This window comes from Uloborus diversus, chromosome 3, assembly GCF_026930045.1.
Source record: "Uloborus diversus isolate 005 chromosome 3, Udiv.v.3.1, whole genome shotgun sequence".
In the NCBI taxonomy this organism is placed as follows: Eukaryota; Metazoa; Arthropoda; class Arachnida; order Araneae; family Uloboridae; genus Uloborus; species Uloborus diversus.
In genome coordinates, this window is record NC_072733.1 from 23104026 (window position 1) to 23248204 (window position 144179).

At 32.5% G+C, this 144179-nt stretch overlaps 1 protein-coding gene across 1 annotated transcript; it reads left to right on the forward strand.

Moving 5' to 3' along the window:
• The first annotated feature begins 30073 nt into the window (after window positions 1–30073).
• LOC129218043 (neuroligin-2-like) lies at window positions 30074–91095 on the forward strand. Its single transcript, XM_054852222.1, has 7 exons — window positions 30074–30244; window positions 43490–43675; window positions 47997–48786; window positions 74408–74529; window positions 78456–78979; window positions 87379–87504; window positions 89022–91095. Exons 1-7 carry the CDS (start codon window positions 30109–30111, stop codon window positions 89337–89339), a joined length of 2202 nt encoding a protein of 733 aa, XP_054708197.1. The 5' UTR covers window positions 30074–30108; the 3' UTR covers window positions 89340–91095.
• Window positions 91096–144179: the final 53084 nt, after the last annotated feature.

The window sequence follows — 144179 nt, forward strand, 5'->3', positions numbered from 1 at the left end:
AATAACGGCTTCAAATATTTCCAGTAGATATTTCTGGTCAGTACTTAGGTCCCCTCGGTCGATAGTTGGCATGTTTTGAATATTGTACTCAACGGCTTTATATTTCACTATCGGTAGTGATTCGCAGCCTATCAACATTTTGCCAATAGGACCGCTGAATCCTCGGGGATTAGTACTTGGTCCATCCAAGTATTCTACTAAATGGCGAAGCAGCAATTCGTTGCCATGAAGCTGGCATATTAACCACTGCAATGGTCTGTGAAAGAATGTTTCAAGGCGTAAAATCACGCCACTTTTTCTTCCGGTATTTACTGCACTATCGTCACATCCGACGGCACAACTGAGTAATATCAATTTTGTTTTCGACAATGAAATCCAGTATGCCGTTTGCAATTCCTTGTGCGTTTGATCGATTTGGCGAAATATGTCCTAAGTATTTATTATCTGGCAGCATAACCAGTGTTACATGTTCTTCAATAATTATTTTTCGATGATAACTGCCGGACACAGATTGTTCCAAGAACAATGTACTATCCTTTCGACCATCTAAGTACAGACCTTGTACATCAGCACATTTTGGCCCTTGGTGATGAGCTTGCAGATTTTTTCTCACTTTTTTACGCTCTCGTTTCACTTGGCTTGGATTTCTGTTTCTTCAGAACCTTCATCACGGGTATTAACTATGCTTTCCCCCTTCGCTCTTGATTCTTCTTTCTTTTTTCGTTCAAAACTCAGTTTTAATTTTCTTGTGGTTTGAATATCAATGTTTCCAATAAACATTTTTCAATCACCACGCTGATCAAAAAGAAAAAGTTGTTCTTTGGAAGGAACTTTGCGAGTCTTGTCGCAGTTACACGCACTGAAACGGCATTTACAACAAGCGATGTCGAAAAGTTTTTCTCGAGCTTCGGATGAAAATAACTGCATCTTTGCGTTAAACGCATTTGTTTTAACAGATTTTTTGTTCATAGTTTTCTTCAGGTTTTTATATTTGCCGTGAAAATGTCGAATCATTTGAACGATTCGTTTATATGAAACTATAGGAATAGAGGAACGATGCCATATCTCTTCTAACTTCGTGGCTACGTCTTCTGCTATCTCTGTCACTGTGGGCTCTTTGGAAGAACTAAACTGTTTCTTTTCGTGTGCAAGAAATAGATAATACTTAAATACATCTTCATACGTAGGTAACACAGAATCAGACAAATTTTTTGGTGTTCCGAAAATGGAATCTTTTAACATTTTCCTTGTTTTTGCTTTCGATCCAGCACAATAATCCTTCGAATGTTTTCCGCTCATTATGGTGTTAGAGATGGCGTTTCAATGCACTGAAAATATAAACATACACTGTGCTGTGCACTCGATGCTGTAGAAATGCGTCTGGAACTTTTCTCGGTTAGAGTTCAAGGTTGTATGACGTATTTAAATGGCATTTCACATGATTCTAAGAGCTCGACGGCAGTGTCTCTTCAAATTACGGAGTTTTTACAACAAAACCATGCATTGCTTTCTTTTAATGCTAACGTTTAGTGACCAAATTTCTTTTGTAAGCTATTCTATATGTTCTTAATACATACATGTCCTTTAGAATTAAAAAAGGTGAAATTAAAGTTAGAAAAAAGCATGATTTTTTGAAACCATGATATTATAGGAAAAAAAACAATGTTAAAACTTTGCGATCGCAGCGCCCCCTGAAGATATTAACCAATTTTCGTCAAATTTTGCACATTAGCTAACTATCACATAAGACAACTTTTGGCAACTATTACTAGTTGATCGGAAAAACTTTTCATTTTTCGCCCCACCCTACTCCGCAGCAGTTGAAACTTGATAGCAGTTTCGCTGAGGAAATGAGCTTTGATTTATTCTTTTAAAATTCCAAAGGTTAATAAGCATCACGAAAGCCTGTAACGGAGCAAAATAACTCAAAATACGCTGCATCAAAATATACCTAAGGTGATATGTACAATTTAACTCAATAATTATTCAGCAGAAGCTGCGTCAGCAGAAAATGCATAATAATTAAAGAATTTTATTATATGGTTAGAAAACGAGTAGCATTGAGTTCTACCATTTAAATTTTACACATGTAGTTGCTTCTATCTACCATGAGTTAACATTAATATAGACGTACACAATTGCATTTTTAAAATTTGTCTTTCAATTTTTTTTTTCTTTTTCTTAGTTGTATGTCGTTGGCATAAGAATAAAGCCGTTACAAAATAAAAGATTATAATACACAAATAAAACACTATACAGTTAAGATTCGATGAAATACACTCATGTTTGTGAAAATTGCAACATGAAGAAGGAATTATGCAAAATTCAGATTAAGTGTATAGCAGGATAAGATATGCAAATAATTAGAATTACAGAGTAGTCGCGCATGCGTGGACCGAGTTACGACCTCTAAGCTGCTGCGTAGACTATATATATAAAGAACTGTAAAGATTTTTTGGAATCATTGCATGATTATCTGCTGATGGTAGATGTTTCTCTAATACTCAATATGCCCCGTCCAAAACGCAGAGCGTCATACGAACGAGTAACGGAGTTCAAATAGGGCCGCACAATCTGCATGCGTGAGGGTGAACTTACGTATAGAGAAATCAGTGCCCTCACGTGGCGTAATGCCTCAACTGTGATGCGTATTTGTAAAAGATGGACAGAGAATGATGAAATTAGCCGAAGGACTCGCGCAAGTTTACGCAACCGAACGACGCCACGAGATTATCGACACCTCACCCGTCCAGATGTGATGAGTCGTATAACGTCCTCTCGTACGCTAGAACAACGTTGGAGTATACTGCCGTGTGCAGGTAAAGGGCAGTAACTGCAGATTTTTCATTTTTAATTTTTTTGCATTTTTGTCATCTATTGTACGTTATCTTTACTGTACAAGCTCGCTTGTTTGATTTCCGCTGAAAAAAAAGGCGCGAAAAACACGTCTAATTCCAACATTGAATTCAAAACGCGTTTCATTAAATATCTCGAAAACTCATTTCTGCAGATACTGCCGTTTACCTGCACATGGCAGTATAACTACAGGTATCACACTCGCTGCATCCACAGTTCGTCGACGTCTGCTGCGCCAGGACCTGCAGGCAAGGATTCCCGTATGCAGGATTAGGAACAAGATGGAAGAATTGAAAAGCATAATAATAGACGAGTGGTTGGATATTATTGGAGTTACCGAGACATGGGCTACCGAAAATGATCCTGATTTATTATCTTTTGCTGGGTATAATTTGTTTAGACAAGATAGAGTAGGTAAAAGAGGTGGTTGGGTTTTATTTTATGTCAGAGACTTTTTAACTTGCAATGAATTGGTAATTAATGGCAAACCTAATGAGATTGATATGATTTGGCTGGAGTTGATGAGCAATAAGGGCAAAAAATTACGTTTAGGGAACATTTTTAGGCACCCAACTTCAACCAGGGTCAAGATGAACAGATGATTAGTATTTTAGTGACATTTCAAGCAAGTTGTCAGTCATAATAATGTGAGATTTTAATTTTCCAAGAATTGATTGGAATAATTTTTACCACATTAATAGCAGAGAAGAGGAATTTTTGAAAGTAATTGGTGATTTTTTCTTATATCAAATTGTAACTCAGAGTACTCGACAGGACGCGATTTTGGATCTAGTTTTCTGTGACATGGAAGGTTCTGTTCAAGGATTATGTGTAGGGGAACACATTGGAGATAGTGACCGCAACAGTATTAGGTTTGGGATTAAATTTGATATGCACAAAGTTGAGAATTTTAAATTTGTGCCCAATTTCAGAACCGATAGTATCATCATTTTTGTTGCCGCTTCACTAAAAACCATAAATTACGCTTTAGTGCCTTGTAGCAGTTATACGTTTCCCTTCCGAGCCAATAAATTACAATCAAAATATGTTTGCTTTGATTTGCATTATCTACTTCATGAAATATGTGTAATCTTTACTGCAACGAGCCGTGAATGGTAATTGTCTTTAAACAATTAACTATCAATAATTTTGTGTCTAAAAAGGTGTGATATAATAATGCTTGCGAATATTTAATACTTTTGCTAGGGAGATTGTATAAGATAAAGGCTAACTATTAATGCATTTTGTCACGTAACATTTTAGAACATAAACCTCCATGTTGTGTACTGTAAACATTTTTATGTTGGATGAACAATTTATTTTTTTTGTTTTTTGTCCTTGTAAAAACGTAAAACTTGAAGGTTTAATATGCTATTATTTGCTGATATTGTGACAAGTAAATGCTGCAAATAATATTGTGTACAATATGTACGATCTAGCGCACCAGAATCCCGCTAATGAATTAAAAACATTTTGTCAGATATGTATTCTGATTTTTTTTTATTTTATCGTAATAAATGCAAAATAATTAAGTAAAAAAAGTGTAAACCTGAGGATTATGATGAAAATTATACTCGCATACATGTATTTCTGCATCAAACATTTCTCAAGTTTTATTTGCTTGTTTGTGAAAACCATATATTACGAAAACAGCATACTGCTTGAACCTGTCCCAGAACAATCAATATGATTGAATGTTTTGAAGCTTCAAATACGTGGCTGTAGTAGGTGAATCAAGATTTCCATATAGATGGTTTTCCATAATCCGTCACTTTTATCAAACCAGAATGTTTCACTAATGCATTTTTTCTTAATGGAAGAATGCCCGTTCAGATTTTTTTGTATTTTTTTTTGCTGTGTTCTTTAATCATTTAAAAATGTATGAAGTCTAATTATATGTTCCTTCGTTACCTTTTTGCTACTGTATGAGATGTTTCTGTTTTTTCTGCGAAAGTAATCTTTCTTTCTCTTCAGAAGTGCTAACGCAAGGACGATACGTAAATGTGTACGGTAAACACATCTGATTGTGCTATAAAGCATTTAAATGGTCACTTGAAATTGTAAGATGGACAGAGGGGCACATAGCCACAGTAATTTTTAAATTGATCATAAAATTATTGGAGTAAAAGTAAACTTTTTTTTTGACAAAGATTAAAATTCCAAAAGTGTGCTAAATACCAAGTAACGTTCAGATTTTTGAGACATCTGTCACTTTAGTGCTTTTGTATGGTTTACTTTCGTTGTTATCAATGATTAAACGATAAATTGTAATTTTAAAGTTTTTAAGCAAAAAACCCGATTTTTTTTTAAATTGTAAAATTGTCATTTTAAGGTAAATAAATAAAAAAAAAACTAATTGAGTAACTTTCATTTCAGAATATTTTCATTCCATCAAAATTGAACTAAGGCTTTTTATATTACAAAGTTTGGTTAAAACTGATGGTGTGAAATGTGATTACTTTACAGAAGATAAAGAATGTGAGATCACGTTTACCAAGCACAACTGTATATTACTTTCTGGCATTTAGCTCATATACATGAAGTTAAATTGCAACCCTTATTTCAAACGACCGTAAGCGTATCTTTGTACTATGATCACGGTGGTCACTTATAAATTTCAAGAAACGTGACACCTATTTGATAGATTCAAATGAGGCATCCTGTTTATTAAACAAATCGTAGTTAAACGGAACAATAGCGAAAACTTCGTTAAAAATAATAGCTAGTGAACAAAAAGTAAAATCATTCAACATTCGTTCAAAATGGTCTTCACCCGTAACTGGTGAGGCATGTAGTTCTTTATTTTTGTAATTTAAATGGTGAAATGAGATGTATAGAACCTTAACACTACATTTCTTGAGCACAAAATTTCAAAAAAATTTCTATGCGAGCAACATTTTCAATGATTTCTGTATTTCTTGCACGAGGTTTGAAGGGAAACCCAATGTAAATACATCACAATCAGTACTGTGAGTGAGTGGTAAACAGCAAATGAATTTCAATTCATATTTGCGGCAGTGAGAAGCAACGGGATGCAAGTAGACATTTTCAAGTTTTAAGTAAAAAGCGTACAAAGATTACGTCCAAGGTAGGCTTTGATTGATTTGTTTTTTCTAAATCATGCTGTACAGCAGCACCAACCAGGGCTACTAGTACTATCTCTTGTCCCAAGACAGAGGAGGGGTTCACTTACCATTTGTACTGGTTATCTCTAAATTTTTAATATTTCCACTTGCATCCCTTTGCTTCTCACTACCTCATTTGTAAAAATTACGACGTGACTTCCTTCGTCTTCCATTGATTGTGGTTCAACGATGTCAGAGCGCATGCGCCAACGTGTCACCCTTGCAAATACGAGGTCCGTCATTTACCCATAAAGAAACTAAAAGATACCTTGATCACATTTCCGAGCCTCCATTGCAATCTGAGGCACCGTGTTTCACCTTAGGGAACCATTTTTTTTTTTTTTTTAAATTCAACAACAAAAACGAAAACAAGCATCTAGTATTGATTATTTTCAAAATAAATAAAAAATATTTAAGTATGTGGCAACTTTTATATTATTTTTATTGCAGTAACCGCCAGAATGTTTTACATTAATTACTAACCTTTATTAATATCAATCTATTTTCTACAAAAACATTCTTATTCATGTAGATCCTCTGTCGTGTCAGACTTTTGAATAGACTTGTTTACTTATACGCCTTTTTCTACTGGTCCCTTTGGTAGACGCATAAGTGAGAGTTCACTGTAGTCAGGGGAGTTTGAGTTAGTAGATAAGCTTCTTTTCTGCGTGAAATTTCGAAACAATAAAGAAAAGTACGTAAAGAGGTAGTTGCATTTCAGTTCAGTTTTTTTTTAAAAAAGCAATATCTAAAAAAATGAAAAAAAAAAATCTAAGAACCAATCATACAAATATACTTGAGCTATAAAATGTGCGAAAAACAAAACAAATAATACTAGTGACAAGAACATGACGCGTAAGTATTAGAAAGTAATTATACTGGAAATAAACACATCATCCTAACACATAATTGAAACAAAAAGTGTCAGGGGCCACTTAAGTTAGTAGATAAGTTTGTTTTCTCCGTAGAATTTTAAAACAATAAAGAATCTTGTACTTAAAAGAGAGAGAATTCATTTCAGCTCAATTTCTAAAAATGGCAGTGATTGAAAAAAAAAAAAGAGAAATATGTATCAAAATAAACTTGATCCGTACGTGGTGCTGAATACAAAGTAAATAACACTAGAGACCAGACCATGACACGTAGGTATTAGACAAACAGTTACTGCAGCTATCCAGATCCGAGTTTATAATTGAAACAAAAAAAGTCACTGATTTAATAAATTAGTAGATGACGTTTTTTTCTCCGTAGAGTTTCAAAACAAAAAGAATGGTGTACTTTAAAGAGAGATTTCATTTCAGCTCAATGTCTAAAAACGGCAGTAACTGAAAACAAAATCCGAGAAATATACATAAAAATAAACTTGATCCATACAGTCTGCTGAAAACAAAGAAAATATTACTAGTGGCCAGACCATGACGCGTATGTATTAGATAAACAATTACTGTAGATATACAGATCCAAGCTCATAATTGAAACAAAAAAGTCACGGGCCACTTAAGTTAGTAGATGAGTTTTGTTTCTCTGTGGAATTGCATGACCTCGGAACACGCACGCTATCCGAGTTCTTCCCAAGAAAAGAATTAGCCATTGTTTCATTTCTGCTGATAGGGCAGCCTTAAGAAGGAAAATCCTTTTTTCGGCTGTCATTCAATAAATTACTTCATTTTCGGAAGCTTACCATGAGAAGAACATGTACAATTTCATTCAAACTAGATCGTTCATTAAATGTATTTCTGTGATAAGCATTAGTATTTTTTGTAACTTGATAGTCCCCGCGTGTATGGAAAATGCGTGTAGCTAGATTAACAACTTAACGCGATCCGCATTAGAGCAGATATAAAGTGTATTTCGATTAACTAGTAATTGCGAAATGTATTGCATTGAGAAGAGAAAATGAAACGATAATGATACTATTAAACTATAGCATTTACTCATGAATTTAAAAAAAAAGTACATAAACAATGAAAATAAGAATATGTATAGGTACATTGAAGAGTTATTCTAGAAGTTCAGTTTTGTTATTTTTAAAATGAAATTTTTTTCCCGAGAGCTTTGAAATTCTGATCCACTAGCTTTTTGTGTGACAGAATTGATTTTGTGTGACAAAAGGTCGCACATGCCCTCTTTCAACTTTTAGCTATATAATCACACCATTTCGAAAATAATATTGGGCGTATGGGGGGTGAAGTTTTGATTCACGTATGAAGTTAAGTATAAATTGCACTAGAAAGTAAAAATATTGACTATTAAAACTTCAAAACTGCTTATATTGTTGCTTAAATGCGTATTGTTAAGTAATGCAGCTGTAACAGCATTTTTTTTTTCAATTTTTATGTTTAACATATTTGCAGCGAGATCACATTTTACGTATGTTAATCGAATTATTTATATATTCGGAGTATTTTCCTTTCGGGATTATTTAATTTTTACCGATTTTGACCTTTCCGCACGAGAAACACCGTGGAAAAACTTTTATTCTTAAGCTAAATAAATAACTTTGTGCTTAAACGTAAAATAAGAAATAACAACGTCACAAAGCACAAATTGCAGATTTGAAAAAGTCGTTCCTTGTAACACCGAAACACGTGTCTGCAGTAATATGCAATTTGTGCTTTATGAAGTTGTTATTTATTATTTTACATGCCTTATTTCAATAAAATAACTAAATGACATGCTTTCCAATGGAAGGCATTTTTTTTTTCAATTTTTTCATCAAGGACAATACAGTACCGAAAATAATTTATGTTCGTATAAAGTAAGCTTGCGTTGGCAAATGGTTCTTAATCAGGCTAAAATGTAAAAGTAAAATAATAGTTAAAATTTTCTTCTCTAGTGACTTGGCGATTTTTTTTTTTTTTTTTTTTTTGCACATTATATAAAAAGAAGTAAAAGGCTTTACATTTGTTTAAGCAAAATCATAGCCGAGTAGGTGTTCTTAAAAGTATCAAAACTTGCAATTTGTACCTCCACCGAAACAGCACCGTTCTATTATTTCAGGCAAATGCTTCGGTAAAGGATTGTGTTTGTTTTGTCGCGGTTACATTTGTTTAAAATTTCAATCCAATTTTTTAGGAGGGGGAGGGGGGCATAATACACATTTTTGAAGCATTTTTTGCTCTTGATTAATTAGTAATAACATGTACTCTATTATTTGCTCCAGGCATTTTTTGTTGCGTTTAAAAATTTATCTTATTATATTAACTAATTTAAATTTATAGCTTGGTTTAATTAATATAACATAAAACTATATTTTCGTCAGAAATTCATTCAGATCATTTCTTTGCAGCTTCTTACACAAATTCTTTCTTTTTGCTTTCCAAAACTGTCACGTCTTAAAACCTAAACTGCTTTTTTCAAACTTAACACTGGACTAGTTAAAACTAAAAAGGATCTGAACAAGAAGTTTTGAGTATTTATACCAATTAAGCATTGAAAAAGGGCTTTTTTGAGTTATTTATAGAATAATGGCATTCATTTTGCTGCGAAATCTCTTGGTTGCTATAAAATAAAACCCAAAAAATAATTCGTCATACTAGTTAATAACTTATACGGGATAGTTGCTTTAGTCACTATAAATATTTTTATTTATATATTTTTACAAAACATTCTTTCCATACTTCAACACATGCCTAGTGTTATAGCCTATTGTCTTCAATGGGTTAAAACTAGCTAAAACTAGGGAAGATTTAAACGCAAAATTTGAATAATATTCCAACTATGCTTTAAAAAGCAGGTTTATTGAGTTGCTTATAAAACGATGCCCTTCACTTTACAGCGAAATTCTTTTGTGAAGTAAAACAAAAGCTTTCCAAAAATAAATCATATTTAGCTTAAATTAATTAGGATGTGGTAATTACTTTAAGCACTATTGATTATTTATATATAGTTATTTACAAAAATTATTCCTTGTTAGCTATCAAAATGCTTAATCATATATGCTACATTTTCATTCATCATACTTAAACAATCTTTATAACTTACAAAAACTAGAAAAGGCTTGAACAAGAAATTTTAAATGTTTACATTAGTTCACATTTAAACAACGTTTATTTTGCCTTACTTAAAAAATGATGGTATTATCCCGGAAACGAAATCCTTTTGTTGTAGTAAAATAAAAAATTCACCCAAAAAAAACATCATATTATATATATATATATATATATATATATATTCAAATGAATTTAGTTGTTACTGTTACTTTAAGCACTAGTAATTACCGATTTGCAATTTTTTTTTTCATCTTCCTTTTTAGACGGCAAAAATGCCTAGCCTTACAGGCTTAAATTTTAAAGCTCAAACTGAAACAATGTTTTAAAACTGAGTAAAACTAGACAAGTTTTGAGAAGTACTTTTAAATATGTATACCAACTATGCTTTAAAAAGCGGCTGTTTTGAGTTACTTATAAAATGATGGCATTTACTTTGCAGCGAAATCCTTTTGTAGTAGTAAAATAAAAACTTCTCAAACATAAATCATCATACTAACCCTATTACGCACACAGCTCTCCTCATTTTCCGCCAAAAATTGCTCAGCTTCTCCGAACATTTCTTAAGGGAATGAAAGAACGCAGGACATCAAAAGCAGTCTTGATTACGTGAAGAAATATTTTTGCTCAAAGACGACCCTATAAGGGGAAAAATAAATGCTTCCAAGATTTTGTCGCCAGATAAAAAATGACACTAGTTCCGCCATTTATTCCACTCCCGACCCATTCAGCGATTATCTTTTGAATAATAATACAGGAAAAAACTCACAAATACTTTCGTATTCTATAGGTTTCTGAGAAAAGAAAAAAAAATTAAAAATAGTGACAAACCAAAATTAAGTTAAGCCTGAAGCATGTCTGAAAAACATTTTGTCGAAATGAAATGCCAAAAGTGTTCATCCTCCTCTTTCATCTCCTTTAAGTCATTCATCACGATATTCTTCTCGGACGCATTAACTTGGGTGCATTTCGTACGGACTTGATGTTTAGAATTGACACTTGGCGCCACTATTCCCGTATCTTTGGGATGCGACCTAAATCCTTGCCGACAAATGGAATTCAGTACACGGACCAATGTTAGGTACTTAAGCACATTCGAGCCAACTCGCAAATCAAAATAAAATATTGCCAAAACTACTAAATAAAATTAAGACTAAGTGATGTTTTTCACATATGCGTAAAGCGCACATTAGAATTTTTATGACTAGGACTCTCCAAAAATATTTGTTTGTAAACGGAAATACTGTAAGGGATTGTTCGCTTACTCATTTTTTAAAAATGAAAAAGATATCCTACTTGGGAATATATATATATATATATATATATATATATATATATATATATATATATATATATATATATATATATATATATATATATATATATATATATATATATATATATATATATATATATATATATATATATATATATATATATATATATATATATATATATATATATATATGCATCGCAATTTTCGAAAATGTTCGCAACAACTTAACTCCTAAATTTCAGTGCTTTCCCCCTAAAAATTGCTTGATTTTTCAACTGTTAAAAAATTTGTAGCTCCTTTTACAAAAAATTGTGTGAGTTTGAACTTCGTAAAAATGCGTGTCGGAAACATTTTGTTGTAAAGTAGACCTCACCTAAAAACATGGAGAGATATCTCCTAAATTTTAAGGGAAGCAAATCATTTTGAAATTTTACTCTATCTAGCCTTTTTTTTAAACAATGCTATACCACTTAAAATTACAAATAGAACTTAAAAGACAAAAAACAAAAGCAAATGCGCAACTTTTCTTTTGCAGTAGTTTTCAATTTTATGTAAAAGGCAGTGTTATAGTTGTATCTATACAAAATTTATCTGCAGATATAGCACTTGCGTCTTTTTACGAATGTTTTCATTCCTTAGGTTGCACAATTAGGCACCAAATTGCTATAGTCACATTTTTTTTCACTTTATTAATTAGCAAAGCGTTTCTGCCGCCACTATGTTAGTGAACCACCACCACGCTAGCGTGGCACCTTGTTAGTGGACTAAATTTAAATTTAGCTGCCAGGAAAAATATAATGGCAATATTTAATCATCAAATTGAAAGCGGATGCTTAAACTATACACACATCTCAAATTAATTTAGAATCAGTTATGAATATTACTTGCATTATGTTTCAATCATATTTTGGACTTGCTTTTGACAGTTCGATTCTCGTTAGTTTTTATTACCGATATGTATATTCTGAAAAAATGATAAAATCAATAAAATGAATTATTATAAATGCTAGGATAATTCGCTCCCTGCTCGGTTCGCTCGCCCAAACCCCCTTGCCACCTGCAGCTGATGACAATTCATGATTTGAATGCTTTACCCCTGTATATCCTGATAACATCTAGAGGTAAAGATGTCCCCAGGGTATCCTCAGGACTGAATGTCTGGTGCCTAAAGGTTTAGAAAGGTGAGACAGGGCGAAATGCCTTCCCCTGAATGATCTGTATCCAACGGTACCAGTATTGACTTAGTAGACATTGACTGTTTAGAGAACATAGAGTTAAAGGGGCACGTACAGACGCGCACGTTTTAGTTGTTTAGATTTACTTTCATAAAAATTGACACTCATAGCTATTACATTTTCTAACTAATCAATTAAATCTATTATGCAAGCCAATTTCAGAGGTGAGATGGATGCTGTGTAATAAACGGTCTTCAATTTCTAAAAAAAAAAGGTACAAAAGGTGGAGAGCACTTTTTCCACAAAACCAAATTGTTTAAAAATTCAACTATTGATAAAAATGTCTGGAGAAATTAATAAACAGAGTTATTATGAATATTTAGACTGATCAATATTAATACTTAAATCTCTGTTGAATCCACGTTTTCTAACCACTCCATCGCATCTATTATTTCGGGTAATTTAGGGGCGAAATCGATACTGTGTGCTTTGTAGCCTTCGAATTCAGAAACGGCTGCTCACTTACCTCTCACTGCAGACGTTGATAGCTTGCGCATCCTCCCTTTCATTAAAGCATTCGGACTAGCAGGAAAGAGAAACGTTATGAAGCTAGATATACACCCCTTAAGTAAGTAGCTAACGCTGTAGATGAGATAAGGAAATGGCCGCTTTGCTTTAGCACTTAGGCAATTTATGCAATGGTTAAAATGGCTGAGACTTCTTTGAAGTGAGTTGGCTTTTGGAGGAAGGGGTCGGATGTCGTTCGGTTAAGAATATATTGAGTAGTATTTCTGATATGGGTTCGGTTACTTTAATTACTTTAAAAAAAGCTGGGGGGGGGGGGCAATGTAAGATGTTTTACTTGAGACAGGTTTGAGAAAAAATGCTATTAGAAGAAAAGGAATATATATGTAAAGTGGTTTTATATTCAAACAAGTTTTCAAGTTCGTACAAGTCTTCAACAATGTTTACAAGTTCTTATTTGAAACCAAAAATGTAAATACCGTGGATAATAGCAACATTTTTCCGTCTAATATGCAAGCTTTTATATCCAAATCGATAACAATCGGTTGGTTTTTGACCAATAGCTTGAAAATATAGTTTTGAGCTGCTGCCATTTTTCTATTGCAAAAAAAAAAAAAAATGTTTATTTTATTTATTTCTTTATTTGTCGCATAGCGACTGTATGGCTCTATGGTAGATGCTATTAACCACCACAATTTACATTTTTTTCCAGCTTTTGTTTACATAATTAGGATCTATTGAACTCAAGTTTCAGAATCACACTTTTTATGTCAACATTCGCTGCAGTAAGTTTTAATTATGTTGATTAGCATTACAATTCTCGCATTATGTTACGTAGTAATAGAGTAAGACCATTCATACAGTACTTTCTTATGAATTTTTATCATTTATTGTTTATTGTTAAACATGTAGACAGCAAAAATGTAGTCAACGGTGAAATATACAAAATAATGTATGCACTAATTATGCATTAATATTTACAAAATCTTATTTTTATGCCAAATTACGAACCCTCGACTGTACTTCGCATTAATAATGGAAAAAAAAAATACAAATGGAGAAATATTTTGGTCAAAGGAAATAAGACGTGAATTTTGGGAAAGATCACAAAATGAAATTTCAGAAGCGGATGTTAAAGGATATATACAGAAAAATGAGAAACGAAAGAAGAAAATGTTGGAATAAACTTGATGTAAGTAAAAGAAATCAATAAAATAATGTCACCCTCTGAGAAAGCTTTGAGAAAAAGAAGAATAAAGCCCGAAAATGGCTAAAAAATACGATTACCCCGAATCATTCTTTACTTTTGAGCAAAGAATCCTGCGTAAAGAGATGGCATTCCTTTTGTCCCTTAAGTGATTTCAGCAGATAACTGTAGAACATTTCTTCTGCAAGATCTCGAAAATTTCTAATGCGTTTACCCTTTATGTACGTATATATATATATATATATATATATATATATATATATATATATATATACATATATATATATATATGGGTAGCATTAGCAGTAAAGCGCTTTTTTTTTCTAAAAATGCTACTGATGATACTGTTGCCTGACATAAAAGCATAGTTTACTAACATTCGTTATGCGACAATATTAGTACAAAACCGTGAGCGAGTTAAGCCTTTTTTCTGTCATCGAGCTCCCTGATATTTGGATGAGTCATCTTTTTGAAATTAAACTATCCAGTATCCCGGCTGAGTTACTGATATTTTTGTGGTTCTTTTTTATATGTGGTCTATCCGATATAGGTGGAGGTTGTCGTCAATGAACCGGCTCCACATGTGACTGGACTTCGAAGATATTTTCCCCCACTACAGTTTTCTCTGGCACGAAATCAGTTTTAGTGTCCTCTTATGTCTTAAAACTGCTCAATGCAGAATCATCCAGGAGCTTGAATCAATATATCATATTATTCTAAGTCCGAATAAGATTTCTACTGTTCACTTACTAATGATCGACATTTACATTTTGTTTTCACATGCTTTGAATATAACTGAACAACTAAATGGGAGCATTGACTTCAAAGGGTGCAATTTTTAAATACAATTCCCCACATTTAAAGTTTAACGATGAATCGTCATAGCAGTGACAACTATGAGAATCTTCAAAATGATGCAGTTTCTATAATTGAACCGCTAGGTGTTTCTATGAATGAACCAGCTAACAAAGTGCTTCATTCATGGAATCTTACAAATGTTATTGAAGTTTCAGCTCAATTATCTTTCATAATTGATCAATCTTTTTAAAAAAGTGTGATAATAGTGAAAAATATTTTAAAATAAGTTTTGGAAACTCCCCTCAGCTATTATGTTTTCAATTTAAACACTTGTGTAGTCGATTCAGTATTTGTTAAAGTAAAGTTTAATAAAGTTTCAAGTACGTTTGCTGTCTCAGAAAAATACCCAAATAAGCAAAATAAGCCAGTGGTTAACTGAGAGCATGCAACGTGCTATAGCAAAATCCTTGTCGTCAAATTAAATCTTCAAGTTAATTCGTCAAGTGGATCAAAATTTTAGATCTTGGATGAAACAGGATTCCCATTTGTTTAAAAGAAGCCCCATGAAATTTTACCTGAGAAAAGTAAGTTAAATGTTAGAAAACATCAAGTGAAGGGCGATGTGTGGTGAAAACCGCCGTGTTGTGTGAGTCCTGAGGGAGGGGGGGGGAGTTATGTTTCTACTGTGATAAAAAAATAATTTTTAAAAACCAATTTTCTCTTTTCGAGTAACTTACTATTATTTGTAGTGTTCGTTTATCTATTTATATTTTACGATTTGATTTTCTTATTTGAGAATGTGATTCATCGATAAAAACTCAATGGTCCATCCGTAGAAACTGGTTCCCATGAATGGATCACATGCTAAAATATTTCTTTTTAATTTTTATTCTTTATTGAATACAGTTAGCATAAAAGCGAATATTTTTATTAAAGGTGAAATATACTGAGTAAGTTTTCTATCGTCAATATAAAGTTTGAGTCTGAACTACTTCCTGAAAAGGTTAAAAGTGTTATGTGGTTCATTGACGGCAACCTCCCCTACATGTATACATCTAAACCTAAATAAAATATTTTGTGATTTATTTTTATAGGCATCTTTTCTTACTTTTAGGTATTTTTCATTGTTTTTCATTAAAAGAGTATTACTGATCAAATGAAACATTTTGAATGTGCGTGAGTTTATCTTGCATAAAGATCACCTGCAACATTTTTAAATTAGCAAAGTCGTTCAAATGAACGAGTTTACTGAACAGTTCATCGGTGATCATTAGTGAACGGAAGTATGAACGATCGTCTGATTAACGGACCATTAAAAAGAAATGCTTAAGTTATATTCCGAGTTTCCGCGAAAGTCTGATGTCATCCTACTAATTTTGGAAACGCCAGCGCTGTAGTAGATACTACAGCGCTTTCCATACGCTACACAATGAACCTGTTTACGGCGACACCTGGCGGAAACATTTGAAACTAGCGTTCTGATCTTAAAAATAGTACGAGATGCGGGAAAAAGTCATTTACAATATTTGTTTAGCATCATCAATTTGTTGCAGAACAAAAAAATATATAGCGTAAAAAAATATGCAAATTAAAAGCACAAAACGCACATTAGTTTGATTGTGTTGACCAAAACTGCAAAGCCGGAAAGGATTTAACTATCTGTAATGCTTAAAAGGGTGTAACTTGGCACAAATATACATTTAGACACGGGACTATATTTCTCGTTGTCACTGTACACGATTGAATCGATAATATGATCACAAAGTTCCCGCACAGGTGAATGTGGAGTACTTAATGTGTGTACTTAATCACAATACCCGAATACTTGCTACTGGAATGCATTTTATGCCTGCTATATTTGGAAGATGTTTTTCCTTTTCGTACTGCGATAATGTTAAGCAACTTTGTTTTATTTTCTCTCCAAATCTCGTACCATTTTGGAGATTAATACGCAAACTCCAAATTTCAACACCAGGTACCCCTGTGTGCAGCTGCATTAGGTAGCTCATGACAAGGTATATCCTATAATTTTCCTATAATTCTTACCTTTCAGAAACTATTGATGTTACAACGAACTTTAGGCGACAAGCTATAAGATCTATCAGTGCATATTTATATATAAGTTATATGTGTAAAATGACACTGATGTAAGTCAAAAAGTTACATTTCCAGTTAAGCATTAAGTTTTCCTTCATATGTTATGTGTAATCTGCGGAAAATGTACTAAAATTTTTTGGCTACTAGAAGAGTACAAAATTTGTTCACCAATCTAAACGACTGTTAAGGTGAGAATAATTGTTGTGCAAGTTTGTTTTCATGTAACGAAAGCAGCCAGAAACCACCCTCGATTGTATTTAAATTTATTTCAGTAAACCCATATTAAATGTAGAACGATTTATGTAAGTAACTTAAAGTTACTTTCAAGCAATTAATAACTAACGTTTGAGAAAATTTAATATGTAATAAAACATAATCCTGTTTGAAACAAATCATCTTATTAAGCTTAAATTTATGCAGTCTTGATTTTTTTCAGATAGTTTTGCAAAACCTGAAAATACACCAAGCTAAGTTAAGATGATGTACACCACTATTGCTCTAACCACCCCAAATTTTCTCTCGTTTGGGTTCAGTTGTAAATAATTTTTTAAAAAATTAGTGCCTTAAGTGCGTTATTATATTAAAATATGGATTTTTAAAATAGTTGAATTTATATATATATATATATATATATATATATATATATATATATATATATATATATATATATATATATATATATATATATATATATATATATATTATAGAAATGCGTGTTCTGGTGTTCTAATGATTTCAATTACTTTAACAGAAATTGTATATCGATTCTAACGATATCATAGCATTTATACTTATTAAGCAATACATAGCAAGGAATAATGTGATTCACGGCTTTAATAACGCTGTAACGTGATAATCTGTACTTTCTTAAAATAAGTCTAGTTTTACCTCCAAAATGAAAATTTTATCCCAATTAAAGGAGAACTTTCTTTTTAGCAAATCGTTTAATTTCTGTGAATGCTACGTTAGCGTGAAAAAGTTAAACGAAATGAGCAGAAAGGACGAAGAACATGTCATTAAGACAAGTTGAATTACTTTTTTTTTAAAGAAAACTTTCTGAAAGATATCGAAAAAAAGTGATAAAAAGAGGAGGGAAGATTGCCTAAAATGTGCATTTCTCTTTTAAGAGATTTATCGTCTTTGCTTAAATTGATTACGCAAAAAGGGATGGCGATAAAGATCAGGGCATACATTTGCATTTCAACTTCTAGTTATTGAAATGAGCTCATTTCATACAAGACTCTGCCTTACGCAAATAGTTTGTTCTGGCCTAATGTAGAAATAGAGATTTTCTTGAGTAAGTTAAGAAGGAAGAAAAAAGCAGGAATCATTTCGAGGGCGAAATGTGTTCCCTTCAATGAGTCTGCAATTTTCTTGAAGCATTAAGGTTCTTTTGGAAGTGAAAAAGCAGATTATTTCTTCTCAGCCTTAGTTTGTTTAACACCGGAATAATAAAAGATTTTTTCGTGATATTTATCGACATCAAAATGGATTCAAGTTAGATGATACTAATTCTTTCAAACTTAATATGTTGAATAATTTTTACTTTCTAAACTAAAGTGGTGCACTTTTTTAGAAAGAGTTAGGTAATAAATTTCATACAATTAATTCGTATTTTTAAATATGTTCCACAAATATATTAGGTGATGTTTCTGTCTGATAACTAAAGCTCTTCCTTAGTGAATTACAATTCAGTTTGATGTATTGAACCAGACACGCAATGCAGAGGATTCTAATTTGTACAAAAAGGATGGATGCATTAAACATTATCTTCTGTAAAGAAAACGACGAATCCATACTTCATTTACCAAATACAATTAAAAGCAATTTTTCTTTCTTTTTAAAGTTTCGTTAGATTAGTGCGTCAGTATTTTTGTCTTGCAACTGTGAATGAGTAATCTTCTTTAGTGAACAATACTTTTTTCCTTTTTTTAAAAACTATTATTAAAAGATATTTCATAACATTGAAGCACTATTAGGATAAACATTTGTTAAAACTGATATGCCTATTTTTCGCATATTAAATTCAGACAGGCATTGTTTTTTCATATTTGAGTTAATTAAGAAATTATTTTAGTTAAAAAATATTAATTTTTGACAAAAAGAAATATTTGAATACAATAATTTTGTGTAAGCACTTTTTGCTTTATTTTTTTAACTAAAAGAAAATCATACTAACATCGAGTTTTTAAAAATATATATTGTACTTTAAAAAAAGTGGTGTTTTCGCCAATCAAAAAACTTTCGTTCTCGTCTCTTAAGAATTCTATGAATTCTCTTAATTGTTGTGAAATTGATAAAATTAATTGCCTGCTGCGTTGTTTGAAGTTTCGCTGAAATGAGCGTACAATTTATGTAAAAAAAAAACAGTTCTAGCATTGCTTAACATTGCTGGGAATCAAATCACTTTTTTGATTTTAATCCTTATGAAATTATCCAGAAATGCCCGAATTCTTCAGATCTTTTTTCTTTGTAGTCTTTCCGTATTTCGAAGAATCGTTATAATCTAGTAGACGATTTTCAAATTATTCCGTATTTTTCTCCACGTTCTTATAATTAGTCCCCCCCCCCCCATTTTTTTGAACTCCCATGGTTTTTGTCAAACTTATGTTATCGTTCTATCCTTTTAAATTATTTTTATTCGTCTTTACTTATCAACTTCTTGTTTTTTTTTTTTTTTAATTATTTTTTAATACAAATATTTAAAAATGTAAATGTGTCTTTATGTTTTATTCTTGTTTTATTTTACAAATATTAAAAAAACATATAATACTTTTTTTAGGTTTTTCCTCCATTGTGTTTTTTCTGCATTTCACTAAATTTTACAATTAGTTCTGTAAAATGTTTTTGAACATAAATTCATTGCTAATTTATTCATTAGCGGTTTCATATTGTCACAGCAATTTATTATTATGGGATTTTGGTGAAATTTATTGCTTAACAGTTTTGTTTCAAAGGAAATCATGTAGTAAATTTCGTCTCTGAGTTCCATTTTCACTTGTTTGCTTTAAAATTTGCTGTTTTTACTATTTAAACTGTCTACTGTTCATTCTAATTGCTTTTACAGGATGTCTTTTAATCCAAATGCGCCAGTATTTGCATTGAAAAAGAGGTTCCCTGAAACCTCAAACACGTGTATGCAGTAATCTGCTTATTTTGTGTGTCAAAACATTGTTGGTTACCATTTACATATACATGTGTTGTAAAACAAGGACTCGGTTTTATGAAACTAAAGTAAAGAAGATTAAATATTTCAATCCAAATAAAAGTAACATAAAATTATTCTCAAATACACTTTGCCTCAATAATAACACAAAATCTATACAGGTATTTTACAACTAACAATAGGTTCTACAAAATCAACGTACATAGGGTTAAATAATTCGATCCAAATAAAAGTAGGCAACACCCAAGAGATATTCCATGAGGCAAGTTTAGATAATCATAAACGCGATCTTCTCGGCGTATAAGTGACAATTGAACCCACAGTTTACTGCACATACGCAGCTTCCTGGTACTTCACCTTTATAATCTAATCAATAAAGGTATAAAACTGTTAACAGCAAAAGCTGTCTCCAATCTCCTAGCTATAAACGGAAGTAATAATGGGCCAGTTAAAGAAATTTATCACCCCTATTGTTTTCCCATATTATGGCTTCGAACTCCTGTTCTCAATACTATAATTTCAATTTGCTGTTCAAGTTGCTCGTAAAAGAGCAATTCAGTAGTTGCTCGTAACCCAACGACAATTTTTTGTTTATCTTTTGTGAACAGAGCGCGGATGTAAAAATAACGCTTCAGGTGTTACTATTAATAAATCGTTTTCTGGATGATTCAACAATTGATTATTTCAATCACGTGTGAAAAATATCTCTACGTTGTTCAATAGTGAATAGAAAGAATACCCATTTGCAGTTTAAGTATACACAGGCTGCCAAAGATTCTTTTACTTTATTGTTTATATGTTGCAAAGAGATAGTTATAATGATTTGGCAAACGGTTTTTTAAAAGTAAAGCAATATTCAAAATACTATCAATTATGTTTACGGTTTTTGTTTACATTTGTGAACAAAAAAAAAAAAAAAACACTACTTGTGTTTCCATTAATTTGTCGTTTCTGGATAATTCATCAAAGGGTATATCAATGACGTGTGTTTCTAATTAGTTTTTTATTAGATCTTTATAATCGACAGATTACACGATCGCAATTTCAGTTAATACATTACTGAATGCTCACATTTTTTTTTTATTCTTCACTGTATTCATTTTTCGAAAAAAAGATAGTTAAGATGTGCTGGTGAAAGTTTATGCGCATTGGTTAAAATAAGATCAGTTATGTTTCATAAGCCTGAGTGATGTTACTAAACGTACAAATGGTTTCTGAGCTCAACATTTAGAGAAATTTTAAGAACTTTAACATATTTCAGTGTAATTTTTAATGTAGTACAAATATATTTCCTGATAATAATCATATTTAACAATGTTTTATTATTATTTTTAAATGTTCAATGCATTACGTATCTAATTCAAGGTAAAACACACCAATCATTGAATCAATAGTATATAGTATGTCATGAAAATACAGTCGATTCCGCTTAATGGAATAGCCAATTTTCCACGAAAGATTATTTTAAAAGGCGGGATATTCCATTGAACAGGATTAAAATAATATACATCAACGGTTTGGTACATTGAAAATGTATTGTATTAAGCGGGATATACTTTTAACCGATATTCTAATAAGTGGGTTCGACTGTAATTGTAAAAAAAGAAAATGAGCAAAGGTCATTTTTTTTTTGCTCGAAAACAAAACATATACTTGTAGAAGCAATCCTTTTTTGTCAGACTTAAAAATTAAACTAAAGTTATGACAATACAATTTTTTTCAACTAATTGTTTCTAAAATATAAATAATGTAACTCATTTGAATATCAGTAAAGCTAAGTTTATATATAGGAGAGAGTCAGGAAGAGTAGGACAACTGCATTTTGGCCAAAATAAAATGTGAAAAAAAAATTTCTACCCTTTCCAGTGCATCCAGCAGATTAGATTCAAGCAAAAAACTTAAGCTACTACTTCTACTGGACGAGTTTTTTTTTTTTTTTTTTTTTTTAAATCTCGCATTTTATGTCGGCATAAATGCAGCTGTCCCTCTCCTTCCACAGTCCCATTTATCCTAATTTCACTTTCTATTGAGCGTTTATGTGTTTTTCATATGATTCCTAAAAGCTTCATTGCGTTGGGTTTTGTGAAAAAAATTAAAAAATACCTTTCGAAAGACATGTTACTAGAAATACTAGAAATACATGGGGAGAAAACGGACTACACTTTTGTGAAGATACTCTAAAAGCCTTATGGCTCAGGTCAGAACAATAGGTCTGGGTGTAATTATGCTAACATTACTTAAGTGCTCCGTAGCACAGCTTTTCATTTGCAAAAAGAAAAAAAAATGCATTGTTTTGTTACTTACATTTCTGGGTTAAATTATCGAATTTTTAGAAGTAATGTTTCCGTTTTTGCAGATTTAGCAGCATTTGATGCACAAAAAATCGACATCGAAATGTATGGCTTTCTTTCGTGTATTGTGCTGATAAAGAATCTTGAACGCGCGATCTTTTGATTCATTGCTCTCTGCGATCATAAGCATATCAACGTAGACTCGCATAAAGTCACCATTTAAAATTATGACTAAAATGCTCAGCATTATTTCTCCTGGTACTTAATCCTTAAAAAAGTACAGTGTAATGCTGACAAAAGCTGATAAGGTCGATATATATATATATATATATATATATATATATATATATATATATATATATATATATATAGAAGGCAAATGTTAATTTGGAAGTTGAAACATGATTTTTATTTATAAGCAAGAATAAATAAACACAAAGGAAATATCTTCCGTTACCTTCATAAAAACTCAAACCACCACCCGAGACAAAAACTGGCTGTCATCAATACCCTTATGCACCGAGCAGAAAGAATCTGCGAAACGACACATTTGAAGGAGGAACTGAAACACCTTGAGCTAGCATTTCAAGCCAATGGATTCACTAGAGGAGAAATTAGAAGAGCCCTTCATCCCAGGAGGTCCCAAAATAACGAACAGAAGTCTACCCCATCTGAACCATTAGGGAAAGTATTCTTACTCTACCTACACAGAGTTACTGACCGAATTGGAAAACTCCTTGAAAAACACAACATAAAGACCATTTTCAAGCCAACCACTCAACTTAGGAATTGTTATCGCCCGGTGAAGGACCCCCCGTGACCCTTTCTCCACATCTGGAGTTTACAAAATTCCGTGCTCCTGTGGATCAGTTTATGTCGGAACTACGAAGCGCAGCATCAAGACACGCCTTTCTAAGCATGTTCGTCATTGCCGTTTAGGAAACTATGATAATTCAGCCGTAGCCGAACACAGCCAACAAGAAGGAGTCCACTACATCAAATTTAAAGGCACAGAAATCTTGACTACAAAATCTCATTACTTTGCCCGTCTTTATCGCAAAAATTTTTCAAACACCCCTTTAATTTCAACAGAAAAGAGGAGAATTTCAATTTACTAAAAACATGGCACCCTGCCCTTAAATCAGTCTAAAAGATACTGTGGTCCCATCCAAACAGAAACCGGTAGCCACCACGGCTTGTGAATCCCATCCAATCAGATGTCAGGATCACCCAGCGGCTTGAATCTCATCCAATCAAGAACCTTATTCCACCAGCGGCTTGAGAACGCCTCCCAATCAGGACCAGCAGCCCAGCAGCAGTTTGCTTAAATACCGGAGCCATCGAGGCCAGGAATCAGTCTCCCCAAACTCAAACCACTGATGATGGCTGCAGCAAAGCAAGCCGAAACATCTGGAATTTCTACTCCAATTAGACCACGGCCAATAAGCCCGGAAATGTTATCTCCCCATATTGACGCCGGTCGTGAAAACCTTAAACAGTATGAAATACCTTCTATTTATAAAACAAAATCCATTGTTATTCACATTTGGAGTTAGAAAGCATCTAATTTAAAAACAAAATGGGTTTACTATAAAAACCGAAGATATATTCTTTACGCATTTTTTTTCAAAGATTAGATCGAGTATTAATAAATTTATGAAAACTGATTTAAGCAAGCAATTACAGTTTGTAAAAAGTATTTTTAAAAGAGTAAATTGTAATTCTGCAAATTTAAAATTTTGGTTTTTGCATTATTGTTCAAAGAAATACAAGTACGACATTTTTAATATCATGGTAATAAATATAAAAATACTTAGGCTTTCTTTTTCCAAGGCATATAAAAGTATTTTCGGTGTTTTCCTACAGCATTATAGATTTTTTTTTCTGCCATAACTAAAGAAATGCATTGGTACCTTCAAGTGAAATAAGTATTTTTTTTTCTACTGCAAAAATAGCAGTAAAACGCTAAACTTATACTTTTGCTAAAATAAAACAAAACTTGATAGATAAACCCTTAAAAAAGCAATTATTTGCATTGTTTAAATATAAAAGAAATGTATACAAGTAAAGGAATAAATTGCAACTCCCTGTCACAAAATAACTAAGTTTAGCTAAATATAGTCTCTTTTCTTTTCAGAAATCCACTGTGGAACCTGATTTAAAGTTACGTTTTAATTTTTCTGCTTTAAAACACAGAGGAAGAAATTTAGTTATTGGATTTTCCGTTACTTTTCTCTTTCAGTTTTCTTCTGTTTGCTAATATTTTTATACGTTTGGTTTATTTTGCTTTTCATTTCAATTTGTTTGTATGGTCTGAAAGAATGTGAGTTTGATTTTATTATCAATTCGTTTACCGGTAATTTTCTTTGTTATTTCAGTTGCATTTAAATTATTTTATGTAGTTATTTTTGAACAAAATAGTGCCTGAAGGCACATTTGAGCGTCGATTTTTTATCAGCGTTTTATACTTATGTTGTTTGAAATTTCCAAGTCTTATGTTTGCGAAACCTTTGTAGTAGTTCTTCTTTTTCGGGCAATGCTTAAGGTAAACGTAGTTTCAATAGTGTTAAAAATCACCAAATTCTCAAAAGGTCGCGGCACAAGTTTTGCAGTTACTATAACTAGAGATCCTTTTTCATCTGCAAAAAGATGTGAGATCAAAAAAAATAAATAAATAAAACATATGACGTAAGCCAAACAAACAAAAAGAAAAGTTTCGAGTGTCTACATTCATAAAATGAAATTTCTTTATATATATATATATATATATATATATATATATATATATATATATATATATATATATATATATATATATATATATATATATATATATATATATATATATATATATATATATATATATATATATATATATATATATATATATATATATATATATATATATATATATGAGATGTTCTTGTTCATCCAAAAATATATTATTTTTTAAATCAGAAAATGTTTCCCTAAAAATCACAATGTTAACACTTTTGAGTATTTATTTTGTATCACCGATGTTTTTAAGATGTTTTCTAGACAACTCTGAACGTATTGAACACAATTTGGCTTCCCATTATACTTTTCTTTGTTCATCACTAAGCGTGCAGAATATTAAAATACATTGGTTATTTGTTTTTGATATTAATTAATCTCCTTAATTGTGGAACTATTAAAACTAAGGACAAAACAGTGATATTTGAACTCCATTCACAACTGGCAATTGGTAAATTAAGTACACTCAAACCTGTTCTTATGCGGTGGATAGGGACCGCAAAAAAAAAAAAAAATGCATAAGAAATTTGTTCAAAACTTCACGAGTAGCTATAAAAAGTTATTTTCGCAACACACTTATTTTTTTATGCGTAGGATATTGACAGCATAAAAAAAGGCTCACGTAGAAAATAACCCAAAAAGTAATCTTTAAATGAAACCAAAATAAACGGAGTGATGATAATTTTGCTGACGCCCGAAAAATTTGCCGAATAAGGAAATGTTTGGAATGTCACAGTGACTTCCCATCGGGATGCCCCTGTTGACACTTAAAGATACTACCTAGCACTCAATTTATAAATAATTTCCGCACGTTTTATAATTGATTTCCATATACCGCACAAAATAATAATAATAATAATAATAATCGCCCAAAAAAACGACCGCACAAAAACAGGTTTGGATGTATAATACAATAAGTTATTTTGGGAGGCTTAGTTTGAAGCAGTGTATTTAAAATACTAAATATAGCACGTTGCTTTTATCAAAGCGATTCCCTGTTGAACTTGATATTCAAACGGCCTTTTCAATTGGTCATTAAAGCTGAACTGCAGAATCGTGTAAAAGCAATTTTTCGACTCCTGCTTTCGTCAGAACGATCATTTGAAAAAAAAGAAGTTACACATGTCCTGGCAAAGGTTTAAGCTGCACAGACAAATGAACAGCCAATTCAATAAACCATTTCGCAATCAGAAGTACATTATTTCTAATGATATCGTCCTTTTGACGATTACGCTATTCAGTCTGAATTTTATACGTCCGAGATTCATTATTCTTTTTAACGGTCATCCAATAACAGGCCTTTTGCACACTTATTCTTATTCACAGCAAAAAAAAAAATATATATAGCATAAAATCCCCCTACCGATGCCTACAACTCAAATTTCGCTTTCATGACGCGTGGAATCATCAAACGCGTTCTAATCTATCGTAGCAATTCCTGATGAAGGTCATATATGCTAAAGCTCGCACTTCAACGATGGAACTATATTTTACTGCTAGTGATTTACACACCCATTATATACACTGACCTCAAAAAGTTAAAGAACAACCGGTTTTTGCGTCTAATTTGCAAATGAATGAATGTAAAAACAAAAAATTCGGAGGATATGTGCATTAAGTGGGTTTTTATTGAATGCGTTATAGAAATTTGTATAAGTGTATTGCAAAAATGATTTATAACAAAAAAAAAGCAATCTTTGCGGACAAATCCATTCTTGAAGAAAACATCACAGTAATATGGAGTAAAATGTCATAGAAGCAATACAAAAATGAGTTCTAATAAGGAATGTGTCCCCCTAACTTGAATTCATTGGCAACATCGATTTTCCATGCTATTTATTAAGTTGTCAGACACCGGAATAAGAAGCGAATACCAGGCTCAGAGTAAGCCTAGTTCCAGCCTCATGTAACGACCTTGGAGAAGGATATAAAGCATCAACCTGTCTGACAAGACAGTCCCAAAGTGTCATATAGGATTCAGGTCTGAAGATTGAGCTGGCCATTCCATACGTCCCAAACCGTGATCCTCAAGATACCCCTCAACAGTACGAGCTCGGTGATGTCGTGCGTTAAAATTCATCAGAATGAAGTCATTACCAATGGGGTATACCGTATGGGCGGACATATGAATCAGGGGTTTCATCCCGATATCTCACACCAGTCAGAGTTCCTCCATGGAACACATGCAGGTCAGTCTGACCACCGAGCGAGATCCCAGTCCAAACCAGGATTCCAACACCTCAATAACTGTGGTTTTTCAACAGTGTTGGATTGATGGTATCTATTGCGCTGTTTCCTCCAGATTAGACGCCCTAAAGCATTCTCCAATGTAAATCTGGACTGGTCTGTTAACAGCACAGAAGCTCATTGCTGCTGGGTCCAGGAAACATGTTCTCTTGCCCAGCATAAGTGGATCCCTCGCTGTGGTTCATTGAGGGGAAGAAACACAACTGATCGTCTTGCATAAAGAACTGCAAAATGTGAAGATAACTTCGCACCGTAATAGCAGAGATTCTTCTTCCTGATGCTACAAAGGGGTCAGCAACGAGCTGTAGCACAGTGGTGGTTCTTCTCCTTCTGGCCGAAAGAACTAGAAAACGGTCTTCTGCAGGTGTTGTAGCTCGTGGTCGGCCTGTAACAGGTCTTGTCTCAGGTCTTGTCTAACAGGTCTTGTCATGGACACAGAATCTTCGGATTGGTATCCATCTCAAAGTCGCTGAACAACACTATGAGACACATTGAGACGGCTTGCCGCATCAGCCTGCGACAATCCCATTTCCATCCATCAAACAGCCCTCCACCTTAACGAATCAGGTTAACGACGTCTCTGAGACATTTTCTAAACTCTATTAACTATTGTGACCGAAACTGCCAACAACAGTTGAAGATCAACACAACTTACACACAAAAGTACGAAAACTTGATATTTGCATATTTTTTCTCACTCGTAAAAATATGCTCTTTTCTATAAAATAAAAGTATTAGTAACCTTTTTTTTTATAAATGGTTTTAAAGTTTGTTATGATCATTCATGCAAACGATGCATTTTATTGTTACTGCCCTTTTTTATGGTAAGCTTCGAAAAACATAATGTACTTTAATTTTTTGAGGCCAGTGTATTTATTACTGACATCACTAGGACAGCCCATGGAGTGTTTTACATTGTTATCAGTAGTAAACATGTAGAAAGATCCACCGGCGGCATTTTCCAGGGGAATTTCAAATTAGCCACTTACTGTGACAAAGATTTCTGTCATGGTGTCGCTTCTGTGGTTATAATATCAAGGCTGTCACAACAAATATCTATTGAACTTCATATGATGTGCTAACGGCAACCAGTGTTTTCCTTAATGTTGTTGTCAACTATGACAATTTCACAGGAGTAACTGTTGTATATTTTTAGTGCAGATAAAATCATCTACATACGTTCAATATTTCCGTTACGGTGACTCCAATGATTAAAACTTGTAAAGATATTAGATGCAGAAAACTTTCACCATGATTATACTCGTGGTCTTACGTAAACCAGTTGGCCTGTCTTGGTATGCATAATAACTATTCTAGCTCATTTTAACACAAACGGAACCAACCAATGGAAAGCCAACAATAAAATAAGAGCTAATATACTCATCCTGCCAAGAAACTAAGCATAATTAAATAATATAGTATTTAACAAGAGCATTCGACCTAAATTTATTTGTTTTTGCTACATTTTACTGCATTCCTTGCAGCATTTTCTTATTTTTCAATTCAAAATATGTTTATGTCTCCGGACACTTTGCAACAAAACGATTCTCGTATAGGTCAATCTTCTTTCCGATATGTTTCCCGCAAGTCATGGGAACGAAAAATCACACTCTTTCACTAATATTTTATGAAATTAGTCACTCGACAAACCCAAAACTATGGCAAAGGGAAATCGAGACGTACGAGAATTGGAAAGTTTATTTGCAAGAAACATTGGAGATGTACTTGTACTTCGACACAGCTGTTTTTTCTTATACGTTACACACAAAAAAAAAAAAAAAAAAAAAACTCTTCTGTTCCCACGTTTAAATAATTTTGAAACTGAACTAAATTTTCAGAGAAAGTTATGAAATGATAATTTTTGAACTTTAACACTCAATATAGCCTCTAAGCAGGGTATGGAATGTTCAACAAAACACAACATCTCGACAAACCCATAGTTTTGGGTTTGTCGAGTGACAAACTTCGTAACATATTAGTGAAAGAGTGTGATTTTGTTCCCATGACTTGCGATCGGAAAGAAGATTTACCTGTACGAGAGTACGATACACGTTTTGTAGCAAAGTGTCCGTAGACATAAACATATTTTGAATTGAAAACAGTAAGAAAAAGCTGCAAGGAATGCCGTAAAATGTAGCAATACCAAATAAATTTAGGTCGAATGATCTTGTGAAATACTGTACTATTTAATTATGCTTAGTTTCTTGGCAGGATGAGTATATTTGAGATAGTTGAAATTTTCTCAAGAGAACGTGTGAATGTTTCATAAACGTTTTTAAAATTATTTCTACAACATTCACGACCATTTTAAAACGTTTAAGAAACGACTAGAGTATGTTATTTAATACTATTTATTAAATACGGTAACTATCATACGTTTCAACAACATCTGCAATATTCAGACTGAGAGAACTTGTTATGCATGATGTAACGCACATTATTATGAAATCCGCTGGTTCTACGAATTCTAAATAATTTTGACACATATAAATTTGAAGAATTTTCGCTTGCTTTGAAACAACTCAAAGTTTTTATGTAAGTTTGTTAATATTTTCTTTTATTTTCAGCTGGACGAGACCCCATGAAACTACCAGTAATTGTGTTCATTCATGGCGAATCTTATGATTGGAATGCTGGAAACCCATATGACGGCAGCATACTTGCGAGCTTAGGAAACGTTGTCGTCGTTACGATAAACTACAGATTAGGAATACTCGGTAAGTACCTACTCCACTTAGTACTTTATAATACTTGTAAAGGAAGGTAGGTTAAAGGGGCGCACATATGAGCATGTTTTTTTTTTCTTTTTTTTCCTTTCATTTATTAAATTCTTAAAACATAATAGTAAAACCTGTGAAGTTGACCACCCTTGTAAGTTGATCACCTGTCTAAGTTGATCGCTTTTTTCAGGCACGGAATTAGCCCTTATCATATAAATCAACCTTTGTAAGTTGACCAACTGTTTAAGTTGACCACTAAAGTAGTGCACCGCAAGTGGTCAACATACACAGGTTTCACTGTATCAGTTTCTCAGCGAAAAAGTGTCAGAGGGATTGAATAGTCTTTTCTTTGTACCCCGGAATTTTTTTCAGATTGAAAAACAAATATTTCTTTACTTTATGTATTTTTTAAAAAAATGTCTTCAATTGCGCAAACTTGCCCTTGTAGGGGGCACATATGAACACGATTTAAAAATTCAGGACAAGCATCTTATTTCAACGAAATGCTCTTTAATATAACACATGTATGTATATGCCTATAAGGGTTAGTAACCTAAACTGTGTCAGTTTAATTTGTACACTAACCATCAATAAGAAACTATTTTTGTCCGAAATAACTCTGCTTACTGTCATATTTTAAAGTTTCGTAGCATGTTCCAACCACTGATCGAAAAGAAAAAAACTTTTCAGACAAAACAATGCAAAGAATGTTTTAACACGAAAAGTTTATTCTTGTTATATAGTGCTTTAAGCTTCATACAGAATATGATGATTTGTTTTAAAGTTAGTTTAAGCTTCAGTTTTTAGTTAACAGAAAATATTTTTTTTTTTTCTTGTAAATATTATATTTTACTAAATTGTTGGTCACCCATTTAGTAGCAAAATAATTCAAAAATTTAAAAATAATAAAATAAATAATTAAGTAAATAACAATAATAATGTAATAATAAGTAACAATACATTTACAAACTGATTGTAGCAAAATATTAAGTATAAATCATTACACCTTTTTAACTCTTAGAATAACCGTAAACTATTATTTATATTTCAGAGAGGATCTGGGAACTGTTCACATGTGTCCCTACATGTTATGTTCACAGTGCCCCGTCATCTAACTTAGAACTAGTTCTTAAAAATAAAGAATTCTTAATTTAATTAAAAAAAAATAAACAGGGCATAAATTTACTTGAATGATTATATAAGGGTATGCAATATTTAAGCTTAGCTTATTAGCTAGTTTCAAATATGTTTTCACGCGAAGAAGACAGCGATGAAATTACATAAAACACATGCTAAAACAAAGAAATTGTCACCACATAATCATAAACTGGCTCATTACTCTAAGCCGTTCTGCCAAGAAGTACGACTGGTACTGCCATTACTCAAAAAATTTTCAAGATTTTATGCTTAATGTTATCCTGGTAAAACATACCATATTCACGTGTGCCCCGTGCTCACAAGTTCTCCCCCCTTTCCCCTACGGCGGGTAATAAGGCCTACCTAAGGGAGATTTGAAATGGAAGAAAAACTATGCATCCGAATCAACAAATAGTAATGTTTCACCCTAAATAATGCCATATGCAACCTGCAGTTCAGTTTTAACAGTGTATCATTTTAAAGTTCAAATATACTATCACAAATAGCGCAAAAAACAACTAAACACAAGAAAAAATTCCCCAGTTCTATAAGTTTCCCAGGAAAATATAAGTAATCTTAATATCAGACCTCTGCTTAGCAGAACAATAAATTACCTAGCCAGTAATTATCACTTGACTTACTGAACGCATAAATTTTACTGCTTTAAAATTATATAGAACTTATGTTATGCATACTGCTTTCTACAAGTTACACAAATATGCTACGGGATTTAAGTTTTTATATCCGGAATGTAAATGTTTACAGGAATGAGACTCGGTGTAATGAATCCTTTTAGATATATCAAGCATGATATCATTTGTCTCGTCTAGGAATAGGCAAGCTTTCTAGTTGATATAGCCAAACTTAGTTTCGTAAGCATTTTAAGAATATAGAAATTAGAGTATCTCATTCCTCTGTTCGCCTTGACTACTTAACATTTGGAAACTCACTTAGTAAAACATTGGCACCAGTAGTTATTTAGCTTCATAAGTGCCACTTGCACATATCATACACCTGTACGCATCTTTCTCTGCCCATTTTACGTACCATTATTTAATTTTTTGCATACATTTTCAATTTTCACAGCATTGTCAAAAAATAAACTTGAATATTAATTTTGGAAGCTTACGTTCTTATATTACAGTTACTAAAAACCTAAATAAGAATATTAATAACTAATAAAATTTCAAATTTAAACTACCTAATCTTAATGTGGTTTCTAGTATAAAACGCTAAAGTATTTTCTTTTTCCCACAAAAGAATTAAGCTGTATTAAAATTAAAATCCTTTCTTGCAAGGGGGGGGGGCAAAATAAAAAGAGAACAATCAATAGATACATGCGTATTTCTGTATATATTTCATAGCTTCTCTAAAAGTAAAGTTTTAAAAGACCATATCATTATTTTTTTACGATTTTTTGTGCGTATTTTTTAACATCTTAATGCTTAATTTTTTGAAGCATTCCTCTAGATTAAAAATTAGTGTAAAAGGAAACCTTTAATTAATCTTCATAAGCTTCCCTCGATAGAAAAAACTTAAGTACCTCGAATCCTACACAATCTATTTATGTTTACCGTCCTATTTGTTTTCACTTCAACTTCTTTTTTTTTTACCAAATGCATTTTTAATTTTGATCGCTAGCTTTTAATCAAGAGCATTTTTCTCGTAAAAGTAAAAGAAAGCGTAATATTTTTAAAATTCTACTGAGAGATACACTTTAAATATTTTTAACTTAACAGACTATCTTGCTTTAAAGCTATCCATATACATTTTTGCTTTTACTTTGATCTGAACATTGTATATCTGCAACTAATGAATATTTATAAAAAATATATAAAAAAATTATTCTGATAAGGTTTAGCTATTATAGCACACATGAATTTATAAAATGTACATTAGTATAGGAAAGGGAGGCTCATGTGAGTACGGGAAACATGTGAACATGGTATGTTGTACTAGGATAACGTCAAGCAAAAACTTTTGAAAAATGTTCATGTTATACCAGATCCAGGCCTACTTCTTGGCCTTGCTCTATAAGAGCAAGCAGCCAGTTGACATAGCTGTGGTGACAGCTTCTTCGTTTTAGCAGGTGCTGATGTAAATTTACTGTTGTCTTTTTCAAAACATATTTTAAACTAACTAATAATCTGAACTTAGTTATTGCAAACTGTTATATGAATATTTAAGTAAAATTATGACAATGTTTAAATTAACTCCTAATAACGCTTTTCCATTATTTATATTACGGATAGAATATGGGAACTGTTCATATGAGTCCCTACCTGCTTTGTTCACAACTGCTCCGTCATCTACTTTAGAATTAGTTTTCAAAAATAAAGAATTTTCAATTTAATTAAAAAAATTCTTTATTTTTGAAAACTAATGCTAAAGTAGATGACGGAGCACTTGTGAACACAGCACGTAGGGACTCATGTGAACAGTTCCCATATTCTATCCGTAATATAAATAATCGAAGAGCGTTATTATGAGTCTTAAAAAATGTTGTTAAGATTTACAATTAGCCTTTTACTACAATAAGTTTGTAAATTTATATTTAATTATTATTGCAACAGTATTGATTGTTTTATTATTTTCTTATTTTTTAAATTCATTTATTACTAAATAGTTGACCAACAATTTGGTGGTATGTAATAGGGCTCGACTGATGGCATTGTTTGGCAGATGGACCGATGCCAATTGTTGGCCGATTGTTCAAAGATGGCCGATGCCGATGGCAGATGGAAAAAAATCAAACGGAAATAAATTGCTAAGATTGTCAGGGATTTGAAGCATTTCACTTTTCTTTTTTTCTACGAATAGGAAAATGCAATCACAAAAAAAATCAGATTTCGATCTAAATTTCTGTTTTACGATCACCCAATTTAAAGTTCACAAGTTTTTTCGGCACATCTGTACATGCACTCGTATGCACTAGAGGTGGGCAATGACGTTCTTTTTAATGATCCGTTCATTAGAGGATCGTTCATAATTTTGAACCGTTCATTCAAGTCGTTCATTTAAACGACTTCGTTCCCATTCGAAAAGTTATATAGGTTATCTCTCTTCACGGCATACTTACGTGCGTTCGAAATGTTTCATAAGATCAGTAATATTCTTCGAAGGAAAAAATAACTAAAATCATCTAAAAGTAAGAAAATATTCCTATGAAAAAGGAATTTAAAAAACTTTATTCAGGTTTAGATATATAAAGCAAGTATAGTTCATTTTGTAAGGGATTTCTCAGTTGCCGAATGGTATGATATGTTTCCTATTCCAAAAATCGCAGGTTCCAATTCAGCATGTCACAAAATTAAATTATTAAATTTCACTGCAACAAAAAAATAAGTAAACTGCTTGTGACGTCAAAAAATTTGCAAAATTGAACTTGCGTGAAATAGTGCACTAATTCTTAAATAGAAATATCGTATCTCCAAGAGTAGTGTGATCACTAGGGTGGGCCGGAAAGACTCATTTTTCTGTTTCGAAATTGTAATAGCGGGGAAAAGTTGCGAATTATAAAAACAAACATAGGAAAGAAAGAGTTGTGGAAATCGATTGGCATCTTCCGATCTCGCATGAGGCCTAAAATTAACAAAATAAAAAAAAAACATCATTTTTGAGATTGTTTAAACATTTTTTTAATTAGACGTTTTCTCAATGTAACAATTTGTAACGTCTTTTCACAGAGCCTCAAAACATTGTTTAAATTTGTTTTCGATCAGCTAATATTTATCGGTCGCAGTTAAGCCACAAAATTTTCCAAAAAATAAGATACTTTTTTATGAGTTTTCAGTATTTGATGAATAATCAGAATTTAAATAAAAAATACGGAAGTATTTTTTCAGTCGAACTGAAAATGAGATAGAAAAAAAAAGCTGTCAGGTTAAGTCAATGTTTTCCAGTCGCGCAAAGCCTTAGAAACTCTCGTGCGCAGAAGTCGCACAGCAATCCAGACAACGTTATTCGCCTGGCTGGGGCGCTCCCCTCCACGCCATTCGCGCCTTCCTGAAACCACGTGAGATGTCTTCCTACATTGTTTTTTCAGTCTGCATCTTTCAGTAGTGATCGCAGTGCACTATTATTTAGTTTGATATAGCTGTTTTAGTTCTGCAACTCTTGTAGTTTTCTGTCATGAAATATGTCTGCGTTAGTTGACTGCCAGAATCTTCCGGTAGTTAACTTTCAGAGTATTGATAGCCCAGTCCCAGAGATTGCCCAAAACGCGTTCGGCACCATTTATTTGACATTTCACCGTTAATTGTATCAGGAACATGTGAAGAAGATTTGGCTGTACAAAATCATGAGCTTTTATCACATTCCAGGTGGTTGACAAAAGCAAATAGAGTTCTCAAGTTGTGTATGTAAGTGAAGAAAGCCTCGCATCTGAACTTCCGAGAATTAGTCAAAAAAAACTTCCGAAATTAGTTTATATTGAAATCATACATGCCAACGTGGGTTACTATCAAACAATCTTAAGGCGGCACAAAAGTTGTTAACCAAGCAATACAATATATCAGGTACTTGTGAAAACCTTTGTTTTATGTTGTCAACCATGCGATCGAACAAAATGGTTTTTTCGCTCACCCACTTGACAAACTGTACAAAACATTAAAAGTAGAAATAAGTTTAATGTCATACAAACACCTACAACACCGAATATTAGATAATTCTAAATTTGAATTCAAAATGTTAATAACAAGAACCTTATCATTTAATAGTGACAAAAATTATTTTTGATTTGAAAAAACAGAATTACAACATAAGTAACGATTTTGAAGATAGCTTGTGTTTCTGCTTGTGCAAATTTTTGAAAATACTTGATTTTCAGAATTATTTTTTTCTTCTCTGGAATAGACTACATGTGTTACTACATAGTAAGAATATTACTAGGTACGTGGCCCAAAAAAGTTAAGTAAATATTTCGCAATTTCACATTGCCACGCTATTTCATTTTGCCCCACATTCCCCTAACGCGCTTTACAACAGTCAGATACAGAACTATTTATAAATGATAATTATTTATTTTCCTAAAAGTTATTTCTAAAAATTTAACCTGTTTAAATATGTGCAAACAACAGCGTTCAACGTTATAAGAAGCATAAAATATCAATCGAAACCATGATCGGAATAGAACCGGAAAATTCCGGTTCGGTTATAACCGGAAAATATTTCTTTTGCGAGAAAAAACAATTCCGAAAAGAATTGGAAAACCAGTTATTTTTTACCGGCATCAATAAATTGCCAAATAGTTACCAAACATCGCCCAGAAGAAAAGCGAAGCAAAAACCAGAGCAATCAAGCATCATGATGTGAGTCATTTGGCGCGTAATATTCACCACATTATTTATGAGAGTTCAAGGAAAATGAATATCTGAATGTAATCGCATGGGAAAGTATCACGTAAAGTTGGATGCTCATACTTCGACCTAAATCAGGTAATAAAATGTATTCCCTGTTGAGTCTATCAATATTTTTACCTTCATAGACTATTTAAAGGCAAATGTACCTATGCAATTAGTTTTTGTCGAAAATTAACTTTTAATTCCTTTACGCTTCTGTGAGAAGATAATATTTAAAAAACGCAAATCTGCAGATACTGCCCTTTATCTTTAAATGGTAGCAAATCCATTTGTAGGCAGTAAGCAAATTTATTATCCAGAATAAGCTATGGACATCCATGCCCGAGCCGGGACTCGAGCCCGAGATCTCCCCATCGCAGTCAAATTGCTCTGGCCACTAGACAGAGCTTTTGAGCAATTGGGAATTGCTTATTATTTTCACTTGGCCTTTGTATGGCGTCCAACTTTTGATTTTATATTTCTTTGCTTACAATGCAGGCGTCTATGTGCCTCGGAGTCGAATTATTTATTCACGACCTTCTAGTTTTAATACACAATCCTTTTAACGCAAAAATAGTAAATGGCATATAATATCCAGCATCCATTCCGCTGTATTCATTTAAATTTTGATATTTCACAGGCATATTTTGATGCCTTGAATTTAAATTATGGTTGTGAAAAAGACATTAGTAGAAATAAGAAACCCGAAGAGTAAGGACCTATCGTAATTCTTGATTGCGAAGTCCATAATTTGAATTCGAGATCCCCATACTCATTTTTGTTTTCTTTAGTTTGGCAAAAATCAGGGAGAACGGTTTTCTTACAGACATTCGGGTACATTTACCTCTCTTCGTTTACTTATAAATCATTGCAAGGACACGCTTATTTCCCCTGAGTTAAGAAATTGCCGAACATTGCGTTTTAAAAACGCATGCTTTGCGCAATAAATTCTAAGCAGATCGTCTATCAAATTAAGGCGTCTTGTTTCTTGTAGTTTGAAGCAGTGATTCTCAACCTGTTAATCGCGAGTAGTTTTCAATAGGTCCGCTAACAGCTAGTGAAAATTAATCTACATTAGTTTTATGGTTGTAATTTAATTTATTAAACAGAAATTTTGAACTCATCTTATTTCACCTAATACGTAATTGTTGTGAAAATATTGTTTCCATGGTGTGTGGACTACTTAGGATTCGGAAGGGGTAGGTAGTAGCGAAAAAGGTTGCGAACCGCGGTTAAAAAAAAAAAAACCTTGTGATTATTGTCCGTATCAAGCTGACGTCTCTCACATCCAAACCACTGTCCAATCTTTACTTAGGTTGTATATTAATTGACACTTTCAAAGTGAGTTTTTTTACCTAAATTTTTTGTAGCGCACGCTTTATTTCAACTTTAACGGTAAAAGTTTTTTTTTCTTTTAAAATGATCACTAAATTCCTTATTTTTAACTATGTATGCATATCATTATTATTTTTTTTTTGACATTTGATTCTATTACTTTAAACCCCCTTTTTGTCTCATACTATATGGTAAATTAAATGTTTAACACTGGGAACACGAATATCCTAACCAAACGCATAAACAAAACTCATAGTCTAAGATCCGACTGCAGAATTCTGCACTCATCGAGTATAAAGTCAAAATCAAATTTTTACATTACATTATGAAAGGGGCAATGTGTTTTGGCTAGGTTGCCTAGCAAGAAGTACCCGCAAATATTTTTTATCAAATTAATATTGTTTGAAATTTTGGGGTAAAAATGACGCATTTGTTATTGAAATAAACTGTATTCGATTCCAAAGAATATACCTACACTGTAAAAACGATTCAGAAACGTTCCTGGAAAATAATTGGCAGCTGATGTGCCCAATTTCTACCAGTAACATATCTTACAAAAACCAGGAACGTTTTCCGATAAAAGTCAGTAACCTTTCTGAAATATCAGGAAATCTCCCCTGTTAAAGCCAGTCGTGAACCATCTAGAAATATTAAATAGGTTTAATTAATTGATTAGAACCATCGTGATTTATCAAGAAAGCTCCAGAAGTATTAGAGCAACCACGACTAAAGCTACACGAAAATTGCAATTAAGAACCAAGAACATTCCTTGCCTGCAATTCCTGCCTCGCAAGGCTGTAGCTATCCAGTGACTTATTTGCTCCCATTGGAAGCTTAGTCAAACCGGACGGGCTATGTCCAATCTAAAGCCGATACACTTAATAAACACGCTCAGTCAATATTTAAACTGGTAGCAAAAAATATCTTTCACACCAGTGAAATGTCTGCATTCGTGCATCTTTTAGCAATTCAGGAAACTTTTTTGCAACCATAACTTTTTAAGTTCTTTAGGTATATTTCTTTGGAATCGAATATTGTTTATTTCAATAACAAATGCGTCATTTTTAACCCAAAATGTCAAACAATATTAATTTAATAAAAAATACTTGCGGGCACTTCTTGCTAGGCAACCTAGCCAAAACGCATTGTCCCTTTCATAATGTAATATAAAAATTTGATTTTGACTTTATACTCGATGAGTGCAGAATTCTGCAGCCGGAGCTCGTACTATATCATTACGTTGATTTAAAAAAACGCAAAAACAAAAAAACAAGTATCGTTACATTTAAAGATAGAGTTTGGAGTAAAATAAAACTACTACTGCTACCATTAATAAATAAAATTTTACAAAAATGATGTATGAAGAAAATATCTAAAGAGGGGTCTCATTTCGTCTATAATAATAAAATAATAGAAAATAGTCGGTTTTAAAAATTAAGTTAGGTCGACGTATCGCTACATCGTAATAACTGCCTGCAGATAAACCAATTGAAAACAAAATCTAACATTTCTCAGGCTTAGTATTAATCAATTTTTAAAGTTTCCACGTTCGTACATTGAAATTATTCAATTAAAGAAACTTCAATTCTGGTTTCTACAAAGATGAGAATGTAGTTCCAAAGTGCCTCATAATCAATGACTTTTCTCCTAGCAGATACTTGGAACAATTCTTCGAATTCTCTTACCATGAGCCGCACTTTGTAACAGGATCAATTTCCATAAAATGGCCGACTGGTGATTTCCAACGGGGTGGGAGGGGAATGCGTAAACAGATCTCCCTTGGTATCAATGCGATACCGCCCAAAGCAACTAACCCCTCCGTTTAAGAGATGAGGAGGGGGCATAATTGATGCTGTGGCCTTTGTTAGGATGAACTCGACCGGAATGTCTCTTTGCGCAAATAAATCGTTGCTTTTGAAAGCTTGGATAAAGCAAATATGCAATTGTCATGCTGTAGAGCTGGAAAAACGAAATTTTGAGACAAATATTCTAGCTTTAGAAATCGCCGCAGAAATAATATATTTTGCAATGCTGGTTAGAATAAAGGGCTGCTAGGAAATAGGTTTAAAGTAGCAAAGGATTTTGGAACGAAGGGTTCATATTGTGGAAATGATAATGTTAATTTTATGTGTATGCATATACATTGTAAAATCAAGTAATCTGTTAAAATGAAATACAAAATAAGAAACAAATTTTAGGAAAAACCCGGCAGTAATGAAAAACCCGTAACTCTTACAGAATATTCAATTTTTTATGCCTTACGGTAATAATATAAAAAAAAAAGAGAAAAAAGTTTAATTAGATTGTTTGCGCTTTTACGTTTATATGCATATGCATGTCTGCATAGTAATTGCTTAAACGAACTGTGGGAACTTCATAAATTACTGGATATTACTGGATTTCTAAACATGGCTGTAAGAACGTGGTGTAAGAAGCAGCAAATCTTTATCTGGATTTAAGTACATGATTAGTAATTTAAAATGCATTAAATACGCGTTGACATGATTACCAACAGTAACTCGAAGAATATTTGGCGTTTTATTTATTTCCTTCAATATTGTTTTGTTATTTGGTTATCTTTCTGATTGGTTGTTCTTTTTTTCGAAAAAGCTTTAAAAAAATAATAACAATTTATAAATGATTACTGAGTTTATAAATGTTCACTGTGTCGCGTTTACCACATGTTACACGACACATATCATGGCTGTTGAAACATTTTTGCCAGCACCATTGGCGGTATCTTTTTCACCGTTTTCTAATTTACTTGAATTTGTGTGCCAACTGACATTCTTATACAGACATAATGCTGCACTGAACGCCAGATTTCGTCCCATTACTTTTAAGCATAAATAATGTTTTCTGCTTTCCTATGAAAGTCATCGCATATTACTGCGTTTCACTGCAATGGATAAAAAGTTCTATTTAAAAAAAAAAAAAAAACATTTTTAAATAACGATGATCATTCATTTTTGATAAAAATGTGTTTGAAAAACTCTTTTAGCTTAGCTTAACAGTGAATGCGTGTTTCATTCAAGTTAACTTAATCTGTTACGAGGCCACTTATTATTTTTTTTAATCGAGGGTATCATTTTGATTTACCCTATACCATTTGCATCGCTTGATTAACCTTGATCTGTAAACCAGCATCAAAAGTAATGGTGTTACTCAGTCTAACATTTAGGTCGATTTTAGCCGTATGTACACTCAAACCTGTTTTTTTTTTCCTTTCCTTTTTTTTTTTTTTGCTATTTTTTGTGGATCAAAATGGAACTTAACTGACTAACCTATCTTTAAAACGAGTGCTTAATAGGGTAATTTTGAGCGATTTTGTATTCGGTCGTCCCTATCTACCACACAAAAACAGGTTTGAGTGTATTTGTTTTTTCGCCCTAAATAGGGCATTTAATCAAAATTTTTAAGTTAGTAGAAATTGACATTGCCCTTGTATAAGAAACAGAAGCTTTTTGTTAAGTAAAAGCACTCGAGTTTGAGCTAAAATATTTGTAACTGCCATTCAAATTAACTTCAGAACTCGGAGCAAATTTCACGTTTCGCAGAAATCTTCCTTTATTTTATACCAATTATTCATATGTTCGGTAGTAGTAAAAAAAAATCTTGATTTCTCAAAAAAAAAAAAAAAAAACACTTAAAATGCAATGGAGAGTTTTTACTGAAAGATATAATTACACTTTATGGAAAAGAAACAATTTATTGTAAACAGATACCAAAGGGGCAATTTAGTTCAGGTGCAACTGCATATCCTTATTTTTATTTATATTACGTTTCATGAACTAAAACGTAAAGCTCTCATTTTACAAATAAAGAAAACGAACTCGTTATTTTTTGAAATTGAAAACTCACACTGCGAACGCAGTACTACCAGGCTCCTTTTTATTTCTTCACTTCATATTTTATAGCGCGAAGATTATTAATCGCTGTATGGGTGCCGTGTCATGAGCAGAAATACCCCCGGCAATTAACCAAACCACTAATATGAGGCTGCCTTCTGCTCAGGGCATTGATCCGTAAGTCGTGGATAAAGAAATTTTTCGAAACGCAGCCGCCTATTCGCGTTTCATATTTCTCCATTTTCGGTTAGGCTTCTCGACAAAAAACGATTTAATGATGATGATGTGGAAAGAACACGGGTGCTGAGTTGGGATGATGAACTGCGATAGCCGAAGAAAACTATTATTTGGCTTTGCAAACGCAACGAGGGAAAAAAATCCCAGAAGGCGTTTAAAGAAGAGGCACTAATGCCTAGAACTACAAAAGAAAACGTGTACGAAGGAGTGAAACATTGGTTTGGAAGTGAAAGGTTTTGTTTTGTTTTTCTATTTATTATGTGCCGTTAAGCTCTAAGGAAAAGCCTTACATTAGGTACAATGACTTGACTAAGCAACATTTTTTGGTAGTTTACGTTAAGAGGAGCTAGATCGTTTTTTTGAATTAAATTGGCACTTCTCAGCAAATGTGAGGAGTACAAAAGTCTGGGCATGCATTCTGAAAAAGATTTTTTTTTCCTTTCTTGATGTCGATGTATCGTGGATTTTGCGATACTATCAATTTTGTAACTTGGTAGAATAGCGATATGCAAATGAATTACATTTAACTCTTTACGAGTACTGTGTAGTTAATCGTAACTTATAACAACCTTTGGATTTCTCAGAATTTTTGAAATTCTGTTAAGGATTTTTATAAGGTTGAAGATGATTTTTTCAGCGCCACTTACCAGGTTTAATGTGCCTGAATTAATATCTAAACTCTTACATGAAACTCTAAGCAGTTGCTTGAACCCAAAATAGTCATAATACATTACAAGCCTTGATACAAATTGAGTTGTAAAAAATGATAAATTTCACATATCACAATTGGCACACGTTCATAAATTAAGTTCAGTAATTGACATTTTTTTTTAAAATGTTGATTTTTGTAATTACATGGCATAGTTTGGATTAATATGAAATCATGTGTATTTAAGCAATTAAATAAGGATATGTAACACCTTGTATTTATACTGGGTTTAATCTTCTTTAAAAAGTGTGAGTATTTTATTTTTAATAATGTCTAAGAGGTTTTAATTACTAATGAAAACAATAAAATTCAATTTCCTATTAGTTTATCCCTGGTCTAAAAACGTTAATTACCAAATGTTTCGTTGTTTGTCCCTTATAACGATCTAAGGTAGGAAATAATGACTTGAATTCAAGCTTGAAGTATTAATACAAAAATATGCCTTGGTATCATATCTCTACCATTCATTTAACTTTAAAAAGTGAAAAAATGAGATACAATTCATTTGGTATACATCTAATACTACTTAGATATGTCAAATTTTAAATGTATATGTTATATTCTTACGCGCTTTTCATCATATTGTCATTTTTTTAATATTAAACCAAAATTAACAAACAACATTTGTCTATGTTAGGTTTCTTGCCTGCTACGGAGGGATCCGCTCGAGGCAATTATGGGTTGATGGACCAAGTTGCAGCCTTGCATTGGGTACAAGAAAATATAGCAGAATTTGGTGGCGATCCGAAAAACGCTACAATCATAGGGCAAGGCCATGGTGCTGCATTCGTAAATTTACTTATGATATCTCCCATGGCTAGAGGTAAGATATATTTCTTATGGTACTACTGTTGAGCAGTTAAACTTTCTTCTAGCAAGAAAAATAGTGTAAACATTATTTTAAGTAACTTAACAATTTCGATTGTATTTTTCGTGCTGACTATTTTGGAAACTTATTGTGTTATTATTATTATTGTTGTCAGTGGCGGACCTCAAGGGGGGAAGGCTAAGGGGGCTATAGCCCCCCCCCCTCTTGAGGTCCGATTTTACACTAAAATTCGAAATTTCTGAGACTTTTAATACTGCAATACATTTGCGAATTTAAATATGCATTACATTTAAATATAACTACAATATATAGTGGCAAATTAATAGATGGCGGGGGGGGGGGGCTAGGAGACTGTAGCCGCTCCCATTATCTCATTTGGTCAAAACTTAAAACAGATTACATTGTGATCTGCAATGGAATGGAAAGGCTTGGAGGAAACAGTTTCGTTCTGCAATCGTTTTCTTTTTTTTTATATTTGAAAGTTAAAATTTTAAAATAATACAAGCCATTTATATTTAACTTCTATTCAAGGTGGCTATGCCCTCCACCCCTCCATGAGGTCAGAAATACCTCTAAATGAAACCGAAATTTCAAAGATTTCAAATACTTCAATACTTTTCCGAATTTAAATATGCATTATATTTAAATAAATATATACAATGTGGCGTATAAATGGTGAGTTAAGGGGGAGAGGCTAAAGGAATTACAGCTCCTTCTCCCATTCGGTCAAAACTTTCAACATTTTACAATATTATTTGCAATAGCATGGGAAGGATTGGAGGAAATAGCTTCGTCCTGATGCTATCAAGGTTTTTTAACCTGAAGTTATAAGTTTCAAATTAACAAAGTCATATATTTGGCTTCTTTCTCATACTAACGGGGCTATAGCCCCCCCCCCCGCCAATGAGGTCGGAACTCGCACTGGATAAAACCGAATTTTCGAAGATTTTAAATACTGCAATACGTTTACAAAGAGAGCTTAAAACTGTTTTTAGGTCTCTAATTTCGGAAAATTTTGTTGAGTGAGCCCCCGATTTCCCCTAATGTCATCAAAGATTACTTAAAAGTGCATTTTTAATACACTATTTTCGAATATATCTGGGGAAAATTTTGTAGCTTTTTTTTTTTTTTTCAATTTAGGGTAGGGCGGGGCTAGTTGAGCAATTTTTTCTTCAAGTGATTATAGCTCCTCCACAATAAGTCTCAACAGCTTGTGTGGCATACCGATGGATTCCTTATTTATTCTTCTACAAAAAAGCCCATAGTAATTTATTTCTGACTGATCAAGTTCAAAAGTTACAGCTGTATAAACGAAGAAAGTCAAGTAGGCTCAACCTACCCCATAGGTGAGGTAAGTTGAGCAAGGGTATGGGGCAAATTGAGCAGTTAGAGATTCTAGTCTAACTAAGGTTTATAGGCATGAAATAAAAATTGTATTTGATAATCAACCGTTACTTTATTAATTCTAAGTTAAAAAATAAAACAAAACATAATATTCTTCTAGATATTAAACATAAAAATAGAATCAACAAAAACGCAACATATTTAAAGATTATTTTTTTGGAATAAATTCAGCCTTTCCACTTAAAATCAGATTTTTTCAATTTCAATAAAGATTAAATTAAGAAAAAATATCCATAATGACTAAAACTAATCATCATCATCATCATCGGAATTGCAATTGATGCAAATGAAATGAAGGCCAGTAACTTGGACACATTTTTTATGTGCCCACACTTTACAATCTTTGCATTGGATCCACTTCTCTCCTGGTTTGCTGTCAGACCAGAATTCGCTACAAACCAGGCAGATACATTCATCTTTGTCACTTTCATCACTAGACTGAAGTATTTTTTTACTAACACTCTTCTTTTTTTGTTTTCAATTTTCTTCTTTTGCTTCTTAACTTTTTTACTAGATTTACTCTGTTCTTCTTGCAACGCGTTCTTCTCGGGTGTATCTGTGAGAATTGCAGCTTTTCTCGAGAGAAAAATAAAAGTCACTATCATTTTAAATCACGGTGTAAGTTGAGCAACAGTTGCTCAACATACCCCGACCCGAGTATTTGAATTTAAAATGAGGTTATAAAAAAACTGTATTAGTTTAAACAAAATCCATAATAGATATAGAAAATACATAAAATTAATGAAACTTTAACACTTACTTGATTGAAAATGAATAACATTTAACCTGTACAGAAGAAATATAGACAGACAAGATTTTTTTACTTTTCTTTCGCAAAATAAACAAAGCGCACGCGTGCCTTACTCGATCGTAAATTCGCCACTAGCGGTCGCGTAATGTGTTCCCCTCCCGCGCCCTCGCCTTTCCTTCATTTGACGTGTTAGCGTCCGGTGTATAGTTTCGGAGATATTTCGATTGGCCAACTTACCCCTATGCTCAACTAGCCCCGCCCTACCCTACATAATATTCACCTCTTTTTTGGACAAACATAGAATGAAATTTTATTTCGGCGTTTCAATTTCAAACTACTTTTGGTGTGAAACTACACCTATCTATATTTATCGTTGCCTAAGTGAGCTCTAAAACATGTTTTTAGGACGGAGGTCGAAATTTTGTATGAGAAGTTCTCAAACACTGTCTATTCCCTTAACGTGACTAAAAAAATATTCATCTTTAGGCCTTCAAGCTTAAAACATTTCCTTTGGAGACAACCCATTCCATTAAAATATAAATTAAAATTATGTTTTCCGAACATCAATTTCGAAACATCTCGGAAGACAGCCCTCGAACCCCAATGCGTCTTCTAGCATCGTCCAAGAGAGCCTGAAATGCGTTTCAAAGACTTCGATTTCGAAAAAGTTCTGGAGAAGATCTCTGAATATTCACTCTTTTCCTAATATTACTATAAAATATAGAAGAAATTGTGCCTTTAAACTTCAATTTCCAAATTTAGCCGAAGAAGATACCCAAATACTTCTCTACGCGCTAAACGTTTTTAAACACAGACAAATTTTTGCGCTTCTAAGACTTCAACTTTTATAAATTTCCGGAGGTTTCTCCCGAGCACCTCCATCTTAGTATCAGCACAGATAGCTTTAAATTTCGTTTTAGAAAACTCCTCGGGAGAATCATCGATCAATTTTTTCTTCTCATACAACCTAAAAAATGACTTCTTGAAAAAAATTTCGGAAGGGAAGGAGGTCGATAGAGTCAAGAGGAGGCATGAAGTCCTCTTTCCTCTATCTTTCCCAAACCTAAACCTTATGTCACATCTTGAGGACCTCAATTTTGAAAACAAAAATCGAAATAAAGACCTGACATCACTTTCGTGACGTTCGGAGATACCCTAACGTTGACGAAGAAGGCGTACCATTGAGTATTTTTCGAACTTTAGGGTCAAAAAACTTCCAGAGACAGCCTGTGAACTTAGTTGTTAGAAGACTTAGTTGGTAAAATATTTTCATAGAAAACTTCCAAAACTTCTCTTTATCGAAACTTAACCAAACATTGACTAAAATTGCATTTTTCAGACTTCACTGACGAAACTTTTCCAGAAAGTGCCTCCGAACCTTCTTCATTTCCCAAGCGTCACTAGTTACAGCCTAAATTGGAGTGCTCAATGTCGAAAGACTTCCGGAGGAAAGCTACCTAGTAACTTAAATTAACCAGAAGTTGCGTAAAACTCCTTCTTAATGACTCCAATTTTGAAAAATTTTCAAAGTAAATCACCAACGAATTCCTCTCCTAACGTCCCCAAAAATAGTCTATAATCATGTTTTCCCGAGTTCTACAGCGAAAAACTTTCCGAGAGAGCCCCTGGACCTTAATGTTATCACATATAGCATGAAATTGCGTTTTTAACCTTTTATTTCAGCAAATTTCTGGAAAGAGCATTCGATCCCTTAATATCTCTAGTGAAATCTTGAAATTGTCTGTAGTAAGGAAAAATACTCGAGAAGGAACCTCAACCCCATCTCCCAAATCTACTACCTTAACTAAGACGGAATTATACTTTTGTTTCTAACATTTATACTTGACCCAATATATAAAATGCTTAAAAAAAATGAATGGAGGAAAAAATGAACATGTAATTCGATCTTTTGAACGAACATTATTATTTCCAAGAACTTTTAATGTATTTCAACACTTTGCTGATATCAACATAAAAAAAAGTTCTCAAAAGAACGTAAACTGATTTACTTTCAAATATATTTACCCACTCCTGTTTTAGCTCATATAAACATGTAAAATCTCTTAAAAGTTCTTAAAAGCCAAAATTAAGTGAAGTGCAATTTACGTATCAAATAATACCTACCAAAAACATGACTTAAATGTATTGTAATATTTTTAGGACTGTTCCAAAGAGCTATCATGCAGAGCGGCTCAGCCTTAAGCCCCTGGGCTATCGCCCACGACGCCCTGAACTACGGCCGACAGGTCTGTTCCACTCTGAGATGCCCAACGGAGGAAAGTGCGGCCATGCTTGACTGCATGAGACAGCGCCCACTAGCTGATATCATGCGAGTGCAGCTCATGGTTCCGGAACACCTCTCTGCTTTTGGCCCAACCGTCGACGGAATAGTAATACCCGTGGATCCTTTAACTCCCATGAACGAAAAAGAAAGTCTGTTCGGTCAATACGATCTTCTTTTTGGAGTTACCCGAGCCGAGTACTTCTACCATTTGTCTTCTAACGAAGAAAAGCACGGAATCGATCCAGACCGCAGGGACAGGTTACTCCGAACATTGGTCAGGAATTTATTCAATTACCACATGCAAGAAATATTTCTTACAATCGTAAACGAGTACACGGATTGGACTCGACCCGTTCAGCATCCAGTTAGTATACTAGATGCAACTCTTGAAGCACTCGGAGATGGACTAACGGTTGCTCCGATTATTAAAGCCGGCAATTTGCACTCCAAAACCCGTTCAAAAACTTATTTTTACGTTTTTGGATACCAAACAGAAAACGGGGACTTTCCGCAAAGATTTGGTTGCGTCCACGGTGAAGAGCTGGCATATTTATTTGGAGCGCCTCTTGTGGGGACTTTATCTCACTTTTCAAAAAACTACACCAAGTCCGAGATGTCACTTTCAGAAGCTGTTATGTCTTACTGGATAAACTTTGCAAAATCTGGGTGAGTGTTTTATTTTAAATTTTGTTGGCATTATTGTTGTTTAAGTGTGTTTCATTTAACTACCATACGCCAGAATAAATATATAGCTTCGTAATAATATTAAATGAAACATATTGGTATTTCAGTCACGATAAAAATAAAATAGTTTGGAATACAGCTATATTTTTTGTAATAAAGAAAGATAAATGCATCCTTTTTTCTCCTTTCTTTAAAAATTACTTTTAAATAAAAAAACAGCCTTCAAAAAACGCCTACAAACAAAAAAGCAAAAAGTAACCGATTACACTTACTATTTTTTACCTAGACCTAGAAATGATTTTTTTTTACAATTCCAGTACAAAAATCAACTCAACTACTTAAACATCCAATTATAAAATGAACACCTATTTTAATTATTATACGATGAGTTATTTTAAATACCTAATTATATACGATCTCTTTATTTTTAATAACCTTATGAAGTGGGGGCCTCCTATATTTACTTCCTAACGTAACTGACAACCCACTGAATCCTGAATTAAGCACTAATTTAACTAAACACCAAATTAGTCTTTAAAACTAAATCTACTCGGTTACGTTAGGTAGAAGTTTATAGCAGGCTCCGACTTCAAAAAGTTATTAAAAATTAAGAGATCGTTTATAATTATTTAGGTATTTAAAATAATTCATTATATGATAATTAAAATAAGTGTTTATTTTATAACTGGATGTTTAAGTAGTTTAGTTGATTTTTGTACTGGAATTGTAAAATAAGTTTCATTTCTAGGTTTGGGTAGGAAATATTATGTAAGTGTAATCGGTTATTTTTTGCTTTTTAGTTCCTAGGTGTTTTTTGAAGGGGGGGGGGGTATTTAAAAGCAATTTATTTTTTGCTTTTTAGTTGTGTAAGTATAAAATAAGTTCGTAGGATAGAGTATGTAGTATATGACGTTGAGGCCTTTCTTACGTGCATCTCGAGTAGGCAAGCGTCAAGCACATGAGTCTAAAAACAACTAAGATGAGCACGACAGAGAAAGAAATAGACCACAGCGTCTTGGAAACTTCCGACGACTGTGAAGAAAGGCTTTTTCAAATGCGCAAATATGCACAAAATTTTCTTACCTTCATCATTAGCTGAACTTAATCAAAGTTCGCTTTCCGAGAGCAAATGAACGAGTCACTTAAAAAAAAAAAAAAAAAAAAACAACGGAAACCACTTTAAGTTGAAAATTGTAAAATGTAAGTTTTAAAATTGTAACATTGTAAACTGTAAATTATATTTCACAACAATACGTATCACACAACCCTCGATAAAGCTGTCATATATTTACGAAAAGAGATCTTTGCGAAAGGAGGAGTATACGTAGCTCTCAGCAGAGTCAAGACTTGAAGTAATAGCTCGATCTGATTTAGAACAGTTAAAACTTTTAATTAAACCTCACGATGAACGAGCATTAACAGAAATGCAACAATTGATACATCTCATTTCTGATGAAAAGTAGACTGGATTTAGTTTTTAGTTAGAACAATTTAAATGTTTACGGTTTCCCAAACTTCAAATAAATTGTAAATTGCAAGTCGTAAAATTGTTAATTATAAATTGTAACATTGTACATTGTAAAATTGTAATTTAGGTTTCACAACAATACGTGTCATGTAACTCGTGATGAAAATCGCATGGTTCTTCAAATGCTTCCATTATAGATGAAGATAAAAAAATCCACTAGAATGAATTTTATGTTTGGTTCAGAGAATCCTTGATTCAAAATTTTTATTATGATTACTCTTAATAATAATTTTTTTAAGTACTTTCTTTCACTATCGGTAAAGAAAACACATATCTTTGTTTTATGGCATTTCTTTTCAACAATCGGTTTTATATTTAATCGTTTCTGAGGGAAATTGCACAAAATTTGATGTTTTTTACCCATAACTTTTCTCTAAAGAACAAATAGGGTAAATCAAAGATTTGGAACCTTAGAGTAAATTTATACCACCCCTAATGTAAAAAATGAAACGTAAAAAAAAATCATTTTAATGACTAAATAAAGTTATTTTATTTTAAAACAATATAAGGTAATTGATTCAGCTATTAAAGTAGCAAAATATATTTAATTTACTGTTCCGCTGGGTAGTAAAACATTAGTAACACCTAAAAGTAAAACTTAACAGGCGGTGAAAATTAATCATTTATATGCCGCAAAAATTCTTTTTCAATACAAAGGTAAAACCTTTGCTGTGGAAATACACCGGTCACGGAAACACCATGTGACCTGTGACGTAAGCTGGATTACGTGTGAAATTCAAAGTTTCTTGGATTTCTCCGGGACCCCTTATCAAATCCAAACCAAATTACCATGGACCATCTGGGAAGTTATACCCTTTCAAACAAAAAAAAAAGAATTTTTCAAATCGGTCCAGTAGTCTTGGAATAATACGAAAACATACATAAAAAGCCGCAATACGAAGTCATAACCTCATTTTTAGAAGTCGGTTGAAAAACTATGCTAAAGAGGTTTTCCCTCTGCCGTTACTTCCACTTTTTTCAAAACATTATCAAGCAACAGGTATATCTGGTAGGGGGAGGTGGGGTACCTCGGACCTATTTTCACTTTTCAATTTTTAATTTCATAAATATTTGCCAAATCTAACTACAAATACCTATAGTTAAAACTTTATGATTTTTTACACAACATATAATTATTTTAAAAATTTATTTAACTTATTTCAATTACATTTTTAAAGAAAAACATAAGAATGCAATTAGTGCCGAGGTACACCACCGGTGGTGTACCTTGGGTCTTGGGATGGTGTACCTTGGACCAATGATTAACAGGTTAAAAAAAAATGATTTTCAATAAGAACATCACTATTTATCAATCAGTAAACCACACATAAATTTCGAAATACATTTTTTATTTGTTTCAAAGATAAATTAAAATTTAGATCTTATTACCTGATTACGTTTCTCTTTTTTAATAAAATGACAAGATGCTCTAGCTTCCTGTTCCATACTCAAGATTAATTTTTTAAGCTATACTTATTTCTAACCAAGATTGTAAATGGATAAATCAATTCCAAATTTTAACTTCTGGAGCTGCCTTTCAGACCTACCGGATAATATTGGGTGTATTTTTTTCAGATATTTAACTTCATATCTCATCATCAGCAGTAGAAATAATCTCTGCAAGAAAATATTTGATAGTTTTCTTGCCATCGAATTTCACCAATACCAAAACACCATTCTGAATACAGTAAAACCTGTAAAGTTGACCACCCTTGTAAGTTGACCACCTGTTTAAGTTGACCAATAAAGTAGTGCACCGCAACTGGTCAACTTACACAAGTTTTACTGTATTGACGTTATCTGGATCTTCTAGCTCATTAAAATCTTCCTCTGAAATATCGAATTCCTCATATAAATCTTTAATATTCTCCAGTTCAGACTCTGAGGAATAATCAAGTTTTCTCTTAACTGGCCTGGTAGGGGGTTTACTGTCTTAATTTGCTTTACTTTTTTCATTGCCCTGTTAGCCTTTTCTATTTTAAGAAGCTCTTTCTAGGGTGTATCGGTCAAAATACAAGACTTTCTTTTAGGTCTTCCCCTATAGAATTGTTTTCTCTGTAGTGCCTTTGGATATAGCCTTATTTCTTAAGAAGTGAAAATGCTTGGCAAAGAAGTACCTACTAGCTTCATATATTGACACACCAGTAACCAGTAACATCATATAGTAAAAATCCAGTTGAACCATCACCCAGTTAACCATCGCTCAGTAAAATTTTAGGAGTTGTAACAACTATGCAGAAGTGTGAACGCAATACAAGTGGTGAACCAGTCCAAGGTACACCACTTGTATTGCGTTCAAGGTACACCACTTGGTTATAAAAAACAAAGTATCTGAACATTATGTTACAGTTCGGTCTAACTTTGTTTAAAGTACATGGTGTTACAGTTAGAACATGACTGTATAATGCATGGCCTTCATTTCAGAATGAACAATATATGTTTAATAATAAAATTGCACAAAAGTAGCTGGAAAAACTTACTTTTGAACGGTGGATTTCCTTTTTCAATAATGCTTCAATCAGATTAGCTTTCAACAAAACAAAAAGGTATGCACTGAGACCTTTAGTGGCAAATACTTAAACTACTCATGTGTTACTATTCAATTATTTTAATAAGCAAAGCTATAATCAGCCTAGGAATAAGATACACATATGTCCGAGGTACACACCACTTACTCCTATCTGTTACTATTTTTTTTATTTCAAAAAGCCAAAGGTTTTTTTTTTAATATTTTTGATTCTAGTTCAATACACATAAACACGATGATAGTATTTAGGTCAACTCGTTTTGTTTAATGCGACTAATGGTTGTAAATTGAAATTTCATCTCAAGTCATGGAATGTAAATGACGCAAGTTGTTTTGAAAGTTATTTATATTAAATTATACGTAACATGAAAACTGCTCTAAATGTCGTTTATATTAAATCGTACGTTATATGAAAACTGCTCTAAATGTCAGTGCTATTATCCCGTGGGAAAGAAAAGCGCAGTATCTGCAAATATTCCTTTTATTTATTTATTGCTTTCTTTTTATTTTCATTTTTGTCATCGATTGTACTTTAGCTTTATTGTAAAGCTTCCTTATTTGTTTTCCGAAAAAGAAAAAAAAAGTTAAGTTCCAACATCTCACTGTTGTTAATATTGAATCCAAATCACGTTTCTTCAAATATCTCAAAAAATTATTTTCACAGGTACACTACCATTTACATTCTCACGGCAGTATTTACTCCTAACTTATGTAATCAGTGTGAAACCAATATTTTACTAATGAAAAATATATTTTTCAGTTTTTGTTACTTATTTAAATTTAAGTAAAACGTCTAACCCTTTTAATGGAGAAAATGAGTAATATTTGTAAAAAACAATGTATTCAGTCCAATATACGACGTATATATGTATAAATATTTAAACATTATATGTAGAATATTAAGAAAATCCTGTTCGTAAGACTGGTAAAATGACTTTTCCAAATTAAACGGAGTAAACCAAGCTATTCATGAATGTGGAAAACAATTTCAAGTTATTTGCAGATACTACTTTATCAATTTAAGGGTTTAACACAGTTGAAATGGGTCAAAACATTAGAATAATCAATTTATTCAACGTGAATTTGAAAAGCACCTCAAATATTTGTATAACTGTTAACCGATAGGTTGCGAAACGTTTAAAGCTTGGCACCAGGGAAATCTTAAGCTTTTTATTTTCATGAAAATGGGTCAGTCAACGTGATAATTTGGAAAGAGCGAAGTTGCGAATTGTATCATTGCTTTAAGTTGGAAAAAACAATTTATCTCGGATCAAATTAACGTTTTACAATCTATCGTTTTGAAGGTTTTAAAGAAATATAGACAGCTCGATCAGCTAAAAAGTAACCGAAGTAAATGAGGTAGAAAGCTTGTCACAAATAGCAGAGCTGAACGCAAATTAAAGTGAATTGTTCAAAATCATTCAACAAAATTCCGCTTCGTGTCAATCTACAAATTGACTCGTAGATGGAAAACAGAAGGAGGTAGTTTGGTTTTAAGCTGGCCAAGCAACTCTACCAATCTCAGCACGTTTCAAAATTTGGCTTTGGTAAATCTAAAGAAAAATGTTTAAGATCTCCAGCGAAATTTAACTCATTGCCGCAATGAAGTGGGTATGGCAACAGTATCAGTAACGATGAAAGTAAACATCTATTGTTTGAAAAGATTTAAGTTTTAATTACAGCAAACAGTGAGGCAACAAGCTATTGATATCGCTTAACATTCAAAACATTAATGTTTCATTGCACAAAACTTGTAGATCACTGCAGATACGTCTTTTGGCGTTACAATGAAAACCTTTTTCAATGTCAAATAAGTAAGCTCATGGATAAAAAGATATCCGACAGAAAAACCCTGTGGTTATTTTTCGAACATCTTTTCATTACTAACCTCACTTCATTTGCAAAAAGGCGATAATTGTATCGCCGAAACACGTCCCTACAGTAATCTTCAAGTTTTGTGCAATAAAACGTTGTTGTTTTTAATTTTAGTTTTTTGCATTTTCTTAATTTCGATGAATTATTTCTTTTGCAAAATGTTGCCCTTTTATTTTAATATTTATATTTTTTGGACTCAATGTGAACCATCAAAACTATAAACTTTTGGATTATTCTCGTAATATTATTTTTTATTTACAAACTATGAAACGCTATTTAAAATTTAAAGTTAAATAATTCAGCAAGTTTATTTAAATACCCACTCTGCACTTATATATTTTGTTACATATTTTTTTCCTAAAAGGAGAAAGGTATTCTAGTGTTTTGAATGTGAACTATAACAACTATATTCCATTATGTGACAACTTTATGACAACTATATGAACTATATAACATTATTGAATTGAAGCTGTCTAATCGTAGCTTATTATGAAAATAGCAACTTAAAATCTAAAAATGAAAGATATTTTATACAAACAAATGAGACATAAAGGTACATAAATTCGTTTAAAAACACGTTCTATCAAAGCATGGAGTCAATGGAAAAATTTAATTAAGACAAGTTTTACAAAAATGTATATGCATCTCTTTTACCTTCTACGTTAATTTTATAAGTTTACTCACATTTCGCGGATACATTCTAAAAATAAAAGCATCTTAATGAGCATGTGGATGTTCGGGATTCACGAAGTGACTTTAACTCAAAAGAACGAAAGTATTCTGAACTCGAGAACTAGAAAAACATAATTACGCATTCTCAAAGATAAGACGCTTTCACCAGTATAAAATCAATAACAGGCGACCTACATTGCTGTTTTGAACTTTACAATTCTTTTCTATTAGACAAAGTTTGTGAAAAATGTCTTAGTCAAGTACATGGCACTGCATCGTGTTTTTATCCAATATTCAGCTCATTTATTATATTTTTAAAAATTGACATGGCAAATGTGAAATTGAAAACAGCTTAAGCACTTTGAAATATGTATTTTTCCAATGAATCAACAAAATTGACATATGCTTATTTCATTTTTATAAATGTACTTTGAAAATCTCTCTGATCTCACTTTGAAATATTAATTCATATTTATTACATTTTTACTCCATGCACGTAAATATATGTAAGCCTTCGATCTGAGAATGCTGTTTTTGAGTTTTTAATAATATATTTTGACATATGTTTGGAAGTTGATTCTCCTTTTTTTGCTATCATTGCTGTCCGTAACAAAAAAAAAAACTAAAAAAAAACAGAGCATTTAAATGAAAAAAAAAAAAAATAAATAAATAAAAATATACTTTTTGCTAAAACATAAATTTTATGAGGAGAAATGTAAATGAAGTAAAAACTATCAAATAAGTGCTGGAAATAGCTAGCTTAAGGCTACAATGTAGATTCATCAACAACGCAAAACGCAAGGCTGTGAAGTCGGAGGAAAAATTATCGACTCAAACTCTGGGTATTTCAGTGCCTTCGACTCCGACTCCCTTACCCCTAAATCAGTCCGACTCCGATTATGGCATGAAATAGCAGAGTCGCAGACTTTGGAGGAAAATGACTCCGACTCCAACTTAAACTCTTGAAATTTTAAACCGGTACGACATCGATTCTTCGACTCCAACTCCAAAGCCCAAGCAAAAAGTGCTCATGGTATGAAAAAAATCGTCTGAATTTAATCCAATCATTCTTTGCAGAATTTTATTCGAAAACTCGTGTTTTATTTACTCTAGTTTTTTTTTAAATTTATTAATTGTATATTTGTGCAGTTCATACTTAAAAATAAATATGTAATAACCAGATCTAGAAGCAGAGATATCGCTCGTTTGTAAAAAAAGTTCCACGAAATTTTTAATTTTCTTTTTTTTTTCCGCTTAAAGGTCTTCAAAAGACGTTACATTTTTTGGAAAATAATGACAGATTTTTTGTTCTATAATCACTGGAGAGCACAGCAAACTTAGTTTTCTTAATGCAAATTGCCCGAAGAGTTATACTTCAAACGCGTCTCCTGTCAAATTTTATTTATTCGTATTGTGGCACTCTTCTTCCAAATGAGCGATATAAGCTAATATCATTAAAAAAGGTGAAAATTCGATCTTCAGTCATTATATTTTCCCCTGATAAAAAACCCTAATATTATAACTACTTTCGAGAGTACCATTAAACTATTAACGCATATTACCGACTACGTCACTCTATATAAGTGTCATCCAGATGTGTAGCCACGTTTAATTGCATGCTTAATGCATGAGATTGATGATGCATCCGTTAAACTAAGTTTCAATTTATGTATGCATATAGCATCTAAACATGCATCTTGCGAACAGTACCAGTAACTACATTGCGGATTGCCTCGAGAGTACAAATCGCTATATCATAGACACATCTGAGATCATTATGCTCAACATTCGCATTACTCATCTCCGTGCTGACGTTGATACCCGTATACGAGAAATTTACTAAGGTAAATATTTCATTAATAGTATAACACCATCATTTAGCATATTGAATAAGCAACAATAGGTAGTTTACTGATTTTCAGACTTTAGTTTCCGTACGTAATTTATTGATTTAGTATTAATAAACATTTGGCTGATATTCTTATTATGCCGAATGTAAACTTTTTCAAAAACTATGGTTTCGGATATACAGGCTACCATATAAGTGTTGCCTCTAAAAGAAATATTTGCAGCGGCTGATAAAGAAAAATCTGTTATTCTTATTATACTGAATGTAAACTTTTTCAAAAAAGTATGGTTTCGGATATACAGGCTATCCGTTAAATGTTGCAGCGGTATTCTATTATTGTTCAGAAACTCGATACTTGATTATAAATGTATTCTGTTTTTAACCTATTATTTCTGGAGTTAACTGTCTTCAATAAACTTGTTAAAAACAGTTGTTTTTTCACCACAAAACAAGCAGTCGTTATTATTATTTTTTAAATGTGTTTCGTAAAGAAACGATAGAAGTAAAACGCACGTTTTCTCTCACTCCAACGCTGTTGCCCTTTCTGCGCCTGAGTTAGGCACATTCACAACAAAATTGAACATTTAAATTAAAAAATAAATAATAATCAACGAAAGAGAAGCTGAACAATATTTGAAATCCGGTTTTTAATGATTGCCAAAAAGAATAAAAATTATTAGAAGATGTTCATTTGTTAATGAAAGTAAACAAATTTGAAAGCTGAACTTAAGCACTGTCTATTACACTTTAAACAGATGATTTGACTTGAGTGCATAATTTTTGCCTTGAAATTAATTTGTTAAATTTATAACCAAAACTAACTTTGAAATTGCTTTTATTTTTCATTGTTTTGGCAACAATTGAAAAACAACTACGTCACTTCCGTTTCCTAGCATAAGATGTTTCCCTTCAAAAAATATGTATATTTAAAAGTCTACCTTTCCAAATTTCATATTCCTATTAAATATTTTCAATTTAGTCAAATGTTTTTTTTTTCTGTTCGCTCTTTCCATATATGGTATAAAAGGAAAATATTTGACTGTAATGATTTTCTATTTAATCAACTTTGACCCCTCAAGCTTCACTCTGTTGTTCAAAAATTCGTTAAATGAAAAATATTCTTTATAAGTAGTCATCCAAAAAACTCAACGTGATGAAGATTACTTAACGATTATTAATACTATCACTTCAATGCGCAAATACAAAGATATATTATACAGCACCGCAAAGCAGTTTTATTGATACGTATTTTTATATTAAAAACATTAAAAAAAAACGAGTTTATTTAATAAAAGATACATTTTCTTTTAATGAAAACTTGAGAATTATTAATTTCGTTTGACCTACTTTTTTGTTAACGTACATAAAATTTAAAAAATAATAATAATAATAATGTGATTAAACTAACTGTAACTTACAAAAAGTTGAATAACTATAGTTTCATAAAACAATGGCAAATTTTTAATCATGTAAGGGAAAAGGCTTAAGTGTTCTCGAAAGAAGTTTTTGAATTATCAAAAAATTCAGTTTTTATGTAATAAAATTTAGTTGAATTTTAAAAGATTTAATTAAATTTACAGAGTGATTTGAAGTTATTAATTTTATGTCTGTGATGTCTCCTTACGAGACGAATATTACCCAAACACCGACTATTATTACCGTTGTGGTATAATTGAATCCATGAGAAAATATTTATTTCCGTTGAAGAAATGCAATTGTTCAGTCCTGGGGGGGGGGCGGACATTATTTTATATTAGAATGCGTACTATTTAAACTGTGAACTCATACAATTTTGTTCAGCATATCTCTGTGCATTAAAAAAAAACATACTCCCCTTTGTAATGCTATTTACACTTAGAGTTATGAAACATAATACTTCTGGAGTGAGTATAAAAAGCTGTATGTAAAATTTTGTGAAAAGAAGGGAAATTTAGTTGCTTCCAAACTTTGCAGTTTAAGGTGCTGCTGTTTACAAAAATGTGAAAAACGACTGTGTGAGGTTAATATGTTTTACGTAATGAATTATGAAATTAATACTTGAACATTACAATAAAATAATACTTGAAAAAATGATTAATTTATTTCGATAAACAAGTACTCTGGAAGGGTGTTTTTTTTTTTTATAAATATCATATAATTTCAACTAAACAAATTTAATAAAGTTTACGCTGTTCTTACATACGCGTCTTTTTTAGCATTTTGAGTTTTTTTCATTTGTTTATTTGTGGAGTGGTATGTTTTAAATTTTTCACTAAGAGCTAATTCAGTAAAATCAATCCTTTCATAAACTTCGCCAATAGCTAATTTGGTAATTAGTGCTAGAAACTCAATAACTGATTTCACTTTAAAAAATATGTAATAGTAGTAAGGACAGCTTATTATCCGGAAATCTTACAAATGCAATTTCCTCTTATTTCCATCCTATGTCATCATTAACACCTAAACAATACCTTTTCCATGGTATAACTTATATTGCACACATTTATGTATTCATGTAGCGTTAATTTAACGTAATTTTCTGAAATATGTAGCTCGGAGATTTAGTAAAATAATAGTAAACATTGTAGGTCTCCTTTCATTTTCAGAAAAATAATTCCTTTTTAGATAATATATTTATTATCCTATACTTGAGCGAGTTTCAATGGCGTACTATTAAATCAATTTTTTCCCGAAATTTTAAATTGCACATATAATTTAAAGCCCTTGCCTACATGATCCATTTAACATATTCAATATTTCCATTGATTTTTTTTTGCAGTACGTCAGAAAAATACAATCAAACGAACTAGAGGGTTAAAACAAAAATCTTCCCTTTTTAAAAATGACCTTCTCAACATTTTATCAGCTAAGTAGAGACGAGTAAAGTTAATTTCATGGCAAATCATAAAACGAAAAGAAAAATGACATATCAATAACCAAGAGTGCGTTACAATTTATTTATTTTTTTTACTTTTAAATGGTTTATATTTCACAGCACATGTCGACATTATCAGTTAAATCACTTTGTTTCCATTTAGTTTATGACGTGTGTTATAAAAATACAACCACACGAACTACAAGGTCAAAAAAAAAAAAAAAAAGCTTCATTTTCAACAAAATTCCTTTCCTTTCATCTGCTAAGCATAGCCGAGAAAATCGAATTTCAAGGCAAATCTGGAAATGATTAGAAAAATGAAATTCCTCGAATCTTCACGTGAGCGGGGCTAATTCTTTGCATTGAGTTGTCTTTCATGTTGCAAGAAACCTTCCTATAAAAAAAATGCTATAAAGAAATCAAACACCATTAGTAGATACGAGAATGGAGTTTTCTCAACGTTTTCAGAACGGCCGTGAAGTGTTTATGCTCTCCAACCGGTTCCATTTAGATCCCAGCATTAAGCCATCAAACTGATGATCAGATGGGACGGTGGCTGAATCAGAATTTCTAATGAGTCGCTTTCGCCGACAGAAACGATTGTATTAGCGTGCTTCATTCAAAACGTTAATACCAAGCTGTGGGCCGGACTATTTCGTGTGTCCGGTACAGACTTTCGTGTGAGAAGCACGCAACAATGAATGGAGGTAGTTTTGGACGGGGAGTCCGGAAAAAAAACCTCATGATTCCAGCTACTTTTGTTGCATTACTGCTTACTTTAAGAGGAAAATTATAGTTTTGTCTCATGAATGTAACGTAATACATTACGTAGTGCCGTTTTTTATTTGATATTAAAACATATAAAAACATTTTATTTAAAAACTGCGAAGTACTAAGATGATAACTTCTAAATACTAGTTCTATTAATTTATCATTTTTCTGACAAATCTTTGGAATTCGAATGTTATCTCATTGAGAGCCCCCCCCCCCCGTTTAAGAAAACACTTATAATCTTGAGATTGATTTACTTATTTCCTTAATTGACTTTTATTCCACCATATATATATATATATATATATACAGTCGAACCTCCATATATCGAACTTCCACTTATCGAAATTTTCTTTACATCGAAATCCCAGCAAATTTCTATGCTCATTACATAGAAAAATTGTTCGAAAAAATCTCTATATATTGAATTTTTTTTCAAGACATTCGTAGAATTTTTTTCCTACACTGTTTGTCTCATGAAAAATAAAGGTTAGGAAAGAAAATTATGTTCACTAAAGGTTGCTACGAAACTCATAAGAATCTGGGGTTGAGATGTGTATAGATAGGTCGTTGTTTCGTTCGAGAGTTCTTAAATTCCCTCAATTTTATTTCAAACATCTTAGTTGTAACCAGTAACATTGTAAAATCAGTTTCAATTCATCCCTTTTGTCGTTGATTATCGTTCCTAGTCGTTTAAGCTGCAGTAAAAATCATTCAAGTTATGTAGATTAATTTTTTACTTTTCTCTCGATTTGTCGAAACGAAAATTCCCTAATGTTTCAGATCAAGTTGAATTGCCGAAGAATGAAGATGTATGAAGGCGCAAAAATGTAATTTCTGTTATTTTTTTAATTATTAACTTTCATTTGATATGGTGCTCGTATAAATTAGAAATTAGGTTTTATACACGAAAATTAGCTTTAATTTTAATGTTTTAGGATATTTTTAGGATAAAATAAGATTGTTTCTATTTATCGAAATTTCTATATATCGATAAATATATATATATATATATATATATATATATATATATATATATATATATATATCAATTAGTTCAGAAAGGACATAAGTCTAACAAATGAAACTTTTCAGTATTCAATAAAAAGGGTCTACTTCATTCTAAAAAATAAATTCCATTATAATTTTTATGACGTATCTAACCATATGTAAAATCATTACCTTACCTAAAGTTACTTTTCCTTCTGGCATTGAAAACGATGGCACATCACATGTACTAAATGATGTATGCTTGAAGATATAGATCATATACACGGCAGGTGGTAAATTAATTATTTGGTTTTCGTATATCTGTCACTAAGCCATTGTAACTCATTGCATTTTTAACTAATTTATGACAGAGAGGTGAAAAAATTATGTATCACAAAATTAATGAATAAAAATAATTATAGCTCCCAACCCAGATAAATGCAAACTGTCAGAACACAATGGATAAGTTACAAATGACAATTGGGTACGAGAGGAATATACTGTTTTGTTACTCTTCCGATATGAAATTTTTATCTCATATGCAAAAAAAAAAAAAAAATCCGAAAGACGCAACTTTGTATGTAATTATGATGATGGTAAGGAAATATCTTTGTTTCATGATATTATGTTTTGCGAGTTTAATATTTACAGCTACACTTTACAAAGGCATTTCACTGCATCCTAACACTTTTCAAAACTCACATTTATTTCTTTTTTTTTTTTTTTTGAATTTTTTGATAGTTACTCTTCTGTGTTTTCTGTCATTCACTCTAAGGAAATTCCAAAACGTCGCAGATTATTTCCGAGCAACGATCTGGGATTCCATTGGTTTCAACAGTTTCCTGCAAAAAAAAAAATATATATATATATATATATATATATATATATATATTTGCAATAAAATTTACTGTAATGCTCTAAGCTGCATTAAAAAATATTTAGCTAAAAATACATCGGTAGCTAAAAATATTTTTTAGCTACCGATGCCAAATTATACTCAGCGGTTTTATTAAGTGTTTCGGCTTCAGCTGAATTACAGCCCCTCCATATTGGTTGAGACCAGGATGATGGCTTATGGGACAGTCTGAGGACATTGTAGCTTTGCATGAAGTGCTGACAAGTAAGGTCTTAACAGTTTCTAAACACTAGCGGAAATGAGTCACGTTAGCTGCCCATTATTTTCAAGGAAAGGTACTGAATATTTTTACAGTATTTGAAGGGAATGGGTAAGCTCTCATTTTCCTGTAAAAATTCAATCACGCATGCAATTATGGAATCAGCAGCAAATTAAAGATCAAAAAACGTTTTGCTGATATTCCTGCATTCCAAAAGGCTGGGAATGGCTTTTATAGTTCACGAGTAATTTTCAGTTGCTATAGAAGATTGTTCAACTAATTTGAGCAAAAATGCAGATTATATCAACGTAAACATGACCTTTTTCCAAAAATATCATTTTCTTATTCAAGTCTTTGGTTTATAACAAACAGGGTTATCCTTTACAAATCACAGAATTTTTAGAAAAGTTCACAATATTTGGTAGAATTATCACATTAAATTTTAAATTTGAAAGGGAATTTTTGTAAAAATATTAAATTTTAAAGACGTTTATTTTTAACTTCGCTCGTGCAAAAAATACATTTTTTTGCCTTAAATGTTTCGCAGACAAGGTAGTGTGAAAACAAAGTAAAAAAATCAAAATTGACACTGTATGAATTTAAAAATATGGCGGTGGTTTATTTTGCATTGGAATGCTTCTTGGATGGGCGTTGTTTACACCTCACAAAGCCCATCCGAGTAAAATTGCAAAGCATTGTTTACACTTCAGTAACACTTGTTTGAAATCCCAATAATGATAAATATATCCCAATAATAATAATTTAAATCATATTTCAGCATATTTTCATTTCATTTTTTGACAGAGAATAAAAATAATTTGTGCGGAAACCACCAACTCTTTTGGTGCTATGACGAATTTTTCGTTGTAAGATGACCAAACGTTTGAATTGTGCATTCGTGATTGGACTTTTTGCAGCAATATGTAACATACGCTTTAAATGACAAAAGCTACAGTTTGTTAGGTTTTTATATAGAAATAAGGAAAAAATTGGGTTGTTTTACCTGTCTGGATTTTTCCGTTAATGTAGTATATATTACAACGAATAAAACTTAGTTTTTTAAAATCTCGTATACATATATTTTTTTAATTCTACAGGATTAATTTTCCATCACTTGACTTAAGCCCGGAGAATATTACAGTTTAAGTAGCGATACCGATTTCTTTCCTTATAAACTGTTTTTGTATTCTGAATGTCAAAACGTAAATAGATATTTTTTCTCTTTTATTGAAAAATAAGAGAAATATACGGTTGTCGAATACTTCAACGTCCGTGAATTGAATATTTATCGACTTACATCTGCACGGATACTTTTAAAAGCATATGAGTTTCTTTTTCTTTCTCGTCTTATTCTTAATTTTTTTTTTTTTTGTAAATAACTTGATTAAAAAAAAACAGAAACAAAAAAAAAAAAAGAAGAAGAAGAAAAAAAGGAATAATAATGATAATGATAAAATATCGTTGTTATGCTGTGAGGGCTCCAAACATTACGCACTGCTAGTTACTTGAACTAAAACAAGTACATATTTTTTTTTTAAATGTTCAACAAATATTTAGATAATGGAAACTTACTAGCATAATATATTTTTGTTATCCCTAGTAAATTAACACACGTAAGCTGAATCTTATTAATATGCTTTTCTAGAGTTTAACTGGACGAACGACTTATTCTGGATTTTTTTTTATTGGGTAAACAACCACATGTGTTACAGTGATTCTTGTCGGTTTATGAAGCCTATGAATGCCTGAGTCAGAGCTGGTTCGTAAGCGTTTTTATACTCTTTTCCAATTGTTAGCCTTGTCTTTAAACAACAAACCAGTATGAAAGCAATCAACAACAACAGCCTTCTAAGTAATGTTGCTCTTTTATTGTTTAGACGGATAATTTAACTGAGTTTTGAAACGATCAGTATTTTATTAAAGTTTTTGGAAGTAGGGAAATGAGGGGGAAAGTGAAATAGTTAAAATAACTTACTTTTTTTGAAATGAAAAAGTTTTAAATTTGTTCTAAAAACTAAGGCATATAAATTTAAAAAAAAAAACTATAGTCTATGATAAAACTTGCATTGAAACATTATTTTTTATTTTTGGCAGTAAATTTGTTCCTCCAAAAAAAAGGGGGGAAAGTTTTCATTTCTTTTTTATGGGGGGGGGGCAAAGTGAAAAATAAAGGTTTTCTAAAATGAAAAATTTTCTATTCGCTGTTTAATGATTTTTCTGATCAAATAAATGAGTAAATAAAAGAAAGAATAAATAAATGAAATGAAAAAGAAATAATAAACGAATAAATCAGTTAATAAATGAGAAAATAAATTAGTTAATAAAATAATGAATGAATAAAGAAATAAGTGAATGAAAAAATAAATAAGGAAATTATTAAATAAAGGAATGTAATTAAAATAATTAAGAAATGATTGCGTAAGTGATTTGGTAAAATATTTAATAAGTAAAAGATACGAACCATTACACTTTGCAGTTTCCACTTTGCTCCGCATGCACTTGACTAATTGTATATATCATTCAAAGTGCAAATAAGCTTAATATTAAACAAATGAATACTGCACCGAATATTAGTAGGCCTCAATTATTATTAAAAATATTAAAACACAAGCTTTATCATTCAATAATAATAAAAATATTGACTTTCCACGAAATATTACAATATGATTATCATTTTTTGAAAATTGCTTGTGTCAACATATTCTATCATTCTTACTGGTATTTTTTTTCTTGACTGGAATAGACTCTATGTATTGTTACATAGTTAAAATATTACTAGATAGGTGGTGCGAAAAGCAGAGAATGTATTTACCCTTTTCACTTTGCCCCACATTCCCCGACTAACTTAGATCGGAAGCTAAGAGGGTCACAACTTACGTTAGTTTTCTTTTAAAATCATACTTATTTGCTAGATATTAGTAAAAAACTGCTGTAACCATTTCATGTTGATGAAAAAATGAAAAGCAGTTACATGGGCGTTCAATCCGCACTATAAGAAAATTCGGATACGCTTAAAATCATTTCCGAGCAATGTTCCAAGACTTCATAGGTTGCAACCAGTTTCCTGTAAAATGCACATACATTTGCAAAATATCCTCCTGATTTGCTACAAGTTATTTAAATTTTAGACTTAGCACTGTTGTTAAAAATAATTTTTTCTTCAAATTTTAATGCATAATCAGCATTTTTATTACGTGTTTCATTACGGTCCGTCAGGTTTAACTAAACCCCAAAAAAGGGCCAAAAACAGTCCCCGGACATTATAGTTTTGCAGGAAGTACAGGCAAAGAAGTGATACTGTTTGTTAAATGTTCGCTTGCAGTGCTGCATTAGCTTCGGTCCTGTTTTTGTTTTTTAACGCTGAAGGAGATCTAGTAAATCAGAATGGGTGCTAATCGCTTACTATAACGTATGCAAGGTTTGTAGAAGCGTTCCTGATTTTACAGGGGACCTGACAGACTTCCATTTGGAATTTTTATGAAGTTCTCAAAAATATTACAGGTTATCTTCGGAAAAGTAACTGATTTTTATCTGTAAAACTATGTTTTTTGTCAGATACGTTGATGGCAGAATTTAAGCATATTAAGGTGCCCATTATTTTCTGGCATGTTTCTGAATTGTTTTTACAGTGCGGCGGAACTGTAATTCTGAATTACACGTCCTTGGATTTACATGGGCTTGGAATAATTTTCCAACTTACAAAAACTGGCTAAAAGATAGTAATAGATGAACTACTCAAACAAATTTCTCTTTAAAAATGTTGAAACCGTAAAAGTTTATAGCTAAAAAAAAATGCTGCAGCTGGATGTATTAATGGAACGGAATAAGATACCGGTGAAGGAAAAAGAGCTGGTATTCTCACTGCTCATAGAACGGTGTGAGAACCACTACACTGTGACGGCATTTGAGGGAAGTCAAAGGCGACGTATTTGTTTTGTGCAATGAGCTATACGGTGCATATGTAGGCGCAGCAAACTGTATACTTTTTCCAATATAGTTTGCTGTAAAAAATTGCACCCTGTTTCACAGAAATTTTTTCATTAAAATTTTCCTGAGTTTTGAACAGTGTATGTAATTTTTAATGAATATACATTGATGTTTATACAAAATGCATAAACCATTTTCTATTTTCGGAATTTAATATCGGAATGGTAAAAACAAGTACCACGAAAAAAAAATCCTAAGAAAACTTTTTAGATCCGAATGGCATAACAAACTACCTTAACTTCGAAAAAGATAAATTTCGGCATCGGAAAGATCGTTCTTAGCCGTGCGACTTTCTCGGTATCTCTCTTCTTCCTCTCGGGAGATTCCATTACGAACTGGGTGCTATTGGACGGAAGAAAAAAAGTTCAAGCTTTTGGCGAGATTTATTTTCTTGGAGACTTTCGTTTGTGTGTGCTTGTGTACTGGGAGAATCTTGCTGTTATTTGAGATATTTTTAGCTGTTCTACGAAAGAAAATCCGGACCGATATTGTCACGGCATGTCATTTACGAGAGCCCTCAAGGGGGTGCGTATCGATGAGTGTAGTCCAGTGTTTGCTCTTTCTTGATGTGTTTGGATGCTGTAACACTTACTGGTTGTTATCAGGAAAGAATCTTCCGGAGGAATGAGTGATAACAAGGTTCGAGTTTGAATCATTGTTTCTTAGTGAAACTTTTACTGGAGACATTCATGGTATTGTGACTGATTTGATTAAATGATCTAAACAGATAGTTAATCGAACATTTTAGTTCATTACGTCGTAAAAATGAATTTCATCAAGTACAAGGTTGTTTTTGAGGCCAAAATATTGAGCATTGTTCATGCTTGAAAGAGAAAGGAACAAAATGACGTGCGTACAAGTTTCTTTTTTTTTATTGAATGGGAAGATAATATAAAACAAAACAAAGCTTTTATACAAAAAAAAAAAAAAAAATCCTTACAAATAAGATAGTGCATGGTGAAAGCATTTCCCAGGAAAATTTAGCTTTTGCTTTGGTCTGAAAACGGTTGCGGTACATGGAGAAGTAATGTGCGTTGTATGGATCCCTGAAATCTAATCCACTGTATTTGTTCAGATACGAGTGTACGCAATTCTAGTTGCGAATATTGAATTATGAAAATTGAAACTAATGAATCATTTAAGTTACTAGATTAAATAATTGCTAAAACGATGCAATACGAGAACTTGGCGTGAACTTAAAATTCAGTTTCATATTTTGCGAGCCACAAAGAGAGTTCATGAAAAGTTTTATATAGTTCAATTTGTTTTATATTGTTTTTCAAACTAAAAGGTGAACTTTTACGTACGCTATATATTGGCTCTTCCGCACATGCATGCATTCCTACAACTGTTTGAACTACTGAAATACCCATTGATTATCTCGAGTTAATTTTCACGAGATTTATCATGACATATGTAGGTGCGTAAGTACAAGGTCTTAAATCTTTAAAGAAAGACTCCTCACTTTTTATAAAATACATTTACATAAAATGTGGTAAGATAATTCCCTGATTCTTCTTAAAGCCTTTTAAATAAAGTTTGAAGATAAAAAGAGTTTGATTGTATACAGTTGTTGCTTGGTTTTAAAATATTATTAAACTGTTGTTAAAGCTACAACATAATTTATTTTAATTTTGCGAAATTCTTTGAAAATAAATGCTCTACTTATCTCATGTAGTTCGTGCTTAAAAATAGTAAATTTTGCAAAATGAAATCACATTCATGTGCAATATTATATTTGGTAAACAATACTATATCTACTATCCTGAATCGACCTGGATAGCAAAGCCAAAGGTTTTACCGCGCTGAAATTTGCAGATAAGGCAACTCACAGTACTGTCAATATCATGAGTTGTTATTATTAACTCAGGTAATATCAACTAGGAATCATGATGTGAATGCAATAGCAACTTAAAATTGCATTAATTGTCAATAAAATCCGTCAATTATTAACCACATTGGATCTGCTTTATAAGAAATACTTACTTACCCAAAAAGCTTAATAAAAATCAAACGTTATATAGAGTTTTACGTCTGTTTTAGAAACAACCATAACACATCATCGTCTCCGGTTCACTATAAAAGATAAATTAGAAAATATTATTGGTGACTGTTGTCTATATTATTGTTATGTACTTGCTAAATTAATCACATTACAGTAGCTATTTCTTTCTAAATAATTCTCGTAACAAATTGCACAGTTATTCATCTTATACTGATCAAACAAAATTTTTTACTTAAATATATCGAAAACGTGAGGAGGAACTTTCTAGTTATATAGTTGAATCAAAACGTTCTGTTTAAGGAGCATTTATTTTTCAAAAATAGCCAATGACTCTGAAATACTTTCTGCAAATATTGAGCATGCTATTATGTATAAATGTTTCACTGAAACATATCTTACTAAATTGTAATTGCAAAATACTGTTGCATAACTTTAACGAAGTGATTTATCTCTATTTATCAGTTTTATGTCACAAAAAACATATTATGCCTCCTCCGTAAAGCCTAAAGATTGACAAAAATAATTATCAGAAGATAGATTATAAATCAACGAATTATTTTAAGTAGTATAATTTCCTCATGAACTGTTTTCAGCTTTGATGAGTTAGCCAATAAGAAAAATTGAAAAATAAGTATAACCGCCTGCCTTGACTAGTGGTCAGAGAAGACTGACTGCGACAGGAAGGTCCGGGTTCGAATCCTGGCTCGGACAGGGACGTACTTTCTCTCTCCTGTCCTTGGCCATTCTTTGTGTGAATGTGTCGTTGTGATGTGAATGAGTGCCTACCCTATAAACGGGTCCTTATAGCATGTGTGTACTGTAGAACTCAGATTTCACACCAAAGTTAGAAAAGTGAAGCAGCACACCCCGAGTTGCCAGTCTTGCTGACACACGACACCAATAAAAAAATAAGTATAAATTATAGCAGTTAATTATTAACCCTTCAGATAAATAATCTTGAAATACTGTAGAAAATATTTATAGGCTATTTTCTTCACAGAATATTTCCATTGAAACTTAACAATTGAAGGTTGAATGAGGTTCATCTAATCAAAAAAAAAAAATATCTACGCAACATAGGTCTCACCATCTTTTTCAGCGATTGATAGGGAATAATTTGAATGTATTTTATCTGCACATCAATATTTCGGGAACAGTTTTATTCAGCGGATCGTTTTACTTACACATTGCTGCAACCACGTGTTTCTGGGTTACAAGGAACTTTTTTTTCAATGAAAAATAAGTGATATCATGAATGAGAAGTCATCGTCCTTAAGCTCACTTAATTCGCATTGAAAAAAAAGTGTTCATTGTAACCCAGAAACACGTGTTTGTAGTAATATGCAGTTTTGTGCAATTGAGCGATGTTACTTCTTATTTAACTGGTAGTTATAATATATGTATTTACCCATTGTATCGCACCCCCCTTTCTTTTGATGATTCAGTATTAGAGGTTAGTGCGGTACAATCACTTTGCCATTGACAAACCCTGAAGGTAAGAGAGAGAACTGCGTTTTTTCCTTCATATCTGCCTTTTTTAGTGTTCACTTTGGCTGTTGCAGTAATAATAGGAAAATTTAAAAAACAATGATTTGAATTCTGAAATTTTGAATTCAAATTATGTGTTTCGCAATCACGAGTTGCGACAGGACCCTACTCATTGGAGTTATTGTTTATAGAAACGGCTCATGTTCCCCCAAACCTACCCCTCCTCCTGGGCGGTTACGTATGTATAGTTGTATGTGTGTGTGCAGGCGTGTGTGTATGTGTGGGCGCGCGTGCATGTGTAGGCTTGTCTGTGTGAGTAGACCTGTGTGTATGCACGTAGGGGGGTGTGTATGAGTGTGCCTGTGTGTAGGGCATGGATGTCACCGACCAGGAGAAGCGGAATCTGGAGGACATTGCTCAGGACCGGAGCAGCCGCGCCTGCAGATGCCGGTGGGCGGTGGTGCTGCAGAGGCTCCTGGTTCAAGTGGAAAAAGGAACCGAACATCAAAGACGGTCAAGTGAGAACAATAAGCAATCGTGATTGCTCAAAAAAATTACATAATGATCCGAATATAAAACAAATTATGTATGAATTTGGAATATATATATATATATATATATATATTTTTAATAGCCGTTTTATTTTATTTATTTATTTTATTTATTTTTTTCTTTCATTTTCAGTGTAAGGTTTTATAAGCACCCAATATATATGTTCATGACATCTTTTAATCTAGGGGAAGAGTGGGTACAGTGAGACATGAAAATCGCATGAAAGTACTGCTGTTGTGAAATTATAAGCCCATTCTTAAAAACTTCCAGTCAAACCTCGTATAAGCTTCTTAAAGTAATCAAACTGACACTAGCATTAAGGAAAATGTTCAAATTAATTTGAATGCGAGTGCGTATATATGTTCATGACATCTTTTAATCTAGGGGAAGAGTGGGTACAGTGAGACATGAAAATGGCATGAAAGTACTGCTGTTGTGAAATTATAAGCCCATTCTTAAAAACTTCCAGTCAAACCTCGTATAAGCTTCTTAAAGTAATCAAACTGACACTAGCATTAAGGAAAATGTTCAAATTAATTTGAATGCGAGTGCGTATATATGTTCACATCTTTTAATCTAGGGGAAGAGTGGGTACAGTGAGACATGAAAATGGCATGAAAGTACTGCTGTTGTGAAATTATAAGCCCATTCTTAAAAACTTCCAGTCAAACCTCGTATAAGCTTCTTAAAGTAATCAAACTGACACTAGCATTAAGGAAAATGTTCAAATTAATTTGAATGCGAGTTAAATACATTAAAATTGCGTCCAGGCACTATGAAAAAAGGTAGAAAATAGCATCAGCACTTAGAATACAATCATTTCATTCCAATGCTTAGAGCACGTAGTTATTACACAAACTTAAAATAAAAAAATCATATTATTGTTTAAGAAAATGTTTCAAATTTAAACCAAAATTTAAATTTAAATAGTTTTTGGAACCATTACGCAATTAATGTGCGGTATCAATAGGAATTTATGACAGATTTATTAAATCATAAAATTATATTTTAGCTTAATTATTTTAGCAAACATTCTTACATTACAGTTACAATATATGACCTAGCCTTCATTTTTTATTTTACTTGATTTATGCTACCTAATATTAAAGTAAGAAGTATTCCCTTAACCCTCTTTTTAGTATGTTATAGTCTTTTTATGGGAAAATTAATGCATTTTTATCTTGAACAGCGATTGTTTTTCTTAATTTTATAGCAGAAAGCAACCTAGTCCTTGTCCTAAATAAAACCACGAACGTATCTAACATGAGGTTTCCCTCTCTTTTCCCATCATATTCGAGCACATGAACGCATAAAGCTACTAAGTACAAGACTGATAAGATTAAGCAGTGTCCTATTAAAGCGGCTTCTGTCAAGCGGAACTCATAACTGTACCTCAGAGAGTTGATGTTATTATGCATGAAATTGCAATTTCAGCCAATTACTTTGTTATCACTATCTTTCATAAGTTATATTTGAAAGTTACATGAATAAGGGTTTTATTGAACTTCCTTCTGTTAATTACAGCGATAAAATTTTCAGATATGAAGATGGTTAAAATTATATTATGATTTGAAACATCGTAGGATTGTAGCAGAATTAAATATTCAATGCAGTATAACTTATAATAAGTACTGGATTTAATGATATGAAATTAAATACTCTTTACATATTTTGCAGGTTTCCGGGTGTAATATTTTTTTTTCTAGAGAGAGTAGGATTTTGTAGTAAATAAATAACCAAGAAACAATATCTTTGCAGTTCCAGCTGCAATTTGTAATATTGATGAAAGTTAACTATTAGACCAAACGTTATGAGACCTTGTTTTTACTCTACACAAAAACAAAAATAGAAAATATAATTAATAGGCTGGGACCGCAATGGGAAAGCAATTCATAAAAAAAAAAAAAAAAAAAAAAAAAAAAATCTAGAATGGTTTAATTTTTTCTGCAGATGAGAAAATCCATGTCACATCAAACCAAAAGCGTGAATTTTTGACCTCAACATTTCTGATTTTAATAAAACTTGGCATGTAGGACACATATCACAAAATAAGTAAGACTATTAATTTTTATATTTCGATTTCGAAAATTGTTTAAAATAGAGGCCTATAAAAAAAACTCAAAAAGTGCAAAAAAAAAAAAGTTCTTTCAAGTGACTGTAACTTCTCACCTTACTATGTATAGTAGAGTAAAAATTAGAAAAAAACATTATAAAGCTAAAAATAGAGCTGTCTATTGACGTATTACATAACTTTTTTACGACAAAGTGTAGTTTAAAGATTATATATATATATATATATATATATATATTATTGCTACAGCACTATTCTTCCACTGTATCAAAAATTAGGTCGAAACCACAATGGCAAGTCACAGCAGAAATGTTTTTATAATTAGCACAAATGTAACAAATTTTGAAGAATTTTCAAAATAGAAATATAAAAATTGACAGGATTACTTATCTTGTCGTATGTGTCCTTCATGCAAAATTTTGGTACAGTGTAAGAACAGTGTTGGGGGTGGGGCGAAAAAATATTTTTTATGTATTAGAGGAGGGTGAAATATTCAAAGTCAAATGTCACTGTGAATGAACTTGAAACCTGAATCAGTCGTAAGAAGATCATACATATAAAGCTGTATTCACTTTACTTTACAATGGTTTTGAAATTTTTCTTCTTTTAGAATTAGGAGGGAAGTTACAGTCATTTTTTTCGCAGTTTTTTTTTTTTTTTTTTAATTTTTACAGGCATACATTTTGAAGAATTTTCAATGTAAAAATCTAAAAGTTTGCAGGTTTACGAACCTTTACATATGTTTTCGTTATATCAAATTTTATGAAAATTGAAAATGGTGAGGTCAAAAACTTCCTTGATTAGTTGATCTGATATGGAATAGCTCAACTGCTTGGGTTATTATATTCTTTAATCTTTAGAAATAACCTTTTTCGGACTGGAGTAGACTACATGTGCAACTACGTCGTTAAAATATTAATAGATCAGCTGTGCTAAAAACTGGGTTTATGTTTCGAACAAAGTATCATGTTTTAAACCTTTTTTGCGTATTTTAAATTCGTATCCTTAAAATAAAAATCATTCTGTAAAAAAACAGAGTGTTTTATATAAGTAAACTAATATAGTATTATTTGTAATATTCTTCTTTATTTACGTTACTTGCAATAAGTTAACCCTGCAAATGAATTGCTCGCAAAATATACATCAAACTGGTACTGGCATCTGTCCTAAACTTTAAGAAATGTAATTTTTCCACTTTATGCTTTAAAGTATAATGTAATATTTCGATATTTACACTAACTTGTGTGGCAGGAACATTTTAATGAATTTTTTTATCAGTTTGAAATGGTGTTTTATTTTCATTGTTCTGAATTTTGCAGTGATCCGAACATTACCCCGCATCAAGAGTTGGAAAGTCTAGCATCTGATAAAGCTAGAGGGCGATTTGAGAAGTTTGTTTGGGCCCAGTATGAAACGGTACATCAGAAGTATTTATTAATAGGTGAGTATCAAATCAAGGGTATTTGATATACGTACATATTTACTGCAGCTTTGAACTTCGCATAACTTAAACGTCCTACTAAAGTACATAAAGTACATGTCATGTCTCAAAGGTGGTTTTTGTGACAACGTCTTACTTCCCTTAATACTTGATCAATTTGCATAAGTAAGACATCATGTCAAAGATTTTATTCACCTACTTTGGCGAAAATTTAAAAAAAAACTATGCCATTTTTGTTGTTTTGTCAAAAAGACCCGATTTAATACGTTCTTTATTACGTATTTTTACATACCCTCTATGAAGGCACATTGTCGCAGTGGGTTAGATCGTCATGCTAAAGAGTTAAAGAGCGTGAATTTGAATCACCATGCGTCAAAAAATATCCTTTTTAGTGATTTATTTTCTTTAGCAGGATTCAGAGATACAGTTCTGTCGCTGTTAAAATCAGGAAGCAAGAAATTCAATTTAACATAGTAAGTCGCAGTTTATTTTTTAAAAATATTTTAACAAAGTAGAGGCGTCAGTCTTAATTTAGTTTAACTCCATTATACATTGCTTTAGTGTATAGCATTACAAGATGGATACCCACTAGCTCATTGGTTAGAGCTGTTAATAACGTGAAGGGATTGATACTCCATGGAGAAAAGTTTTTAATGACTTATTTTCATCAGCTGAATCCTGCTCTAAATGTCTATTACTATATAATTTTCTCATGAATGGGGAATAACACGGTAAATGACAGTATTGCATTTATCACTCACCTATATTTGTTCTCAAGTGTGTATTTACCCCCTTAATACTGCATCAAACTTTTAAAAAAAGGAAAAACGTAATAAATAATTTTTGGCCTCTATCTATGGAAAAAAAAAAAATAAAAGTCACACATGTCTGCGGTGATTAAAAAAAAAAAAAAACCCTTAAAACATCGGTTCTTTGAATTCCTTTCGTCGAGAAAGAATGTTTTGCACGTGTAAGCTAGTAAAAAATATAGTGTTTTGTGTTTTTTGTTCAAGCTTCAAAGAGTGAACTGAAAGGGTTTTTGAAATAAATGATATTCAATTATGAAAACATAATTTTTCATTGCAATTCCCTTTAGAACTTAAAAATCGTGAATTTCTGAAAGGACACCGGTCAAATAACTGTCTGATTGGTGAAAAGTTAAATTACAAAACAATTGTCGTCATTGAAAAATCAAAACGAAAAAGCAGTGTTCCGGATGGGATGAAATTCGGCCTGCCATTCTCAGCCCACCCTTCGTAATATCGTCTGTCTGCTGGAAGTGCCTCCGTTGACGATGGCCTGACAATCTCTCTCCCATTACACGTATCCACCGAGACAAAAACAAAGTTTCTTCGATGATTCGTCTGGTAGAAATAACGTCACGAATATTGCCCATTCTACAAGTTCCTTCTTTTACATCTTACTTCACGTGAGAGCTGAGCGTATCACATCATTTTTAAGTAACTGAGTGGCGAGCGTCTACCATGAAATTTGAATAAATTTCCAAATGACCAAACCTTCTTGGTGTTGCATTTTCAATTTCAAATAGTGTATAATCATTATCTTTTATGCCAATAAAATCTTGCAACAAAAAAAATAAGAAGAAGAAGAAGAAGAAGAAAAAAATAATGTTCCTAAAGACATATTAATTATCTGTTCATTATTGCATTTGCTGCACTTCTTTCAATTTAGCAATAATCATAGTTTTTTAATGTGCATTTAAGTCACCATTTTACTAATGAAACATTCCATACCGTTAGAAAATCTAATCAAGTTACTTAAAGATGATAACATAGTTATACTAATCATTAGAAACATAAACATTTTAATGGTAACATTTATTTTGCTAGGTTAACTAAGCGATTAGATTATTTAACTGAAGTAAAAAACGTATTTCGCGGTATTACTTTTTCTATGTATTAATGTAACATTTTTCTCAATCACTACTAGATTTGCTTTTGATACCTTAACGTAAGTTTTTATATCATACATCTACACAATTATACACTACGTTAATGACGATTTTTCGTGCAACTAAATATTATTAACGACATGGCTGAAAATATTTAAAATGTTAACGTTTTCATTAAATTAACTCAAAATCTTAATCTTGTAATGGCGTGATATGCTTTTTGATGTTATTTTTAACGCCATCATATTACCTTGAAATCGCTCGCATTTTTCAGTCCCTAATGGTTTTTGACTTTCTCGGCCTATTTTTTGAACAAAATAACAAATTTGCACTTTAGAAAGTACATATGATCATGAATATCGCAACATCGTTGATTCAATTTAACGTTAATTCGTTTCACTATTTTTCCTTTGCTTGCTAAAATAAAATCTTTCGTAAAAATCATTATTTTTTTTTCACTTAAGGCAAAATAAACGACTTACTGTAAGGAAATAGTACCTAAATTAAAAAATAAAAACCCTTTGTTGATTTAACTACCGAGTTAGATTTTTATGGGTGACAACGAAAAATTTACATATAACTTCTTACACTGTAAAAACGATTCAGAAACGTTCCTGGAAAATAATTGGCAGCTGATGTGCCCAATTTCTACCAGTAACATATCTTACAAAAACCAGGAACGTTTTCCGATAAAAGTCAGTAACCTTTCTGAAATATCAGGAAATTTCCCCTGTTAAAGCCAGTCGTGAACCATCTAGAAATATTAAATAGGTTTAACTAATTGATTAGAACCATCCTGATTTATCAAGAAAGCTCCAGAAGTATTAGAGCAACCACGACTAAAACTACGCGAAAATTGCAATTAAGAACCAAGCACATTCCTTGCCTGCAATTTCTGCCTCGCAAGGCTGTGATCATCCAGTGACTTATTTGCTCATATTGGAAGTTTAGTCAAACCGGACGGGCTATGTCCAATCTAAAGCCGATACACTTAATGAACACGCTCAGTCAATATTTAAACTGGTAGCAAAATTTATTTTTCACACCAGTGAAAGGTCTGCATTCGTGCATCTTTTAGGAATTCAGGAAACTTTTTTGCGAAGATACTTGATTTTTTAGGGAAATAGGTGAAAATCTCTGAAATCACGAAACGTTCCACGAAAATAACCAGTAACGTTTCGGAATTTTTTTTACAGTGTAACAGTATTGCAATGCACATTATGCATTTGAAATAACTTCAACTTTAACTTTAAATTTTGAAGCATTCATTCAGAATCTCGAAGAATGGTTGTAAGGTAAAACTTTAAAGATTATAAGTGCAAGGTGAACTAAATTATTGTGACTTATTTCTTTATTAGTTATTAATATTGAAGATCATTTTTAATCTCTGCAATGATTATTGTTAAACTTGTCGGGATTCACACCGGAAAGCTAAGGGCTACTCTGGTAAAACATCAAATGCATGACTCTTGATTACAAAACTTAAAAATGAAAAAAGAAGTATATTCTGTCTCAAGGTAATGCTCACTGCCTTTTTTCCTACTTCTTATTGCTTAAAATTATTCAATATGTACGCTTAATGAAAAGGAAAACTGGATGAATTGAAGGAAAGCAAAAAAAAAAAAAAACCTTTTCTTCTCAAAAAAAAAAATCTTTGTCCAAATAATGATTTGCAGACTGCATGTTAATATAAAAGTTTTTTTACTATTATTTTAATAAGCAAATAAACTCAATTGTTTTAAAGCCTTTTTGTGTCTTTTGTACAAAATTAATTTGCAAAGCCATAAATTAAACAATATGCAAAGTGTATTTATTACATTCGGTTTTTCACTTGCGCAACAAACGTAATCTAGTTTATTTTCTGCTGTTTTTTTCTCTTTTTCATCTTTTTGTACCTAAGTAAGACCTAAATAAACTACCTACATAAAATATTACTTTTATAGTATACAGTTGAAACCAGAACTATCTGCGCAATATTATACACTAACAACTTGAAATGACTATTCTCTTACAGGATTGAAACCAAAAGCAAAGGATCACTATCGTGCTCATCGATTGTCATTCTGGCTAAACCTCATCCCACAACTCCACCGTCCAGGAACCGTCTCTGTGATACCACAGCACCATCTTCTGGACGACCACAATAATCCTCTAACATACGACGGAGTCGTCAGACCTTTAGCTGATGGCGACGACATGTCAGCGACGTTTTCTGGACCATTCTTGGGTGGACAACCACAGAGTTCTCCAACCTTACGACCAACGTTAGCAAAAAATGTCACATCAGAACCTCCATTGACGTCTACAGACTCACCGAAAGTACCCAAACCCTATCCTGGAACTACAGTAGATACGATTAGCAATTTCACTGAAACTCGGTCTGTGATGATACCTCAAAGTGGTTACTCAACAGCACTCAGTGTCACCATTGCTGTGGGTTGTTCTCTGCTTATCCTGAATATTTTAATTTTTGCTGGTGTTTATTATCAACGTGACAAGAGTAGGATGGAAATGAAGCTACAGAAAAGAAACTACAAGGTAGTATACTTGATTAAGATATGGTCATACATATTTTACTATGCTACACGTTAAGCCAGTGGTGCACACCTCGGGGGCGGGGCATAAGAGTTCAACAGAGGCTTCAATGTACAACATCATATAATTCCCTCAACTTTGTGGTCACACGGATTTTGGTTCAGCTTTTATCCACATTTCATTGAAAATATATAGTTTCTGAATCAACATACATAAATGCAAAGCTGGGCATTTTAAGTCACCTGAGGTGCTTTGTCAACGTATTCAGAAACTTGTTATTGTCAAACAGAGGCAGCATTTCTATTGATGTAATACAAGTGACTAGTAGTACACGGAAACCTCGACCAAACAACACCAATTAATTTGTTTTTAATTTTTAGATCTCAAGTTTCCTAATAAAAGTATGTTCGACATAAAATTATATGTAGTAGTTTTAAGTTGTGTGGGTACAAAATTATCTACCTTTTTTTAACTAACCAGTTTTAACTATCCAAAGCTCTCAGAGTCAAGTTCTGATCGTTTTTCTTCTATTGGCTTCATATAGTGGAGAGGGGGAGGGGGAGGTTACGTTGCATTTGTGTTCAAAGAAGGCGCGGAAACAGAAAGTTTGGGAAACCCTGCATTTAAGCAACTTAACAGTCTCGTGGAAACGAAGAGTTTGTGCATGTAGCCCTTATCGCAAATTAAAAAATAAAAAAAGAGAAAGAGAAAAAATGATCTTCGGGAAAAACATACAAATATAAAATAAATTAGGTGCCCAGTCAATTCACGTTTGTTAGATGCGATCAAATTCTTTCTACCAGTAGCGAAGTAATAAATTTCCTTCTGAGTGGAAAAAAATAAATTTATGGTTGTGTCATGGATAGATACAATTGATTGTGTTCGATTTGAATTCTGTTGAAGTTGAATGCTCCTTATTCTATCGACCATAAAACTGCAAAGAATATTCATTACATTAACCCATTAAGCGCCGCTATATGAACCACATTGAAAATACTTAAGTTTTCATGTGTTTTGATTTTCAATACACATCTCTAATCATATATAGCTGAAATTTTGCAAAAATATTTATTTGGTTAGGAGATAGGGTATGGTCCCAAAATGGGAGACTTGGCGTTTAATGGGGACAACATACATATCCCTGCCACTATGTTGATACTTGAATAATTATTGGCTAAATCCAATTAGAAAGCCCTAAAATCGTTTTCAAGTAATTAATATGGATAGGTATTTGTACTTTATGTACATATTTAACATATTCAAGCTTTAAAATGTAGAACTTTGAAGTTTTCATGACACCCAAAGCTATACAACTTGGGCCCCCTTGCAACAAAAGCTGTGGAGACCAGCCCCAGAGGCTAGCAGTGTATATTTGCAACATTAATAAGTTACGTATGCTAGTTATTTTCAAATTCTTGAGCCGTTGGAGCCCTTAAGAACGTCCCCCCCCCTCCCTCTGCCCGTACATCACTCCGTGTCTGGTTTTCATTCTTGTTGCATTCCTTCTTCTTATACATTTTTGTACAAAACGGAGCTTTTCCCCACACATTTTACTACCTTTTAGCAAAAAGCCTTAGGATTTTCATACACAAAAAGAGAAGAGGTAGCTTTTTTCTATTAACCATGTAGGGGGATCGAGCAATGGTAAATGACAATGACATGAAGCACTACATAAAATGTATCTTATAAAATGGAACTAAGGTATTTTTGGGCTCCCTGATGGTGTAATTGTGTTATTATAGGCAAGGGTTTTTTTTGCAGTCAACAATTCGGTTGCTTCGCAACATGTTTGATGACATGATTTATTCATCATCACAATGTTTTTAGAGATAAATGTCTAGCATGCTTCGAATTAAGAAATTATCAACGGTCATAGTTTCTCCGATTTCATTCAACAAATTACGATAAATGGTAAAAATGTAGAGTGAGACAGTTATCGCATTATCTGTGATCATAACGATTTCGATTAAAGTTTTTTTTTTCTCAACAATCTGAAAAGAATTTGGCGATTCACAAACAAGTGATACTGCACTCATCTTCTTGTTTTGAACTAAAATATATTATTTTAATATTATTTGAAGCTCGTAGCAAAGTCAAAAGTTCTTACTACATTTTAGATTTCAAAAAAAAAAGGTGAAGAAATTTCTCTATTGAAATTCAACCTCCCTAATTGAAGGGGGAGCGCCCTCAAGGGGGAGGGGAGCATGGAGCTGACTGAGATACAAAATATTTTTATGAAGGGGGGAGGAATAGATTTAAAGGGAATTTGAACTCCTTTTACGGAAATCTCTTTCGTGATCTGTAGAAATTCAGAGAGATGCGTCATCCTCCTTAGGGAGGATTGGCACCCCTGTTTTTTCAGAACTTTCTTCTAAACGAATGGAATGTTACTTGTTTTGATAAAAGCACCTGCTCTTGACCTTGAACAATAAAAGAGTGTTTACAATGAGAAACTACAAAGGGGGCTGTGCGAAAAAAGGGGAGAGTTCATTCATGCAAAATGGGTGAAGACGATTTCTACTGGGCATGACTTGCTCTGCTAATCAGAACACGCCAAGTCTCCCATTTTGGGACTTCAGTAAATAAAGTCCTCTACACTGTAAAAACGATTCAGAAACGTTCCTGGAAAATAATAGGCAGCTGATGTGCCCAATTTCAACGAGTAACACTTCTTACAAAAACCAGAAACGTTTTCCGATACAAGTGAGTAACCTTCCTGAAATGCTGGGAAATATCCCCTGTTAAAGCCAGTCGTGAACCTTCTACAAAAATTAAATAGGTTTAATGTATTTGATTAGAACCTTCCTGGTTTACCAAGAAAGCTCCAGAAGCATTACCGCGACCATGGCGAAAGGCTGCGCGAATAATTGCAAGCAAGAACCAACCATATTTCTTGTCTGCACTTCCTGCCTCGCAAGGCTGCAGCTATCCAGTGACTTATTAACTCCCATTGGGAGTTCAGTCAATCTGGACGGGCCGTGATGAAATTGAAGTCGATACACCCTATAAACATTCTCAGTCATTCTTTAAACTGATAGCAAAAAATATCTTTCACACCAGCGAAATGTCTGCATTCGTGCATCTTTTAGCAATTCAGGAAACTTTTTTGCGAAGATACTTGATTTTGCGGGGAAATAGGTGAAAACCTCTAAAATCCCGAAACGTTCCACGAAGATAACCAGTAACATTTCGGAATTTTTTTACAGTGTAAAACTCCTTTAAATTATTTTTCTTGACCCCTGTTTGTTGTGATTTGAAAAAAGGTCTATTGAACTTCATATTCCATGTTCCTAATTTCCTGCATTTGCATTTATTATTTTTAGGGAATTTTTTCCCCGTGTAATGCAAAAAAAAAAAAAAAAAGAAATTTTCGCAAAATTAAAAAAATTTTCAAAAAAGAATTTACATTTCAAACCTTTTTGAAAAAATTACCAGTAAAGTTTGGTTTTCTATCATTCATTTTAAAAAATTTCAAAATGATATCTTAATTACTTGATTAAGAAAAAAATCTTAATTGAAGGTTCCCAAAATGGGAGACTTGGCGCTTAATGGGCGGGACTTTGGGAATTTATGCAGGAAAATAATATAAATTCCTAATTTTGCATTCATAGAAACTGTGTACCAACTGCCAAACGAAATGTTTCATTCGTATAGGACCGTATAGGTTCTTTGGAACTTGCTGTATGAAAGTATGAACATTTTTATACTTAAATTTATTTCAGTTGTACGTATCTAACACTTATTTTTTTAATCTAATGTTTCAATCAAAATGTAATTCGCGTTCAAACATTTTCGTTATAACGTTTTTGGGCGAAACTTGATTAGAGCGTTTAATGCGCAAACATAGTGTACATCGTTTTGTTACTACAAAACGCTCAAGAGTTCTTTCTTTATTTTAGTAGTTCACTTAAAAATAAAGTAGTTAATGAAATGCTCTTTTTTTCTTAGTTACAGGTAAAACCACTTACAGTACATGAAAATGGAACAGGAAAAAATTGTGCTGCTATTTTTGCGCTAGTTTAAAATACGCAGCTATAAAAGTTTTTCTATCGCCTGTCAGAATTTTTTGCTACTAAGTAAAACATTAAAAATCTTTGTTCTCTCAAATAAGTTAAGATTAATATTTTAGAGAAAGAAAAATTTTCTTTTTTACATTTAATAAATAAATGAGGACTTGTACCATGATTTTATTTAGAAAAGTGATTAAATTAAAACCTTATCAGAATATGAAAGCAAATTAATATCAAAAGTCCTCACGCATTTGCATAATGCTAGCCGTGATCAAAATGTTAAAGTTCAGCGTTAATGAAAAAAAAAATCGTTCGCAATAGATTGAAAAAAAAAATTAACATGTTCAGTGATGGATTTCTATAAAGCAAAAAATATTTATTTTGAGGTTTATATATAAAATTTTACTTGCGAGCTGATTGTAATTAATTTTAAGGAACATGTATGGTATATGATGAAGGTTGTTTAAATTAGATTACAAAGCTTCAACTTAAAAAAAAAAAAAACGATATGATTATTAGACGTCGCAATTACTTACTTTATGTAGGTGCATAGATAAATATATTAATGTAAAAAATGTTCATCAATTAGTTCAGTTTTTAATGTAGCAATCTTTTATTAATTTTGAAAAAATGCGTTTGAAAAAAGTTCTTAAAATAAATATACTATTTAATTATTGTAATACTTATAATTTTTTATTTTATTTTTAAAAACTTTAACTAAATCCAAAATTTATGCATAAGGCATATTCCCCATGACTTGTACTCCATGTTTATGAAGACATTTATTTCAAATTACTTATCATTTTAAAATCTAATAACGAAAGAATTAAAATCTTATTGAATTAACAATTTCACAAATTATGAATATTTGCAACACGTGCAAAAGCCTGTTAAACTGTATAATCTATTTTAATTTTAATGAACAAGAGCTGTAGAGTTGATTTTGTGGTCAAAGTAATAATTTACATAATTTGACTTGCTCTGCATAATAAATTCAGAAAAATTCGGTAATTTCGGGGTCCGGTAACTCGGGGTGCTGGGAAGAGTCCTGATTTAAAACCGGTTGAATATTCTCGGCAACACAACTGGCAGCAAAAAAAAATCATGTGACTAATATTAAACTGTAATATATCATTTATAGGATTATACTTTGCCTGTAGGGATGTAGAAGACACTTTTGCATTGGCATAGGTGAAACTGAGTTTAAAAATTATCTACCGTTACGTGATGTTTTCCTTGTGGGGAGCAATAGAAAATTTATGCCAGTTCATCTTTTTATCATCGCCTCTTTTCATCCAAGCAAAAAAGACAACTAGCTACATATTTGTTAATTGTACTACCAGCTGTTTTTGAACCCCGGATCTTCTTGACTATCGGTCTCAGCTAAGCTATTTGCTTCTCAGTTTTATTATATTCCTTAATTTTATCATGTTTTCTCATAGTAAAATGAGAAATCAACATGACTTGGTGCAAATAAGAATTATTAAAACATGGCAGAACTATTTCTAACCTACGCCAAAAGCTTCCGTTGTCAGAGTCAAGAGAATAAAGGATAAGTTACTTTTAAAGAAGAAAGTTTAAATTTTATAAAGACGGCTTCTCTCTCTCTCTCTCAGTGATATTTGTACCCGCATGTTTCCTGTGTTCTACTTTATGTATTGAATTTGCATTTTCTACACTGTAAAAATAAATGTGTAAACAAACTCCGTAAAAGCGGTGGCAGTTTAGCTGCCTTCATAGCAATGGAGTAACTTAAATGATAAAACTGGTGTAACGCTCATAAGTTACACCAGTTTTATGAGTTAAGTTACTCCATTGATATGGAGGAAGCTAGCCGCTGGAATAAGGTTACACAAAGTGCAAAATGCTGCCACCGTATTTACGGAGTAAGGTTACACATTTTTTCCCCGTGTAGTATAACTCCGGTATTACCTACGCCGGCAAAATCTTTATCCTAATTTTATCAGGTTTTGTCTTTAGATTATTTAAAATTCCTTCTCGAAATATATTTTCATTTCCTTGCACCGACTAAGAGAACGATGCTTTAAAAACCGGTCTGGAATTTTTATTAAATTTTATTTGCATTATTTTATGTTTCTTTCTCATTTTATGGTTGTTTCGGATCTTTTTATATTTTGAAGGAGTATAAGATGCACGTACTCTCGCTCTCTCTCTATATCTCTCTTTAAATAAATAAATAAATAAATAAATATATATATATATATATATATATATATATATATATATATACATATATACGGAGTAAGGTTACACATTTTTTCCCCGTGTAGTATAAATCCGGTATTATCTATGGCGTCAAAATCTTTATCCTAATTGTATCAGGTCTTTTAAAATTCCTTCTCGAAATATATTTTCATTTCCTTGCACCGACAAAGAGCACGATGCTTTAAAAACCGGTCTGAGATTTCTATTAAATTTTATTTGCATTATTTTATGTTTCTTTCTCATTTAATGGTTGTTTCGGATTTTTTTAATATTTTGAAGGAGTATAAGGTACACGTACTCTCGCTCTCTCTCCTATTTCTCTCTTTAAATAAATAAATAAATAAATCTATATATATATATATATATATATATATATATATACATACATACATGTGTGTGCACGCTAGCACGGGTGATTACAGTACGAGGTTTCCGTTTGTTTGTAATAAAAAAAGAACGAAACTTACACATAATTATTGCGCAAAAACTTACCCTAATCTATGTTCTTTTAAGAAATGATAACAAATTTTGAATCATTACTAGCAATTACCATTTTTTTGAACCTTCGACAAAATTACAAGCATGCAACACATTTTCAAGATAATGCACTTTTCTTGGAGAGTAAGTGAGCGGTATTTATCGAAGTGCTTTCACGTACAGAGAAAAGAGCTCCGGGCGTAGTTTATTCCTTATTATGTAAATGCATTTCATTGGCCGTATTAGTCTAATCAGTATTACTTTCTCTCTATCATTTTTGAAAATTAAATTATAGGATGCTAAGAAGCAGATTGTGTTTCTAAATTACATCGAAAAGACTTTTGAACCGTTTTACAAAGTTTAAGACATTTTGTTGCGACTGACGCATAAAACTTTAGAATGTGACGCTGTTTTTTTTTTTTTTTTTTTTTCTTTCTTTCTTTTTTCACATTTTTACAAGATAGTAAATGCATTGATTGAAATGTTCAACAGTCATTTTTTATGCGTTTACAACGTATTAAAATTTCTTGTCGTTAATCGTAAGAGTGGAGGATCTCCATATTTTTATATGCATATTTGTTTGCTAAAACGCTCCATTTAACGATTTTCTCTATTTAACTACGGCTTTTCACGGTCACAAATGGTCCACAGTAGTGTTAAAAGCATTCTATTTAAGGACGCTTTCTACTTAAGGACGATTGTTTGTGATTCCATGAAAGTCGTTAAACAGAGAGCCAACTGTAGTTTCAGATTTAGTTCTATCTTTTTGTATTACCGGGGTGTAGTTGCGTCTCTTTAAACTATTTAAACTACTTTAGTGCACTCATTTCGGTCTTTTCACCGTTCCAGCGATCCGTGAGACGAAAAAGAATTTGGAATGATTTCGTTTAGAGTGTTTGCTTCAGCTAATAGAATTGTTACCATTTTCTATACTAATGTATGTAATGACGAACAGCACTTATATATACATACTCTCATATGTGCGTACTCTGAAAGAAAGTTACTGTTGACGATCTGACTAGGTTGTCGCGCTATAGGTCTAAATGACCAACATACAATTCCGAAAGCTACACAACCTTGAAATACCGAAAAAAATTTCAGAATTCTGTGTGGGTTTTTAGGGATTTTTCGTAAGGTCAGCTACACAGTCAGGACTCCTTGTAAATAAAAGAGGTAGTAGGATAGAGCGAAATATATGACAACGAGCGGGGACTCAAAGAATACGCAACCTGAAGTAGCTCATTTTTCCAAAGAAAAAAATAATTGATGACAAAAAGTAATTTAACTATTGTATTAATTTTTCCTGAAGAAAAAGTGCAAAGGGTTTTATATAATAAGGCATGGTAAAATCATTAACAATGAGATTATCATTTTTTACAATGAAGGGAACTATGCTCTTGTTCTAATTTCAAAGAGTTTGGACGTGTTAAATTAGAATAGACAGAAATTTGGTTGCATAAAAATGCAACACTTTCTCTGTTTCTCATCTTCAAACCAAATAGTTAGAGATAGGAGAGCTATTGGTGTCCCGAATTTGAAATAACTATTTTAGAAAAGTGAATTATCACTCATTAATACACTGACAAGCTATATTATATATTCTCTACTCATACCATAGTACATCGATTGCATTTCATGCTTCTGCGAATTGGTGATACAAACATTTTGACATATTGTTATATTTTTTAGGAAGGAAACGTTTATGGAACCGATGGCGATGAACCCGCAGATGAAGAATCCTTTCATCAAACACATGGGGGCAGTGATAAAGACATTAATATTGATAGGGATAAATACAATATTTGGGAATTTGAAGTAAGTTATTTGTGGAGTTCTATGCATGTGATTTGCATTTCTTAATAATGAATGTTTTGCTTAGCAGTTTTTAACTATGAGAAATATATTTTACATAATGTGCATCGTTCTTATATACTACAGGCGTAATCTTATGAAATTCTGGCTGAGTCAATTTATACATTGATATATAAATAATGTAATATTCATTGAGCTCATTAATATTTTTCGGAGAAAAAAATATATGTAAATGTTTAGCATAAAATTGGTTATCTTTTTTATAAAAATTGTTTGCATTAAAAAAAAAGAGAACAGAGAGAGAAACTTTCACTTATCATGCGTTGTGCGCGTTTATTTTTTGTTGTAAAATGCGCTGAGCTGTAGTAACTATTAGAAACTACTCATATTATGTGAGGAGTTTACTTTCAAAACGGATTATATCCAGTTTTTTTTTTTTTTTTTGGAAAAACGAAAAAAAAAAAGCGTTTTACGCACAAACACTAACTGTTAGAATTTCAAATTTCTCACGATGGTTTGGTAGGGTAACGAGTGGCTATTGGCATAAGTCTAGGAATTTTTCCTCAATTTTATCAGACCTAAATCGAGGCGTTGTTTCCATTAAAAACATGTCGCAATTTATCAAGATTTAATTTACAGCCTAAACGTTGGTAACGGTGGTAACGAAAGATGGCTGTCAGGCCACATAACAGTTTTTATTTTTTTAGAAAATATTGCGAACTCAAAATTTTCATTGACTGTAAAATTATGTTTAAATGATAATCACTTTTATTACATGGATAATAAAAAGTGAATATAATTTTTTTAGCGTCAGATCCATCCATTGTTTACGGACGGACTGTGGACTTTCCATCGACGGACTACATTCTCAAATCAGAAAATCAAGGTGTAAATTACAAATATTTATTTCAAACGATGAATAAACTCGACAAATAAAAAGCATCACTCAGTAGTTGTCATCAAACTTCGTTCACCACTTGGTATTGTCTCAACATGTGATGAACCTTCTTTAGTCTAAAATATTTTTGGGAGCTCTTTAAAACAGGGAACAAAACAACAAATGTTCGGATTGTTTTCGGGGCTGCAAATGAAGTTAAAATATACCTAATGAGATGTTACATGGTATTCTGGAAGTTTACTGGCGTTATAAAAAATAAATGGTTTGGATATTCATTATGTATTCTGTATGATTATAGATATTGTAAGAGATGAACTATATGTCAAAATGAACAGCTCTATCATACGGTTTGCTATTAGGATCCAAGTACGTAAAGAATTTTAAAAATTTAAAACACACTAAATTCAGAACTCTAACGCTGTTTTTAACAAAAAAAAATAATAAATAAATGTAGAACCAATAAAATAATGCTAGTAAAGATGGTGACGAAGATATTAATGCTTTATTGCTCTTAATTCAGACAGAAAACCCGTCCTTAAAATATTTGATGACTCACTCCTTTATTTGTCACAGAACATGTGTTTCAAGATGAAATAAAACATTTCTTTAATGCTAATTCTAGGTTCGACGATCAGGTGAGCGGGAAGCCATGGTGATACCATCACCTCCAACAAAGACAACCCCATCTGGTGCTGCATCTCCTATGACCATCTGTCCTCCAGGTCTTCCGCCAGATTATGCACACCACCATCATGCGATGCATCATCCCTCCCAGCAAGGGGTACGCATGCTACCTCCCAAAGTACCCCCGAAACCCGTCATGGTACCAACTCCGGCTTCAGAGAACGCCTTACCCGAAGCGCAGCCCCTGCTGCCCCATTGTGGCATCCAGAAGCAAAATCCAGCCCCACCACCACAAACCCAAGAAATGCCAGTGTGAGCTGAACAAGATGACTTTCTTCGGGCAGGGTGTAAATCTTGTTCAACAGTTCGTTGTCGCTAACCCATGATTTTACATTTGAAGAGGGTTGAAATCTTTCTTGAAGTGGAAATGCCAGGGCGCTGAAATAATTTGTATATTCAATGTTTGTCATCTGATGTGCTTTCAGGACTATAACCTGACATGTGAAAATAGTTCTTATTCGTGAACTTGCTCATGTTGATCGCAAGCATGTTTTCTGTATTGAAAAATATATTTCTTCCAAGGAAAGGCGATGAGGCTTTATTATAAGAAAGGGATAACGAAAAAATAGTACAGCCCATGAAAAATTTTATGTGATATAATATTGTAAAATAAAAATATATTCACTTCAGAAAAATTATCATTGAACCCTCAAACTAAAGGCGTTCAATTATACATTTATTTTCTTTAACTAAAAAAAAAATTAATGTTTTATCACTCTTAAATTAAGGCGTCCTAAATATTTTCAGACATATTTTTTCATCATAACAGCCGCTCACGCTTTCTGAAAAAAATTCTAAAATAATCTTCCAGCATTTTAATCTAAAATTTGGGCAAAGAGAAAAAAGTCTTAATTGCATTTAAAACATGGTGAATTTTCATAAAGCTTTTAAACCTAAATTGTTTTGCTCAAGGTCGCGGTATTGCGATAAACCGACAGTTTTTTTTTTTTACCATCATAACGTGAAATGTTTTTTCAAAAGTGGTACACTTCAAAAACAATTTGTAAAATGGTGTCTTACTGCCATTATGTCTTCCGATTTTAAAACAAACATTCAAAGCAGGAAAAAATGTATGAGGAAAATATCATTGCTTAAAAACCATATAAATTTCCATCAACAAATTCAAAAAAAAAAACTCTTAATTTATTTATTTACACCACAATATTTTATAAATATCGAATGTTGTTTTTTAGAAGAAAAATAAATTAAAAATTATAGATTTAAAACTATGATCTCCTATAATAGTTTTTCAATTGCGAAAACATCATTGACTGAATTTCAAGAACTTTAATTTGGATGTTGGGTTGGCAATTTATCAATTTAAAGGGTATTTCATTATAAAATAAAACAGATAAAAGAAGAATGAGCTTCTAATACAACTGTTACTATATATCATTCAAAACTTGACTGATTATCAAGATGTGTGTTTGTGCAAATGAAAACTGATTTCTCCATTTTATTTAAAGCAGTTACTTTTGCTTTTAAGAATAAATAATTTTGATAAAATATTTATGTACCTAATAAAGAAATAACTTTTCTTGGGCTGTAGTATTTTCCCTTTCCGTCACGTCTCAGGAGGTCTTCCCATTCAAATGTCCGTAGATGTTTTTTTTTTCTTTGCCGAGATGAAGATGATGTTCTTAAGATGGTCAGCCAATGGAGCTAGCTTTTTCTTTTAATTATGAGGAAGATAAGCGTGTCACGCGTTTTTATAAATATCCGTGTTTTATTTTAATTTGTGTACTGCATATTGTATTACATTCTTTTGTAAAGCTATAATGGAAAAAGTGTTGATGTTGCATATACATTTAAACTAAAGCAACTAAACATTTGATTCTTAGTAAATATAATAGCTACTTTTGTTTTATTGTTCTGATTTGAATCAAGCACTATTGAATCACAATGTGGCATTCTAACGCTGTTTTCAACTGAAGTTAATGTTGCGTTAGATTGTAAGACATCAAAAGAATGTGTTCTAGATTTGTTATTTTAAAGTTAATAAAATGTTTAAGACCACCTTCAACTTTGTTGTTTTTTTAAAAAGTACATCATTTTTTATATTTAGAGAGTCAATGTTAAAAAATTCGAAAAAGTAACTCATATGGTTTAGGGATTACCAGTTTAATTGGGTGAGTTTCACAGGTTAGCTAGTCTGGTTAAACTTTTGGAAACAGCACGTGTATCCACTAAGTTCGAAAGACATTAAACTTATATACACGTTGGAAACAACGATTAGGCAACATATAATGTAAACAACAATTCTTAACTTAATGTGTAAACTTTCCCTTATATTCGGTTTTTCCACATTGCGATTGTTTCACTATGTATGCACAAAAACAGGGTAGATCTTTTAAACATAATATTTACATGTATACTGAAATCGTTGACCTTATGTGGTGACTTAAATGCAATAAATGCAGCTAAACAAGAACTAGAAAATCAATCGAATAGAGGAGTTCTCTAAAAACTCCGCAAATCTGTAAATAGTATTCTGGTCACAGGGCATCGAAATACTTCCCCGAAACAAATAAATACGTAAATAAAGTTAACACCATTAAATCTCTTCTTTTTTGTTAAAATTGACTATGGGTGGAGATCATACACATGATGAAATAGTTAGCTTTCAGGTCCCTGCATGTAATTCACAGATTACAATTTCATATTCAGTTCTCAAATCAGTTGTTGCTGAAACCGACCCTAGTGAAGTAAATTTTTATAAGCCAATGCAAAAATAGATAAAGACTCCTAATGTCACCTTACAACACTAGTCCTATAGACATTGATTCATTATTGCTCCTGATTTGCTATATTTTGGCTTTTCCGAATGTATGGAGATTTGGTACACAAAATATGTACGGAAGACAAAAGTTATCGCTACTTTGCTATCCAAATAAGAGAAAAAGACAGAGAAGACGTCTATATGTAGTCATGTCTTATGACTTGTACTATACAATTCTAGGCTTGCACGAGGACCCCATAGAGTCTTGCATAGTTCAGTTGGAAATTGACCTCAGGATGCATGCTATGAAAGGTAAGGCAAACGTTCCAAAGGTGCTGCAAACATATAGAGTAGACGGTAAAGTTGTACGCAGATTGTAGGCGAGTTGCTGTCTTGAGGGATAGTGCTCCGAACTATATTTGCATTCACCTTTTCCTACCTAAGCTTCTTCTCCCGAACGACGTGAACTGACCATCGAACCAGGTATCGATGGATTCGTAATCTTCCCGTCTTTATGTTTGGCTATTTGACATACTCCTCCGACAATAATTAACGGAGATATCAATTAAAAACTATTTATTATCACACTTAAGATTTCGACATAAATCCTTATTTTTCGAAGGCTTTCCTCCATTCAAATTATTATTCAGTGCTCATCTCAACTTTCCGCAACAATGCTTTTATTAAAATTTATAGTGTGAAGAAAATCATGGAGACAAAAGATCTGTTGCCATTCTATGTCTCGAATATGAGCAAATAAAATTCTAGGTTTTGTTTCAAAGGCTTCTCCTGTAATCGGGGGATTTAAAATGTTTACTTATTGGTTATTTTTCTGCAATCTACCGCCAAATGTTACTGTTTTTTTTTTTTTTTTTGTTCAAGCCTGAGTATCGAACACGCGTCACTTGATATAACTTTTATTTTCGAGGTGGACCGCGCAAAGCCGGGCGAAGCAGCTAGTTTTTTAATAAATTCTAATAAAAAAAAGACATTGGAATCAACTATATGGAAGAGCCAAGCACATCCTCCCTGCTGGAGTTCAAATGCAGATTCCACTTTTGTGCTTAGCACGGCAGTATAGAGGGTGCGGCAAAAAAAGAAAAAAAAAAAACTCGGACAAAGATTGCATTATCGAATGGAAGTAAAGTTATTTCATTTTAATGAGTGTCTTATTTATTTTTGTTTCAAACTTTATTAGAAAATAATTTACAATATATATATCCTAGTTTATGCAATGTTTTTCGATTTTCTTACAATTTTAAGCAAAAGACCTGCTATTTTAAACTTGTTAAATTTGTTTAAGCAAGTAGAATGACAGTTTGTTTGCTTTTTGTGCCTCGACAAACAGTATTTGATGTGGTATGCCGCTTCAAGTGGCTTAGAAATTATAGTCGGTGTACGGAAAGTGTACAAAAACGAACAGGATTTCGGGAAAACATAGGCAAAATCCGAAGTCAGACTTCGTCTGTGATAGAATCAGCACAAGCGACATTTTTTTTCCAAAAAGGTTCAGGCTTGCTAAAAAAAAAAAAAATGTATGACTCCAAAGATGCCAGAAACGTTTGAGACTGGCCGCATGTCCGCGCTGGAAGAGATACCTTTCACTTATTGACCGTTCAACCAACTCATAACCTCCAAAAGGATAAGATTTGGTCTGTATACATTCCAAACACCTTAGAAAATGGTAAACATCGACAAAATCCGAAGTTAGGCTTGGTCTGTGATGGAATCAGCACAAGCGACTAAAAAGCTGTTTTTTTTTTCTGTGGATGGAGGGCTATAAAATGAATCAAAAAGTGTACCAGAAGGACATTTTAGAAGCTGTTGTACTTCTGTGGACCTAACAGCGCTTCCGCACAGCAATGTAGACTGGACATCTCAATTTGACTCCACACCAGTTCATACGGTCAAAAAGACAAGAGTGGTGCAAAGCGCATTGTTTTTGACTTGATATCATCTTTAGAGAGGACGCTCTACTCGCTAGACATCAATCACATTTGTTACACTGTATGGCCTGTTTTTTAATCAAAAGTCTTCCCTAAACTGCACATAAGTTTGGACTCTATACCAATTGCTTTATAGGGAATAGGATTGATTAAATGAATTGCGGCCCTTGAATGACAATTGTCAATCAGTTGTTCTTTTGTTTTTCTTCAAAAGGCGGCCAGTTTGAAACCAATTAATTTATTCAATGCTAAAGGTCTTCTCATATTATTATTTTTTTTTGTTAATTTATTTATTTTAAATAATTTATGTGAAAAATTGCTTGCCGTTTCCCCCCCCCCCCCGCACCCCGTACATTTGGTTCGCACGGTCAGCAGAAACATAGCTCTGTGATTAAAGTTATGATTCTTTATTTTATGAAGAAGAAAAAAAAGTTCTTCAATAAAGATATTGTTTTTTTCTTTTTTTTTGTGAAATGTATAAAATGTTTTTTGATCTATATGCAAATTATATTACAAAACAACAACTTTCATTATCAAAGTTAGACAGTATTTTAACATACAAAGAGGGGAGGAAATTGCATCAGAATTTCAGTATGAGAAATTTCTAATTTCTAATCACTTTTTGCTGAAAATTTCAATCAAAACTTCCTGAAAAAGTTGAAAAAAATTCATTTTTTCAATTTTTCTGAAGTGGAAATTAACTCCTTCGGAAAAAAACGTTTTTTTTCCGTTTTCTTGGAATTTTTCCGGTTTTTTTCCGACTGTTTTCATCTCTAATTTTAATGCAAACTCAAGTAATGTTATAATTTGGGAACACTTGGCTGTATATCGTCAAGCATTTTGTCTTCAAGTTTTATCACCATCATGGCGATTTATCAACAAATTGGTGACAAATTTGGTGAAAAAAATATTTTTCGAATCTGGTATCTATTTGGCGCTATTGGCGACATTTAGAGAGATATCCATTGAATCACGTTAAAATTGTCGATGTTGGAAAAATTATTTCTGTACAACACTTTTTTTTTTTTTTTTGCATTAGTTCGCGACAAACTAGGGGTGAAAATATTCCAAGTGTTTTTTTTTTTTTTTTTTTGCTTACTCCAAGGCACTATTATCCTTAAACTGGCGTAAAAGAAAGTCATATGGGGTACACATCAGCTCTTTTTTTCAATGTAAAATACCGAAGCCATTTCTGATTAAAGAGCTATTAACAAACATGATAAAATCATAATTAGTCTCTATTTTTGTTTTGGGCACCATCTCCTTCTATTGCTTTTGCGCATTGTCAAGCCTGCTTCAATTTACATGGGGTCAGGAAATATTACAAGATAAAGCACAAATTTAAACGTATCATTCCATCGCGGAGTAGAATCGTCCGCAAGATATGAGTGAGGATTTCTCAAACGAATGGTTGGGTAATGTAGGGGGTAAAGTGAAATTGTGAATTATTTACTCTGCTTTTAGCACCACTTATGTGGTAACATTTTAATTATGTAGTAGCATGATGTATATTTTTAAATAATGTTACTCACCTTATAATATAGTGTTTAAATAAAACAGTTTAAAGAAAAGTTTGTAAAAGATAAGTTTATTGTTATTTACATTTAAAATATAACTTGAAACCTACTAATATTCATTGCAGTATTTATTTATTTAACATCAAGCTTATTTTTATTTTAAATGCTTTGTAAAATTAGACAAGTTTATCCAAGGCAAAACGAAATAATTCATTTCGTTAACTTATTCAATCAAGTATTAAATTCATTTAATTAATCAATTAATTCATTTGCACTCCTTGTTCAATTAATCAAGTAAATCATTTACATTCCTGCATTTAATTATTAACTTATTTATTTGGTTCATCCTTTACCCTTTTTTTCATATTTATTCACTATTTAATTCATTATATTTATTTTTCTCACATGTTAATTAATTATTTTATTCATTTATTGGTTTATGATTTCGTTATTTATTTATTCATTATTTTGTTTACTCATCTTCCTGATCAAAAATATTTTTTACAATCAAATGACAAAAAATATTTCACTAGAATAATATTTAATTTTTCACTTTGCCCATGAAAATTTTGCGAAAAATTACCATTTCTTTGTAAAGTACAAATTTATAACCAAAAATAAAAAATAATGTTTCAATACAAATTTTATTAGCAAATGTATTTCGTTTTCTTTACTTATTTTGCAATTTTAGACACTCTCAGAAATGGACCTTCAAATTGGACGAAATTTTCTTCGTTTTTGACAAAATCGCTTCCAGGGACATGCCCCGAGCGAACATTTCGTAAAATTGAGGAAACTGCTTTCGTCTCTGGTTTGAAGATGCGAATTTCGTCTAATGTAACGAAAGATTTCTTCATTCCAGTTTCGTCAAATTGACAATCATTTTCGTAATTTTGAGAGCATTAATTTCGTCAAATTAATTTCGTCATATTGGAGCATGTAAATTTCGTAATTTTTGAAGCTTTTTTTTTTTTTTAAATTTTCTTTTTCTTTTTTTTGAGCTGAATAGTTTTTTTTTTTTTTTTTTTTTTTTTTGTTTGTTTTTTGAGAATACAGACGAACCTCGTTAATTCAAACACACTTAAAACGTATTACTGCTAAAACGGACTTTTTTGCAATCCCTGTCTTATTGTTTATTGTTTTTCGGATGAGACGAATTCGGTTAAGAACAATCGGTTTTAATGATCCACTAAAGTTCGTTTTAACGAGGTTCGACTGTATTTCATAAGATTTGGTCAAATCTCAACTTCAGAATATTCCCACCATCATTTCCCACTTTGATGCGTTTTGTTACCCTCACAATCCCATCATTTACGGGGGGTCAGGAATGGGAGTCGATCCCCCCCCCCTGACCACCTCTAAAAAAAGACAAGTAATTGTGAAAAAAAGAGGCAAATAAAATGTGCCAAACAAATTTTTATTAATGTAAAAATACAAACAGACAATTTCTTTAAAATGTAAAACTAATTATAGCAGATTCAAGTTAAAGAAAAATGTGTGAAATAACATCTCGATGCATCGCAAAACACCGGTGCAAAACCCTACATCATTACACCGGTTTAGAATTCTTCTCTAAATCGATGCATCAGTGTGAACCACCTGTTTACTTAGACTGCCGTGTGCAGGGAAAGAGCAGTAACTGCAATTTTTTCGTTTTTTTTTTTATTTTAATTAATTACTTTTTTTTTTTTTGCATTTTTGTCATCTGTTGTACGTTAGCTTTATTGTACAAGCTTGCTTATTTGGATTTCGCTCAAAAAAAGTCGCGAAAAAACGTCTAATTCCAAGATTTCCCTAAGGTTAATATTGAATCGAACACACATTTCCTCAAATATCTCGAAACCTCATTTCTGCATATACTGCCGTTTACCGCAAAAGCAGTACATTTAAGATTTTTTTCAAAATCCAAGCAAAAAAAGAAAAAAAGAACGGAAGCCCGTATGTTAGTCCAGCCCCATAAAGTCTTAACTAAATCCCCATAAGGGGGTTTTTCTTAAAAAAATCCAGTTTTTGTCGGATCATTTTCAAGTTTGGTGCAGAGGTTCGTTCTTTGATGCTTAGGAATTACCATTGCGTATTTTTCGTCCCGCTATGGAGGGCAACCCCCCATATGGAGTTTTGTCTTCTGACAGATCTTTTCCAAATTTAGCACAGAGGTCCTTTTATGCTCGGAAATGCACACACGGTACTTTTCTTCCCCCTATGAGGGGGGCAACCCTCATGGGGGTTCTCTTAATAAAAATCAAGTTTTTGCCGGATCGTTTTTAAATTTAGCACAGAGGTTCTTTGATGCTCGGGAATTTGCACGGGGTACTTTTCGTCTCTGCAGGGGGAGGGGGGGGGGGAGAACCTTCGTGGGGTCCTAATAAAAACCGAGTTTTATCGAATATTTTCTAAATTTGGCACAGAGATCCTTTGATGCTCGGGAATTCACACAGGGCTGGTCTCAGCTTGTTTCTGAAATTAATTTTTGAATAGGGGAAGGTTGTCGTCAGTGAACCGGTTCGATGACTAGACCGCGAATATATTTCCCGTACCCGAGTTTGTACAGACGCGTAAACAGTTTTAGTACCTTCTTTTGTCTAAAAAGGCTACTGCAGAGTCGTCAAGTTGCTAAAATTATTTAATTATATTGTTAATCGGTCAGAAATTATTTCTACCATTATCTTACTAATTATTGAGATTTTCATTTAGTTATAACATGCTTTGAATATCACTGATCAATTAAACGTGAACATTGACTTAAAAGAGTGCCTTTTCAAGTACAATTCCCCATGCTTCATATTTCATCATGATTCGTCATAGCAGTAACTCCTATAAGAATATTCAAAATAACCATGTATCTATCATTGGGCCACTAAGTGTTTCCACGAATGGACAACATGACAAAGTGGTTTATTCATGGAAAATTGCAGCTATTGCTGTAACTTCAGCTCAATTACCTTTGAAAATTTCTCTATTGTTTTAAAATAAATATGACAATGAAAAAAATAATCTCAGTAATTCATGAAAACTCTTATACTTTTTAAGGCATTTTTTTATAAAATTGATTTAAAGCATAACATATTGTTTAAAACATAAAAATATAGTTTCAAATACTTTTGCTGTTTCAAAAAATGCAAAAAATTAGTAAAATACGGTCAGAGGACAAGGAAGAGCATGTAACGTACTACAGTAGCTTGCAGAAATGGTGGCAGGGACCTTAAGGAAGTCTGCCGACAATATTGAGTCCTGACAGCAACATTAAACAGTCGCATGGAAGATAAAAACCGGTTTGTTATTACCTTAGTCACTTAATCAAAATTTAAGAGATAAGCCCTGCGAAACAGGAATATGATTAGTGAATCATATTTTGAAACTAGAGAAGAAGTTTTTGGAATTACTTAAGAAAAATTGGGGGAATTGGCTTTTCAAGAGGGTGAGAAAAATAACATGTACCACAGATTTAATTTAGACGAAAAATCTGTTTGTACTATATTCTCTGGTATTGTGAGACTTAAGCTTCTGGTTTCTATAATAAACTGGTCAAAAATGTTCTTTGACATTTTAGAGAGCAAAGACAATCTTGCATCGAACGAAATTTTCAAAATCAATTTAACAAATTTCTCAAAAGTTCAAAAGAGGTTGAAAAGATATTAGCTAAGATCGGCGTTGCACATGTTGGGATAATATCCAGTGGTGAACGAAGCGTGATGACAACAGCTGTGTGTTGTGTGAGTGCTGGTTTTTTTTATATTCCTCTTATCCGAAAATAAAACATTCTAGGAAATAAATCTATTTTTTTAAAACTTATTGTTATTTGTAGTGTTTATTGATCACCTGTTATAAATATTTGTAAGTTACGCGTTGATTTTTTAATTTGAGAATGTGTGGTGAAACTCAATGGTCCATCCATAGCAACCATAGCCATGAATGGAAAACATGCTAAAATATTTATTTTCAATTTTCATTCTTTATTATGTGCATTTATCATGAAAGCAAATATCGTTATTAAAAGAGCTATATCATGAGAAATTGTTCCTATAATTAACATAAAATTCGAGTTGAATTTCCTTTCTAAAAAATCGAAAACTGTTATGTGGTTCATTGACGTCAATCTTCCCCTATTATTCTGGAATTTGACTTTCTTCAATCAATTGAGAATCATTAATAATTTAGCCATAAACGAGTAAAATTCCTTTGCATATCAAGTCGTGAGTTTTTATTTTTTAGAAAATGTGCGACCTGTGCGACATTTATTGATTTATGATTTTTTCAAATTTATTATTATTTTTTTAGCTAATCGCCAAAATAGACCGTCCCCCCCCCCATTTTTTTTACAAATTACCAGTTTTCTTCGCGAATGTTTTCTGAAGTACTCCCTCTATCCCAAAGAAGTTCCATTCAAATACTTATGAACTAAGAAGTATTGAAACTGACGACTGCTATTTTTTTTTTCTTTGGAGGTTTTTTTTTTTTTTGTGCTATGCTATCAATAAATAACATTTACTTCCCACGCCTTACCTCCTTAAATCAGCACCACATTAGTTCAAAAAATATATGGTTCCAGCACTCGAAACCACGCCCCCACGAATTTTGTAAGAACTCTTTAACAAGTAATCACATAACGCTATCTTCAAACAGATGAATAGGGATTTCGTAGAAAGTAAACTGATGTTTCCCTATACTGGGGGTTAAACAACTTACAAAATGGGGCATGGCTTAAGGGTGTGTGTAGTTCGGATATTTTTAACACAGTTGGTGCTGATTTAAAGTGGGAATGCTTGCTGAGTAAAATTGTTAATTGATAGTATAGCTCCCTGAAATATCTAAAAAATATTCAAACAAAATCCTAAAATCGTCAGAATCAACAACCAGTACAGAAGTATTCAGACGTATCTCTACTAATTTGAGACGGTGGGAGTACTTTTTAATTCGTACAATGTAAAAACAATTCAGAAACGTTCCTGGAAAATAATGGGCAGCTAAAGTGCCCATGGTAAGTAATATATCTTGCAAGTAATATATCTTGCAAAAACCAGTAACGTTTTCCGCTAAAAGTCAGTAACCTTTCTGAAGAATTCGGAAACCTCCCCGATTAAAGCTGATCCGAAAACTTCAAGGGAAATTAGGTACCTTTAACAATTGATTAGAACCTTCCTGATTTACTTAGATAGCTCCATAAGCATTCATGCAACCATGACCAACGTTAAGACAGAATTGCAAGTAATAGATTCATAGGTATGTAATGAAAAAATGGAAGTACGTTTTAGGAAACAAATGTCAACAAACACACATTTTCTTTTGCAAATAAAAAATAACGCTAGTTAAGCCTAACGTGGAGGTGATTCAAAGTTAGTTTCAAAATCACACAGAATTCTAAACCAAATCGAACCGTTCGTTTTCAATTTTAATGTGTTTTAAACACAACAATAAACAAAAATGTAACAATAAACAAAAGAGGAAATAAAAAGGAACACATTACACATAAAAATTTTGATAAATACTAACCTTTTTTTTTTGAATCCTTTAGGATAATTGCCGTAGAATAATTGGATAATTTAAGGAGGGAGTACAAGAATGAAACGAAAACTCCCAGAATGCACTGCAATGTGACGAAATTAGGACGAAATAATTTCGTGAAAAATTTGAGATTTCTGGTTTCGTCAATGTCACGTAATTCGGTAACGAAAGGATCGTCAAAAATTACGAACTAGTGCTCGAGGATTGCAGAATCGTCAAAATTGAGAGTTTCATTTTTGACAGTGAAACCAAATTTCCAATATGTCCATTTTAAAAAATGGGTTATCTAAACCATTTCATTCTGCCCTACATTCTCAAACATGACAGGGACAAGTACATGAAGCATCTAAACTGTCGTTTCTTTCGAAAAAGATCCCTAAATGACACTAAGAGTAACTTATATAAAAATTTTCCATATAAGGCAAACAATAGTATTGCAATAAATAAAAACTAATACATATTTTATATTTTAAACATTGTTTCCAAAATCTACATTTGAGCAACTAGAAGAATATGTCTAAAAAACAGCCACTTTTTTTCATTTTCAAGTCACAAAAATAAATCTTAACGGAATCAAAAAGAAAAACAACTAATAATTTTAAGTTCATTTTAAATTTGATTTCTTTTACCCTAATTGCATCGTCTTTCAACAAACTCGCAGGCATCAATTTCTTTTACTTAGAAGAATATAATTAATTGTTTTTCGTGCTTCTCGACGCTGTTAAGTGGCGCAATTTAATTGAAAATAAATCTCATTAATTTATACCTTAGAATATATTGCCTGTCAGTAAGCACAGCTAGCAGGAACAAAGCACATTGAAAAAAAAAAACAGAAACATAGTCCTTTCAGAAAATTCTTTTGTGTGACTTAAGTTAAATAAATGAAAAAAAAACCTAATTTATTCTTTCTGAATAACATTCTGATCTAAAATGTTACAAAATGTAACTACTTATTAATTTGAATGTTCTTAAATAAATAAGAGTGAGTTAGAGACATTGTAGATATCATTTGTTTAAAATGTTTCATTGATAAAACCAATGAGCTAAAGAGGTGTTAAAGGAAATTTAGTAATAAAAATCTTTACTTGCTTTCTATATTATTTTAAAACTATTTTTAAACTGCGTATAGTTTTGTAGACATTTTGTAAACTATCCCAGACGTGTTTACGATAGTATCTAAATTTCAAAAAAAAAAAAAAAATAGACATTTTTAGTCCTCACAATGTCTGACGGGAAGTAATTTTGTGGTTGTATTAGCTGTATAAAACATTTTCATACCATGCGTATAAAGTATTGTTTATAGTACGGAAATTAGTTTTACATAACAGTATAACATGATATAGGAAAAAAATAACTTGTTTTTAAAAGGTTTTAAATGTGTTCTTAGTCAGTGAAAAGAAATATAAATCAATATCGCTTTGCAAAGCAGTTTAAATATTTTTTTTTCATCGTTGGAGAGTCTTTGCAGAGCATTGTATATTTAAATGCAGACTACAAAATTATATTACGACTTATTTGTCTCAAACTTTATACAAACTTTAGAGAAATAGGAACCAGATTTGTGTGTAAACATTCACGCTTAATCAGATTTATATGAAAAAATGGAAAGGGTGGCCCATGTAAAACGCTTGAACTTTCATATGATATTGTCAGGAAATATAGAGTATATGGTTTAAACTATTTAAAGTTCATTTATTTTACAACTGAAGGTCGAATTCCTTTTACATGAAGATAAAGTTAATACAGAAGAAGATCCAGCTTTTCCCTTTTGACTTCCTGTTTTTGGAAATGGTGGTACCTGGGTAAGACAAAATTTATTGACTTAGATCTATCAGGAATAACCATATCAGGTTGCTTGGAGCAGTACGTTTATGACAGTTGTTGAGGAATACCTCATTTTCTACAACACCCTGCACGATATCTTGGAAAACCTTGAAACCGATAAACAAATCATGTTTAGCAGAGCCACGACCGCAGTATGACTATCTGCAAATGCATCTACAAGACAAGGGATTCTCTAACTTTTCTGATTCGTTGCACCCATTGAAGAATCAGAATTTTCTCACGACATCCTACTTTATTTGCTAATATATATACTCAAACATTAATACATTAATGGACAACTCGTGGTCCCTCCATCTCCTCTTACGGTCAGCCAGGGTGACACAGCACCCTGTTTTGGGACCCCTAGTGTATACTATGCTTTCATCAATGTTCAAGTCGCAAGTGCACCAGTAGTTTAAAATTTTCAAAACATGAACTCTTCAAATAAAAAAAAAAAAAAAAACATACATTTTGGTTTTTAATAAGAGGTACAGCAAAAAATGTTGACAACTCACTCTACTGCCTCACGGACCCTTTTTAAAGAAGGAAATACTCAATATTCCTACTTAATGTCAGTGCCTAACACAACCAGAAAATTGTGATTCCATATATCCCGACTACTCCCTACTGCTACTATCCTTCTCTCCTCTACAAGAAATTGTAGATAATAGCACAACCGTGCAAAATTTAAACATTGGAAAAATACAACGAAAGGATTTTTGACTGATGTTCATGTTATTTGTTCTCCTGATTTAATCCGAAATTCCCTATATTTTTTTCTCCCCTTACGTCAGGATTTTTCGTAAAACTGATTTCTAGTTTTGCTAAAATTTCGTTTCAAAAATAATTCTACCGACCAATTTTGCGCTTAGTATCTGGCAAAAATATTTTTTTTAATTTAAAAGAAATGGAAAATAATTTATTCTTATTGATTCAAACTAATCCTTCAGCAATGAGCTATTTTTTATTACTTAAAATGGATAAAAATAACGATTTTCATATTGCATGTGCCACCCTCGCTAGAAAGAAAAACTAAACGCTCCCTTGAGTTTAAACTTTAAATATCAAACTACGATTCAAGTTATAGAAAAAAATTACCAGCATACTACTTTTATTTTTTTAGGTGCAGCATTCATAAAATGATCGACTAAACAAGGGGCTAAAACTATGTGCATGATAGCTAGAATCAAATTTTAAACAGCAAAAAAAAATTACGTGCGTGTTTTCTTTTTAATTTTTTTAAATCTTATTCTTTTTTGTTTAATATGAGGTCCATGTCTCGTTAACATGTAACAATAGTCGGAAAGCATGTTTCTGTACCATCTTTCTTGATATTTTCACTCCATAGTTTTAACGTCTTGGTGTTCCTTACTCACAGATCCTAAACTTTCTGGGGAAAAGTCCACATATGAGTAAAGCAATTGTAATTGAATAATCATGTAGCAACCCAAAGCTTGAAATTTGTTCAGCATGTGCTTTACAATTTCTTTAAAGTCAGGAACCCTGCAATAACCAAGAAATTTACGAGGGACATGTTTGAAGGCAATCCAAGCGTATTTCCCCTTTGCTGTCATGGTAGTTTCAAATACCTTGTCATTCATATAAGCTTACGGATATCTACAACAACAAAGATTCTATCTTGCAATTTGGCTTCAGATAAGCAAGGAAACTTTTTGCACAGGTTTTTGAAGCAGTCACCATCTTTTTGCATGGCCTTGACAAACTCCGGGCTAATGAGTGCTAATAAGCACGAAACTGCAGTCCTCGGCTGGAAATGACTGAGCTGGCGGTGTATTTCACGTATTTCTGCTTTAGCCCTGGCTAATGGGCGGTAATTTACTGAATATACCTTGCCTCGCGTTCAATCTTCGAGTTGAACCGAACCATTGCTTCTATCACTCGTCTGGTCTACTAATTCTATATTAGCTACCAGTTTGTTTCGCACTCTTGGCTACCATAAGAGGTTTTCCATCTCCAGCTCAGTCACTTTCCTATGCCGGGCTGATGAGTGCTAATAAGCACGAAACTGCAGTCCTCGGCTGGAAATGACTGAACTGGCGGTGTATTTCACGAATAAAACCTTTATTCGACTCAACTAAGCTTTTTCGAGTTACATTCGTGGTGTCTGGTTCCAGATTATGTCTTTTCGGCCATTCTTTTTTATAACAATTTTGAATCTCATCGTGACTATCCCATTCATTAGTGAAGAACGGGTACTTTAAGTATCTACCTTGCTGACCAAGAAGTATGGATATAACCTTCAAACTGTCGTGAGAATGAGAGCAAAGTTTTATACAGCTCTTTTTAAATATACGGATTGTTCAATTGGTAGACGGAAAGGGGGGGGGGTATTAGGGAGTGTCTCCGAGAGAGTCATGTAAGTTTCAGATTTCACCACTGTAGAAAATGATCTGGGAAAAAAAGAAGAAATAGAAGGCAAAAAAAAAAAAAAAAAAATGAAAAGAAAAGAAAAAAAATATGGTAAATGCACTCAAAAATGCAACATAAAATTGAATTGTTCTCAAAAATGTGACGTAATGGAATGCTTTATTTATTCTTCTCGAAATAAGCACCGAAAAATACATTAAGTTCAGCTATTACTCATCTTGTATTTTTCATCGCTGTTCTGTGTAATTAAAAGAGAAATGTTATACCGCAATTTTCTAAATCCTAGAGACCATATACCGTAATAATTTCTGAGGATTCTTAAATATTAACAAAATAATTATTTGTTTATATACATAATTCAATCATTTATGCCTCTTAAAAAAACTCAACACGAAATGCAGCACTAATATTTCATTTATCGACGCTGCAATTTCGAAATAAACAGCTTGAATTCATCGCCCAGCAGCTTGGAAAGATTTTTTTTTAGCAGAAAGCTTAGTACTTAATACACAACAAACAAAAAGCATTCACAAAAATATAAAATATTTCTTTCAAGCATATAGAAATGCATATTCATTTTGTGCGTAGTATCATTAAGAAGAAACAAGATTTTTTTCTAACCCACTACGTACTAGAATAACTTGCAACTGTACTTGTTTAGATGCAATACTCATGGGTATAGCACTGTTGTTTGAAAGAACAGATAGCGTATTGTCTTTAAGTAACCAAATGAGCAAGAAAATATACTTCGAGAGAATGAAACAGAAAGAAACACTTTTTCCTAGAACTTCACTTTATTTAGGCGTTATAGCAATTGTTGTGTTACAAAAAGAAATAAAATTTGCATAAATAAAAATCTCTTTGTCTTAACTTTAACAAAGAAATACTATTGTTAAATACGTTTTTATAAAAACTAAGGTGAAGATTGTTTGGATTGAATAGTAATAAAATCTGAACAATGGTTGATTCACTATTTAGATATAAATACTATTAAAATGCGATCTTGAACAAGAAACGTATTGGATATTACAGGGCAAGAATTCGCTAGGGAGTTAAGCTTTAGGTTAAAAGAGAGTAAAATATCAAGTAATGCATTTGAGCACTATAGCAATTAATTACACTCTAGAATCTTAATTGCACTCTGGAAAATACTTTGAGTGGGTTCAACTTCATGAAATGGTTTCTATTCTATGAACATTAAGTAAGTTTTAATTAGTAAATCTAGTTTTTAACTCCAACAAACGCAGCTTTTTAATTCTTATTCAATAATATGTCACGTCTGTTTGTGAATACGGTAAACATTGACTTCTCAGGTATTTTTACTTCCGCTAAATTTAGAAATAGCGACAACTATTCGACTTAAGAAATATGCTTGATGAAAACATTACGTCTGCATACACAAATATTAAAAACACATCTTTGATAATGTTAAAAAAAGCATTGAAATGTCTGTTCAAAAAAAAAAGATTATTTTATACCACAAACATTGCCAAACTGGTAGTGAAAGACAGAAGAAAATCAACTAATCCACGAAAACAATTGCATTGGAAATACTCTAAGAAAAATTATATTTTTAGAAAACTGGAGATAATATTTAAGATTTCTGAATAAATATAATTTTCTAAAAAACTAAAAAAGAAACTAGTTAAGAGCGTTAAAAGCGGCTATAGATATTTTCTCTGACAGCATTTCATGCCATACAGAAACGTTAATGCGATTCACAAGGGTTGCAGGCACTAAGTGTCTGAATTCTGACGTCATACTGGAGTTGAGCAGTGAATCTGAGTCTGAAGAAGAAGATGATGCCTTATGTCCAATTTGCTTAGAAATTTATTATAATTCAAAACCGGGACAAGACTGGACATAGTGTATTTCATGCAAAAAAAAGTGCTCATACTGAATGTGGAACCATTAAAACATGTATAGCATGTATTCACTATACAGTAGATTTTGCGATTTTCGAATTATGAGTACCTCTATGAAATTTAGTGTTCAGCCTTGTGTTTTAGTTTATCAGTACGTTATTCATTTTTACATTTGAAATGTAGTTCAGCTAAGTAGAATACGACAATATTCTTCTTACATTACTCTAACACTCTTTTAAATATCCGTCATTACATTATATAAGAATTATATAAGATGTTATACTGTTTAACTTTCCCCCATGGTCGAAAAGGTTGAGAATACTTGAGGGTTTCATATAAACAAAAATAATTTTAAAATTTGTTTTGTTTTTTTTAAGTTAAAAGTTGCATAATCAATTGCGAAAAGGATGAAAATATCTTACTGTATTTTTGCTAATAAAAAAAAAAGAAGTGTATTAAAAGAAACCAAGTATAAAAAAGCCCAATTTGCAACGCTTTCCTTTATTCTAAGAAATGTTATCATGATTTTTGAAAGTAACTATCAGTCCTGACTCAAAAGAAGAAATTAGCAAAATTGCAAAAGTTTCTTTTTTTCATAAAAATTAATAAACATTTAAATTAATAATATTAAAAAACGAGTAAAATATTGAGTTATCAGTTTTTATGGAATCGAATCATATGTGGAAAGTTAACAGTGCTTTCCCTTTTCGCTAAATTAATTTGAGGCATAGGTTTTAATTAAACAACTGGATTGAAATGAAGTTCGGTAGCATATCAATAAATTAAAAATTGTTGCAGTTAATATCATTTTTCAATAATTAATTCTGTGGTTCGTAGAATAATGATGAAGTTCAGAAATTGGAAAACCGAAGTAAATTTATATATTATTCATTATACGTACTAATTTTGCTATTAAATAAAATATATTTTATTTATTACGTGCATGATGTATTAATTCTTACTTAATTAAATACAAAAAGATATAAAATTTCATGCAAAAAAAAAAAAAAAAACCACAAATAAATTAGTTTTTTTAGGGAGACTTCGAGTCCTATTTCATTTATGTGATTACATGCGTAGAAATTTGCCGTAAATTTCGTTCATGTAATTATTTACATATAAAAATGATCTTGAAGGTCATTTAATTAAAATGAAGATATATCGTTATTAAAATTTTAGGAATATATATGATCAAATACAATATCAATTCAAAACAAATTATGCGGGTCATAACGTGTATATCTTCTAAAAATATAAAATGGCTATGATAAGGTTTTTAAGCTTACTGAAAATAATTTATTAAACACAGAAAATGCGAGGAGGAGTTAAGAAACATACATTCCGATTACTTTTTCACATAATTATTAAACATACTTAATCATTCATATAAACCCGGAATCAAATTGACAGATAAGCTTCGACGCCATTCATGTGTCCTTTGAGCAAATTCTCAGAAACTATTTACACGACTGTCTTAAGTGTAATTTGTTCAAATGACTGTTCCTTCAATATTGGAAAAGGGAACGTGTAGTCACTAAGTGCTTAGTTTCTAGATTTTAAACTTGCACTTTTGCAACAAATTTTCACTTTGAAGAACTGAAGAGTCTGAAGCCATTCAGGCTAGTTGTCCATTGATTATGAATCTCTTCTTCAGAAATTTAAGTATAATTTGTCTGGAATAGGATCCGCTGCTTACATTTACGGGAAAACAGCTTCAGAAAGCCTACTCAAGGATCATATTTCTTCAGAAGGGTTTAAGAAAGTTATCCCTGCAATGAAGTTAATAGCCAAATATATTTCGTCATCACGGAAACAATTCTGTGACACGTTTATTTTTAATTTAGTTTATGTATTTCATGTATTTTGTCAACAAAATAATTTTTGTTGTCCTAGAAACTCCCTTCATTTTCGATTTTAGATATATCCTGTTATAAGCAGTGCCCAGCGCTAGACCATTTTTGAAGTAATATTAGTATTAAATGAATCAATTAACCAACGTTTTGATGTACACAAATTGCAAATTACTGCAGACACGTGTTTCGGTGTTACAATTAAAACCTTTTTCAATGCAAAGAGGTGTGAGCTTTTGGGTGAAAAATCAAAGCTCGCACTTATTTTCATTGAAAAGTTCCTTGTAACACCGAAACACATGTCTACATTAATTTAAATTTTTTGCATCAAAACGTTAGTTAATTAATTCATTACATTTTAATGCGCCATGGTATTTACTTTTTATAATGTTAGTATTACCATTTTCAGAAGAAAAAGGATTGAGGATAAGTATAGGCAGTACTTGCAGTCAGAGGAAAGTTAGTATAGTGGCTATTTTCCTCCGACAAAAATTTACCATTCAGTGTATCACATTTCTAAGCCGGGAATTGTCACTGTCTCATTTATCTGCACAATGTAGACGCAGAACACAAAGGCTGGAAGGTCAATTAATTTTTTTTACAAAGTGTAAAAACAAAGGGTTTCGATGGGAAATATTCTTTATACTCCCTTGACTAAAAACAGGAAAGGAGGAGGGGGAGAAAATGAAAACTTTTTTAACTGAACTGAAACCTTATGCTTAGAAATTTTTTAAAACTTAATCACAACATGTTTTTAGACTTCACGTGATTTAAAAATATGTTTTCATTTTCAAAATAAAATTCAATTTTGACATTTTCTTTAGCTTATTTTTTCAATGCGGATGAAAAAGGTTATATTATATAAACTATTTCAGTGCAATTTTTCAATAAAATATTTGTTCGTAAATATATTTCTCGAAAACAAAAGTATGGTTTCCCAATTAAACTTCAGAAATTCTCCCGAAGAACTATAATTCAAGAATATCATGACTCCGGTTTAATTATCATAGACTTTAAAATATCCTTCTCATTACTTAGCATCTTTACATATCTGTTTTAGCAACAATAGGCGTTCATCCTTGCACGACCCCTATTTAAATAACTTTCAAGCTCTGAAACATCTTGATGGCACAGAACCAACAATCATTATCCCACAAAAGTACAAAACAAACGAAAACGAAGACCATTACTCGCTTTTGAAAATGAAGTCTACACAAATGGACTTGAGCTCTCTTTAAAATCAAAAGAAAAGTTTTAAATAATTGCTGAAAAATTTAACGTATCAAATTCTTGCTTATTATTATCATCCAAATGTATTCCATAATTTCTTTTTGAGGGGAGAAAATGTATGTCCAGTCCTGTTAAGCTCAATATGTCGTATATATTGAATGTTATGACTACAAATGAATGTGTTTTCGTGTTATCAAAGTTTTTTTTCTACCATTGCTTTCATTACATGCGTCGGATTTTTTGGAGACACATGGGTTAATTATACGCAATGATTCTCTAAATAATGTATATTTTTTAAATTCACGATATATATTTTACTTCTCATTAATACACTAGTTTATTTCTAATAGTACTGTAATATTTAGGTCAGTGAAAGGTATGACTTTACTACACTGTAAAATAACCCAAAATGCCTGTTCAAGTGAAATGTCTTTACTTAAAAAGATTGTATTTAAGATTATGCATTTCCTTTTTTTGCAACACTTGCCTTTTATGCTACAAAATTTCTTTGCCTTTTATTTAACTTCAGATTTTTCTTTTGTTATTGTTTTATTGCTCTTTTGTTTAGTTTATTTTCACAGTTTAAGTGAATGTTCTGTTCATGGCTTAGTGTTGCGTTAAATTGATTTTTCGCGTGTAAACTTTTTTCTACTTTTTATTTTGCGTAATTCTCCCTTTGTTCTCTCGCTTGCCACATTTACGGATTTTTACAATTAAGCATAAAGATCTCAATATATTCATTGCGTATTCTTCAGTAATTTCACGAATAAGTTATGTTTTCATTAGGCGGATTGTTTTATGTTTTTTCATATACACATTTGCGTCAGATGTTGATATGAAAGTTCAATTCAAAGACTCTCTTGAATGGGTGCATCAGTTTACAAGAGTTTTTTTTCTTAAGAAAATCCGTTTATTTTTCTGGACATTAATGTGAAGTTATGCTTCATGCTTAGATATTTATTTTTGTTTCAATTGTTCATGAAATTCTTGGGCAGGAGAACCTTTTTCTTACTTCCTTATACGAAGTAAAGGAGGTATTGTATTCACGAAAAAAATTTTAACCCCAAAAATAGACCTTAATTTTCATTTTGCTCGCCCCCGAATGAATGTTGAGGTTTTTTTTTTAAATTCAAGTCAACCACATATGGATATATGTGTAAGAACGTATAGACACCCGAAAATCCATTTTGACAATCCTCGAATCAATTACAACAAGTTTTCTCGTGACGTCTGTATGAACGTATGTATCTCGCATAACTCAAAAACGGTGTGTCCTAGAAAGTTAAAACGTAGAATCCTAGTGGGGTCTAGTTGTGCACCTCCTCTTTTGATTGCATTCAGGTGTTCCTAAGAGAGTCTTTTAAATCTTTTCGCTGGGAAATCATTGTTAATATCAATGTAAACTCAAGTGGTGTTATAATTTGGCAAACGCTTGGTGACATATCGCCAAGCTTTTGGTCACCAAGTTTTCTCGCCAATTTGTCTTTTTTTTTTCTTTTTTAATGTGGTTTCATTTTGGCAATATTGGCGATATTTAGAGAGTTAACCAGTGAATAACATTAAAATGTCCAATATTGGGAAAATTAACCTGTAAAAAACTTTTTTACTTTATTCTATATCAAATATGTATAAGAAAGTATTGGACTCGTGCAAATTTTCAAATTTAGAATTTTGACGGGTTCGAATGGCTTGAGGTGTGCTGAGTCCATTTCGACCATTTTTGGAAAATGTCAGACTGTCTCTTTGTGTGTGTGTGTGTGTGTGTGTGACCGATTTTTTGTGGCCGCTCTACAACAAATCATGAAGTCGAACGAAATTTGATACACATAAGTGCCCCTATGTAAACTTGTGCCCATTGGTTTTTGGCCAGAATTGCTCCAAGGGGGTGGAACAATGGGACATTTCTTGAGTTATGCGTGCCTGCGTTTCCTCAAAAAGTAACTGGCGGAATTAAACAAAACTTAGTCCATATGTTTCCCTTATAATGTACAGGTGCTGATTTAATTTGGCAGGACCGTAACCAGAAAATAATTTCGGGGAGGGTTTAAAAACTTTCACGCGGAACTTTGCTCTATTGGTGCGCGTTCAAGTCGTCGGGTTATCTATTATGAGAGCGTTTTATGCAATTAATATACATATGAAAAACATTTGAGTTTTGGAACAATATTTTTTGGAAATTTTTAACTATAAACGAACATTTAAATGTTAAACCGATTTTTTTAGGGGGGTGAACCTTCGGACCCCCCTCCTTGTATACGGCCCTGCAATTTTGGTGTCAATAGCTCAAACAGAGGATGAGCTATAGAACCTTTTTTGTCGTCACTTATGACTGCTATATCTCAAGAAATAATGAACAGAATCAATTAAAAATTATCTACAAGTAGCCCTTAGAAGGTACAAGAGCTGATTGTATTTTCACGTCAATAGCTGAAAAGGAAGTGGTTCAATCGAACGTTCTCTCGTTTTCATTGCGAGTGCTATATCTCAAGAAGTAATGCTTCCTTCCGGATGAAATTTGGAATAAATGTGAACCTATATGTAAATAGGCGTTGAATCAATTTTTTGGGTTCAATTCCAATGGGGGGGGGCTGATTTTTTTTTTTTTTTTTGTGCGAATAAAAATTGTTTTAACAATGCAACAATATTTAAAACAAATCGTACTAGATGTATGCGTATTTCGCGAGATTTTAATTCGAAATAATCGGAAATATTTTCTCACTGATTTAAAATGTTTAACTGTTGCCATCTTATGTTTGTTAACAGATAAAATATTTGTAACTAATTCAAGCAAGGCTTTAAAACAACTTTCAATTTTCGTTGTTTGCTTTGCTTTTTTCATAATTGGGAAATTGGGGCTGTCGTCAAGTTTTTATGTGCGTAATTTTATTTTTGCTGGGAATACTGTTTTCTCGTTAAGCATGGGGAGGTATCAGAATTCATAAGAAATAATGACCACAATATACTAGTTTGCTTCAGTTCGCAACAATCCTGGGGCAAAAATATTTAAAGTGTTTCTTTGCTTACTCCAAGGCACTGCTATTATCATTAATTGGCGAAAAAGGAAGTCACGTGAAGCCACACATCAGCTCATTTTTTACAAGGCTTAAGTAAACTTTTGTTTGAATCGTTTATAACTTTTGTTTTGGGCATATGTTAATGCGCTTATGTTTCTTACGATGCTTATTTTTTTTTTTTATATTTATAAATCAATTTCATTTATTGATACATTCTGCATGTAATATTTTGCTTTTGAATCGTTCCTTCACACTATAGCGATAATTTGAATGGTTAATGAAAATAAATAAAATGCAGTTCCACTTGCATTAATCTTTAAGTAAAATTATCACAGTTGGCTTGGTTTCGCCGTCAGTGCCAGTTTTTTTACTATTGTGCTGGACTCTTTTGATGAATTTCCTTCGTTTCCCTCTTACTTTCCACAGTATTGAAATGCAATGATGTTTAAGGTGTCAATGTATTATTTTTTATATCTTTCATACCTTAAGCAGTATGCTGATAATAAAATTTCTTTTAAAAAAAATCTGTGTTTCAGAAAAGAAGAATAATTACTTATATATAATTGCTGCAAGGTTTCTATCTATGTTATAATACCAGCGAAAATCATAATGAACTCGAGAATAATATCCCTAGCTCTATAAAAGTAAACACTTTCTTGCATGTATTTTAAAATGAGCTCTAATGAAACTTCAAATTTCCTCAATTAAAATGAGTGTTTAAGTAAACCTTTGGCTCATTTTTAATGTATTGAGCCATACATTAACTTAGTTTCTCAGATTTCTCTCTGTAAATAACCTGTTTTCATTACGTACATAGTTTTTTCTGAACCATATTGAAAAACAACTTCATTTCACGGTGTTATTTAATCTTAATCACATTTTATACAATCGTGTTTCAGTTTAAGTACTGTAGAGCTCTCTTCAAAGCTTTATGTAATTATTTTTTCAAAATTAGAGTATTTTATAGCTGTTTTGTTTCGGGCTGTAGTAACTAATTGGTTTAGATTTTAATACATGTGCATATTCATCCAAAACGAATATATGTGTTTATTTCCACGAACACAAGTCGTATTTTTTCCAACTTGTTACGGAAAATGGTAAGACAAAAAGATGAGGGGGACACTGGAGAAAACTGTTTTCAAATTGAATACATATTAACTTGTTTGGAAATTTTGCAATTTTGTAGACGGTTAAGTTTATTACTTTTATTGACATTTGTTTTATTATTGCTACCAAATACACTGGTGGACAATTGCTAAGGACGGATTCCAATGGGCTATGTAGTGCGTGAAAAAGTAAGTGTAATTCGATGCCAAGTGAAATAAACTAATGCCAGAACTCTAATACATTGCGATGACGACAATTCATTGTGCTCTGAGATCCAGAAGGCGTGGAAAAGTGTTCAAAGGACGAAACTGTCATTTTGGGCTGAATACGTAAAAGTAAATAAATTTAACTACGGCTTCATTCGTTTCTTTGTAAGATGTCAATACGGGATATGGCTACCATGGAGAGCGATGCAAGCCTCCACACGTCATGTGATGCTTTACACAGCATTATCCAGCAGCTGTTGGGGTAATATATCTCATTCTTCTGTCAGTCACGGATAAGGGTGTCCTTGCTTATTGGAGGGCGTGGAACCTGCCAGACTGCTTCTCAAAGCATCCCAAACATTTTCAATATGATTCAGATCTATAGAACGTGCTGACGATCCGATGGGTTGATTATTTTGAGTGAGCTAGACACTCTTGGACGGCAATTGTTAATGATATGTTACAATGCCATCCATGAAAATGAATTAATTGCCCACAGCATCACCGAACACGTGAACATGAGACAGTAAGTAGAACAACATTAATGTATCACTAGCCGTCACAGTTTTTTTTTTTTTGGAAGCACACAAGCGACGTACGGCCATTGATCATAATCCTACCCATACTGTGACGCAACTTGTAGGGTACTAGTTCTTTTCTTTTATGTTTGCCGGATTGTATGCTGTACCACTCTAATGTCAGGTTAGTTGTCGTCCACAATTAAAAGACGGAGTGAATCTGCTTTCATCTGAGAATAGTACGCAAGCCCAGTCGACTTCTCTCCAAATGCGATACTGAAGATATCATTACAAACAAGCAAAACACTGACTTGTAGACAATGGGATGTACAAAACAAGCTGACGGGCGTATAGTCTTACCGCATTCAAACGTCTGGCTACAGTTTTTCGGGATATTTGTTGCCTAGTAGTAGCAGGAAACTGCTTTGCTACCTCAGTAACTGTGTTGCTGATTCCTTTTCATCGCTAGCACTGAGGACCAATCTTCTGCTAACGTCGTACTGCGTACACGACCTCCCTCGTTACATTTGCAACACATTCCATTTGTTTGAAATGATTTCAAACTCTAGAAACAACCCTGTGGCTGACGTCGAACTCCCTGGCAACATCTAAATTTTTCGGCCTTCTTCCATGTTGCCAACCACACAGCCACCCATAAAATCATCTAAGGGATGTCAGGAAGACATATCGAAAAATGCAAGTTCTTCATATGATTCTTTCCCGTCAAACTTTGCTTTTATACAACAATGGTTATCACGCGTCCAATCCTTTATAACGCTTATCAGTGCCATCACGTGACCAGCAACGTCGTGAGTCTAAAATTTTCATATTCACAACACGTCTTACTGTGTCCCCAACTTACGCTAATTTCCATATTTCCTTGCCTTTCATTTTGTGGTTGCTAACGCTACTATTGCCATCCTTCCTTAGCAGTTGTCCGGCAGTGTATTATGTAATAGGCGCAACATTTAAAAGAACTGTCGGTCGTACCAATTATTGAAAAAGAAGTGCCACAAGTTTTTAATAAAGCATCATTAATGGTATTAAACACAGGAATTTAAACTCTTAATCTTTTGTATTTTACTATGCATTTTATTTTTGCTACTGTACTATGAAGAACATTCGAGCTTCTTTCCATCAACCACATCCATAGTAAAATAGAATCTCTGTTGAAAATTGTAACAAACACATATTGCTCAGTTATAGTGTCCAGTAGAGAAATTCTAAAATAATCTATCGATTGTTTTTATTACCGTTTGATGTAGATAATAAAAGTAAACAAAAGCCTAAATAGCGTTTTCTGTAAGAGCTAGTAAAAATAAAATTAAATTAAATTAACAATAGCTCTGAGAAACAAATACGAATTATTACTTTTAAAAAATTCAATGCAACAGTATTTAACCTTATTCTTAAAACGACAAGTTGACAAAAATACATAAAATTATCACTAACAATAACAAATGCCCAATTTGTAAGTTTTTCTTCTTTCGCAAGTACATTACGTCACACAAATGACTGGTTCAAGCAATTAGGAAATAAAAAGGTTTTCTACTCCTTTTTTTTCTCTTCTCCATGCGTATGCTTCATTAAAACTACAATCGCAACGACCTTTAGCAGATCTAAAAAGCTCTTCTGACATTGCGGTAATTGTACAAAGCAAAGTTTTCCTAAGAAAGTCTTGAAGACGTTTCTATTATTCTCTTAGTGAATTGGATGTGCTAGGAACAGAAAGCGTTTGAAGATAAATACGGGTCGTAATAAGGATACCCCTGAGGAATTTTATCGATCTGGTACCTGTGTGTTGTGTGTGCGATAGAATGGGCCGACGTTTCCCAATTGACACCCCTGCTACTCGATGCGTTACCACGGACAGATTTCGCTAAGTAAAATAAAAAGCAGATAGAGTTTGCTTCCCACTTTATGCTACTGCTTTTAATTCTTGTAACGTAGGTTTGAAAAGAAAGTTTTTCCAAGGATATATTAAATATTCATTAAATTTACGAAACAAGACTTCTTATTTAGGTATTTGAGCTATGCTTCTTGGGTTTTGGATATTTGATCCGGATTTATTTATAAGAGTCTTGAGCAAAAAGGATTTTATTGCTAAAGCATTGATATTGATGATACTAACTCAAGATAGTGTTAATCTTACACTGCAAAACCTAAAATGTCAGGCATATATGAATTTAAATTGGTTTCCCAATTGACACCCCTGCTACTCGTTGCGTGAACACAGACAGATTTTGCTAAGAAAAATAAAAAGCAGATATGGTTTTCTTCCCACTTTTTGGTATTGTTTTTTATGCTTGAATTGTAGAATCTACAAAGACAGTTGTTTGGACGACATATTAAATATTCATTTAAATTTACGAAATAAGACTTCTTATTTTGGGTATTTGAGCTATGCTTCCTATTTTGGCTATTTGAGCAGCATTTATTTCTAGGAACCTTCAACAAAAAATATTTTATTGCTAATGGATTGATATTGAGGATACTGACTCAAGATGGTGTTAATTTTGCAGTGCATAATATAACATATCAAGCATATATGAATTTACCTTGGTGGTTCTTTCATATCGGAAAGAACAGAGCTATTATGCTTAAAATTGCAAAATACATCCCTTTCATTCGTCTCAAAGTTAACAGAGGCATATTTCATCGATACAAAAAAAAAAAAGGTTGAACTCCTTTTTTTGTTCGCTTGTTGCCATTCCTCTTAATGTATGAAACGTCACATTCACAAAGGAAACTGTTTAAACAACGGATTCGATATTCATTTCAATTTAAGAAGAAAAACTTCTTATTTTGGAGGTCTAAACTGGATTTCTTTCTTAGAGATGCAACCAAAAAGGATCTATTCTTCGGGCATTGATGTGAAGGATATTAAGTCAAGATATGGTTAGACGTAATTTGACAAGGAGAAATGCATTTATCACGATGCATATACATTACGTAAGAAAACGGTATTATTATGCACAAAATTGTGAAATACATCAGTTATATACGTAACATTTCAAAAATATCAGAGATAGTCGCATCTGATTGCGTGTGAACACACAGACTCAAACGTGCTGAAGAAGTACGAAATTTGCATTTCTTACGTAGCATGATGTTTCACTACCCATAGAAATAGAAGACGTATAGGAGATAATATCCATAATACTTTATATTCAAATAATGTGTTCGTTACAAATTCAGAGACATTTTTGTAAAAAAAGGTTAAGAGTAAAAAAATTCGAAGCTACAATACGAGAGTAATGTTGTGATTCCCAATTCCCTGCATGAAAAAATTGCTTGCATAAGATAACCGCAATTTTATGTTAGCTGCTGGAAAAGCGAATAATCAAAGGTACAGTCGATACAGGTTTAAATGGATACAAGGGCATTTATTTTTTAATACGTATACGACCAAAATTAAGAGTCTTATGAAGAAGTAACCGACTTTGATTTGACCCACGAACACGGGAAAACCTGTCGTACTTTTTAAAATTTTATTTATTTATTGTTAAAATTATTTGAGCGGTATTATCAACAAATCGTTATTTGGGCTTAAAAATAAATTTTTATGGTTTACTTTCAACTCCATCATATAAGGTGCTCGAGGGATGAGATAATATCAACAACATGCAGCTTACTTGAAAACGAGACACGATTCCACTTTTAATACAATATATGCTTATATAAAAAGTTGTTTCTTTCAAATTTATAAGTCAATGTAATGACATTATTTGGGTCAAGTTGATACAACGTGGTTGGGCCAAGCTGATACTGTGTAATATTTATCTCATAAGTTTAAAGGGTATTTATCTTTTTCCAGAAATGCTAAGAAATGATCAGAAAGGAAAGAACAAGAAAAGGCGGAAGGATGGAAATTTGTCTTAAAGTATTTGAAGGAGCGTATTTCGAAGAATACGATACTTGTGTATAATGTTGCATATGTTCTTATTAACTGTATGAGCCTATTTACGCTTATCATCTAACTCGGATTATAACTCAATACTTGTTGTGAAAATCTTCTTTAAACAAAATCTTACATACTTCATTTTGTTACTTATTTTTTACTTCAATTTGTTACTTTATAATTTGCTGTTTATATTTTTTACTGGTCATGTGATGGGTGCGTGAAATTATAAGTTTGAATCAAAAAATGAGCGAGATGAACCTTAAGGTTCTGAAAGTCATTTTTAGAGCACTTTCCTTAACAATAATTTAAAAAAAAAATCAAATTGTATTTGTGGATCATTTATAACCGTTTTTCCCTCTCTATCGAAAACCTTTATTAAAAATATATAGACATTAAAATTTATTTTTCATCGGGGAAAATATATTTCCCTCTGTCTGTTTTTCATGTAGTGACAATATATGTTTCCAAGAAAGATCCAAACAGGTAAAATACGAAAAATGGACATAAAAGTTTAACGAGCGCATTTTTCTTCGTACTTGGAAGCAGTTGTTTTCTTGTTTATTTCACATAGAATGTAACTCAAACATGTATGTTATTTATTTATATTTTCTTGTATTCTTTCTTACTTGATTACTTCTTTTTAATTTCTAGATTCAAAAAGATTTTCTAAATAACAATTACTTTCCATTTTTTCACGTTTCTGTAATCCATCGTTATTGACTAAACACTGAAAAGGTTCAAATATTTAATTTATCGTATCATTGTCAAGGAAGTAAAGTCAAAGACATTTAATATTAAGTATCGTAACTTCCAAAATACTAACATATCTGTACTGCCATGCGTACGGATCTTATAATCACCTTAGACTTAAGCTGTTAAAGAACAAAGGATTTATGTTCAGGATTAGTTCATTTCAATAACATTGAATAATGGCGGTTTAGGATTCTCATTAAAAAAAAAAAAAAAGCTAAGGGTTGAAAAAAAAAGTTAAACAAAAAAAGCTCTATATGAATAGGAGAAATATGTACATAGGGAGACACAATCGTGAATTTTAATGTTACGAATTTTCTGATATTTCTTGTTTTAAATCGAAAGGCTACGGAGTAAAATTAAGGATCCTGTATTTAAAGGTTATTTTTCTGCATTTAACTTCAAAACGTACATATTCCAGATTAATCTTTAATATTGGAAGTTAAAGATTGCTGCAAAAATAAAAAAAATAAAAAAGAAAGAAAGAAAGAGAGAGAGAGAGAAATCATGGATGTTAAAAAAAATGCAATTTTCGTTAGACAAAATTCAATATTCGTTGGACAATTTGCACTTATTTTTGATCATATTATCTAGTTCTCGAAAAAACAAAATTAAATTCAGGACGTAAAAAGGTTTGATCTTGTGAAAAACACAAAAATGTATGTAAAATATTTTTGCAGCATAACTTTTCAAAAGTATTGCATACATGTCCTTCGCGTTTGACTTAAACTCTATTATCTATTTATAAACATACTAGATTCGGAATAAAAGTGATTCAAGCAAAACCATTATAAAGAGAAAATAAACACGTATGGTTTTTTTTTTCGAAAAACTTTGCTTTATAATTATCGCCTTCATTATATTTGATCCTTGTTGTTTTTATCGACTACTATATACGTTTGTTATAATTACCTGTCAGAGTGTATAAATATTTACGGAATAAAAATCCAAAAATTCATCTTCAAAGAAAATGCGAAAATCAGATTCGTTATATATGTATTTGCCAAAATTGTTTGTCACACACTAATGCTTTGAAATTAAACATATATGATGTAGATTGGTTCGAGCTATTGTTGTCTTTAACAATAGTTGCATGCTCTGCTTGCCATGTGTTTTTTTATTACTCTGCGGTACATATATTACAAAGCATTTAAACGATGTTTGTAAGTTTCTTTACCCTTTATATGTTAACAAAATTTGCAAATTAAAAAGTTTAGAGCAATACTGTTCAGTATTCAGCCTCTCATTCACCTCTGATGGAAGTTTCACAATTTAGAAACGAACTTAAATTTTACCAAATTTATATTAAGTCATAAACAAAACATTTTCTACGTTATCACACTTTTGTAAACTTTCAACAGAATTAAATCAATGCTTTTTGAGCCAAAATACGTGTTTTTCGCTCACAGTATACTAATGCGCATGACTACCCGCAAAATAAAGAAAGCATTTGCACAAATAGAGCAATTCAAACGAAGTGGTTCAGTTCCTTTTGCAATCCTACAATTGTATGCCTAATTTATCATCAATAATCTACAGAACTACAATTTGTTAACCACATTGCTAGCATTATCTTCTCTCAAAATACGTTAATAAGTGTGCCTTAATGCAATTGCAGTTTTCACGAACAATTTAACTAACTTTTACATACAGCAAATAATTACTACTAAAATACGATCACAGCTAACTGTTGACAAATATTATCGGCTCAAATATATAAAAAATATGTTTGAAATGCAAATCCTATAAAATTTACTTAAAAATAAAACTAAACATTAAAAATCCTAATCTCTACACTGTTTTGATAAAAAAATTATATAATAAAAGTATTTTTCCTATGCTTAATATTATTAGTGGTTTGTCTACTAAAAATGTATTATAGTTAAAAATATTGACTTAACTGGTAAATCATATACTTGTATAATAACATCATAACAGTTTAGCAGGAAGTTACTGCCCCTAAGCTTAAGCCAGGGCTTAAGCCAGAACTGCATGCAATATACCAGACAGTCCGGCTATCACATCCAATTTCGTTCTTATTAGAACTCATCAGTCTGTAATAGTGAATAACAATGCAGCTTCAATCTTAGTTTCAATGAGATGACATCTGCCTTCAGCTCGCTTATTCACCACTCCATACTGATGAGTTCTAATAAGAACGGAACTGCAGTCTCTGGATTTGATAATCGGTGTGTCTGGAACATTGCAATATAGCAGTATTCATTTGTGAAGAGGTCGTATGATTTCAAAGTGTACGTCCAATCTCAGGATTATGAGTTTTTGTCCATAATCATAAAAAAAAATTGAATTTAAATGAAAAGTTTAGTAATCAAGAGTTTTTCATATCTTGTGAAGTAAAAGTATTATGATTACTATGAGGCTAGTCCTTTTCAAAATGAAAATCACTTATTTCCTTCACGTGAGAAACAGCGGTTCATAAAGGTTATCGTGTTCACGTATCAAACGGTAACAACGAACTACATTGCAGTATAATACAGCATTGATTAGACCATCCTGAAGACAAGTTTAAATAAATAAAAACAACTTTGTAGCAAATGCGACCCCAATTAAGCTTTAAGTGAAACTCATCTAACTTGATCTGGTTTTAAATCCTTAAATTGATTCCTTGCTTCGAAACCATTTAGGAAGATTACGAAGTAAAAGTGGTCTCTATAGGGATGAACATGTAAATTTAGCTTCTAACATAAATTTCCCTCGGGAACGTTTTCCTTCCCAAATCACCCCTGGAATAGGCGATAAGGAAAAAATTGACTGTCTATACAAGTACGCTTGGCCTCAGTTTTCATAGAGATCTTAAAATATTGCTTTTCTTCGTCATAAATTTGAAAAAGCAGAGAAACGAAAAATATTTACTGTCTAAGTATGATATTGTATTCTTAATCTTGCCAAGAATCTTTATCAATATGCTTTAAAAGCTAAAAACAGTAAAACACACTAACACACACGAAAAAAAAATCAATCTTGGAAAAAAGTTTTAACGTTTTACATTCAAGAATTTTACATTATCTTATGTTAAATCTTCACCCCATACTTAAACACGTGCTTAGTCGACGCAAATTGAAACTATTAACTGGTTTTACTGTACGTTCGCTATTTAGTTATTATTAGCTGCGTTGCCCAGCTCTTCACGGTCTAACTCGAAAAAAAAGGTCAAATGATGCGTGTTCAACAATCAGTCTTCATATAGAGAAAAAAAAAATACTGTAAAATTTTTCGTCAAAAAAAAAAAAAAAAAAAAAAAAAAAAAAAAAACCCGGCAAATCCAAAAATTCTCGAATGAATTAAACGCAACCCGCCATAAATATAACTAAATTCTTGATTATCTTCTGCTGGTACTACAAAAACAAAAAAAAATTTTTAAAAAAAGTAAAAGAAAGAAGATAAATCGCCAAATAATAATCAAAAGGGGAAATTTTTACCTCAAAACAAAAACAAAATTTTATTTAGTCACAGTCGAGAAAAAAAAGTTTCAACCTTCTGAATGGTTTCATTCACGCTGATTTGAAATGAGATCGCGCAAACGATAATTTTCTGAGATAAAATTTTGTTCCACTAGGCTTAAAAATAATTTTTAATTTTCTCCCGGTGGTTTTATAGCCTTGGGGTTTTTTTCTGAAATTCGAAGGAATTATTTAGTAATTTACTTATATTTTGTCTGCAACTTGAAATGTTATAACAAAAATAACCTTTAGAAAATGATGGCCACCTTCTGGTATGTAATGTGTTATTTTGATTCCGGTTAATGGAATATCCCGCTTGTTAGAATTTTTTTTCGTGTGAAAGTAGCTAATCCTTTAAGCGAGTTCGACTGTTTTACATCACACAACCTGCATCCATGGGTTGTTAGTCACCGTGGAAACAAAATTATGAATTCAAAACAGGCCGTAGTCAAAAAGAATGGGGGGCAGAGTTATCGTCATCACGATGAAATTTAATAACATCTGTTTAAATTAATTTGCAAAAAAACAACACTGTTAAAAAACCAATTTGCTGAAATTCTTGCTTAATGGTCATAAGTATAATCAATGGTTATAAGTATAATTAATGGTTATAAGTATAATCATATATATAATGGTTATAAGTATAATCATAACCTTGTTGAAGTCGGCAACCTAAAAGCAAGTATTTGTTTTGTCTCGTTTCTTTGGTCTGTGTATAAGACATATAGTTATGAGCATAATAATTTCAGATGAAAACTGTGAATGTGTGTTTCAAGATAATTTTTTGGCAACAGGTGTTCGTGATCTTTATATCATTTAAAATTAAATATATCTGCACTAAAACAACATGAATAAAACCGATAGCTCACTTTGTACATCTAATGGCACAGAACAAATACTGCTCAATTTCACTTATTCCGCAGCTCCAACTCTGCCCTTGGTTATTATTTTAAATAGTCGGTATTAATGCAGAATGGAGTGCCCTCCTTTATGAATTACGTCTACTGGAGAATTTTACAAAAGGCATGAATAATTAATGGAAGTTTCGTACAAAAGGCCCCGCTAGTTCACTACAGCCGTAAATTTTGATTGTGTGAGCAGTGCAAAATGATCGTGTGCCGTGCGAGTGGGGATAATCTAGATGATTGTGCAAATGCAAATCAATTCGATATGTATTTTATTTTTGTTTGGTCATCAGTCAACGTTGGCTTTGATAAGCAAGAAAAAGGAAATGCTGCCGCTGCTGCAAAATGTGGACGACAATATTTTGAAGATGCAAAACGTCAGCTGATTGTGCTGAATTTACTATTTTAAGTCACTTTTCATACTAATTATTTTTTTGCAACAACTACGGTTGTGCAGGTGAAAACTACGTGTTGTTTCCTGAACAAGATCTTTTCAAATTCTTTACTGGAGAGCAACAAAGTTTTTCCAGTTTGACTTAACTGAATTTTACTTTCAACTATAGTTGAGAGCCTAAGAACGTACAGACACGCGAAATATCTATAATGATGATTCCCGAGCTAATTACAACGAATTTTCTCGTGACGTCTGTATGTACGTATGTGCGTATGTATGTCGCATAACTCAAGAACGGTAAGTCCTAGAAAGTTAAAATTTAGTACGTAGATTCCCAGTTTTTTTCAGATTCGCATCAATATAAAAACGTCTCGAGATTTATTGTAACGTCTACAGATGAAACGAGTTTTAAATTATTATAATTCTTTAATTTGTAAGAAAGTTTGCAATTTTTTTGAGCAATCACGATTGCTTATTGTTCTCACTTGACAGTCCTTGATCTTCCGGTTCCTTTTTCAGCTTGGACCAGGCCTGCAGCACCACCGTCCACCGGCGGCGGCGCGGCTGATCCTGAGCACTGTCCCCCGGAATCCACTTTTGCTGGGCAGTGGCGTCCATGTCCTACACACGCATGCGCATACACAGTCGCCTACGCGGCGCACGCCTTTACACACATACACACGCCTACGTGCACACACGTAAGCCTACACACACACGTACACAACTATATACACGTAAGCACCCAGGAGGAGGGACATGCTTGGACGGGGGAGCCATTTCTAGAAACAATAAGTCTAACCAGTAGAGTCTTGTCGCAACTCGTGATTGCAAAAAACATAATTTGAATTCAAAGTTTTGAAATTCAAATTACAGTTTTTTTTTTTTTTTTTGATGTACAGTATACTTGTACGTTTACAAAGTGGTAAAATTAAACTGACCTGTCTGATCAGTTCTACCTGTCCGATCGGAATGGATCTTCAATTATATGTTATGGTTTTTCAAAGAATGTAGAGTCAAATCTGCTTATTAGAATATCGGTTAAAATAATATCCCGCTTAATGTAATACATTTTCACTGTACCAAACCGTTGATGTCTACTATTTTAATCCCGTTTAATGAAATATCCCGCTTATTACAATAATTTTTCTTGGAAAATTGGCTATTCCATTAAACAGACTAGTCTGTAGTTTTAAATATCACAGACAAATGAAACTTTTAAAATGTGAAAAGAAAATATTACGCTTAAAAAATCAAACAGTCAAGAAATATTTTATCTATATTTTTTTCCGCTTCGTGATTCGGTGGTGGCTAAAAGTGAAGTACTGCCAAAGCATTGAACTAATTCTAAAAGAAGCAAGCTTTACGATTAATGTGAATACCTTCGTATTCACTGCGAATAAATGATTTTATTGAACTGTAAGTATCACTTTCATAGATAAATAACAATACCTACACATCTTATGCCGTTTTTTTTTTTTTAATCTACGCTGTTACGTTGTGTAAGGGCGTTGAAAATGCGGTGGTACCATTTTAACCTATTGTTGATAGGCAAGGTGAGATAGCACATAGAGCAAGCACAGTGTGGTCATTAAATATTTCGTTATTCTTTGATTTCTTAAGTGTTGTCTTTTCTTCAAAAGTTACTCAAGCGCCACCCGGTGGTACAATTTTATTTATTTATTTTTTTCCTTGCAAAAATATAGTTTACATGATCTACGCATCATATATTTGAAGTTTCATTCGGATTTGTCCAGTAGAACCGGAGTTATAAGCCAATGAGTACTGTACTGTCAGTTTAAATTTAACTACTCGGTACACTCAGACTTTTTTTTTTTCTGCGGTGGAATGGGAAACGCATAAATAATAATAAAAAATGCATAACAAAAACCGCCGAAACTGTACGATAACCTTTAAAAATAGTTTTCACAACACTATTAAAAACACAGTTAAAAATATTTGTTCTATATAGTGGATAGGGATCGCATAAAACCTAAAGCCGTATAAAAAGTTAAATTTTATAATTTTTGACTCATTTTGTTTTTTGCTTCAAACTATCAATATCTTATCTCTGCATCTGATTTCGAACATTTTTGCTATTGGAAGTAAGCAAGTAAGCCTGTAGGACTAACGGTTACAAAAAAAAGAGGTCTTGCAGGTTAAATGGAAACACACTGTATATGTATTATATAGTAAAACATAATATAATATAATATCATGAAACGATTGAAAACAAGTTAAAAAATTATATATATATATATATATATATATATATATATATATATATATATATATATATATATATATATATATATATATAAAAAATCTCGTGTCACGATGTTTGTTCGGGGTAAACTCCGAAACTACTCAACCGATTTTTCTCAAATTTCATATCAATGTGTCATTTGGTCCAACTTAAAAGATAGGATAGTTTTTATAATTTTTTACTGCAAATTTCATATTAATTATGCAATAATAGTGTGAATTAATTGTTTAGTTCTAAAAATTCTTAATAGATGGCGGTGTAAGTTAATTAATCGATATAACTCTAACATCGTATGACTTACTGCTAAAAACACCATGATAAAAAAAGCTCAGAGATGTTGCTTAGAATTTCCATATAACGTTTCGGGATATTACAGGTTATTCTTTACTTCCTGAGAAAATCAACTATATTTTTCAAAACGTTTCCTTGAATTGCTACAAATTGCAGATTTCACACCGTTGTGAAAAGTATTTTTCTCCACCAGTATCAAGATTAACTAAACGTATTTAATAGGTGTATCGGTTTCGGAGTGATTGCAGTTTGTCCAGATTGCCTCAACACCCAATGAGTGCGAAAAGTTATCTGGATCACGAAGCTTTGCAAGAGTTGCAAAGCTACTCGAGCATACTGCATTCTCGAGCTACTGCATTCGAGCTACTTGCTTGAGAGTCTGTCTTCGCGTTGGAAATGCGTGTATTAATGCTTTGTGAGCTTTCTTAGAAAAGCAGGAAGGTTCCAGGCTATTATATTAATCCTGCGTTAGGCTTCTCTGCAAGTGCCAGAATCACAACTGCCTTTTTAACCAAGAAGACTACTGAATTCTTCAAAAATATTCCAGGTTTATTTCAGGAAAGTTAATGAATTTAAGCGGAAAACAATTATTTTCTTTATTTTGTTCCGCAGGAAATTTTTAATATCATTAATTCTTGCAAAGATACATTCGCAACAGAAAATTGCAGTGACAATGGCATCGTCAGGCATTGCTGCTACTTTTTTTAGATGGTACACGAACAGCACATTCAGCTTGGTATGGCTGTAGTGTTGCAAGAGAGTGAAATTATAATTTGGGATGAGTGTACTATGTCTCATGAGTAAAAGCATTCATTCGAAGCACATCATAGGATTATGCAAGATTTGAATGGCAACGATAAACTTTTAGGCGAAATTGTCTGAATACTGTCTGGGGACTTCCGGCAGACATTACCAGTTATTCCGATGAAATCAACGCATGTTTAAAAAAAACGTTTTTTATAGCGTAATGACGAGATAATGCGATTGGCCATGAACATGCGAGTATAAACGCAAAATAATCTAATCGCACAAGTATTTTCTAAGCAATTGCTGAGTATTGGAAACGGTGAAATTGAACTGTATCAAAATATACAGTACAACAAATAGCCAGACAATTTCTGCACTGCCGTTGAGACGAAAAGTGAACTAATTGAGAGTCTATTTCCGGATAAATTTAATTTTTTAAAAATCATAATTGCCTCTGTAATCGCGCTGGTTTTGTAGCAGTTTTGTTTTCGGTAAACATTCCCGAGCAGACAGGAATATTTGTGGATCGTCAATTGTCGACTGTCAAATACATATCCTGATGCATGTCGCAAGTTGTATTTATTGGTAGCACAAAGTCATTGGGAGTTGACACTTTCTAATGCAGGTTTGACATAAGGAGAAACAGTATTCGTCAACTGTTTAAAACAATTTTGACGACATACTATCCAACACAATCATTATTTTTTAAGGAGAAACTATATTACTTTCACGTTTGAAGACGTATTTCATAAAGTTTAACAAACACACAAATGTCCAAATCCAGATTTTACACCAGAGATGAATATGAAGCTTTAGTTTTAACTGAAGGTTTTTGCGTTTCAATTTCAAATTTACCACTTAGTTATTATGATATGCCGTCACTTGATAGTTGGGCCACCGACTTAGTTAACACTGATTTGCAACGTATAACAACAGAGCAATGACTCTGTCTTAGCTACAATTATTGCGAATAATGAGCCATTACTGACGGCTTTAAAAAAAAGCTCTCCATTGATGCTGAACAAGTTGTCGATGAAAACAAAGCAGTAAACACTTCAAATGAATTTTTAAATTCCCTGGATACACCAGGAATGCGTCTACACGATTTCCGGTTGAAAATTGGCTCAACAATTTATTCTTTTTCGCGATTTAAACCCACCTAAATTACGCAACGGTACACGTTTCTACATAAAGTCAACAATATTTGTCGGAAAAGTTTAAAGGAGAAATGTTTGTGTTGCCACGTAATCCATTATTAGCGTCATAATTTTCAAACACATTTGAAAGGCTTCTATTTTTGATTCGTTTAGCTTTTGCAAAGACCATAAATAGATTTAAAGAACAAAAAATGTCTTCTTTCGGTTTGTTCTTGAAACATAAATATTTCTCTTATGGGCAACGAAATATTGCCTACTCACACGTGGAAAGTTATCATACTTTTCGTATTAGCAAAAGACTGGTTGATCAAGAACATTGTGCACAACTTAGTGCTTAGACAGTTTTCAGTTTTCAAATAATAGAAACAATAGTTCGAAGTCAATGTTATCTACTTCATTGAAAAAATTTAATTTTTATACATTTTTAATTTAGTTAGTGTATTTTGTAAAGAAGTTATTGATTACAAACTATAGAGAAAGCTAATGTGAATAAAATGTAGTGTAGAATCTAAAAGTGTATGGTGGTTTACGCTAAGTTTCTACATTCGGTTATTTTACAATCAGTTTCGATATTTACTATCACTTTCAATTTTTTTTTTTTTTTTTTTTTTTTTTGCGGAAGTTATACTTACAAAATTTACTAAGCGTAAGTATAGTGCCATAGAAAATTTAGTTAGTACTTATTGAATTCAATAAGTACTTTCTTCAACCTGCACGGTAAAAAAAAAAAAAAAAAATCCGATAATTGCTTGCAGTTCTGCCTAAGCTTTGGCTATGTTTGCATTACTGCTTATAGAAGTTCCTTAATAAATCAGAAAGGTACTAAGCATTTTTTTGTATCCCTTCCTAAGTTTACATTAAAGTTCCAGAAACACGACTAACTTCAAACGGGGAGATCTTCGAATTTTTCAAGAGGCTTCCGAGATGATTTCAGGAAGGTTATTAACTTTTATCGGAAAACTTTCCGGGTTTTGGCTTGACATGATACTGGCAGAAATTGGCCGCATCAGCTGCCAATAATTTTCCAGGAACATTTAGGAATCGTTTTTAAATTGAATAACGCCCATTATCAATCTCATATGTTATAAATTCGGCTATACTATTTTAAGCTCTATTAAAAATATTTATTTGATTCTATCAAAATAATGAGTTCAAGTTTATTTTAATCCAACTTCTTTGCCACAGCAACGCGTGGCTGGGTCAGCTAGTATATATATATATATAATACAGAGTTGACTCTCTGTTTATCGACGGTCTATTTAACGACGGCTTTTTACGGTCCCAGATGGTTCACAATAATGCTAAAAGCATTCTTTTTAAGGACGCTTTCTACTTAAAAGCGATTTTTTGTGGTCCCTTGAAAGTCGTTAAATAGAGAACCGACTGTGTATGTGTGTATAGGGGTAAGTGGTGTACCTCGGACATATGTGTACCAAGGACCTAGGCTGATTATAGCTCTGCTTATTAAAATAGTTGAATAGTAACACATAAGTAGTTAAAATATTTGCCACTAAGGGTCTCAGTGCATACCTTTTTGTTTTGTTGAAAGCAAAACTGATTGAAGTATTATTGAAAAAGGAAATCCACCAATCAAAAGTAAGTTTTTCCAGAAACTTTTATGTATTTTTATTATGAAACATATATTGTTCATTCTGAAATGAAGGCCATGCATTATACAGTCATGTTCTAACTGTAACACCATGTGCTTGAAACAAAGTTAGACCTAACTCTAATATAATAGTCAGCTATTTTGTTTTTTAAAACCAAGTGGTGTACTTCGAACCCAATACAAGTGGTATACCTTGGACTGGTTCAAGATACACACTTCTGCATAGCTGTTACAACTCCTAAAATTTTACTGGGTGATGGTTTAACTGGGTTTTTACTTTATGATGTTACTGGTGTGCCAATATCTGAAGCTAGTAGGTACTTCTTTGTCAAGCATTGTCACTCCTGAAGAAATAAGGCTATATCCAAAGGCACTACAGAGAAAACAATTTTGTAGGGGAAGAACTAAAAGAAAGTCTTGTATTTTAAACCGATACACCCGAGAAAGAGCTTCTTAAAATAGAAAAGGCTAACAGGGCAGTGAAAAAAGAAGGGCAAACTAAGACAGTAAAACCCCCTACCAGGCCAGTTAAGAGAAAACTTCATTATTCTTCAGAGTCTGAACTTGAGAATATTGAAGATTTATATGAGGAATCCGATGTTTCAGAAGAAGATTTTAAAGAGCTAGAAGATCCAGATAATGTCAATATTCAGATTGTTGTTTTTGTATTGGTAAAATTCGATGGCAAGAAAACTTTAAAATATTTTCCTGCAGAGATTATTTTTATTGCTGATGATGGGATATGAAGTTAAATATCTGAAAAATGTTACACCCAATACAATGCGGTAGGTCTGAAAGGCAGCTCCAGAAGTTAACATTTGGAATTGACTTATGCAATAACAACCTTGGTTAGAAAAAAGTGTAGCTTAAAAAAATAATCTTGAGTATGGTTTTCAGAAGCTAGAGCATCTTGTAATTTTATTAAAACAGTAAAACGTAATAAGATAATAAGATTTAAATTCTTATTTATTTTTGAAACAAATAAAAAATGTATTTCTAAATTTATGTTTGGTTTACTGATTGATAAATAGTGATGTTCTTACTGAAAATCATGTTTTTTTTAACCTCTTAATCATTGGTCCAAGATAAAAAATCCTAAGATCCAAGGTACACCTCGGCACTAATTGCATTCTTCTGTTTTTCTTTAAAAATGTAATTGAAATAAGTTAAATAAATTTTTAAGATAATTACATGTTGTGTAAAAGTTATAACTATAGGTATTTGTAGTTAGATTTGGCAAATAATTATAAAATTAAAATTGAAAAGTGAAAATAGGTCCGAGGTACCCCACCTTCCTCTACATATATATATATGTATGTATATATATGTATATACATATATATATATATATATATATATATATACATATATATATATATATATATATATATATATATATATATATATATATATATATATATATATATATATATATATATATATATATATATATATATATATATATATATATATATATATATAATGTCGTTTTTTTAATGATCCGAACGACTTCGTTCATTTTAAAAAGTTGCAGGTGATCTCTCTGCACGACATACTACTGCACATTCAAAATGTTTCATTATATCAGTAATATTCTTTGAAAGAAAAATAACTAAAATAATCTAAAAGTAGGAAAATATGCCAATGAAAAATGAATCAAAAAAGCTTTATTCAGCTTTAGATGTTAAAGCAATTATAGTTCATTTTGTAAGATATTTCTCAGTTGCAGAAGGGTAAGATGTGTTTTCCATTCCAAAAATCGCAGACTCCATTTCAGCACGTTACTAAATTATGTTATTAAATTTTCCTATACTAGGAGGCTCTGCCCCCTGCTCGCAAACGCTCACCAACCCCCGAAGATTGATTCGCAATCGTATTTGATTCGCAATGATTTAAATCATCAATTAGAAAGAAACAGATTAAAAAAGGCTCAAAAGCACCCCTTCCCCTGATTTCAAAATAACTTGTACCAACTTGCAGAGCCGTAAGGGCTAAGGGGCTGCTGAGCATCGGAAAATTCCAGTTTTGTACGTTTGAAAAGTGGCTTTCATATTCGTGGTCTCTAGTAACATATTTTGCTCGATGCTTGAATTGAGTTGAGCCTAAGATTTTCCGTTGAAATCAAAACCATTAAAGTTTGTGAATAAGAAAGAAGAAACATGCTTGTCGAAAAGACATAACTATGGCAACGTCAAATAAAACATCAATAATTTTAATGGATGTGAGATTATTCGAACTTGGTTTTTAACGGCTTGTAACTTTTTTCCTTTGGATGTAGAATCTTAGTTTTTCGACATTAGGTCGTGTTAGACATAGAGTAAAAAAAAAACGCTCATTTCAGTGGTGTCAAAAAGAAAACTGTGGGACAATTCCTTCGTTTTTACTGATAGATTTAATAAAGAAAGTAATGCAATTTTAGCTAAGCCTAAAACATTTTGAGCTGAAAACGTACATTAATCCCGCCGTATTTAAGTTAGAGCAGTGAAATAAATTGCGTTGAACTCGAAAAATTCTACCCTTTCTAACGATATATAATATTAATATGTTCAAGTAATTGTTCACCCCTTTAAAAGGACATAATAGGCAATTTTGCGCGATTTTTGAGCTTAAACAGTTAATTACAAAAAAACTAATTCGAAATTTTAAAAAAAATAAAACCCTAGGTGCAAACTACCGGGATTCGAAGTAACTTTGTATAGCATTCTAGGACTATAGGTGCTATGGGGTCTCCTGGACGCATGTCCGCCACAGACTTCCTTCCAGAATTTCTTAGAAACCTTACTTTTTTTACTATAAAGAGATTTAAAAAAAACTGTTTGTTACGATAGAAAATTTGTAAAATTGAACTTACATCAAATAGTGCACTAATTCTAAATAGGAATATCATATCTCCAAACTTAATATGGTCACAGGTGAAAATAAAAAAAAAATAATTTTAATGTGTATTTTAGCTTACATTTTTAAAGAAATATAAATCACGGAAAAGATAAAACAGAAAACTACCAAAAAAAAAAAAAACAGGCTATAGTATTAAACAGGAAAATAAAGAAATATTTATAAAAACTATGTACGTTAAATATACATAATTTCAACGAAAATATTATAATCATAAAACGTCTGCATTTAAAATAAAAACTTTCGTAAGTTGTCAAAACTGACATTTTTTTGATCCCAAAACACACATCTGTCAACCATGACATCTACTCAGAAGAAAGAGGTGCCTTCCGTCTAATATTTTTTTTCAAGTTACAGCACTGTATACATATAGTATTACCAATAGGTATAACGAAAAAACAACAAATATATTGGTAGCTCAGCCGGAGAATCGGATGATTTAATCAAAGAAAAAAAACTCACCTACATATTAGGGAGCTTCAAAATTATTCCACAATAACAATGAGAACAGAAAAAAAAACACAATACAACACTTTTTGTAATGGGGGAAAAATCGGTACAGGTGGTAGTTGATAGGAGGGATGTTAAATAAGACAAAAAGACCGCCAGAAAAAGTGAGAAGGACCAAACAGTTGCACAAAACGTTACTAATGGATACATGAAGCGTGAGAAAGATTTTAGCAAGTACGTGGGTCAGGAAATTGGAATGACGAGACATTTTGTTAGTAGCCCAAGCAAGTTACACAAAACGATACTAATGGACACATTGGAAAATTGCAAATGAACTGCAACGGTTAAAGAAAAATGATGAATACAGCAGAAAGTAAAAAGGTTTGAAATGAACAGATTGTCCTGCACTGAGAAAAAGGAAATTTGAGATTGATTAATGAGTTAAAAATTCAAAGATAAATGTTAAAAAAAAATGCTATTTTATCACAATTGCATCAATGCAAGATTCCAAACTGCTCACCGTTCAAAAAAACGCTCATTCTTTTTTAAGGTGAAAGAACAGATCTGTTTATTTTAAGGATTCGTTCTTTTTAACCCGTTCCTTCGTGAACGACACATCCCTAGCGTGTACATACTGTATTCCAAGATATGTTTAAAGTTATTTTTATTACATTCTAAACTAACGACCATTTTGCATTAGATTTATAAGCAATTAAAATAACTCGAAGCTGAAAAATCAAAAGCTTGAAAGAAACTCCCAGTTTATTTAGAAATGAACATCGCAGAAATGAATGGTTAGTATTTCTGCACTAATGACGCTGTGCATCTTTATTCAAACCTATTGAAAAGAAATAGAGCAAAACCAAGTTTTTTGAAGAATAAAAAATACTCGAAATATTTTATTCCAACTAAGCAGAAATCGATTTGTTTACAGTTATTTTCCCGGTCGATGTTAAAATGAGTAAAATACATCTGCTTCGTAGTAAGTTTATGCCGAATGTCGTCTTGAACATACCATTTTATTGCTCGAGATAAAGAATCGCAGTAATTTTGGCAACGTTTCTAAAGATTTTAATGGAATTATCCGATGTTGATTTTCAAGACCTTTTGGATGTTTATTCATGGATTTAAAAAATATATATTTGTTTGAATGCTTTCATGCGTGATTTAAGTTAATGGTGCATCTGCCTGAAACTTTTAATAATTAAGAGTCGATGCTTATTCTTTTAGGTCAACATTGAGCGTTATTGCTGATTACTTAGGGAATTCTTCCTGTAAAAATGAATTGCTTTCGTTAAATTTTTAGCAAAGCAGACACTCTATTTTTTTTTATTTTGTTTATACTAGACAATAAATCGTCATGGTATGACGGGGGTAAATTGTCTCTTTATCAGAGAGATTGCCTTCAAATTTGACGTTTTCCAATAAATTTCTGTATCTCAAAGCAAGACTAACGTTAAGTCCTATTTTCACTACTTTTCGAGAGAGCGCAAAAACTTTTGCTTACGGCATACGCAGGTTGTGACTCGCGCTCTTATCAAACTGGTCATTAAATATGCAGGGGTTTTTTCTGTTTTGATTTCTTGAGAAATTACGTTGGCTTAATACGGAATAGGAATCATATTCTTAGTCTGACCACCGATGGAAAGGCTAACATCCGATTTACAGGCGGAAATAGACGCATTTGTTAGTTTTAAGCCTAACACTTTATTAAAATGAAATTACTGAATTTTAGTTGATCCAACAATGAAATAATGCCCTCACGCTAATCATTTATAACCTATGGTTTCGTACTACGGTAGGAATAGACGGACAAAAGTACATACATTTTATCTCGAGTTTCGAAGTTGGTGACGTCAGAGCGCTACTCAATCCGTGATCTCGACAGTTCTGTGAGGATTATTCTCCTACTCAATCTAACATGATAGCTTTTCTTCTACTCGGCAAAAGCGTTGCATTTGAATCCTAAAAGTGCCTTTTAAATTAAAAACAGAATTTCTACTAACTGGTTTACTTGTTTATGCATTATACATTATACAGTGGCGTACTTAACATGGGTAATACCCGGGAAGGTAATTTGTGGTGTCCCCCCCCCTCGTTACCCTACAAACGCAAGAAAAAAAGGTTTTAACTGGCAAACATAAAATTCATACAATTTTTAGAAAAAACAACATGCGTGCTACAGCGAAGTATTAAGTTGGCTAAAGTAAAAAGGGCAAATTAAAACTATGAACTATTTTTTACCCGACTGCGCGTGCGTGACGCAAAGAAGGGTAATGTGTATATGAGTCTATGTATGTATGTTTGTTCCTATGTGGGGTTCTGCAGGCTAAACGTCTTGGCCAATTTTGATAATTCTTATGTCAATCGATTTGTTTTAACCTTGGGAGTGTCACTAAACACATGACAGTAATCAAAATTCACCATATCAACAACCAGTTGCCATATTTTGTCAGTTTGGCGGGGCACGTTGGCTGCTGCACACTGTGTCGCACGCAGGTAGAGTGAGACACAGGTAGTTTTCGCTGCCTGAAATGTTTTGTTTACTAAGTCTACTAATTGGGGAGGGCCGTGGTAGCCCGATCGGTAGAGTGTCGGATTTGGGGCCGGAGAGTCCTGAGTTCGAACCTCGATGATCGAAGATCCACCGTCGTCATTAAAGGGGACTGGGCGACGTTAAATATGCTCGTGGTCTCAATGTCCTCCAAGTGAAACGATACCTCTGGGGGTGCTAGCACCAGGTAGCTATAAGCTCCTGGACTAGTTCTAAATTCTCATTAACTGTTCGATCCGGTGATGGTGCTGCCATCTATCGGTATAAAAAATAATGGAGGCAAGGCACTTAGTATGCAAGCCTTGACATAAATACAGTTGTAGTCAGTTGTGACTCGGAATCGGTACTAATTGGGGTCTCATTGGCCGAGTGGTCTAAGCGATTGCTTCTCCCATTTGAGGCGGTGGGTCAAGACACCCTCGCTCCGGATGTACTTTCCCCTCTTTCTGATGTAAATTCTTTCATTTGTTCTTTATATGTATTCTGTACTGTAAAAAAAAAAATATATTATGCGTGACGAAGTCAAGACACTCAGATTGTAGTCCTCATCAAAATAAACCCGTGCAATAAGCACCAAAAAAAGAGTCTACTAATTCGGTTTTCATTTCTAACATGTTGCATTTGTTTTTGCCTTGATTCAAGGGACTGAGTTTCGCGACGTGTACTTTCTTGAGAGGCTTTTTTAGCTTTGCGAGAAAGACTTGACGGACGGGGACGTTATTGTCCGTTTTTCACTAGTTGAGACTTGGCCACGCCCCCAACACGTGGTGGAAGATTCTATATGCGCCATTTGGGGATGAGGCTTCAGACCAACACTGAGAAAGGTTGCAATTGGCCATCGTTATCGCGCTGTAAGAAGACGAGTGTTCTATAATTTTCTAAGAAATTACCTCCCACCTTCTTTCCCGAAAAAAAGGTGTGCTACTAAGACAATTGTTCGACTTAAAAGTATTTTAAGATTTGCAGTGTATTTCTATACGTTTTGGGTTAATTTATCATTGATTTTGCGAAGGAAATCCTAAACTTTCTGTCTTTCACGCTAAATAAACATTTTCTGAAAACACGGTGAACAGTTGCAGGTGAAATTGGAAGGAAAATTTTTCCTTCTATTCTGCTGAAACTTTCACAGCTCTCAAACGTGGGTTTTTCATAGGTATTCTAATTACAAATCTCTAATCGCATATTGTTAACTTTGCTGGTCAACCATTTCGCACCTTATTTTCAATCCGATTTTCTTCTTTAAAGCGTTTATTAAATATTACACAGTGCTTAGGGATAATGAACTACTTTTGCAATATTTCGAACTGTTTTACTTCGAATATAATGAAGAATTAATGCGTTTTCGAATTGTGTTTGTTGTTACTTTGCGAATACGAGTCATTTTTAAAATAATACGTAGATTTGTAAAGTGAACAAGCAAAAATTAATGCCAAAGGATTTTTTAACTATCACTGCATTGAAAAAAATAACAAAAAAAAAAAAGAAAGAAAGAAAGAAAACGACAAACGATAACTTTAATTTCGAATTTTTCTGAAAATATTTTTCTGTCACCTCATTTTTGGCCCATTTCAAACAGTCAATATTTTGTTAAAAAAAAGTGTTGAATTGATGCAATCATATAGAGACAGTATGAAAAAGTATTGAACTACTATTTCGATTCCTAGGCACTTCATTTTTAACCATACACATTTAACGCCTACGAACAATTTTGGAAGCCTTAGTAGGTAAGTTGCACTCTGTGTGACACATTTCAATACTTTAGTACTATTTTTTTTTCCCAATATGGCTTTTATTCTTCAGAAATGAAAAAAGGAACAAAACAAAAATTAAAGCTTTTCACATGCCAATATGGTTATCTACAGAATAATTGAATAAGTGCCTGAAACAACGTTTTATGTTACTGTTTTAACCTATTTTTTTTTTGTAAATACGAAAAAATATACATGCTTTTTTTATTCAAGTTTTTTCGATTACTCTAAAAGTAATTCAGTTCTTCCAGTACTTTTACGGAACAGCGTTACGTGTGGGAATCATAAAATAGGCAAAAGTTTGTTGCCCGTATTCTAATACAGATCCGAACAAGGACGGATCTGTATTAGACGGACACAAGGGAGGGGCGATGGGGCGACCGCCCCTATCTTGAGTCGAGATGCAGAACTCTTCCACGGCATGTCTTTGATACTGAAGTTGAAAATTGTTTTAGCCTATCTTCAATAGTTTGACGAAGCTCTTGCTGTCTGGAAAATGAAAGTGTAGCACGTATCTTATTCTTAACACATTACTGATAGAGATCTGAACTTTGTATAGGAAGTATTTCAAAGTTCCAAAAACTCAATTTTAGAAGATTTTAGATGATATTAAATAGGGTTATAGGGTTCAAGGGCTCTTCTCAGGAAAGTTTGGAAAATTGAAGTCCCCCCCCCCCAAAAAAAAAGAGGAACTTTAATGGGACACCTTTGATGGCGTTAAGGTAAGGGATGGGGTTTGGTACACTCCTCCGCAATTTTGTAGAAAAGGAAGTCCCTCCCCTTCCCAAAATAACTGAAATGAGACGATCTTTCATGGTGTTTGGAAAGGGGGGGGGGCGGAGGTTTGCGAATTTATAAAAGGGTAAGGGTGTGAAATCAATCGCCCCCTCCTTGAATAGTTTCTGGATCCGTCCTTGGCTCTGAATGTAAAATGCGTTATTTTTATCAAGAAACGTTGCTATAGTCAACCTATTCAGTTGTTCAACATATCCCACACTGGCAAGGAAACTGACTCAACCCCCTGACTCAACCCCCACAAGAAAAAAAAAACAGCAATGGAGAAAATTAAGGCTTGGCGCAATAGTAATTTTAAGTGATTTAGTCTCAAACGTTACAATATGCGCAGTCAACTTATTATGCGATGTTTATAAATTAGTTTTTGAAGTATAGATACATAATGCATACTTTAAGCTCGAAAAATATTCTTCCAAATTATGAAATTTTAATGATGTGTCATTATTGATGAAATCGTTTCAACGCCCCCCCCCCCCGCACCATTTAGGTGAGCTAACTTTGCGGTTTTTGTGTCGAGAAAAAGCACTAAATTTAGATTTTAAATCAATAGCCGGTACGGTTTTCCCAGATTTTGAACTGTGTCACTTTCCTTGCCGGAGTGCGATATGATTCTTTTTTAAAAACATACATGATCATAAACAAATTGTGACTAGAGCTATCCAGGAAGGAGGGGGGGAGCCGGTCTTTTCCCTTAAAACAATTGTTACTGCGATTTTGGTGACTTAGAGCAAACTTAAGGAGAAGTTCACAAATGATGTCACGCTTGAAAGGGGTAGGGAGAGGGGGTTCGGGGTTCATGAACTTCGGACAGTTAGTCTCAAGGGGGAAGGAGGGGATTATAAGAAATATGACTTCACATATTTTGGTCCAAATAAAAGCGTTCGTTATAGCAATATGTTCATCGAACATTGCGTGAGATGTGACGAGGGGAGAGGCTAAGGTGAAGAGTAACGTCCTTTATGGACAATCCGTGTTTACGTTAGGCTACTGTGTACTGAAGTGTTATAACTAACTTCGTTTCTGCCTCCTCCCCCCCCCCCCAGAAACGAAGTTGGTTACCTGCCTCCCCCCCCCGCCTTGAAAATACTCGCCCTGGGGGTAGTCGTCATCTCTTAAGCCGGACCCAACCGATGAACCTATAATTTTAAAACAGTATTCAAACCAAAGACACTTTTTATAACGCATCGCAAATTATTACATATTTATAAACATTGTTATTCATGCAATACTTAGAGAAATAGCCTTGATTTTAATAGTCAATTGCTTTAAATATTTCAGATTGATTTTTCATTGTTTTCTCATTTACTTTTATTTCTCACATGTAAATCCTTTCTGGAACAATTGCCCAGTCCCCGCCTCCTTTGGTTCAACCAAGTTTTTTTTGGGGGGGGGAGAGGGGGGGGGCAACTTTTGTTCGAATAATGTTTTCATCATTTTTCTAAAATAACTGCTACTGTAGATCTACTGACTGTATATCCGCTCTATATGATCTGAAATTTTGTACAATCCATACAGATGCATCAAAAAGACCCAACCCGTAAGAGCTACTGAGTCACCCCCCCCCCTCAAGAAAAGGGAGAGGGAGATGGAGAGAGATATTAAGTCTTTAAAACGAACGCAACCCTTAAGCATTTCAATGCCACAGTCTGTGTGGCAATGAAGTTTTCCTGTCCCCCCCCCCCCTTTTTTTTTCATCAGCTCACTTGCAATTTCGAATATAGGACGTTAGTGTTTAAAAGGATATCGTTCAAAATTCAGAAAGCCTATCCTTAATAGAAATGTTTCAATCGGAAAACAAATACCTTACTTTTTTTGTAAATACAATATTTTTGTTCTGAAATTTTCAGTTTAAAAAGTATAGATTCCCCGTAGACGTCAATTACGCGAAGCTAGAAACGAAAGGAAAGAACACAAAGACATTTTTACAAATTTAAATGCCCGCCAAATTTAGGGTTGTCTCAATTGAAAGCAGTAGCGATCACCCCCGCGCTAAACATAGCTTTGCTTTCGAGAAGGCGTTCCGAAGTCTCTTCTCCTCATGAACGCACAATAGCTATGCTGTGGTTGACTTAAGTTCGCGCATTTTTGCCGAAGGTCAAGCACATGTAGCTTTAAGCCAAGTTAGGTTCCTAGAGGGACTAATTATCAGTAGTTTAGACCACCGCAAGTAACTTGATAAACCTCACGATACAAACAAACTATCTCAATGAAATGACAAGATTACGAAATGTACCGTCTTATAATCATAATAACTAAGTCAATGAAAATTAACTAAAAAGTGTAAAATAAAAAATTATTAAATAAAAACAAAAAACCCGACTGCGTAAAAACCAAAAAAACTAAAAAGAAAAATATATAATTCCAGTAGTTTAAAATGTTTTTTAGTATTACTAAATAACTACACCGTTGAAATAGTTTTATTACCGTACACAGATAAGGCAAATCATAAATTCGAAAGCAAAATAGAAGGATCAACAGTCGGGGACCATACACATTTTACGGGGTTCTTTGAATCAGAAAGGTATGAGCCCCTACTGTTGATCCTTCTATTCTGCTTTTGAATTTATCATTTGCCTTATCTGTGTACGGTTATAAAACTATTTCAACGGTGTAGTTATTCAGTAGTAATTAATAACATTCTAAACTACTGGATTTATACATTTTTCTTTTTAGTTTTTTTTTTTTTGGTTTTTATGCAGTCGTGTTTTTTGTTTTTATTTAATAATTTTTTATCTAACTTGCTCTAGAAGCATATATGCAGAGACTAGCAAGGTTTAAGAAGGTAAAGAGATGTAGAAAAATTGATGTCCCCTTAATTATTTTAAACGTATTTCATACACAGGGGAAGATTAAGGTGTTCAGTTTTTTTTAAAGAGGAATTTACTACTAGGTAAAAGTATTAACAATATGAGGCTAATCCTGAGTATAATATTCACTCCATGATTAAGGGGGGAGGGGGGAGCTTTCTATCCTGGAATGCGTTTGAACTTGTAGTCCTATAAAGGCATTTTAGATGAGTTTTGATAATGTTCGTGAGAGAACAGGTCAAGAAGAGCTCAAACTTTTTTTTTTAGAAATTGAAACTTTAAAAACGCGAATGTTATCTCCAAGTATGTTAGGGAAAGGGAGGTTCAAAAGGGAACTCCCCAGAACATTTTTCGAAATTGTAGCTCTTAAATTGCACTTTTAAGCAAATTTTGGTGATGTTACAGGGAGGAGAAGTTTGAGGGCCCACTCAGAGAAATTTTATAATTTTTGTAATTCAAAAAAAAAAGAATGCTATTGGTTAAAGAGGTTCGAGGACCCACCCCGGGAATTTTCGAAATTGAGCTCTTAACAACACGTTAGTAAGGAATATCTAGAAACGGTTAGAGGACCGAAAAATTTTCGAAATGGAAGCTCTAAAAACGAAATTCGAACAACTCTTTAGAAAGAAGTGACAAAAAAAATGATTTAAAGAAAAACGGCTAAACTCTGAATCTCTCTTTTTACAGTTTTAAAGCAACTGTAACTAAGATACTTACCGAGGAACTACACAATTTAAGTACACTCTTGTTTGTGAAAATTGCAACACCATAAAGGAAGCATCATAGCTGAATGAAATTTAATACACAGTTGAGTGGTAATGGTACAAATAAATGATTACATTTTCAAACCAAACAAACAACAAAAAGAGAAAGAAATTAGTATTTTATGTGGTCACCACGCGCCGCAATAAGAGCTGCTACACGACTTGGCATGGACTGAAACAAAGTTTGAATATCTGCTTGCGGAAGAGTATTCCAAATTTTTTGTATGCGCAACCAAAGTTCATCTGTCGAAGCAACAGGACGAGGATCACGAGCGAGACAGCGCACAACGAAATCCCACACATGTTCAATCGGTAACATATTCTGGTAATATGTATGCCAAGGAGGAAGCTGTACCTGCTGCGAATCAAGGTAGGATTTGACAGTCCTGGCGACATGTGGACGGGCATTATCCTGCTGAAATACAGCCCCTGGCAACCCTTGCAGGAAAGGAATAGCTTGGGGCTGTAAAACTTCGTTTGTGTATCGGGTACTGTTCCAATTGCTCACAATTCGTAGCAATTGTTATCGTTCATGATATGCTATGGCACCCCAGACCATAACTCCGGGTGTTCGTCCACTGTGGCGTTCGATAATGCACTCCGGAATGTGCCGTTCACCGGCATAGCGCTTGACACGAATTTGGCCATCATGATGCCCCAAATTGAAGTAGTATTCGTCAGAAAAGATGACCTGCTGCCAATCAGCACGTTAGCTCCTATGCACATTGGTCCATTTTAGCCGCAGGCGGCGATGGTTTTGCGTGAGAGGAATCCTGTATAAAGGAATCCTTGCGCTCATCCCACGCTGCAGTAGACGTCTCCGAATTGATGAAGCACACAATGAAACACCTGTAGCTGATTACCACTGTGCTGCCAATTGTCTAGAAGAAGCTGTGCGGTTCGTCAGCGCCATACGCACCAGGTGTCTGTCATCGCGAGCTGACGTTACATTTCGGGGTCCACTCCCGGATTTCCGAGCTGTCCGACCCTCGACCGTCCACTGCTTCCAAACACGCATGATTGTGCTGCTGTTACGCTGCACACGAGCGGCTACTGCACGACAAGACAATCCATCTTCACGAAGGCCGACGATTCTGCCCCGTTCAAACTTCTTTCGTCGAAAAGCATAGTAAGGATTCAGTCAACGTTTACTCTGGCATATAACCACCGATAATCATACACGCCTCGTTACAGCCGTCTATTTATATTCGTTCGATCCGCCGTTCAGAGGGCGCTGCTCAGCACACGCATGCGCTACCTATCTGCAATTCTAATCACTTGCATATCATGCCTTACTTTCTGCAATTTTCTGCGCACTCGCGTAAGTCCTTCGTGGTGTCGCAATTTTCACAATTATGAGTGTAATAATGAAAAAGAATTAAATGGTTGCATTCGAAAGAGCATATTCAGACTTTTTTTTTTTTTTTTTTTGAAATTTAAAGTATGTGCAGTCGTCTCCTCGTTTTCGAGATACAAGGTCTTAAAGCCTGCCAAAATCTCAAGAAAAGTCACTAAATTTAAAGACTTGGGAAGACATTGAAAACAGCGCTTGATTTTATCGTCTGCATCTTGCATTTTGAATCATCTGCAAAGAGTGTAAAAAATGTTTTGCATTAACTATTTTCTTGTGTGTGTTAAATTAAAAAATAAACATCAAGGCAATAAAATGGAAAGTAGTATTAGGGAAATGTTTGAACATGACGTTCTTTTCGGGATTAATTTTCAACGGAAACCAGATAAACACTTTTATACACTAAAGCTAATGTACAGAATATGGAAAAAAAGAAAAAAAAGGCTGATACTACGCTTTACCTTCCCACGGCAGAATTATACTTAATACTTATTATACAAAAAAAAAAAAAAAAAAAAAGAAACTATACCTACGTAAAAACACATAGCTAAAGTTGGGAAATATG

Excerpts from the sequence above, each read along its gene's own strand:
- LOC129218043 (XM_054852222.1), top strand. The coding sequence starts at position 30,109 with ATGAAACTACCAGTAATTGTGTTCATTCATGGCGAATCTTATGATTGG. Across the intron at positions 74,530-78,455 it reads TCAGAAGTATTTATTAATAG|GATTGAAACCAAAAGCAAAG; the intron begins GTGAGTATCAAA and ends ATTCTCTTACAG. Across the intron at positions 78,980-87,378 it reads TACAGAAAAGAAACTACAAG|GAAGGAAACGTTTATGGAAC; the intron begins GTAGTATACTTG and ends TATATTTTTTAG.